At 42.8% G+C, this 144,179-nt stretch overlaps 1 protein-coding gene and 1 non-coding gene across 14 annotated transcripts; one reads left to right on the top strand and one right to left on the bottom strand.

The window, feature by feature from the left end:
- Positions 1–54,188: 54,188 nt before the first annotated feature.
- Positions 54,189–119,328, top strand: ZNF366 (zinc finger protein 366). 13 transcript variants are annotated; one of them, XM_073905354.1, is made up of 10 exons: positions 54,189–54,324; positions 75,823–75,956; positions 76,105–76,176; positions 78,716–78,843; positions 95,297–95,370; positions 99,478–99,662; positions 101,102–102,444; positions 105,623–105,814; positions 114,436–114,610; positions 117,862–119,328. In XM_073905354.1, the coding sequence occupies exons 6-10, from the start codon at positions 99,626–99,628 to the stop codon at positions 118,407–118,409; spliced, it is 2,295 nt and encodes a 764-aa protein (XP_073761455.1). In that variant the 5' UTR covers positions 54,189–54,324; positions 75,823–75,956; positions 76,105–76,176; positions 78,716–78,843; positions 95,297–95,370; positions 99,478–99,625; the 3' UTR covers positions 118,410–119,328. The 13 variants fall into 13 exon arrangements, with proteins under 13 accessions (XP_073761455.1, XP_073761456.1, XP_073761454.1 ...); XM_073905355.1 differs by having other exon boundaries at positions 76,144–76,176; XM_073905353.1 differs by lacking the exon at positions 76,105–76,176.
- On the bottom strand, positions 72,507–72,613 carry LOC112839719 (U6 spliceosomal RNA). Its single transcript, XR_003212248.1, has one exon. It is a non-coding gene; the product is annotated as a U6 spliceosomal RNA (small nuclear RNA).
- Positions 119,329–144,179: the final 24,851 nt, after the last annotated feature.

Raw genomic sequence — 144,179 nt, forward strand, 5'->3', positions numbered from 1 at the left:
GGCACTGGACACTCTGCATTCCAAGTACAATGAACAGCCAGCATCCTTAGGAGGAAAAGAGGGGACATCCCACCCCATCCATGGACTTGAAAGGATGTGGAAGTGGATCCCTGTGTGCACGTAAAGGAGCTCAGAGGAGGGTGGAGAGTTAGGAGCTGTGCAGCTGCCAAGCGGCCTGTGGGTTACACAAGGGGATGCCCAACCCAGCAGAACAACCACAGTGCATGCATGGGTTCCAATGGAGATGGAGCTGCCCTTGGAGAGAGGGGTTCAACAGCAGAGGAGTGGAGTGAAGCTGGACCCCCACACTAAGAAAGCCTGGAGTACCTCCGTCAGTAGTATACCCGTCAGCAGAGGCCACCAGAAGTAGGCAAATTTTGGCCCACTATCTGAAGAGTGGGGAAGGAGAAAGTTCAAAGACAGAAAAAAAAATAAAAATAAAAAAAGGAAAAACAGTGTGAAGAGAACCCTGTTATTTATTCTCATCCCACAGCTGAGGGCAGAAGAGATGAGACCAGAATGAAGTTTTAAAATAAGTAAGATTCATCTTAAATATCAAAATAAGATGGTTCTAATAGCCATAAGTGATAAGAGTGGTAGAGAAGCCAGCCAACAGACAATGATGGACCCACTAGCCAGTGGGAAAGGAGGGTGTCAAGAGAGCCTATTTAGAAGTAATTAGGAAAACTTAATAAATTTCGAATGTTTATACCCCAGTGAGCTGAGGCCACTCCTCAGTAACCCGGTAATAGGAATAATTGGTAGTTATTGTTTCCATGGCTCTTAAATTCTTTCTAGCTGCTGCTTTCCCCACCCTTGAGAGATCCTCTTTTTAAAAATACTTTTTCAGGGGGGCGCCTGGGTGGCTCAGTTGTTAAGGGTCTGCCTTTGGCTCGGGTCATGATCCCGGGCCCTGGGATCGAGCCCCACATTGGGCTCCCTGCTCTGTGGGGAGCCTGCTTCTCCCTCTCCCACTCCCCCTGCTTGTGTTCCTGCTCTCACTATCTCTCTCTCTCTGTCAAATAAATAAATAAAATCTTAAAAAAAAAAATACTTTTTCAGGGATGCCTGGGTGGCTCAGTCGGTTAAACGTCTGTCTTCGGCTCAGGTCATGATCCCAGGGTCCTAGGGTCAAGTCCCGCTTCGGGCTCCCTGCTCAGCGGGGAGTCTGCTTCTGCCTCTCTCTGCTGCTCCCCCTGCTTGTACTCTATCTCTGTCAAATAAATAAATAAATAAATAAATAAATAAAATCTTAAAAACATTTTTTTTCATTAGTTGTTTGTCTTTCCAGTCTCTCTGCTCTTTTGTTTCAAAATGCCCCATCTTGCCTAATAAGCTCCATTTCTTTCCTCATCTTGATGAACATTTTAAACATTTATTTTGAAATCACTTTCAGATTAACCCAATATTTGCAGTTCTTTGGGTTTAATTTCTCCTATTTTTGCACCAGTTGATTATCTCTGAACAAACTGCATTTCCTTATTTGCTTTCAGCTCCTCTGCAGTGGGAATTACCTTCTTCAAGTATCCTATGCTCTTCTGAGTTGTAGAGAGAGCCCTTCAGCTCAGTTTTGAGATCACCTCTGACAGGGTGTTAAGAGGTCTACCAATTTCAAAACTCTGTGTGTGTTTCTCTGTGTCTCTCTCTCTATGTAGTACAAGAGTCCTGCCATACCATTGTATGCAGAGCAGCCTAGAGGTTCTGATTTTTCAAGAATGACTCTTTCTCCAATAAGAGGGGTTGGCACTTGGGTCCAAAACAAGCCCTCAAACTGCAGACAAAGATTTCCCCAACTCCTAGCTTTGTTCAGGGAGGCAATTCAATTTCCCCACTTGTGCAGGACCTATGACCTCTGTTCCTGTCCCCCTTTTCTGCGCACCCCAACCCCCAACCAGTAAGAAAAACTGATGTTGAGTTTGCTTACTCCTGTGGGTCCCAAGACCCCAATTCTACTCAGCACCAAGGAGCTCCTCTTCATTTTTGGCACCTAGACCTTTCTCTTTGTTTCTGAACTTGACATAAATTGTTAAAACACTTATCCAATATTTCTGTGTATTTGCTGGGGAGGGAGCTGAATCCAAATGTTTCCCCTTTCTGTACTTGGAGATGGGAACAAGCTTGGGAAAAGCTTTTTTCTACAGATTTTTAGAATCTGGTGGCTTTAAGAGGGAATTGGTGCATAGATTATCAGCCGTAGTAACCCCATTGTGTTCCAGAATAGCTATGGAGTTAGTGTTGATGTATTTATTGTTAAATATTCTGAAAATCCCTGAGAGAATCTGGAAGGATGGAAAGACAAGAAATTAAGAGCTGTTTTCAGCACTTGATTTGGGGAGTTATAACCTGATTCTAAGGGTAATGGGCTAGTGCCTCTTTGCTTTAGGGAACTACCTCAGTTTTGGGACAAGATGTTCAGGCTGCAGCTGCTGGAGAAGGAACCCATGATCTGATGAAATAAGCATCTCACCCTAACCTAGGAATAATCAGAATGAGGAAAAAAAGCAGGAAAAATGCTTGTTGGTATGTATCTCAGAACTCTATTTTCTGTTTTAATCTATGAAAGAGATTAAAGAGATTGAGAAAGTGAGTTCTGAGTTATTTGGGGCAGATAACTCTTTGTTGTGGTGAACTACTCTGCACTGTAGGCTGTTTAACAGTACATCTGGCTTCTACTCAATTGACACCACTAGTAACCCTTAAACCCCAGTTGCAATAACCAAAAAATGCTGGAGGCATTGCCAGGTATCCCCAGGAACAGGGGGAGTTCCCCCCCCACTTCATTGAGAATCTCTCATCTATGAGAACAAGGGATTGTTAGCCTTATCTAACTGGATCAATTAATCATTTGACAAAGATGTACCGAGAGGTTTTCAGGTAGTAGGCCCTGGCACACAAAATGAGTTTATTTTTTTTAAAAGATTTTATTTATTTATTTTCCAGAGAGAGAGAGAGGGAGGGAGAGTACAAGCAGGGGGAGTGGCAGGCAGAGGGAGAAGCAGGCTCCCTGCTAAGTAAGGAGCCCGTTGCAGGACTCGATCCCAGGACCCTGAGATCATGACCCGAGCCGAAGGCAGACGTCCAACCATCTGAGCCACCCAGGTGCCCACAAAATGAGTTTAGATCCTTGCATGAAAGTGTCCAAACATGGAGATTATAGTACAACATCACATGGGCAGAGTGTCTGGGGACTGACTGAGGAGAACCTCAAAAAGGTGATTGAACTTGGCTGGAATTCACTCAACAAGGAGGATTGAGGGGTAGTCCAGAACCAAACATGCAAGGTGATAGAGGTAAGAGTGAGCAGTCTGTGTTCTGGAGACCCCAAAACATCAGCCTCTGATATCTAAGAGGGATATTTCCTTTGAGAGTCCTCAATTTAGCAAACATCCTTATAATATAGAGTTTTCTCCATAAAATTCATGAAAGTTTTAGACAAAGTTTCTGAGATATCTCTTTATATCTTTAGTGGATTCTACAAATGGGGGGCTAGAATGTAGGGTCTGTGCAGGGAAGTACTTCATAGTCATAGCTCTAGAATCAGATACTCCTGAGTTCAGGCCCTCACTCTGCCTCTTACTAATTGTGGGACTTTGACCCTCTCTTCCTCAGTCCTCTCAGCTGTGAAGTGGGGATGATAACAGCTCCAACCTCACAAGCTTGCTGTGATGATCAGGAGTGACCAGACACCTGTACTTAGCACAGCTCCTGCACACAGTAAACATTCATTAAAATCCTTGATTTTTTCCTCTCTCCTGGGTTACTTCCATAAGCATATTCGTATACCATTATATACTTAATTTTTTAAAAACCTGCAGACCCCACTATCCTATTGCTCTCCTTCTTTTTATAGAAAAACTCTTGAAAAGAACTGTCTATAAGCTCAATACCATCTCTTTTATTCTCTCTTGAAGCCCCTCCAATCAAGCTTTGGCCCCCATCACTCTACTAAAATAGCTACAGTTGAGGTCACTAGCCTCATGACTTTAACATCACATCTGTATTTTGAAACTTCTACATTTCTATCTACCATCTAAACCTTCCCCCTAAACTCCAGACACATACATCTAACTGGCTATTCAGCATCTTTAGTGGGATGTTTACGGAGCATCCCAACAGAACAGGTCTGAAACGGAACTCCTGATTTTCCCCTCATTCTCCCTGAAAACTGCTCGCCTTGCAGCCTTCCCATTTTAGTTGACAGAAACAATATCTGCTGGTTGCTCAGGCCAAGACCTTTGGAATCATCCCGGACTCTTCATTTTCTCTCATACCCCACATCCAATTTATTAGCAAATGCTATCAGTTTGACCTTCAAAATATATCCAAAATTTACCACTTCTCATCCTCTCCACTGCTCAGCACTCTGGTCCACACTACCACTATTGCCCATCTGGATTGTTCTATTGTCTCCTTACTGGTCCTTCCACCCTATCCTCCTGTGATGGTTACTTTGATGCGTCAGCTTGGCTAGGCTATGGTGCCCAGTTGTTTGTGATCAAATACCAGTCTAGATATTGCTGTGAAGGCATTTTTAAAAAGATGTGATTAACATTTAAATCAGTAGACTTTAAGTAAAGCAGATTATCCTCCATAATGTGGGTGGGCCTTTTCCCATCAGTTGAAGGTCTTAAGAGCAAAGACAGAGGAGAGGCTTCTTAAAGAAGAAAGAATGTTGCCGCTAGACCACAACACTGAAATTCGACCTGAGTTTCCACCTTTGGATTCACGACTGGAGCATTACTTTTTCTCCCCACCCCCCAATTTTTTTTATTGTGGTAAAATGCATAAAACATAAAAATTACCATCTTAACCATTTTTAAGTGTGCAGTTTAATGGTATTGAATATATTTACAACGTTGTACAGCTATCACCACCATAAAAATCTCCATATATCTTTTCATATTGTAAAACTGAAACTCTATAATCCATTAAACAATAATTCCCTATTCCTCACTTTTTCTAGTCCCTGGAAAACGCCAATACACTTTCTACATCTATGATTTTGACTAAGTATCTCGTGTAAGTGGAGTCATATAGTATTTGTCCTTTTGGGACAAGCTTATTTCATTTAGTATAATATCCTCCAAGTTCCTCTATGTGGTAGCATGAGTCAGAACTTCTTTCCTTGTAAAGGGTGAATAGCATTCTGTTGTACATATATACTATATTTCACTTAGCCATTCATCTGTTGATGAACACTTGGGTTGCTTCCACATTTTAAATACTGTGAATAACACTGCTAGGAACGTGAACGTACAAATACCTCTTTGAGACCCTGCTTTCTATTCTTTTAGGTATATACCTGGAAGTAGAATTCTAGATCATACAATAGTTCTATTTTTAATTGTTTGAGGAATCACTATATTGTTTTCCACAGTAGCTATACCATTTTACATTCCCATCAACAGTGTACAAAGATTCCAACTCTTACCAATACTTGTTATTTTCTGGGGTTTGTTTTTGGATAGTAGTCCTCCCAGTGGGTGTGAAATGGTGCTGTCCAGCAATATGGATTTTAAACTTGCCAGTCCTAACAATTGTGTGGGACAATTCTTTAAAATAAATCTCCCTCTCTTTCTCTCTCTCTCTATACATACCCTATTGGTTCTGTTTCTCTGGAGAAGCCTAATATACGTCCTCACAATGGTTATCTACATACAGCAATCACAGGCAGCTCCTTTAAATAAGAATCAGCTTGTCACTCCTCTGATCAAAAACACGTTGCAGTGGCCTCCCGTTTCAAAGAGAGCAAAAGCCAAAGTATTTACAATGGCCTGAAAGGCCCCAGGTGATCTGGGCTGCCTGTTCTTCGGAGGTTGTCTCCTTCTACTCTCCCTTTCAAGCTGTATCAAGTTAAAGAGCATTGCTGTAAAGATAAAGCGGGTAATATTATGTACATATGTGGACCATACAAAGACTGGAAATAAATTGCATGTCAGAAGCCTAATGGGAGTCAGAACTGGGAACTCATAAATTGAAGATGGAGGCTATTCTCTCCGTCTCTCAGAGGTTCATGATCTCTTTTCTCAGCTTCCCCTCCCCGCCCCATGTGTGTTCTCTTTTCCTTTACCTTTCTCTGCTTACTGATTTTGCACATGGCCTCCAAATGGCTGACTCATGACTCAAGTCATCCAGCCATTCAACAACTATTACATGAGTGCCTAATATGTGGCAGGTATGCCCTGTGGAGGAAGCAGTGCAGAAAACCGACAGAAAAGGGTGTCTTCCTAGAGCTTATGATCTAATCTTGGGTGGGGTAGAGGAAAAATAGAAAATAAAACAAGATGAACACGCAAGGTATAACGTGTCATGATTAAAAGGGCCTCAGAGAAAAGAGAGCGGGGAAGACGAGAGAAAATCGGACGAGTGTGACAGTAGACAAGGCAGTAAGAACAGGACTCACTGAGATGACTGTAGAAGAACCCGCAGGAAGGAAGGAAACAGGCAGAGGAGGCTGACCGAGGATGGTGGGAGGGAGGTCAGATCGCTTTGGGTGGGGGGCAGATTAGGAAGGGCCCTGGCTTTTATTTTGGGTGCGATGGGAAATTATTGGAGAGTTTTGAGCAGAGGAATTTCATGATCTGACTCACATTTTAATAGAATCATGCTGACTGCTTTGTTGCAGACAGGTCTGTAGGGAGACAAGGGCAGAAAAGAAATTTATTTATTTTTAAAGATTTTATTTATTTGATACAGAGACAGAGACAGCGAGAGAGAGCATGAGTGGGGAGGAGAGGGAGAAGCAGCCTCCCCGCCGAGCAGGGAGCCCGACGCGGGGCTTGATCCCAGGACCCTGAGATCAGGGCCTGAGCCGAAGGCGGCTGCTTACCCGACTGAACCACCCTGGCAGCCCTGAAGGGAGTCCATTCAAAAGGCAATTCTAATCATCTGGGGGAGTGATGGGGTAGCTGGTGTAGAGCAAGGCAAAAGGGCCCACAGCCACCACCCAGCTGAATACAAACAGGCAATGCAAACAGGCTCATTAAGCGACCCACCTTCAGATAACCATAGGCCCTAAATGACTAACTACAACCAGGCACAATTCCTAAGATTACCAAAAAAGGGAAAATTCCATACATCCCTCCTTCCGCCCTCCCTCCGCCCCTGTAACTGTGGCCCCTCACCACCACCTTGTCACGGTCTCACCTCTGCTGTCCTGCCTGATGCTCCCAGGAGGTGTATTCTGCCTTGAGTGAATTCCTTCACCGCCCATGGCATCGGTCCCCTATCCGATCAGGTCACCCCACATTTGGTGGCCCCTACAGGGACCCTCGGTTGGTCAGGGACTCACCCCGGATTCTCCAGGAATTTCTGGGGACTTTCCCTGGTGGGCCGACCCCAGGACTCCTCGGGGAACTGATGACCTCCGGCAGAGGTTACTCCTCGGTTAGGATCAGAAGCCCCAGGGGGAACCAGCCAGACCGCCCTTTCCCCGGAAAGGGTGAGGGATTTCCCTTCTTGCCCTTCAGAGGGGCCCTTCCCTCCCTCTCCTTTCACTTTTCAGCCCTTCGGCACCGCCCTAGTAGTTCTAGGACAACTGAAGATCTCCGGCCAGGGTGGCTCCCTGGTGTGGTCTGAAGGTCTGAGGGCCAACAGGTTGGACTGTCCACACCTGTGAGCGTGAAAGACCCCTTTCCTCTCCTCTCCCACTCCATCTGCAGCTCATCTACGGTGAATCTGCACACATTACGGACTTGGTTGGGACCCTTTCCTGATGCTGGCGGATTCTAAGCTACCTTGCTTCTTTGGGCCCCCTCCCCTTATTCCTTTGTTCCTGTGGATCCAGCTGCCACCCTGATCTATGGGCAAAACACGTTCTTAGGCGTCTGAGTGGTGAGTCCTCCCCTCCTTTTTCTGAGCCCGTGTGGCCACCCAGTGTCCGGCTTTCCCTGTTGCAGGGGACGCCCCAGCAGGGATTGCTATTGGCATGTTGTGACCCTCTCCTTGGTGGGACGCCCCATGAGTCAGTTTCCTCCCAGAAGGTCTGGTCCTTTTGCAGGTCAGTGGAATGCCCTGACTGAGACTGCCATCATGAGCTGGAGCTCTGTTCCCTTTGGTGGGACATCCCTTTGGGAACTGGCAGCCAGTCTTTCCCACTATGGGACAAAGCCCTTCTTCCTTCAGACTCACCCTTGGGCTGTATTCTTAAGAAGTGGAACAAATTTGACCCCCAAAGCCAGAGGAAAAACATCTCATCTTTTTATTTAATGTTTCCTGGCCTCAGTACAAACTCCCAGATCAAGAGGTATGGCCCCTCCTTGGAACCCTTTCTGATAATACTATTTTCCATCTTGACCTCTTTTTCTTTTTAAAAAAAAGATATTATTTATTCATTTGAGAGAGAGAGTGCGAGAGAGATCACCAGCGGGGGGAGAGGGGCACAGGGAGAAGCAGACTAACCCGCTGAGCGGGGACACCCCCCTCCTGCCCCCCCGATGCGGGACTCAATTCCAGGACCTCAGGATCACCATCAGAGCCAAAGGCCGACACTTAACTGATGGAGCCACCCAGGCGCCCAGGTTGACCTCTTTTGCCGAAACTCCTCCATATGGTTGGAAGTCCCATATATGCAAACTTTCATGGCATTGTCTCCCAAATCCTGACCTCCAAAAAAAACTGTAGAACGCCCCACAGCTTGGACCATAGTGGAAGCAGCAAGAGCCTCTTACTACTCTGGTATGGTCTAGAGTCAATTCTTTGTAAAGGATTTCTGGAATGGATGGGGCAGAAACCAAAACATGATTTTAAAAAAAATCACTAAAGTCCTCTTTTAATAATCCTACAGATTGTTGCCACACCATCTCTGAGCAGATAATCACCAATTTTTTTTTAAGATTTTATTTATTTATTTGACAGAGAGAGACACAGTGAGAGAGGGAACACAAGCAGGGGGAGTGGGAGAGGGAGAAGCAGGCTTCCCACGGAGCGGGGAGCCCAATGCGGGGCTCGATCCCAGGACCCTGGGATCATGACCTGAGCCGAAGGCAGACGCTTAATGACTGAGCCACCCAGGTGCCCCGATAATCACCAAATTTGATCACTAAAGACTTACTCATCACCCATCTTGCCATCTCTCTTTGGGATATCGGAAAGAATTTGCTCTAAATGGGGAAAGTAAATTTGAACAAAATTTGTTGAGTAAATTATTTAACTAGAAATGAGCGTTTGCATATTTCACAGGCTTTTATCTCTAGTTTGAAATTAGTTGATAACTCCCTCCAGGAGACCTGTAGTCATCCTGTTGATATTTAACAGATCACAACTGCCCTGATGGGATATCAGAGAAAGATTAGGCTGCAACGTATTAACCTATCTCAGACCTCCCCATTTATCTAGTTGATGCAAAGAGCCTGGAGGTAATTTTAAAACTTTTTTCCATCTTATCTGAAGAAGATAAATGAAATGAACTGAAATGTTGGAAAGCTTATTAAGATAGTTTAAGGATTATTGTAAGTGGAAAAGTAAGATACCCTCCAGGAATCTCACTTTGGAGGACTCATTCACTCACTGAACTTGCTATGCCTCTTCCTTTTTGTGCACAGTAGGGCCTCTAGGGACAGAGGGAGGATGAAGCCACACTGTCTTTGTGGCTCTCAAATGGGGAAAGAGAGGCTGCTTCTGCTTGGGGCCTTCTACAGAAGGACCTAGGCCCAGCCACAACTCCAGATGTCCCCAAGGCCTGCACCTGATTCCCAAAGTCACCCCCAATATGCCTTAGAGTTGGAAGTTTTGGAGGAGAAGAAGACCTGAAGAAGGGCTTGGGACCATGTGAGATGCAGCTTCATCATCCCGGGCACAGGCCAGTGATGGGCAGCACCCAGGCAGAAAATGGCATGTGCACCCTTTCCACGTGCCCACAGTCCCATGCAGAATAAGACACCAGAAAGTTGCCTCCGTGGCTGCTGCTTCTCAGGCTTGTGAATCTTAACATCCAGGGCCTAAAGGGCCCTGACAACTTTTCTTTTCCTTATTCATTACTGTAAACTAGATTTAAAGAATCCACATTCCTGTAGGAATCCAGGAAGCTGTACTCATTTTGAATAAAACAGAATATAGGTTGTAAAGGTATATAACTTCTCTGCTCTGAGCCTTGACCAAAAACTATTGCTCACCTGGGACAAAACAAAGGCCCTGAGGTTCAGTGAGGAGATTCAGGATGTACCAGGGCTGACATGGAGCAGAAGACTGCCTGCCCTGTCTCTGGCTTCTTATGGCAGAGGGGCTATCAAGCCCATCTCTGCTCTGGAAGGAAGGCTGGTGGGAGTGCCAGTTTCATCCCCAGTGACAGCTTGTGTACAGTGTGTGTAAAATGACTGTCAGCGAAGCCAAAAGGACTCTCTGGCCAGAGTGATGTGTACTACGTGAAAGGGTGCCAAACCTAAAGGCCTAAGATGACTATGAAAGGAGTATTGGAAAAAATTGGGCAATTTTTACCACATTTGGTGGTGGCCTCCTGGTTTGAGTGAGACAGACAGAAAATGGGAGGGAGAATTCCAGGCCGGGTGCAGGCATTGTGGTCCCAGCTTCTCCTTTTGGAGTGAAAAGCCAGGCTGAGCCTCACAGAAGAAAGAGAGCTTGACTTTCTTCAAAGTGGCCTGCAGTGGGTTAGAGACGGCGGTTTTGTGACCACAGTAAGTGTCCAGGATGCTCTGGAACTAATAATAAGGCTTGAAATAAAAGTATTCGTCTATCTGTCACCCCTGAGAGAGAGAGAGAGATTTCCTTTCCCTGAAGACACAAGATAAAGATACCTCTTGTTCTGGGGGCTATATTTTGAAAGGTGTCTGGTCTGCTTTCTACTAGAAGGAGCTAGAATGTCCCAAGGCAGCTGTGGTTCCTGGGGCTTGAGAGAGCTTTTTGGCACCGTGTTAGAGCTGGAATCCTGAGAATAGAGCCAGAAAAGCCAGCAGCCCGAGGCACATATGGGAGCAAGCTGGGGAGATCCAAATGATGGAGGAGGCAAAAGCAAAAATGTGTGAGCAGGAGGATGGGGCAGGTGCTGTGTTCTGCATGCCCCCACAAGCCCCACGAAGTGGGCAGAGAAATCTGGCTAGAAACTAGGGACCAAACAGCGGCTCTTACTCTTCACACAAAAGGGTGAGGTGTTAAGAAGGAGCCTTACCATCTTCACCCTCCCCTCAGCAAAGAGAGGCTATACCATTTTTCTAAAGTCTGAGAAGTCCTCATACCACAGCCGGTGCCAAAACAACCATCCCTTCCAAACACACACACACACACACACCCGCTCTGGGAGGGGAAGTAAAGAGCTTTCATGTTTTTAAGCCCCTTGAGGAAGTATGAAGTAAATGGTCCCTCGGGGGGGGGGGGTGGAAGTTAAGGGGGATAGAGGGTAGGTCCTGAGTCAGTGAGGTAGAAGAGGCTGGACCCAAAAGTTACTGCTGCCAAGGGAATTTCCCGAGTCTGGGAAGATGGAAGAGGGAGATGGAGGGTTGTGGCATCAGAAAGAAGAGTGGATTCACACCTGATCATCACATTCAGCCAATCCTCCTTCCCTCAGGGACGTGTCCGTGTTGTTCCACCCTAACTCTTTCTCTGACTTCTCACCCAGCATTCAGATTCCTCATTCCGAACTTAGGAAAATAGCCATGATCTCAGGAACCCAGAGGCTGAAAAAAACCTTTTTACAATCGACCCCTCTGTCCGACTCTGCAAGTTCTATTTCTGCATCTATTCATTAACACCCAAGAAGATAGATTCCAGGGTTGACATAAAAGACAGGCCCAGCAAAACCAAATCCTTACTGTTTAGCATCTTCCAAAGATCTCTTCCTCTTTTTGCCTTGGTACTACATATCTGTGTTTATGTATCATCCAGAAGTATCCTATATTAAATTATGGATTTTGTTTCCTGCAATAATGCAAATGTCTAAAAGCCCACAAACTCTCAAACAACTAATTTCTATTTTCTTTCCACTAAGACAAATTTTACTCGATGTTGTTTCAATCTTCATCATGAAACTATCATCTTAGTTGAGTGGCTGAAAACTAAATGTTAGTTGATTTTCAAAATAAGGCTTCCACTCTGAGCTCCCATTGTTCACATGTGATCACACGCCTTGAGAAGTTAGACTCAAAAACAAAATCCCTGCTCACTGGATTAACTCCAAACGATGATCTGTAGCCATAGTAACCTCCTAGACATCACCTGATGGCCACAAAACTTGGAGTAATTGTTTTTACATTCATTTATGAAGTCTACACCTCTATTTGCATAAAGGATCTGGGGCAGCCCTTTGGAATATCAAGAAATATCTATTGCCACCTCACACATACAAAAGTAGCTCACAGTAGTACTGATATGTTTTCATCGAAAATTATTTAAATGATTTTACCAAAAGCTAAAAAAATTATATATTTTATACCTTTATATTATTTAAAAATATTATTAATTTTGTATAATTATGTATACATTTGTATATTGCTATGTTCCTGAATAATGTAACCCTGTGGGACTTGAATTGAAATTCACCAATTTTGAACTTCACATTATCACAAACAAGCTAACCGTGCGGTTCTGTTATATGTAAAAGCCAGCCAGAAAACCCAAGGTCACAACTCCTTTCCACAGTGTTTCAGGGGTCAGCAGGTGTCACACTGGTTCTCCGTCATCAGCATCGTATACTGAGAAGAATCTTCTCAGCTCTCTTTTGACTTAGCTGGTTGCCATGTATTCCACTTTAAATGGAACTCCATCATTGCATACTTTATAAACCAACTATCTTTCCCACACCCTCTCCCAACTTTTTGGGTATCTTCCTCTAACTTACCATTATCCCAACTTTCTCTTTCTTTGTGATTATTTCTTTCTGAAGTTTTGTCAGTTTTCCACTGCAGTTTCCAAGGTCATTTAAAGTCTGTGACAATTCCCACTCTGCTGCAATGTTAAAGGCAGAAATTGTAATTCATTTTATATTGGCCTTTCTCAAACTACATTCCACAGAACACTAGGTTCTGAAATGTTTACACGTGTTCTGAAAAAAGGTTGCATGGTTTATATGGTTTGTAAAATGCTGGTGATTATTACACACACTAGTGTTTTAAAGAAGTCCTAGAGCAAAGAAATTTGCCTAATTTGGATTAAGCCAGCATTTCCCAAATATATTGGCCGTAGTCTGACCCCCCCCCCAACCCCCTGTCATTACTTTCATGAAATACACTTTGGGACATAAATACTCATGGACCTTGCAGACTCCTGGAGCAGACAATTATTATCCAGATGATATAGATGAAGGTCTCTTTGTAAATTGAGGTAATTACTCTTAGGACCCTGACTTAGGCTGGGGGTTGAAGAATATTTTCCCAACAATTTTATTCTTTTGCTGAGACCTGAATGGTGCACAGGAGTCAGCTACCTGCTGGTGGGTTGAGGGGCCTTCTTCAGGACATGTAGTCCATCCTGTCTTACTGGAAAGTCTCCTAGGTCAGCTCAAAAGATAGGGATTGGGAAAAGATATTTCACTCTTTGTGACATATGGCCATTCATTTTAGTCTCTGGTAACACTGAGATTTCCTTAGAGAGAGAAAAGGAAGAACAGAGAAGGCACTAAAGCTTTCTGGGGAAACAAAAAGCCTCACAGAATTAGGAGACAGCTGGGATGTGGGAGGTGGTGGCTAGAGGGAATGAGGAGGGAGATGCCAAAGATAACACCGATTTTTATAACAGGATTTGGTTATTTTTACAAATGATTGTACAGATATTTCAACTGTGGTCTATAAAACATAGATGTCACTTATCAGTAGTTACAAGATATTGTGTAGTACAAACCTCAAGAGCTTAGTCTATTTCGCATCATACACTTGCTAATTGCTGAAATTATCCACCTTCACCCATGAATGGACTAAATTTAGTATTTAAAGCATTGAGACCAGGTGCAGGAGGCATTTACAATTAGGGATGCAATTATGGGTTTATTTAAAGACCAGAAAGTTGAGCCTTCTTTCTTTGATTTTTTTTTTTTTTTTTTTTAGATTTTTTCCAGGGGAGATGATCTGAACATTTTGCTCCCTCTGGCAGAGCATCAAATTTTGAGAAATCTTATATTCACCCACATCTAGGCTCCTCTAAATGCAATACAGTACAGTAAGCCGGACCTCAGTGCAACATTAAGTAGATGATAGGACCTCATCAGGAGTGACGTGAATCTTGATGATTGACCAACAGAGGACTATTTGTACATGATTTACTTCACCAGGCATCTCCTGGCCTGGGAGGTCAGATAGTCAGAAATCCAGGAATCTGGGGTGGGGTGTGGGGGCACAAACACCTGAGAGTACAAGTAGGATGCATTATCATGAAAGGATAGGGTCTCTAAGCGTTGAAGCTTAGGGGAGGAGCCAGAACCAAGAGCACTAGGAAGAGACTGGATTGCTCTCAAGCAGTGGCGAGCCTAATGAGCAATTTGAGATTTTAAACTGCCTTAATGGCAAGTGACCAGTGCCATGAGAACTCCTCACCTTGTAGCAAATCCAACACTACGAGATTGGCCCTGAGGGTTCAGGGAGCAGAGTCAGAACAAGGTACAGTGCTGTGGTGCCTTAGAAATGAACTCTTCTGGCCTGACTTTGATCTCTGGGTTGGTGGCCCCGTAAAGTTAACTCATGACAGTGAGCAGTGAAAACACAAAGTGGGAAGCTCGCTCTGAGGGAAACATCACTTAGTTTGGGGTTGAAGTTCAGAGAAATCTGTGATTTAACTGTCAATATAATGTGGTCTACAGGGAGCCTGGGAAATGTAATTTGCATGGCCAGCAAAGCAGGAGAAGGCCGGGAAACTGAGGTGAGAGCAAAGAGGCAAAGGACCAGTGGAGGAGTTACGTGATCTCGCTGCTTGATGTCTCATAGGCCTCAGTTTTACAAATGGGAATATTATTCCTACCTCTCAGGTTTATTGGGAGGATTAAAGGACTTACCATATGTTTCAGTTGGGTTTTCTTGGTTGTAAGGAATAGTCTCACTCAAATAAGCTCAAGTAATTGGAGTAGCAAAAGGGAGACTGTTATAAAGATATCCATAAAACCAAGGAAAAAGCGGTCCAAGCCTGGGGCCAAGCTTCACAATCACCCAGGAGAAGCTAAACTAACAGCCCCCAGGAGGACCAGCTGGCATGACTGCACAGCTGGGTCTCCTGGAAGCTAAAATTTTAGAAAGACCTTCAGAATCTGAAGCACTCCCAGGTCACTCAGTGGTGGGAGCTATAGAATATGCTTTCTTTTTCTGCATTAACAGGATCCCAAATCTCTCCATGGGTCTGGTTTCCTCATTTAGCCATCAGGTGGCATCTTCATCCCCCACTCTAAGCTGATCAGTTGTGATTCCAGAGTTTCTGTTTCCTCATGACTTTGGTCCATCTGAGCCCTTTTGCCCTCTCTCTACCTCAGGATCTTTCATCTTTAGTTCCCACTTACAATTCTTTACTTCTCCACATATTTCCCAATTTAATTTTATTGGAATAAGAATCTTAGAGGGCCACTTCTTATTCATTTGGTAGAACTTTTCTGTTTAGTTCCCCTCATAGGAGCCTTTGGGTAAGGTGAGCGGTTTGGGAGGGAGTAGGTCAAGGTGATATGGTACAGAATAGGGCTTCCTAGCACTGCCATTTTAGAATGGGCTACAGACGGGTAACTTTAGGGGCCCACACTTCTGTCCCTACATTCTCTGGAGTATTTTGGGTCCCATAACCCCACAGGAACTAGAATTACTGGCCATCTCTGTTCACTTATGATTCAGTTCCCAATGGTCTCACTTCCCATCTTTTGTTTCTCTTCTTATTATAATACATAGAGATATTTATCTTGTTTTGAAGATGGCCATTTTTTTATTTTCTTTTTTTTCTATTTTATATCACAGCAATGTCTTTGGGGCAGAACAAAGCCTCAAGATTTGAACCTACAACACCATTTTGACTAGAATTCATGCCAATAGTTTGTAAAATTTATGAGTAATACAAAGCTGGAAGTGATCAAAATGAAGTTCTTATGAGAAACTCTTTTAATAAAAATGGGTGGCCAAGTGAGGAGAAGACAAAAGAGATGAAGATATTCTTGTTCACAGACTGAGAGAACGTGAATATGGTGGTGCCACTGAAGGTACCTGGAAAATTAGTGTTGCAGGGAATATAACTTTTGGAATAGACTGGTCTAGAGGTGAAGATGGCTCCTTATCTTAAAACAAATGACCCTCTCACAAAACTAAAACAAAAAGAAAAACTCATACACAATAACAATAAACCCAACAAACAACCCAAATGCTGGTATTGGTGAGTGGATGAGTTGCGTGATAAATGGAAAATGAGCTGAGAGACAATTTTAGAGACCGAGAGGAACGTGAGTCATTTTGTCTTAAAATCATCAAAATCCTACTTGTCTCCTACATCAGCTCCCAGATGCACACTGGCCCCAAATCCCAAACCACCAACCAAAGTCAAGAAGAAACCCAGGCACTATATGGAACCATGTGAAAAAGTGCCTAAGGGATTTACTGCTGAGTGAATAGAGTTTCTAGGGAGAAAAGGACCACGGCAAAGGATTTCTTGGCACATCGCACTTTCTGCAGTAGAGGTGGACAGAAGGGAGGGAGAGGCAGAACTAACCAACTCAGCTCTGTCGCCTACCATTTTGGAGTCCAGAGCAGTGCCCCCACCTGGCTGTGAGGGAGGACATAGTCTTTCCTCAACCTTCACATGGCCTGTCAGGACTTACACCTATGGTTTTCTTCATCAAAGTACTTGGGGGTCCTCTTTCCTTCTGTAGTCGTAATAAGATAAAAGAGGACTGAAGATACTCTGGCCTTGGCGTTCTCAAGAGCAGAAAATCAAGGCTTTCTGAGGATGAGGATGTACACTGTGGGACGTTCCATACGCCCACTTCCATTCCTGCTGCCTGTCAGGCTTATGGAGCAAACCCAGATAGATTAAGGAGAGAAGAAACTATCTTCAGGAACGGGCCACTCCCTAGTTGGAAATATTCTGGCTGGACCGACCCAGTGATTGGAGAAAGGAAGGCTCATTTAGGGCTGCCAGAAAAGAAAGGTCTTGGCTGACATCTGTGGGGTTGTTCTTGTCTTCAGAGCAGACAAGATATTGACTAGCTGCCTCCTGAACTGCTGTACTGGGGCTGAAAAGTGGATCAAGCCCCATGTCAGAGGGGACAAGTCAAAGTGAGCTGAATTTAACTTGGAGGAGTGGAGGGCTAGCTGGGGAGTCAGGAGACCTGGGTCCTGAGACCCTCTCACAGTATGGCCTGGACTTCTTTTTCCTCTTCCACGAAAGGAAGGACTAACAAGATTATTTTTAAAGTCCCTCCAACTTCAAGACTCGCTCATACAGTAGGGGGAAGGAATGGGGATACCTAGGGTATATAGATGGTGGTTCAAGTGTAAGCTGAGGGAACACTCTAAGTTTAAAAATCAAAATGACAAAAATGGTTTAAAAAGAGAAGAAAGGATCTGACTTCTCTCAGAAAGATCAGGAGATTTAAGATCTCATCAAAGTTTTTTCTCTTTTCTCAGGAAAAAAAAAATGATAACTGAACTTTATTTTACTCATAATCCCTTCCAGTGACTTGAATAGTTTAGCAGCCTCTGTGTAGCTACTGGTTTTCACATTTAAGGTGGAAAAATCTTCATTTAATGATCTTTTTTTTTTTTCCTAGGCAAAGAACTTTATTAACCTTGTTTCAAACTTTATTCCCAGGCTTCTTCAGCTTAATTAGCTGCAAAGAATGAATTGTGTATAAGTAAAAACTGAAAAGAGCTGCAGTGTTCAAGGGGCTTGGGCTTAAAAATATTAGCGATCTAGATTTTATCAGATCCATGAACAAAATTTTAAAAAGCAGTCATAATATAAAATAGCAGCTCCCAGTAACTTCTTCAAGTTTTATGTTCTTCAGAAGTTGACTCAATTCAGTTTGCTTCATTCTTGGAAACTTCATCAAAATTCTCCACAAGATCTGGAACTTCATCATCATCCTCCTTTCCGGTAGCAAGTGGTGCTTTTCCATCCACAGATTGTTTGGGCAGAGCTTCAGCCAGTCTTCTTAAACTAGTCAGACTGCACCAAGTTGGTTAAGATACTGGGTAGCATTTCTGTCTGCGGCTTTGTCTCAGCATGGCCTGTAATGGTGAAAGTGTTCGCTGCCAGTGATGCCTGAACTTTGGGGTTGTTAAAATGGATCACTGTTCCTTGGTTTGTGAACATATTCACTTCTTCAGTACCAGAGATATTGTTTACCCCTAACTTCTTTAAGGAGAACTGAAGTTTTTTATCATCTGCTGTAGCCGTTCTATGAACCACCTCCTTCTTTTCGGCGAGCAGCTCCTTTCCCACCAATGCGCACTTGTGCTTGCAGTTTGGCGAGTTTCTCCTGGTTCAGGATAGTTTCTTTCATCTTGTTGGAGCGGAAGTGGGACCGCGCGGGGGGGGGGGATAGGGTTGGCGCTCAGGGGGTCTCGGGCGGACCAGCTGAGATCAGGTGCACACACGCGGGGACGCAAGATGGCAGCTCGAAAATCTTCATTTAATGATCTTAAAAGTGTTGGTATGAAGCTCCTAATGGCCACGCTCTGGGAAATTACAGAGGTTGTGTCTAATGCTTTTTTCCGGTACTATTTATTCAGATCCATCCGCTTGCCTTTTCTTTTAGATAGAAGAGTCCAGAACAAATGCCTCTTTAGATTCAAGATGTTAAATTCATACACTTTTATTGAATATTTGTTGAGAGCTGCTATGCGCTGAGAGCTAGCATTGAGGTAGATGCTGGTGAAAAAGGAGGAACAAGACAGATGTGAGCCCTGCGTTCCTATGGACACGTGTGCATGTGGAGGGGCCCAGCCCAGAAACGGGAGAGCAGGAAATCGGTTATGTAATTATGTCTTGTGATAAGAGCTGTGAAGTAGACCGAGGGCTGAGAGAGAGTAAACGCCAGGGTGATGGTGTGTGCCCGTCAAGGTGTTGGGGTTGAGGGGCGCTCTTCGAGTGTGTACTCAGAGAAGGTCTCTTGGCACAGGTAAACTCTCACGTGAAGTTTGGCCAGGGGAAGCGGCTGTGGCAAGGGGGCAGATCGGATCCCAGGTGGAAGAAATGGGCTGTGGCCTCTGGCAGGTGAGAGATACTCATGGCAGGAAATGATGGAGCCCCTCAGTGGCTGGGGAGATGGGTGCATGTCCTCCTCCCTGCACATTAACATATGTGGAATCTTAATCTGTAAGATTTAGTTTAGCTATTGAAAAAATCTTCCTAACTTCACATACATCAAGTGACAAGGGCTCCATAAGGTGAGTCTGGGACCCTCAGCAGGCCTGACCTGCAGCACAGAACATGGCAGAAATGGGCTCAGCACGTTGTCTCCTTCAGTATGAAGACCAACCTGGGATACTTATTTGCAGGGTTTGGGACTGGAAAAATCTCCACTTGTTTTTTTTTAATCCTCCTACCAATCCAAGTCCAAAGAATGAGAAGTAGATTCAAATGATAATAGTTAACCTTTATTGAACTTAATCTGTGCCAGGCTCTTTCTAATTATTTTACATGTTTGTTTTAAGCCTTGCTTCATCTCTATAAAGTAAGAATTGTTGTTATCCCAATTTTATGCATAAAGACAGGCACAGAGGTACATAGGCTTACCCAAGTTCCCATAGCTGTGAGATGCCAGAATCTCTCTCTCTCTTTTTTAAAGACTTTATTTATGTATTTGTCAGAGAGAGACAGAGAGCACAAGCGGGGGGAGGGGCAGAGGGTGAAGGAGAAGCAGGCTCTCCACTGAGCAAGAAGTCTGAGGTGGGGCTCGATCCCAGGACCCTGGGATCATGACCTGAGCCGAAGTCAGACACTTAACTGACTGAGCCACCCAGGTGTCCCAGAACTCAATCTCTTAACCAATAGACCATACTGCTTGAGAGGTCAGTGTCATACAAGGACTTCAGCTGGCACATTAGAAAGAAGGGGTAGAGGTTCTCTCCTTTTCTGGAGTTCTTTAAGAGAATGCCAATTTTCCATCTAAGAGTGAGACTTCTAGGCCCCGTCATATATACTGAATTAGAATTCTGAGGGTTGGAACTCAGAAATTTGCATTTTAATTGATTCTAAATGCTACCCACTAATGTTTGAATAGCACAGATGCGGGCCCTCATAGTATGGAGCCAAGAGGCCAGACTCTGAATTCCTCCAATATTAACTGCAACAGTTACAGTAACAATAACAACAACAACAACAACAATAGTACCATTTCTTGAGTGACTTCTCTGGGACAGACATTATATTAGGTGTTTGCACTGGAGCTTACACATTGGTGGTGGCTAAGAGACTGACATAAATAAGTAAAATATAAAACGTGTTGGACAGTGCTACGTTCTATGGAGGAAACTGAGGCAGGGAAAGTAGATGAGGCATGCCTGGGGACAGTGGGGTGCAGTTGTAAACAGCACTTCCAGGAAGCCTTCACCACGAAGGGAATATTTCAGCAAAGGCTTGAAGGAGGTGAGGGAGTGGATCATGTGGGTTTCTGGGGGAAGAACTTTCCAGGGAGAATTTCAGCAAGCGAACAGTCCTTGAAGCAGGACTGTTTGAGTGGCCGTCACAGGTTGGGTAAGGAGGCATGATGATGGCAATGCGGTCAGAGGGGCCACTGAGGGCCTTTTAGGCCACTGGACATCTTTCTTTTGCTTTTACTCTGAGTGAGAAGGGACACCACTGGAGGGTTCTGAGCTGAGAAATCGTATGCCACGATGGATGTTTTCACAGGAACATTCCAGCTTGTTCATGGAGAGTAGACTATAGGATAAGGCATGAGGTAGAGCAACAATTATGACTGCTGCAATGGTGCAATGAAGGAGGAAAGAAAAGTTTTATTCAACAGATATTGGGTAGCTCATCAAAAATCTGAGAGGACTGAAAGCCAGCTCCCTCATGGTGTGGAACTGGCTCTGCACTGCCCCTCCATGGCCCACATGCCCCTTCAGTGCTGTGCCTGCACCCGTAATGCTGCTCCTGCTGGACCCATCTGCTAGAACCTCTGCCCAACGCCATCATGCATCCCTTCTGCTCACTGAGCTTCTGATTCTGTCTGGAGGTTACCTGTGATCAGTGAAGCCGGCATCAGGTACCTATGCCTGTGTCCCAGCTGCAAGGGCAGCAGGCAAAATGAGTATCTGGCACTCCTAGCTTCTACAGTGAAGTGGGTGATGCCCAAACACAGGACAGGGATTCAGAATAATTGGCCAAAAAGGAATGACACATGTCCAGCCCTGGTGGCTTCCTTCTGTTCCTTCCTTAGTCCTTGTGCTTCTGCCTAATTGTGCACCAAATGGCAGTTTGGGGTGAGTCTTCCCGGCTTTTTCCACAATGGCGTTAGCAATAGAATGCCAGTGTTCTCATAGTTATCCACACTACACCCTCACAATGCTTGTGAGTCAGCTACATAATGTGAGTCACGTTGTGATGTTATTTCCATGCTGTTCCATCACTTGATAACATTTTACCTATTCCTTCATTGAAGGCATATTGATTCTCTCCTGCTCCTTTCTTATCACTGTAACTGACAGCTCAGAATGGTGACTAGATGGGGAAATTGAAAAGAGATGTGTCAGGCCATCAGGGAAAAGTAATAAACACCCTGGCATTCTCACGGTTGTCAATATTTTGACCTCCATCACTTGGTCATCAGATGACTCATGTTATTTAATGAATCCAACATGTGAGATAAATGGAATTTAGAATCTGCCATTCCTCACTCATCTTAGAGAGACTTGACAACCAGGCATTGTGCCACATTCCTTAAAAGACCCATTTCTCTCCTCCAGCCCATTTTCTGTTTACATTCAATATCAATAGGTACTGATGAGCTAAGAGGAATTTGCATGACTTTCAATCAAACCAGAAGCTGAAATGGCCCGAAAAGACTAATTTGTCTCCCCTACTGGCAAAATTATTTACTCAAAAATTAATGTTTGCCAAGAATTACTAGAGATTTAGAGTATATTTCTCTCTTCCCCTCTTATTTGATATTATGTTTTCCAATTTTTACCCCTTGCTTATAGCTTTCGGTGTTGTTAGTAAAACCTTAAGGGGATTTTAGTAGGCACTTCCCCCAATAAAACAAACTGGGGAGCTGTTAAAAATGCCTACAGCTGGGCTCACTCAACCAAATTAATTAGACCCTCCAAAGACCAGTTACCCCACTCCCCCTTCATTCAAATGTGCACCCAGGGGCTGAGAACCCCTGGTTTAGACTGGATATCGAATCAAAGAACATCCAAGCGGTGGCTCAGCTGGTAACTGAACTTGACTCAGACTAGACATAGGGATGTATCAGGTATAAAAATAGTGTAGGCTTTATGGCAGGAAGGGATAAGGTACTAATTTGGGGCTGTGAGGGGGTAAAGTGGTGAGGTTGCAGGGAGAGCTGGTGTTTCCTTCCATGGTCATGCTGTTCTATTCCTGAAGAAGAACTGAAAAGCTGAATTTCACCCAAGGGTAGAATTAGCCTAAAATACAGGCAGATGACTGTGTCAAATAAATCAAACAAGATGGAAGAAAATGGGTCAGAGAGGGTGGGCTTTCCAGGGGCTAGAGGGAGGCCTTTGGGGATGATAATAGAGAACTCTCTCTCAGGTTGTGCAAGGCTTCGGGTTGCAAGGCAATGCTGCAGTGAAGGTGGCATCCTGAGAAGTCTGGCTCTTGGAAGCAGCAGTGGCAGAAGCTGTTTTGAGGACCTGTAGGCCTGGGAGCAGTGGTATAGATGATGGGGCCTGTCCCGGCTGCTGAAGCAGTAGGATCTCCTGGGAGCCCCTGGTGGTATAATTTGGGAAGCCTTCCTGGCTTCACTGCCTCCAAACCCTATTCCCCAGCCTTCCTAGAGATTGTGGTCCCTCAGCATTCCTTAATAATAAACGGCTGCTGTGTTGATGAAGCCTATGGGGTAAGTGCATGCTTACAGTGAAGAATCTGAACAATACACATACATTTTTATTTAATACTCCTTCAACTCAACAAGACAGAAAATATTATTCCTACTTGACAGTGAGAATCAGAGAATTGACGAAGCTTGTCTAAGACCAGCCAGCCATTAAAGGGCAAGACTGAAGTCAAACTGCCATGTGAACTCTGAGCCCATGTCCTTTCCTCTGTGTAGACCCTGGAAAGGAGCCACATATGCTGCACAGTGGAAGTCTGAGTATCTTTTTTTTTTTTTAAGATTTATGTATTTATTATTTGAGAGAGAGAGCACATGTGCGCGTGCGTGCTTGCACTTGATGCATGGTGGGGGAGGGCAGAGGGAAAGGGAGAGAGAGCATCTCAGGCAGAATCCCCCTGAGCACGGAGCCTGACATGGGGCTCGATCTTACGACCCTGAGATCATGACTTGAGCCAAAACCAAGAGTCAGACGCTTAACCCACTGAGCCACCCCAGCACCCCAAAGTTTGAGTGCTTTGACTTGACTTCCTTCTCCTTCATGGTTCAGCTGAGGGAAATGACCTGGGGCTCAAGGTTGCCTAAAATGCGCTAATCAACATCTACTTGTTATTAAAGTTATTGAGCAAATGTGGGCTCTGACTGGATGCATCTATGGGTTTGTGTTTTTGTACTTTATATTTTCCTAGCAAAAAGTCTTCCTGAAAAATTTCTTGCTTTTCAGTGCTGAACTTAAGAAGGGATTTTTCCTATACCCAGCCAGTATTAGAGAGGTTACATGTTATGACCTGGGGACCTGGTTCTAGAGGAGCTCGGGCAGGTAATGAGTGTCCATGAGAAAAGAAGCCAGAGGTCACTGCTGGCTCCTCTTCATGATGACTACCCACAGGTGTGACCCACCCATGACCTCCAGAAACATGCATATAGACCCAAAACCACTGTAACCAGATCAGCTCTATCTAGTAAACCAACTCTTGTTCTCTTTGGAAAGTCCCTGCATTTGAAAACTGGGAGGGATCTTAGAAATCTCATTTGGCACATGAGAACACCAGTCCAGAAGGACTTTTCTAAAGTCACCCACTTAGTAGCCGGCAAGGATCATTGCTTTGGGTTGAACATGACAGAAACTACAGAAGCACTTGATAAAAAAAGAAAGCTTAAGAAAAAAGAGCATATGGCTCTTTAGGTGTTTTAAAATTTAACTGGGGACACAAATTACCGAGATGAAAAATCATGTGAACTGTTGAAAGTGCTGCAGCAATTAAGGGGTGGGGGATCCCAAAGAGGCAAGGTGGTCAGAAAAGGCTTCAGGGGAAGTAGAGGGGCTACCAGGAGAGCCCCAAGGCCAGCTCTGGGAGAAGAGGAACAGAGAGCTGCCAGCATCTCTCTCCTGGCCTGAGGAAGGGGCAGAGCCCCTCCCTCCTACCCTGCCTCTGCTCGAAAGCCCTGGGTTCTGGAGCAAAGATGGTTAAAGCCGGGAAGATGGTTCTACAGAGTGACCCCTCATTCTTCCAGGGAGTACATTCTCAGACTCTGGGTGCAGAGCGGCTTAGGATCCGCCTCGGCTTTGCTTTTCCTTGCTCTCAGCGTCCTCTCCTCCCCCACTCCCCCACCTTGATCACATTGCTGTTGCTTTAGCCTGGAGGATACCACAGAAGGCCCAGAACATGCAGCCTTTTCCAGTTAACTGAAGCTAGGGATGGGGGGTGCGGGTAGCAAGTGGAGAGCCAGCACTCCCCTCCCGTGTCCCCCACACTGCCTGCTCTCCTTTATCCCTGCCCTGCCTGGTCCCAAGTGCATGGAGGGCCAGGAATGCCGCCCTGCGCACACAGTTGGGCTCGCCTGGGCACTGCTTTTGGTCCTCTTAAGAAGCAGATCTTGCAACTGAAGGTGCACTTTCAAATCCCAGTTTCATTATATATTTGTGTTTCCTGTCTACTGGACCCAGCTAACTGCTAGTCATGCTGCAAGGGGTGGGGGGGAGATGCATTCATCCTTATTCAATTTATTTATTCACAGTAGCTATGATATTGAAAGAATAGGCTCACAATATAAAATCCAGGAAAAGAACTATCCAAAGAATAGGAACAAAACAACCAGGAAACACAGCCAATATTCCAGAAAGCCGAAGGGGCATCATTCCCCTGCTTTGCTGCCTTGGCTTCCTCTGCGGGGCAGAAGGGCTGGAGCCTCCGCCTCCACTTCCCTTGCTCTCCAGTTTGCATGAGAAAATAGTCTCAGCCAGTTGGCCAAGTTTTGCTTGGTTTTGCATTTCAGAACCCTCCCTAAGGGCCCCAAGGCCCTTCTAGGATTGAAAGAAAGTTTTTTCCTCTGAAGTTTTCATTCATTCATTCATTCCACAAATACTTACTGGGTGACTAATATGTGCCAGGCATTGTTGTAATGAACAAACCTAATATATTTGCCCTCATAAGAATTTGCATTCTCGTGGAGGAAAGAGAAAATAAGGAACCTAATAAATAAGGGAATCACATGTGAGAAGGTGATGTAACAATACAGATAAGTGGGTATGAGGGATCAGAGTGTGGTGGGTTCCATTTTAACATAAGGTGGCCTGGGGAGCCCCCCAGAGGACCACACAATGGAAATCTGCCAGGTGGAAATTAGGCCAAGTGCAGATTAGTGCCTCTGTCCCCGGGCAGGCTCTTAGGAGCACTTCTTTGTGTTCACAGATTTGCACAGAGTTGGAGACCCTTGCAGAGAGGCTTTCACTTCTAGAACAGGATGGGAGGTGAACCATAAATTATTCATATTTAAACATTTTAATTTATAACTGGAAGTGTGTATCTCTAATCCCCTTCATTTATCTCACCCACCCCCCACCTACTTCTCCTCTGGCAACTATCAGTTTGTTCTCTGTGCTTAAGAGTGTAATTTTTGGGGTGTAATTTGGGGTGTAATTTTTGGGGTGCTTGGCTGGCTCAGTCACTAAAGCATGCGTCTCTTGATCTCAGGGTCATGAATTTGAGACCCATGATGGGTGCAGAGATTACTTTAAGAAAAGAGAGAGTTTAGTTTTGTTTGCTCATTTGTTTTGTTTCTTGGATTCCACATGTAAGTGAAATCATATGGTATTTATCTTTCTCTAACTTATTTCACTTTGTATAATACCCTGTAGGTATATACATATATATATATATATATATCTCACATCTTCTTTATCAATTCTTTATTGATGGACACATGAGCTTCCATTTCTTGAGTGATTACTAGTATTGAAATTGAATCAGTAATCAATAAATTCCCAACAAACAAAATCTAGGACCAGATGGCTTCACAGATGAATTCTACCAAACAGTTAAAGAAGAGTTAATACCTATTTTTCTCAAACTTTTCCAAAAAATACAGGAGGAAGGAAAACTTCTAAATTAATTCTATGAGGCAAGCATTATTCTGATACCAAAACCAGACAAAGACACTACAAAAAAAAAAAAGAAAGAAAACTAAAAGCCAATATCCATGATTAACATAGATGCTGAAATCCTCAACAAAATATTAGCAAACTACATACAACAATACATTAAAAAAATGATTCACCATGATCAAGGGGGATTTATTCCAGGGATACAAGGGTGGTTCAATATTTGCAAATCAATCAACGTGATACAGCACATTAACAAGAGAAAAGATAAAAACCATATGATCATCAATAGATACAGAAAAAGCATTTGACAAAATACAACATCTGTTGGTGATAAAAACCGTCAACAAAGTGGGTTTGGAGGGAACAGAAATTAAGAAAACAATCCCATTTACAATGGCACCAAAAAAGATAAAATACCTACGAATAAATTTAACCAAGGAGATGAACGTCCTATAGTCTGAAAACTATAAGACAATGATGAAAGCAACCAAAGATCACACAAACAAATGTAAAGATATACCATGCTCATGGATTGGAAGATGTGAGATGCCCATACTACTCAAAGCAATCTACAGATTCAATGCAATCCCTATCAAAATACCAATTGCTCATTTTTTAATAGGACATTACAGCTCTGACTTCCCCAGCTTCCATGCCTAACCTCTAAAGAGCTGGAAAAAGAACTGTGATTTCTGAGAAGAGGTAGGAAGTTACGGGAGGGAAAAGATACATAAAATACAAAGAGTTCTGTGCTGAGAGAGACACAGGGGTTCTGAGGTTGGCTTGTGAGAAAGCTAGTGTAAGATGGTGGGTCCAGTTTTAGGGTAGGAAAAACTTCTATTTGGTGTGAAGTCAAGAAACACTTTTTAATAATCCTAAATTAGATTTTTCAGCTGGGTTGATAACAATTAACATTGCTAGTGCTTACTGAGTGCTTACTTTGTAACAGGCATTGTACATGGTTTCAGAGGTAACCTCTTAGTCTCTGGTTTTTCTTCAACTAGAATGTGCTGTAAGCTTCCTAAGAAAGAGAACTTGGTTCTATTCACTGTTGTGCCTGAACAAATTCCTGGCACATAAATGGTACTCACTGAATGGATGAATGGTTGCATGGAGAAGAGTGTCAAGGTGCTCCTACTGTGGGCCTTACAGTAAGATGCTAAGGAGGTTTTAGGCCCTTCATAATTTTCAGAGTACAGCAAACATAATAATATTCCTCATTCTTCTTATTGCTAACCACTCTGCATATGACTCTAGGCCTCATTAGGGTTGGTGTTTCTTCTTTTTCCTGTGTTTACCACCTTCCCCTGCCCCATGGTGGATGAGTGGATAGAGGAAGAAAAAGGAGAGGAGTGGAAAAGAAAACCTTATCTTGACATTCATGCATACCTCATTTAGTTCTTCTGACAACCTATTTTACTTTTTTAAGAATTTTTTATTGTTATGTTAATCACCATACATTACATCATTAGTTTTTGATGTAGTGTTCCATGATTGTTTGTGCATAACACCCAGTGCTCCATGCAGAACGGGCCCTCCCTAATACCCATCACCAGGCTAACCCATTCCCCCCACACCCTCCCCTCTAGAACCCTCAGTTTGTTTTTCAGAGTCCATCGTCTCTCATGGTTCGTCTCCCTCTCCGATTTACTCCCCTTCATTCTTCCCCTCCTATCTTCTTTTTTTTTTTTTTAACATATATTGCATTATTTGTTTCAGAGGTACAGATCTGTGATTCAACAGTCTTGCACAATTCACAGCGCTCACCATAGCACATACCCTCCCCAATGTCTATCACCCAGCCACCCCATCCCTCCCACCCCCCCACCACTCCAGCACCCCTCAGTTTGTTTCCTGAGATTAAGAATTCCTCATATCAGTGAGGTCATATGATACATGTCTTTCTCTGATTGACTTATTTCACTCAGCATAACACCCTCCAGTTCCATCCACATCATTGCAGATGGCAAGATCTCATTCCTTTTGATGGCTGCATAATATTCCATCGTGTATATATACCACTTCTTTATCCATTCATCTGTCGATGGACATCTTGGCTCTTTCCACAGTTTGGCTATTGTGGACACTGCTGCTATAAACATTGGGGTGCATGTACCCCTTCGGATCCCTACCTTTGTATCTTTGTGGTAAATACCCAGTAGTGCAGTTGCTGGATCGTATGGTAGCTCTATTTTCAACTGTTTGAGGAACCTCCATACTGTTTTCCAGAGTGGCTGCACCAGCTTGCATTCCCACCAACAGTGTAGGAGGGTTCCCCTTTCTCTGCATCCCCACCAACATCTGTCGTTTCCTGACTTGTTAATTTGAGCCATTCTGACGGGTGTGAGGTGGTATCTCATTAAGGTTTTGATTTGGATTTCCCTGATGCCGAGCGATGTTGAGCACTTTTTCATGTGTCTGTTGGCCATTTGGATGTCTTCTTTGGAAAAATGTCTGTTCATGTCTTCTGCCTATTTCTTGATTGGATCATTTGTTCTTTGGGTGTTGAGTTTGATAAGTTCTTTATAGATTTTGGATACTAGCCCTTTATCTGATATGTCGTTTGCAAATATTTTCTCCCATTCTGTCAGTTGTCTTTTGGTTTTGTGGACTGTTTCTTTTGCTGTGCAAAAGCTTTTTATCTTGATGAAATCCCAATAGTTCATTTTTGCCCTTGCTTCCCTTGCCTTTGGCAATATTTCTAGGAAGAAGTTGCTGCGGCTGAGGTTGAAGAGGTTGCTGCCTGTGTTCTCCTTTAGGATTTTGATGGACTCCTGTCTCACGTTTAGGTCTTTCAACCATTTGACAACCTATTTTACAAAAGAGGAAACTGAGATTTAGAAAGGTTAGGTAGTTGCTGAGGTATCATGGCAAGTTAATGCCAAGGAGCTTCAGACTCTAGAGCTGTGCTTTTACCCACTGCGCTGGCTGGTGGGACAAAAAATGCATGATCTCTATTTTGCATTGTTCCCATTTTCCTGCTCACCCCACCTCCAGGGATAGGGCAGTGTTTAGGGCAGGTTCCTTGCTCTTTGGGGGAATGTTTAAAAACATGCCAAATCCTTGGGGCACCTGGGTGGCTCAGTTAAGCGTCTGCCTTTGGCTCAGGTCATGATCCCAGGGTCCTGGGATCAAGCCCCGCATCGGGCTCCCTGCTCAGCAGGAAGCCTGCTTCTCCCTCTCCCACTCCCACTGCTTATGTTCCCTCTCTCGCTGTCTCTCTCTGTCAAATAAATAAATACAATCTTAAAAAAAAAAAAGCATGCCAAATCCTTTAACAATGAATTCAAAACAAGAGACCACGTTATTTTATTTCCTGGAACTGGGTTGAGTTCATTATTGCTTACAGTTGGCTCACTGCTTGAGGACTATTGGGACAAAAAGATAATTTGGGGGCAGGATTTAGGTTATCACTACTTGGTGTGTTTACCTCCTTTGAGGTTGTCCAGGAACAGGGGTTCATTAGTGGCTGTTATGTACTCCATGCTAAGCAAGTCACTGAGTGGGGAGGACCAGAATGGATGAAAATAGCAGCAGAAATCCTCCTACCCAATTTGACTGCACTGATGACTGGTAGTGATTGAGGAAAACATTTTTAAAAATGATACCACCTAAAAAGTTTTAATTTTACAGATATAAGTAGATTAATATGTAAACACATGAGTACATATAAATACGTATACATGTAAATTCATTTGCTGTCTTTTCATGAAGGCTAAGACCTTTGCTTTGATTACAGACTGGCTCACTGAAGTTCTGTATTGTCTTTCTGGAATAAATCACACTCATAGAGAATCCTCTACCATTTCCAGTTTTGATTTCTTTCAAGTGAATCAACAACTTAAAGACAATTTTTAAGCAAGCTGAGTGCAGAATACTTCTAGATTTTTCAGGTATTTCCCCCTAGTCTTTTAGAACTGTCTTTATCACACCTAATTTGATAGTGAGGTTTTTGTATGTGTGAAATTCAACTTTATGAGTCTTTTCAAAGCATTCAAATTAGTTTTGTAGAAACATTAATTTTTTTCTATTCATATGTTTTGAGTTTACCTATGAATTATAAAATTATAATAAAAGCACTCCTGGTATAAACAGATAAGGGAACAGACGTGGCCGATCTTTGGCAAGCTGAGTGACATAAAAGTTGGAACTGAAGACTCCCTGATGATTTATAAGTAAGCAAGGCTAGGAGGAAGCAGTAATTGCGATGAAGCAGATAAAGGGCTGACTGCGGGAAGGCTAAGGAGCCAGTATGCAGAGAGAAGCAGGGTCTGTGGGGATCCTGTGATCCAGAAAGAAGGAACAGCTAATTGCTTAAGTCATCTTACTTCCTGAGGCTTTCCAGTTCAAAATTGTGTTCTGATAACATGGATTTTTTCAGAAACTTCCTTTTTTTCCTATGGTCCTGAGTGGGTCTTTGGCCTTTAAAGCCCAAAAGATGGAAGTACAATGGGGACCCTTACTGAATACTGTGTAGAGGCCCTCAGAAGACTGAGGTGTTTGGGGCAGGAGGCGCCAACACTGAGGGCTTCAAGTCTGCTCTGCTCTTTCAGCTGCTGCTACTTTTCCTTGGTTGTCTTTTGGGTTTCCCTAAGCCCCTTCTCCTCTCTCGTGGGGACTTTATTTCTTCCTGAAAAATCTTCATTTCTAGGCTTTGCTCTGGCTTCTCTTTTTTGCCACTTGCTTCTCATTTTTCATCACTTTTCTCTACTCATTCTGTTTTTCTCCCACCTAATTCTCCATGCCTGGCTTTTATTACCTTTAGAGGTCCTGCTCTCCTGGGCATGCTCTGTTGTCTGGAGGAAGAACCGGTTGCCTTGTGTTTTCTGTAACCTTCAAGGTTTGAATCTTTCCAGAGTGTTCACTCCCAGAGGCTTTTGGGGATATTTTCAGGTTTGCAGATGTTGTGGAGAATAGGGAGTACCAGATGTCAGAGTAATCTCAGTTGGCTCTTAATGCATTATTATTATTATCTGGCAGCAAAATCTTGCCTTTGGAGTCCCCTGCTTATTTTAAATTAGTTTGCATTCCATGAACTCAAAGACTAGTTGAGCTGTGGGGGGCAAATGACCCAAGATGTTTGTTGTGCTAAATTTCAAGAGAAAGTCAACCCAAATTAAAAATTGACCTCAAGTAATGAACAGAATATTGTTAGATAATTAAGAGCTGATGATAGCGCTGATTCTAATACTATCTAGAAAACACCTGAACACAGTATAAACAAGCAAAATAGAATAATTCAGAGGGAGAATTTTAAACATTCCAAATACCAGATAAGCAAATATCCTAGCAGGGAATCTCTTATAGTCCATTTTCTTGAGAGACTGGAAAACCTATCCTTTGTCTCATTTCTGGATTCCCATGGGTCTTTTATACCTGACATAAAGGTAAAACTAAGCATCACAGGCTGGCCTATTTAATAGCATGAGAAAATAAAGTGACCTAACATCTTTAAAATACCACTTTCTCCTCCACATGGTTTTAGAAAGCGTAGAGCAAATTGGCTCAGAGCATAGCTTTCCATCTCCCCTTTCCCTTCTCTCTTTAACAAAGTAGAAAAACAGACCTCTCACCCATCCTGGATCTTACTGTGGAGTACTATTATTCTGGAGTGTAAAAGATTTCTGGGCACCAAACAACCTAAGAATGCATCCCTTCTGAGAGTCACATGAAAGCAAAGCAAAGAAAGTACTGGGAGGAAATATCAAAGTGTGGCTCTTTTTTTCACTCAGGGGAATAGGTCATAGTGAGATTCCATCCATTCATCCATCCACCCATCCATTTAGCCATCCATCCATCCATCCATGTAGCTTAGAATTTAAATTTAGTTGTAATGTTTGCCAAGGAATAAGTATTAACAGGTTTATTTGAAATGATAAAAAAAAAATGGAAAGCGACATCTGAATGAAAGTCTCATTTTGCTAATTGATTTTCAAGAGGACAGCTTTATGAAACATGTAACATAGTGGACATTTTCTATAAATTGTATGAGCTAAGCTTGTAGTTTCAAAGTTTAAAAAAATTTAAACTCTTAAACAATTTAAAATATGGCAGAAATTCCATTTTTTGATTTATTTAAATGATGATAAAAATTTTAGATGCCAGCTTAAAAGTGTGTGATTATGTATGTGTTTTCCAAAAATATTTTACCCTGCGTAGCAGAACAAAAGAAAGAATACAATTGCTATAAAGAATAGTTAAGGGAGTGATGGTTTTTTGTTTCAAGAAGATGAAGAGAGGTGGAAATTGTGGAGGGTGTGTAGGGGGAGGTTGTTCTCAAACAATTCATTGCAATTGAATAAATGTTGTAATTATTTACTTTGTGCAGGACAAGCTGCTAAGGGCAGACAGAATTGAGTACATGCTGATGACACTGCCATGTGGTTTGTTGACTTTTGCACTCATTCTTGTAAGGTATTCTGTTGCTTAAACCAGGTTAATTTTATTTAAAAAACGTCTATGCCATACATCATTTTGGGAGGAAGTGGGTGCCTAATGAAATAAAAGTAGGGTATCATAACAAAAAATGTGAATCTTAGGAGTGAACCGCCTTCCTGGTAAAAAGGATCAGAGCAACAATGGGCAAGTCCTGCATCAAAATTTTAAAATATGATATGGTTGGGGGCACCTGAGTGGCTCAGTCAGTTAAGTGTTGCCTTCGGCTCAGGTCATGATCCTGGGATCCTGGGATTGAGCCCCGCGTCGGGCTCCACACTCAATGGGGAGTCTGCTTCTTACCCTTTCCCTCTCCCTCTGCTCCTTCCTCCGCTTGTGCTCTCTCTCTCTCCCTCAAATATATAAAAATCTTTAAAAGAATAAAATAAAATATGGTATGTGCTAGACTGTTCATGGCAACATTATGCACATGGTCACAAACCAGACCACCCAAATGCCCTGTTCAGTAGAAGGAATATATAAATACTGCATGTTTTAGCAACAGAATACCTTACAAGAATGAGTGCAAAAGTCAACAAACCACAACTACACACAACATGGTTGGTTCTCACAAACCTATGTTTGAGTAACAAAAATGACATAAAAGAGTATGTACCATATAATTCTATTTTTTAAGCAAGTTCAGAAATAGGCAAAACAGACTGTCATAGTTAAGAGTCAACAGGGGTCATGGTTATACCTGAGGAGGCAGAGGCTAAAGGGGACATGAGGGGCTCCTGGGGGCTGATCATGCTCCATCTCAGGACCTGGATGTGTATAAACCTGACTGTAATAATTTGTGCAGTTGCATGGACATATGTTACACTTAAATACAATTTTAAAATAAAAAAGCAAAAAACAGCAGGAGTCTAGTGTTAAATTTGTCCTGGGCTAAATGATGGCCCTGCTGGTCTGGATAATTAGACCTAAAGCAGGAAATAGGAATAAAGATGCCTTGGATGGTGGGAAGCTGTTTTGCATAGTTTAGGACACTGGGGTGTGCGTTCAGAGTTCTGCTGGTACAGCTTCTACTCCGTCAACAGCAAACCATGGTCCTTTTCCTTCTCCCCACCCCAACACAAGAGCTTTCAGACCTCTGGCTCTTATTTAATCTGTAAATCCCATACAAGTTGGAACAAATCTGCTGGTTCAGAGGCATGGTCATATTCCATTTCTACACATGTGTTTCCTCAGTTGTCTGTGGTACACACATCCATTCCCTTCACTTTCAGTCAAAACCCGAAGAAGCCATGAGACAGCGGGGCAGTAAGCTTCACCAGCTTGAGGGACCACAGGGATCTCTCCTGTGAAACCTAATGGGAGGGATTCAGGAATTTCAGCTTCTAGACACATGGTGGGTGATGTTCCAAGCATCACAGGATGACTCCTCATGTGACTGGCAGGGCCGGGAAGGAGGGAGAAGCCTTTCCTGTGAGCCTCACAGGCTGGGTTACAACAAGATACGTGAGTGGAACGGCTTGCCACAGGCAAACGTCGAGAACTCTTTTTCAGAAACGGTGGCAGGCAGATTCAGACCTCCGCTGCTTCACGGTTCTTTGAAAACATGAGAAATGGCCTTCCAGGTTTTCCAGAGGTGCCGTGGCCAGATCCCGACTGGACGCTGGGCCGTTACATCAAAGCCACAAGGCTCAGATGGCACATGGCCCTGGCCAGGCCAGCCTGTCTTTGGGCGGGTCAGCTGGCTTACAGAAAACAACAGGCCTCAACGTGACAGTTCCCACATTCTGCAGACTTAAAAGGGAAATCCTCTGGCCTCTGACTGGGCTCCTGGGGCTCAGCTCTGGCCTTGCCTGAGGCTGCAGGAGGAAGAACAATAAGGAAAGGGGGCCTGTTGCTGTCACCGGCTCTTCAGGTGATCAGAGACATCTTCAGGCCTGCCAGAGTTCTGTAGCCTGAGCTTCCTTGTTCCTCCATGTCCCCTCACTGCCTCTGCTGACTGATGCTACAGAAACCTAGCCCAGCCTCTGCCTACCTCTCCCCACTCACCCTCACCTCACCCCCTTCTACTTCCACGTTCTATTGCACATCCCGGCAGAGGGCTTCCTGACCCTCACAGGCACCCAACGTTTGCCCCCAATACTGCTACTCCTTTTAAAAAAAAAATCCGTACCTATCCTTCTCTGCCCCATTCTCTCCTGCTCTTTTGCTTTCTTAGATTCTCATTGTGATTTCCCTTCCCATTTCTACAAAGGCAGGGTACAGAGGAAGGCCAGCAGGGGGCCAAGGGCCCTATGGCTGACTCAGGAGACAGATGAGTGTTTTGGGTTTTGCCACTGATGTGTGTGACCTCGGGCAAGTGGGACAGACTCTTCTCTCTGGGTGTGAGTTTTCTCATGTGTCCATGGGGTTGGGGGACCCTTGCCAGAAATCCGTATGTTGTGCCAGAAGGGCTGCCATGGGGAATGCAAGGAAGAAGACTCTGTTCCGGCTCTTATAAACCTATTGAGTAACAGTCTCTTCATGTTCTCATTCTCTCCCCCCCTCTCTCTGTCTCTTTTCACACACATGCAGACACACACACACACATACACACACACCCCTAGAGACTGAATCAGAATTTTCCTACTCCTGACCTACTTTAGTAGCTCCTTGCTGTCAGGTGTAAATCCACACCCCATTTTTCAAAATTTGGAGAAATGGAGACATTAACTGAAGGCTGGTTTTCTTTTGCTGTCACATATGTTCACCTAATTGCTGGATCCTTTAGTAGGGAAATGGCCTTTGTCCTGATATATAGGCATACGAAGGACATGACAGCCAGATCTAGAGGGATGGGACAGACAAAGCAAATCAGAGATTTACAGAGCTGAGCCTGGCAGAACCAGAAATAGAAGTGCATTAGGGAAGAGCACTGGGTTCAATTTGAATTTTTGCAGAATCCACTTAACCTGCTTTCTACTTGGTTCCTTGCAACTTCTACTCACCTCTATGCTCAAAGGGAGTGTCTTCTGTTTAACCAAACCCAGATTCTTCCTATATTTGCACCTAGACCCTGAAATGGTGTGGGCATGTTTTGATTACTCTCAAACATCAAGGTTTAATTAGAATAAATATTTCTCACTTTTGGAACAATTTATATGGAGATGGGGTTTTGTTTGGGAGTGGGGGATGAATGTAAATGGGGACATCTATATAAATACTCAAAATCAAAACCAAAGGTGATCTCAAGTTTGTTCTGGACTCAAGACTGCAATATAACCTAAGGGTTAACTTTCTATAAGAATATGAAATATATTGTTTTCCATTAGGAAGAAGAAAAAAATAAATATATCTTAGTGTGCTAAGCATGCTGTGTGCTAGGTACTTTACATACGCTAATTTACTTGGTCCTGACCATAAGTCTCTAAGGAGATATTTTATTCTCTTTTATAAGTGAAAAAAAGTGAAGAGGACAGAGCCAAAACCAGGATTGTCACCCATACCTGGAAGCCATTGCTGCACTGATCTCCTCAAACCACAGCTTTGCCATCTTCTTTTACCACGTTTAATCTTGTTTTAATTTTAATTTTAGTCACTTTTGCTTAATGCTTAAGAGTTTAGATACCGTCCCTAGCCCCGGACTGACCACTAAATCTCTATAAGCTTCAGTTTGCCCAGCTCTAAAATGGAGATAATTATAGCTATCTCGTAGGCTCTTTTTCAAGATTGAATGAAGAAATACAGCAAAGATTTAGATAGTGCCTCTTGAAATATTAGCAATAACTCCATTATTCCTTTGTAATTATTTTTTGCTTGTGCTTTAAATCATGTGCCATTACTCTGAGACTTCATTGGCTTAGCTCTTTTTTTAAAGCTTTACTGGGATATAATTTACATATAATAAACTGTGCCCACCAACAATGGGTCAGAAATTTGGTTGCTCCATAATCTTACCAATACATAGTATTTTCAGTCTACTTCACTTTAGGCATTCTAGAGGCTTGGCACTTATATCTCATTGTGATTTTAATTTGCTTTTTCTGATGATCAGTGATGTTGAGAATCTTCTCATGTGCTTATCTGCCATTCATATGTCTGTTTTTGTGAAGGGACTGCTCAAACCTGCCTATTTTTAATTGATTACTTGTCTTCTTCTTATTGAGCTGTAGGAGTTCTTTATATATTTTGGTCCTTCATCAGATATATGTATCATGAATATCTTCTCCCAGACTGTGACTTGTCTTTTCATTTTCTTAATGTTATTTTCCTAAGAAGGTAAAGTTTTAATTTTGATGAAGTCCAATTTAAAAAATTTTTCTTACGGTTTGTGTTATATTTTGTGTTAAGACATCATAAAATATCTTAATTTTTATGCCGGCTACATGTCAAAATGATAATATCTTGCATATAGTAGGTTTAAAATACATTAAAATTAATTTCATTTTAATGTAGCAACTAAAAATTGTTAAATGACATATGTGGCCCACATTTGTGGCTTGCACTGTATTTCTATTGGACAACACTCATCTAGATGACCCCAGTCTCACTGCTGGAACCATCTGGAAGCAGGTATTATCAGTTAGGATGCTTCAGTGTTCAGGTAACAGAAACCTCAGCTCAAAGTAGAATAAATAATAAAGAACTGTACTATCTTACAGAGATAACAAAGAGACCGGGAAATGCTAGGGTTGTTAATGATGTTCAGTGGCATCCTTAGGCTTCATTCCCTCTCACCTTTCCACTCTACTCTCATCTGGCTCAGCTCAAGGTCAATATATATTGTAGAAGTCCCAAAAGTCACATCCAGACATTTTCAATATCCAGAGGAAACAAAGAGGAGGATTCTTGTCTTATCTTTCTTATTAAGAGTGAGACAGTCTTTCCCAGAAGTCTCCTATCCCACCCCTCCCCTTGCTCTCAGGATTAACTGGCCAGAATTGGGTCACCAAGTCCATGCTGAGCCACTCATTGGTGATGTAATTGGATACTGAAAGGCTTGGAGTCATCTGGAGTGAGATATCTGTTGGGGAGAGAAGAACCAGCACCACAACAGCAGGAAGGGCTCTTGTGGACCAAATAACCCCCAGTGTTCTTGGACAATTCAGGCAGAGGGCACAGGGCCACTACACATTCCTCTATCCCAACTGAGCTGCTTTAGTCTGAACTACAAATGAGATGTTATGATGTTTCTACCCCAAGCTACGGAAGCTTAATAAATCATTTTACATAAAAAGACAAAGCAAATAAAATCCCATAGCTCAATGTGGTAAAGTGGAGAGAGTACTGTATCCTAACCAAGGAACTTGGCTTTAATAATACCTTGTTCTGGCACCTGTAAAGTTCCACTAACCTGTCTGGGCTTCAGCTGGTCAGTTTTTCAAATGAACGTCCAAAGATTGTGAGATGAGACAGTAAAGTAATCACAAGAGTATTTCTCTCTACTCTAATAACACAAGCACATAGAAATGGTGATAGAAATGGAATATAAAACATTAAAAAATAGATATACTAAAGAGTTCAGGACCCAATTCCAATGTTGTGTCTGGGGGGTGGTGGTTTTTCCATATACCACCAAGCAACTCTTGGGATACCAGCTAGCTGGGTGTCCTACAGTTCAACTCAGCTCTGACACAATTTACCTGAAGAAAGCGTCAGTTCCCACAGGGTAAGGACTGAGTCCCACAAGACTGTCCCCCAACCCCATTTCAGACACCAACTGCAAGTCCAGATTGTCACCTATACTTCTGACCAAGCTGCTATAGATCAGAGGTTCCCGTGACTCCCCACCACCTCAGGTTTAACTCATATCCTAGAGTGGTTCACAGAACTCAGTTCACTCATTAGATTACCAGTTTAGTATAAACAGATACAACTCAGGAACAGCCAGATGGAAAAGCAGCACAGGGGAGAGTGTGGGGAAAGGGGGCAGAGCTACCATGCCCTCTCCAGGGGCATCATTCTCCCCGGTCTGGGTTATTGGCTATTGATTTAGCCTCCAGCCCCTCTCCTCTCTCTGGGGCTGGGAGTGGGACTGAAAGTTCTAAGGCTCTAATCATATAGTTAGCTCCCTTGGCAACCAGCTTCTGTCCTTAGGGGCTATCACCTTAGTTACCTCATTAACATAACAACAAAGGACACATTTTCTTTTTTTTTTTTTTTTTAGCTCCCATCACAGAGGAAATTCCAACAGAAACAGAAGAGTAAGACCAAATATACATGTATTTCTTATTATAAACCACAAAATCACACTGATTCAGAAACAGAAGGAAAAAAATCTCTTCTTAAAATCAAAAACAGCAAATGTTTGGAAAGTTGGAGTCATGGGGCCTGTGGCAACTAGGTCCTGTCAGAGTTCCTTTGGAAATGGGGGCCAAGTGAACTCTGCATCATGGTGGAGCAGGTTCTCTGAGTGAAGCAGAGTGCTGGGACAATACCTCCAAACAGGAAGCTGGGGCTGAAGTCACTGTGTCTGACCTCTCAGCCATGGCTAGCAATGTACCACTTGCAAAGAGATCCCCAGACTGGAACTGGAGTCTCGGTCTGCCTTCAGAGCCACCACACCACAGGGCTCAGCCGTTACAGTCCAAGGACTCAAGGCTGCTCAGTTCCCAGGGAGCCCTAGGATTCACATCTCTCTCAAGGTCAATCCCAGGGATCTGGTTTTTAACTAGGCCTGAGATCTCCAGATTCCTTTGTCTACATAATCCGCCCTCCTGCCCTCACTCCCCCCACCCCTTCACCACTATTTAGGCATACAACTCTGTTTGTCTAATTGTTTACTAATTGTACACACAAGCGATATTCGTTCATTATAAGACATACACAAAAGAAATTTTAAAAGGATGGAAAAAATCTAGTAAAACGTACTTCAAGGTTTTCTGCTAATTAATGATGGTCCCATTCTATCAGGAGCTGATATCAGTTGATATTACTTAAGGTTTTTTCCCTAATGACATAGGGTATAAACCTGTATTTCCAAAAGGCTTCTTGACCGTGTTTAGTATTTCTGGCAGGCTTCTTTGCAGATCTGATCACATTATCACTGTTTTTACTTTGTAATATGGTTGAAGGAATGGGAAAAATGTCAGCTGTGCTGTTTTCTTGTTCTTTGCTTCAATTTGCACTATTAATATTCTACTCAATTTGTAATATTTTTTTGGCAGGAATCCTTTTAAGCCAAATGTCCAAATTGTTAGTTGGCAACATACAAGCTATGTTAGGTTGCAATACACTGAAAGCCAATGAAGGAATGATGTTGGAAGGGTCACCCACTTCCCCACAAGGAATTCCCAGTTTTCCCTCAGGGTAACTCCAGCTCTGTTTGTGAACTGTGACCATCTTGAGTACGGACTAAGGGAGGGCATCTGTATCATTAGGTCTATTAAGTGTTGATAAATCTAAATTTCTTATGGGGAGGTTAAATATAAATAGCTTTGGAAGTTCTGCCCCCTCTTCTTTAGAGACCCGTGAGTTGCATTTTTCATTTGCTAACTCAAGTAAATGATCATTGAAGATTTTGGCAAGGGTGTGAACTGTCATTTAAAGGGGCACTTATTTCACCTTTAACTAAGGCCTCTCTACCCCTAACATATGCCTTTCCCATATGCCACCTCAGATATCTTGCCCAGTAGATGACAGAAGCTTAGGAGAATTCAATTTTATCTCAGTAGAGGGCGTCGCTTCCTTCCAGGAATGTGACAAGCCCTTAGCAACGAGAGGCAATCTTAAGACCTGGGACCTAAGGAAAGAGGTCTTAAGAGGAGTGTCTATGTCTGTAAGGGCTGAATGAAGCTCATTCTTTATCCAACCTAATATCCTCATTTCCTGGGGGGGGGGCCTCAGGTCCAGAAAACTGCTCAGAATTCCATGGTTAGCTGATGACAAGACCAGCACCTGAATTCAGGCCTTCTACCCTCACCCCAGTGCGCTCTCCTATTCCTCACCAACCTCCCATGTGCATTTGCTAAGCAACAGTAACCCTGGTCCATTTCATTTGATGTAATTACTGACATATTTGAGTTTTAATCTGTCATCTTATTTCTCGATTTCAACATATCCTCCTCTTTAATAATTCTTCTTTTGTTTTCTGACTTCTTTTGGATTGACTAAGATTTGTTTATTATTTTTTTCCCCTTTACTATTTTGGAAGATTTACATTAATTATCTCTTCTTTTAGTGGTTAGCTTAAAACTTTTTTTTTTTTGCTATTTATTATATCTTTAACCTTGCATTGTTAAACTTATTCAAATCTAATATAAATACTGATCTTTATTATTGGCCTATACAATTCAGGAACATAAGAACACTTTAACCCACATCCCACTCTTGCCATTGTTGACAGTATTTTAAATTTTATCTAATTTTTAAATTCCACAAGATACTTGTATTGGGTTTTTTTTTTTGCTCTTCATTTTTTCTTGCATCTCAGACTTGCCATCTGGATCATTTTGCTTTATCTTGAAACACATCTTTTAGAATTTCCCAAACTCTCTCATTTAAAATAAGTTTTCATTCATCTTTGTTATATATACATATGTATGTATGTACTGGGAATAGAATTCTAAGTAGGCAATTAATTTCTTTCAGCATGTTGACAATATCATTTTACTGTCTTCTGACTTCCATTATTGACTTTAGAAGTCAGCTGTCAATTTAACTTTGTCTTTGAAGACAATACACCCTTTCCCCCGTGACTGCTTTAAATATATGGTGTATAGGCCGTTCAGGATTTTTTTGGCTTCCTATGGTTTTATTATAATGTGCGTGGGAGTGCTGTGTAAATATACTGTGCAGACTCTATTAGGCTTCTTGAATCTATGGAAAGATGTCTTTCATTAGTTCTAAATATTCTCAGCTCTTATATTTTAAGATATTACCTTTCGCTCTCCCTCTTCTTCAAACATAGGGTCTTCAAACAAGAGTTTAACTCACTCTTCTTTAAACAAAGCAAGATGGTTTTATAGTTTATGGCTAATAATTCCAACAGACATTATCTCCATTATCTGCTTATGGGCCTATTTGAATTGTCTGTTGTTTCTGCTGCTTCCTGCTCAGTGTGTTTTATCTCCCCATAATGATTGGCAATTTTTGACAGTGTGTTGGGCCCTGTATTTTAAAAATTATTTGCAAGAATAATTTGAGACTTAGCATGATAGCATCTTCTTCCAAAAAGGATTTTTTTTTAAAGATTTTATTTATTTGACAGAGAGAGAAAGAGAGCGCGAGAGCAGGAACACAAGCAGGGAGAGTGGCAGAGGGAGAAGCAGGCTTCCTGCTGAGCAGAGAGCCCAATGCGGGGCTCGATCCCAGGACCCTGGGATCATGACCCGAGCTGAAGGCAGATGCTTAATGACTGAGCCACCCAGGCACCCCCAAAAAGGCTTTTCATTTGTCTCTGCCAGACACCTGAGGTGCTATCAGTCTAGCTCCAACTCAAACCAAGTTCAACATTTAAGGTTGCCTGGACCATCCACCTGACAGAAAGGCAGAAGGAAACTGTGTGCAGGGATTGGTTTACTCATGATTCACCTTACCTGAAATTGTAACTCTTTGGGATCTCAGTTTAAAGAGAAGGTGGTTGACTAGAATCCCCACCTCTGGTGGATTGCAGGTCTTTCCTTTTGTCCCTGGCCCTAGGAATTTATCAGAAGTACAGTTCAGTTTTGCAGCTCTTTCTTTAGGATTGGCAAATGCGCAGAGGGCAAAATCAGATTTGAAGATCAGTCCTATTCTCTGGGTTCTCCTCTTCTGGATTTTGGCTTTTAAAGTCCTCACTACCTTGTTGATATTTTGAGGCCTTTAAGAAGATGTTTTTCATATTTCATCTAATTCTTTAGGTTTTTTTTTTTTTTTTTAGTGGGAGGTTTGGTCCAAATTTCCCAGTCATCAGTTACTGGGAGTAGAAGTTACCATTTAGTCATCAGAGGAAAGGAAATTTTTCATAGTCCTTTATTTCTATTTTATGTCTATCAATTTGTTAGTCCCTATAAAGTACTTTGCATATGCCAAGAATGTAATTTATCCAACAGAACCAAAATCATTATAGAGAACTCATCAAATCCATCTTTTCAAAGAACCCAATCTGGTATGATACAAATTAGTTCATAAGACATTTTTAAGTCATGACTACTTCTGGCCTTTGGACTTTAATATGATAAACTTATGCCCCACCAACTTGTAAAAATATAATGGAAGATACAGAGATCATATATAACATACATATATAATATATCCTACTAAGGGCGCTCACTCTTCCCACTGAATATAAGCCTCTACCCATTTCCTTGCCTCTTTCAGGTGTTTTCTGTCCTCACCTTCTCACTGAGGCCTTCCCTAGACATCCTATTTGAAACTGTAAACTCTACCTCATTCCCACACTTCTTAATTCCCCCCTGTTCTTTTCCTTTCTCCCTCTTCCTCCACCATTTTATATACTATATGTTATATATCTTGGCTCTATTTATGGCTGCCTCTCCAATCTTGATACACCTGTTTAACCTCTAGATTCCTTGGTTATAAAATAGGACTAAGAAAAGTATCCCACCATTCTTCATATAGCTGTTTAACAGATAAGTGTAGTAATCTATCAGCAAGAGATTCTAAAAAAGGATTTTTTGAAAAAAAGAACCAAATGAGAATTCTAAAACTGAAAATTACAACATCAAAAAGAATCTACTGGTTGGGCTTAACAGTAAAATAAAGAGAACAGAACAAAAATCAGTGAACTTTAAAATAGTTCAAACAATGGTAGAAATGAAGAACAGAGAGAAGAGAGATTTAAAAAAATGAGCAAATCCTCAGAGACCTGTGGACAATATCAAAAGGTCTAATATATGTGCAATTGGAGTCACTGAAGGAGAAAAGAGAAAAAGGGGGCAGCAAAGAATATTCAAAAAAAAAAAAAAAAGAACAGATGAAAAACATCCTAATTAGGAGAAAGATTTAAATTTATAGATTTAGAAAGGAGAGCAAACCCACAGAGAACAGATTTAAACACACACTCACAAGCATAGGCATATCAGTGTCAAACTGCTAAAAATGAAATTTGAAGAGAAAAATCTTGAAAGAACCGAAGGACTTTTACAAACTCATCCCATACCAAGTAAAATACTGCAACCAAAGTTTAGTGAGCTTGGAGTACTAGGGAAAATTTTTCAGTGGAGATATTGTTGCTTTTCACTATGTAGTACATCAGGTACGTCAGGAGCTCACTGACAAGGAGTGTCAAATAAAACAGAGATGGGTGGCTGGAGAGGACGTTAACAGCCCTTTCTTTATTTCCCTTTTGGTTGGGCAAGTCTCCTGGGGGAAACAGGATGATACAGGCTCACTGAAAGCAGAGAGATTTTGACATAAATAATTCTAAAATCAGGGAAAGAGAGAAGTGAGATCCTCATGGTAAACTTGCGAATGGCCTGACCAGAAAGTCTAGAACTTCCTGGAGCCAGGGGAATTTCTGAAGTAGAAATAGAGGAAAGAAATTTGGGGGAGATGGGGAAGACCCAGAAGATTTTGATTATTTGCCAGCATTTGTTTCCTCAATGTGATTTTCTTCCCTCACACTGTAGTCTAACCCTTCTCAGGATGCGTAGGTCTCGTGAGCAAGTGCTTTGAAAAGTAAGAGGGCAGATTATTCTTTCCCTTCCGTTTTACGAATATATCACAGGGTTCTAGAGGTTGCTGTAGACAGATCAGTTTTCCAGGGAAGGGTTATTACCTCATTTTGGCAGATGTGGTGCCTTTAGTTCATGAAGATTTTAATGACTGAAAACAAATAAAACTCCCAAATGTAAACCCAAAGTTTGCTGCTTGTAATTATGTTTTCCATGCTAGACTAGAAATGAGGTTATGGCTTGCTTGTGATGTAAACCTCTTTTCCTCTTTTTTTGTTCCCCCTTCCCTCCCCACCCACCCGTCATTCCCTTACAATCTCCATGCTTTGGGATCAATATTCCTGAGGGAAGGGAGGAGTAGAGCAGTCCAAGCAACGGTGCAGTGTGGTTGCCTGATGTGGCAGCAGGTCCCAGGGCTGCACACTGATGGGAAAGGGGCAACCTCACAGCATCGTGGCAAGTCTTCCAAGGCCTGTCTGCAGCTCTTCCTGTAAGCAGAGGCCTTTTCCTGTGTTTGAACTCACCACCAATGGCTGTCCTACCAAAGGTAAACAGCAGCAGTCTAAGCAAACTACACTTTTTCCAAAAGAAAGCTTTTAACTTTTCTTTTGGAGGAGGCAGAAGGGGGTTGTTTGAGGACTGGGTGGAGGAGGACAGGGAGGAGGTGAGACCAGAGGAAACACAAGTGACCCCAAGCCCTGCCCTGCCTGTTTTTTCTTTCTTTCTTCTTCTTTTTTTTTCTTTTCACCTCCCTCATTATTTTTGGCTGGCTCCTTTGTGCAGGCTGCCTTCTATTCACTGACAGCTGCTTTGAACATCAGTCATATCAGGTCATCTGCCAAGCTGTGCGCCTCTGGCCACATCAGTCTGAGGCCTCCGGTCTGTCAGCTTCAAAGTGCCTCACAAGTGGTGACTTGCCTCCTTTGGGGTGTTAAAAGAAGGGGAAGCCTGGAAAAACTCGTGACACCTCTGGAATTAAGGCTGGAATCTTCTATATCATTTTGCAGAAGAAGAAATCAGGACCCGGGCGCCTGGGTGGCTCAGGCGGTTGAGCATCAGACTCTTGGTTTCCACTCAGGTCATGATCTTGGGTCCTGTTATCGAGCCCCACGTCGGGCTTCTCACTGAGTGTGCTTAGTACAGAGTCAGAGTCGCTTGGGAGATTCTCTCTCTCTTCTTCTCCCTCCCCCTCTGCCCCTCCCCTCACTTGTACACTCTCTCTGAAATAAATAAAATCTTTAAAAAAGAGAGAGAGAGAGAAGAAATCAGGACCAAAGAAGAGCAGTGAAGCCTACTGCCAGGCCTTGTGGCCAGTAAGTGGGAGGACGGGGAGCCACGTCTCCTCACATCTAGTCCCAAGGGGTTCTTCCTGGTCCTTGTATTTATTTATTTTTATAAATTTTATAAATAATACATTTTTTAAAGATTTTGTTTATTTGAGAGAGCGAGAAAGAGCAAGAGCACAAGCAGGAGGGAGGGGTAGAGGGAGAAGCAGACTACCCACTGAGCAGGGCGTCCGATGTGGGACTCCATCCCAGGACCCTGGGATCATGACCTGAGCCAAAGGCAGACGCTTAACTGACTGAGCCACCCAGGCACCCCTGGTCCTTGCATTTAAAACCATGTTTCTCAAAGGAATCTTAGCCTCCTCAAAGATGCCTCAGCAATGATGACATTTGAGAGGGGATGGGGGAAGGAAGGACAAAGGAGAATGCCTAATGGCCCCTCCAGTGGAGCTTCTTCTCTTTGTTTTCATTCATTCATTCATTCACTCATTTATTCATTCCACAAATGTCTATTGAGCAATTTCTATGTGGCAGGTAACTTCTAGATGCGAGAGATACAACAATGAACTCAGAAAGTCTGGGTTCCCATAAAATTTGTAATCTGTTGTCTATACTGGTCTCTAAGATTATGTTTTTGGTAAAATGGTTCTGTTCTTTTTTTCTTTAAGAAAATAAAATATTTTCCATACGTAGTTTTCAAAGCATTAACTGATACTCATCAAACAGCATTAAGCGGAGATTTTGCCACTACATACAACAAATTAGCTGCTGATCTTTCAACCCCTGGCAATTTGAAATCTATTAAAAAAAAGACAACTTAAAACGAGAGTTTGCCCCTGACAGTATCGTCTCCACTCACTCACTGACAAATGTAGGAGAGAAATAAAGAAACAAATCGATGGTACGGATGATTAGCTGAACTCTTCTAATCTGTTATATCCACATCAGGGGTCATTAGTAGACTTTCCTCTCAGGTATCCCAGGCAGAGTGCAGTCAGCGTGTGAATACTTTAAGGTTGACCCCCTTTGTTTGGTGGTAGGGTGGATGTGGGTGTGGCCGTTAATAGCCTGTTGAGTTTCAGAGTCAAACTGTGATTGCTACCAGCAAATATTCCCACCTGGAATTTGGGGTTTGAAAATTTGAGGCCAAAAATAAACTAGCAGCCTCTCTGGTGCTAACGTATCAATTATCGTTCAGGGTGTAACAAATTTCCCCCAAACCTAGCGGCTTCAAAAGCACAAATATGAATTACTTCACAGATTCTGTGGGTCAGGCATTCAGGAAGAACTGAGCTGGGTGATTTGCCTCAAGAGCTCTCATGAGACTGTCATCAGAATGTGGCATTAGAAGGCTTGACTGGGCTGGATGATCCATTGCCAAAATGGTGCACTCACAGGGCTGTTAGAGGAGGCCTCAGTTTCTGTTCATGTGGTCCTTTCCACAGGTTACTTCAGCATCCTTATGACATGGCATCTAGACTGCTTCCCCCAGAGCAAGCAATCTAAGAGAAGGTGAATGAAGAGGAAACCTTAATGCCTTTTATGACCAGTCTTCTAAGTCCCTCCCCAGCATATCTGCCTTTTTCTATTTTTAGAAACAAATCACTAAGTCTAAGTGATTAGATCTCAAAGGATGGAAAATTGGGCTCCATCTTCTCTTCAAAAGAAGAATATCAAAGACCTTATAGACATATTTTAAAATGATCAAATTTAGGTTCCTTCCTCATATAAAATTTATTTTTTTGTAGAATCTTAAAACAAATCACGTTTCATCTGTTAATACTTCCTTATAAATTTTATTTTATTTTATTTTATTTAAAGATTTTATTTATTTATTTGACAGAGAGAGAGACAGCGAGAGCAGGAACACAAGCAGGGGGAGTGGGAGAGGGAGAAGCAGGCTTCCCGCTGAGCAGGGAGCCTGATGTGGAACTCGATCCCTGGACCCTGGGATCATGACCGGAGCCGAAGGCAGACATTTAACAACTGAGCCACCCAGGCACCCTTCCCTATAAATTTTAAAAGTAAAACCACCATATCATTATCATCCCCCTCAAATTAATAATTCCTTACTATCTTTTAAAAACGTTTTCAGTTCTAAAATCTTAAAACCAAGAGATTCCACATAAAAATTCAGATTTCTTATTTTTTAAAAATAAGATGATCCAGTCACATTAGGCCTATGTTCTCACATGGTCACAAAACACTTTAGATGGGACATGGACCCTTCAATTTGTCATGCTCCCTGCCACACCCTCTTGTATTATGAAGGGGGCACTGATTTGTGGTTGATTTAATATTTGGATTTATCACTGTTCTAGGTCCAAGGAGGCTGAAAGATGTGGCAGTGGGGTTAAGGGAGAGAAAAGCCTGCCCACCAGTGTGAGTCGGATCCCAGAAGATCAGGAAATGAGACAGGGTGTAGGTTTTCATGGAGTAGCAGCAAACTTGGGGTTACCTACGTAGGGCTGTAGAGTTGCCAGAGATCTGGGCATTAGTCAATATGGTCTTGGAATATTTGGTGGATGTTCTTGCACAGATTTTGGCACTGAAGGACTAGAGCCATGAGCACAATCTGCTGCCAGTGAGAGGACCATGAATCAGCCAACATATTTCAAGTCTCAGTGCTTTTCCTAGGACTGTGAAAGTTACAACCTAAGGAAGGGCCTGAGAGCCATGAAAAAGTATATAGAATTGTTAGGCCAGCTTTATCATATTTAATTCAATTTATAAATATAAAGAGAGTTATTTCTTGTCCCTTGTGTGCCACAGCCATATACAGTTTTAGGATGCCTGGAGAGAACCTGTACGTGGAGAAAAAAGCCTTTGTGACCACTGTGGAGGAAGACCAAAAGGATGAGCTCTATGGAATTTTGGAAATGAATACTGGAGGAGAATGCTTGCCCATCTCTAGCAAAATAATGAACCTGCAGTTTCTTTTTAATGCAACTACTGCCATTCCTTAAATTAAAAATGCCCGTTTGCTTGTATCAGATTTCTGGAGCTCAGAATGCACTTTCCCATAGAAAGCACATGTTTCTTGGTGATTAAGTCTACCGGCCAGTCCATAAGACCCATTATATGCTGGAACTAAATCCTAATGCTACCTATCTATCACATATAACAGAATTCCTTAGAAAATTTCAGCCCGGATTCTAACATGGAATACCTAGAGCACATTTTCCCCAACCCTAGTAGTTCAGACACTGAGTTCTACTTTATCCCTCAAACTTACCACTCCTGGGCCAGGTCTGATGCCACTAGTTTTCAGTAACAGCACTGGGTGTATGCTAGAGGAAAAGGAACTTTGTTGGGTGAATGTTAAGAAATTCAGGCATGGGGATACACCTTAGGGCAGTGACAGCAAGACAAGCAGACCAGGAGGTTGGGGTGGAGCAAGGCAGGGAGGTACTCAGCTTTGGAGGCTCTGAAAATTGAGGATGAGGGTGGGGACATGGTAAAAGGTGTTGCCATTCAGGAGTATGAATCTTTCATAAGTCAGCTGTTTGTGTGCTAGGCATTATCAATATTCATTTTCCAATATCCTCTTGTCATACAACATATCAGCATAGCTCTCAAATCTTATCATCCCATGACCTCCCTAGGCATTAACATGCCCACTTGCATCTCCAGATAAGCTCTTAATGGCATGATCAAATTTAGATGACACTTTACAACTGTTAATTTGCTCCCATTCTTGTCCCTCTAAAATCCATTCTTTGCACAGTGACCAAAATAGGCTTTCTGAAATGCAAATCTGATGATGTCATTCCCCTTTGTAAAATCTTCAATGATTTCCCAACCATCTTAGCATCAGGCCCAGAATCCAAACTCAGACCTATCGGGCTGCTTCCTGAATAAGTTGCCACTGCCCCATCTTTGTCTGGCACATGCCTGCTCAATCTTCAGGTCTCAATTTACATGTCATTTTCTTAGGAGGACCTTCCCTGACCTTTTGTCCAGATTTAGTACCTGACTTTAAGCTCTCCTAACTCCTCTATTTCCTCTTCAGAGCACTGACCACAACCGTAATTATTTATATATTCAGGTACAATCTGTTCAGTTTGCTTGATGTGCCTCTACCAGGCAGGGACATCAAGAAGCACATTAACCATATCTAGCAGGGGGTCCTCTGGTCCATAAGACATGCTCACTAAATGATTGAAGAAGGAGCCTCTGTGCCACACATTTTTACCTTTTATGTTATAAAGCATGTTACTCTCCAATTTGAAGGGCCATTCACTGAGATTTTACGATGTGACAGGAAGTGTTTGTTTAGAGGGCAGAGCATGTTAGAATTGGGGTTCTAGGCCAGAATTCCCTGGGTTTGAAATCTTACTCATCATGTGATGTTGGGGAAGTAGGAGAACTTCTCCATGCCTGTTTCCTCATCTAAAAAAAGATACAAGGGAAAAGACAATAAGAGCACCTACTTCATAGGGCAGTGTGATGACTGAGTTATGACATGTAGCATGTTTAGAACGGTGCCTGGCACTTGGTAAGTATGTGAAAGATGTTAACTACTCCTCTTCTTTACTCCTAATACTATGAAAACTAGGTATTATGTTATTATCCCCCTTTGTCAAATGAGGAAACAGAAGCATAAAAAAGACTTTCTTCAATAACTTGTTTAAATAAATCCTTCATATCATTTTTGTAATCTGGAAAAAAAAAACTAAAAAGGAAGAAAGAAATGAATGTTCTCACATTTTGAGAGTTGAGACTTGGAGAATGTTGGGGCTTGGCAAGACAAAGAGAATAAATCAAAAATACAAGGGAAGTGTGAAGGCGGTTTCATGCCCAGGACTAGGCCCTCTCTTCTACACACTGATATGATGAAACTTAGCATGTCCATGAGAAGCCGAGAGGGGGAAGAATGGATCCACTTTCCACAGAATGTGGAAGGGAGATGGGGAGTCAATGGAGCCTGACTCAGAGCAGCATCTCCTGGCTGCAGGAGGAAGTCAGAACTCTGGCTCCCAAGTCCTTCCAAAGCTGCTCAGGAGCTCTGCCAGTATCTCCAAGGGCATCACATCCCCAAACTGAATCCATCTGAATTAAAAAAAAAAAAATCTATGCCATGCATCTCATGTGAGAGGAAGCAAATGTCAAAAAACAAAAACAAACAAACAAAACAAAACAAAATCAAACAAAAATGTTGTGAATAACTTATGGACAATTGTCTGGAGAGAGGTGATTCCTGTATCAGACTTTTTAAAAGACATCTGGCAGGGACAGGAATTCCTGGCAGCCCACTTATAATGGTCCCAAACTAGAAACAACCCAAATGTCCATCTGCAATAGAGTAGATATATAAATTGTAGTACTGCCACAAAATAAAATACTCTCTAGAAACATGAATGAATGAATCACACCTGTGCTCTACAATAGGGGTGAATTTCACAAATACTGGGGTAATGAAACCCAAAACAAAAACTACAATCTGATATCATCTGTTATGTAAATTCAAAACCAGGTAATTCACATCTATATCAGGTATGAGACGTCATGATCATGTGACCCCTGAGGGGAGGTAGTGGCTGGAGTGCCCTAGTTGCGGGGGGGGGTCTTCTGTTTCTGTTACTCAGATGTGTTCATTTTGTGAAAGTTCACTGACATACACTTATTTTTTGTGTACTATTCTGACCATATGTTGTATTTCAGCCCACCCTTCATTTCCTCACCCTCCAAGACTGGGGACAAGTTAGTTCTGGGGTCAATAGATAGCCCCAGAGTTCTGGATAAGCAGAAGCTGGAGAAGTACCAAAGAGAATGCTTCTGAACTGGGAATCCATTTTGCTTAGAGCTCATATTTCTGTCGTGCTGGTCCTGAGTCTTGAGTCACTTCTTTGGCCTCACTGAATCTTACATCTCGGGTTTTCTTCTTGTCCTCTGATTCAGTCATAGGGTCTCCCAGTCCTGTTTATACTAAACAATCTCTACAATATCTAGTGCCATGTGGGGCTTACCTGAGAGGTGAATGGCTGAGCCATATTCCATTTCTACACACGTGTTTCCTCAGTTGTCTGTGGTACACACATCCATTCCCTTCACTTTCAGTCAAAACCCGAAGAAGCCATGAGACAGCGGGGCAGTAAGCTTCACCAGCTTGAGGGACCACAGGGATCTCTCCTGTGAAACCTAATGGGAGGGATTCAGGAATTTCAGCTTCTAGACACATGGTGGGTGATGTTCCAAGCATCACAGGATGACTCCTCATGTGACTGGCAGGGCCGGGAAGGAGGGAGAAGCCTTTCCTGTGAGCCTCACAGGCTGGGTTACAACAAGATACGTGAGTGGAACGGCTTGCCACAGGCAAACGTCGAGAACTCTTTTTCAGAAACGGTGGCAGGCAGATTCAGACCTCCGCTGCTTCACGGTTCTTTGAAAACATGAGAAATGGCCTTCCAGGTTTTCCAGAGGTGCCGTGGCCAGATCCCGACTGGACGCTGGGCCGTTACATCAAAGCCACAAGGCTCAGATGGCACATGGCCCTGGCCAGGCCAGCCTGTCTTTGGGCGGGTCAGCTGGCTTACAGAAAACAACAGGCCTCAACGTGACAGTTCCCACATTCTGCAGACTTAAAAGGGAAATCCTCTGGCCTCTGACTGGGCTCCTGGGGCTCAGCCCTGGCCTTGCCTGAGGCTGCAGGAGGAAGAACAATAAGGAAAGGGGGCCTGTTGCTGTCACCGGCTCTTCAGGTGATCAGAGACATCTTCAGGCCTGCCAGAGTTCTGTAGCCTGAGCTTCCTTGTTCCTCCATGTCCCCTCACTGCCTCTGCTGACTGATACTACAGAAACCTAGCCCAGCCTCTGCCTACCTCTCCCCACTCACCCTCACCTCACCCCCTTCTACTTCCACGTTCTATTGCACATCCCGGCAGAGGGCTTCCTGACCCTCACAGGCACCCAACGTTTGCCCCCAGTACTGCTACTCCTTTAAAAAAAAAAATCCGTACCTATCCTTCTCTGCCCCATTCTCTCCTGCTCTTTTGCTTTCTTAGATTCTCATTGTGATTTCCCTTCCCATTTCTACAAAGGCAGGGTACAGAGGAAGGCCAGCAGGGGGCCAAGGGCCCTATGGCTGACTCAGGAGACAGATGAGTGTTTTGGGTTTTGCCACTGATGTGTGTGACCTCGGGCAAGTGGGACAGACTCTTCTCTCTGGGTGTGAGTTTTCTCATGTGTCCATGGGGTTGGGGGACCCTTGCCAGAAATCCGTATGTTGTGCCAGAAGGGCTGCCATGGGGAATGCAAAGAAGAAGACTCTGTTCCGGCTCTTATAAACCTATTGAGTAACAGTCTCTTCATGTTCTCTTTGATATACACACACATATTCAGTTAGATGGATGGATGGATGGATAGGCAGGTAAGTTAATGGAGGAAGAAAACTGTGGGGGTAAAACAGTAACCTTATTCACCACTGAACCCAATAAAAGTCTTTCAGAGGGACTGAATCAGAATCTTTCCTTCCCTGAATTCATTTTAATTGCTCCTTGTGATCAGGTGTGACTCTCCACCCCATTTTTTCACAACTGAGTGAAATAAGGAAGTACCTTAAAGCTGGTTTTTCTTCTGCTGCCACAAAGGTCCACATAACTGCTGGTTCCTGTTTGTGGTAAAATGGTCTTACCCAGATGAATGAACGGCACAAGATCCACAACACAATCAGGGCACAATTACTCCAAACAGAGCTCATGCTGACCCACTGAACTGCCAAGCACCTCTCACTTGTTAAAGGATATTCCCTCCATGTCTTTCTCCTTCTAGTCAGCCTCCCCTTCCCTTTCCAACAACTAGCTGACTTATCTAAGGCCTATGCTGCTTCACCGTATTTTGTGAAAACAAATGAGAAATCGCCTTTCAGTTTTTCCAGAGGTGACTAAATCCAACATGAGCTAACTATGTCCAACGGCAGTGTTGGCAAGTGGCTTCTTTTTTTTTTCTTTTTTGAAAATATCAGCAAAGATGGAAGCTTGACTTGGTGTTGGCTGCAGAGAGCTCAGGGACCAGTGCATAAATCTGCTTTGTTCCTGGAAGAACTCTAAGGATCTAGAGTCAGGCTACAAAATTGCTGCAACGCTGGTGTTTCAAAGAACCCAAGAAGAGTCAAATGTCCTGGCTGACCAGCACCCTGCCCAGCTTCATATGCTGCAGGTTTGCCTCGGTTAGCACAGCAGACCAACCATTCCTTTGCTCAGAGGCAACATGAAATGATTTGTTTCCTTTTGGCTGTGTCAGTTCGGCAAACCAGATACCAGAGGCTATAAGCTCAGGAGAGCCTGCCTTTCTGGAACACCATTTGTTTGGACAGGACAGGCCAGTAAGGCTTTTCATCTCTTTAAACCTCTTGGGGTGGGGGTGGGGGGAGAGCATATTTGAGGAATTCCTTTTTTCAAAGATTTTTTTTTTTTTGCTCCTTCCAACATTTTGTTTAAGAGAAAATGAGATGTCTATCTTCTGTTTCCTTATTTTTTTTCAGGAAAGCAAAGGGTTGTTGACTTCCTCCCTCTCCCCTCCCTTCCTTCCTTCTTCCCGAAGGTACTCATCTGAGAAAAAGAGAACGAAGTATTGTTCCTGTTCTCTTTCTTAAGTCATTTGAAACATTGTCCCTGCGAGTTCTTTAAGTTCCCTGCAATCTGTACACAAGAGAAGGAGGGAGAGAGAGAGGGAGAGAGACAGAGAGAGCAAGGGATCAGGTAAAGCACTGGGGCTGCTGCAGCCATTCAGACTCAGGAGCTGGTAAGTTACCCATGCAATCATTTCTACTTCCATTTCAATGTCCCTGGGATGGATACTGCCGTCGGCACCTCCAACAGAACATACCTTGCTGTGTATAATCCTAAATCAAAGGGTATGACTGATGGATGGCCCAGGATTTAAGCTTATACTTTTTTTTTTTTTTTAAGAGAATACTGATGCTTTGCAGAGCTATGGCTGGCCGAACTGGAAATAAAATTGCACTGGGGCTAAGGAGGACAGTGTGTTAAATGTGATTTTTGGTACAGAGAGTGTGGCTGGGTTAGCCAGGAGCCACTGGAGTGTGTGATGTGTCTTACTGGAGGATTCAGTCTTCCTCAGTGCTATGTCCTGGGAAACTCAGGAGGGTGTCTGCTAAGAACTGTGGTTTGCTGTAGGGCTTTTGTTACTTGTTGTCTAGATTGAGGGTGGCCTTCTCTTGTTCTTTTCTTTCCATTCAAGACCGCCCCCTCCCCAAAAAGAATGTTAAGTTATAACTGTTATTCTGCATCACTGAGGCTGGAGGAAAAAGAAAAGACTGTCACTTTGAATTGTACTGCATGCTTATGTGTTCCGTTTTCACATGTGGATTGAGTGTAAATTTATCATCCACTGTCAATGGAAGGTGTCATCTGCCACACGAAAGAAGGCAAAGATTTTGGGGCATATAGCTTTAGTTTTGGAAAACAACATGTGGCTAGAATAGGATTAAGATTGATCTCTTCTGAGAGTAGGAGCAAAAAACTAAGCTACAGACGCAATTGAAAAATATTCACCCAGCACCTGATTTTCCAAGCACCAAATAGAACAGAGCAAAGTGGTCAAGCTTATACAGACAGCTAGTTTTTAAAAGTCTAACTTGCTTCATTTAAACTTGTCAGAAAGGATAATTTTACCAAGAACTCATCATGGCAAGCCACAAGGGAGCCAAGAGCACATTGTCAAAAATAGGCCAGCAAGGTCTCTCAGAAAGACTATGTATAATTACTAATATTAGCCATTTAATTCAGAGAGGTGTTGAGTGGGTGAAAGACAAAGATCATGCAGTTTTTAAAAAATATTCATTTCTATAAAACTTAGGGAATGAAGTAACTTAGGAAGTGAAGAGTATAATAAAAACAACCAGTCTCTCATTTATAAATTAATTTGGCCAGACTGAGTATGAACCAATCAAGTAATTAATCTTTACTCAAAACTGAGCCATCATCTTAATAAGCCTGAGAAAGTATGCTGCCACTAGGCTGCAATGTACATTTTGTTCCATTAGTCAGATTTCTTTTTTCCTTTCCTTTTTTCAAGAGGCTTTCCTTATGAGCACTGTAAAATGAGCAATGTAAGAAAGGCGAGATTAGCGTTTGCCTGCTTGAGGATGCAAAATTATTCTAATAACACTTGAAACGGGCTTCCAGCCACCCCATTTCATAGATCTTCAGGTGAAAAGGTATCCAGGACTGACTGACTTGGGCATTTTGCATCTTTTATCAGCAAATGTGACCCCAGTGGAAAACTCTGGGTTGCGATCTTGACTTGCTTCTTTCGGTTTCATTTTTTCTTGACAACATATTTAATTTTGTGCTTAATTAAAACAACATCATAGAATGCTCTGTAGTTTGGGTTATTGAATAAAAGCATCAGATGCAATACAGTATGACAAAAAATGATAGCAGAGTCACAGTGTCTAAAGACAAGTAAGGCAAAAGGTGGGTATGATGTCAATGGTGCAGAAAACAGCCACACTTTTAACATGCGTCTTCACTGTGGCCCAAGATTAAGCTCAGGATATGTTCTCTTCTTTAGAAGAAAAAAATACACGTTATTTCCATTTAAGTTGTTAAGCCATTGCAATGAGAATATTTGTTTGATTCTGGGGGGAAATATTCAGCGACCTAAAGAAAAAAGCCACTGACTCATTTAGTGTATTTGCTACCAATCTGTCTCCACACAACTCCAAGGAGTTGGCATTTGTGGAAACTTCCACCGTGTGATTCTTCTTTGGGGTCATCAGAGGCTCTTTTGTGATATCATCAGGGGAACTCCAGCTTGGAATGATTCAGAATTTGATGCAAAGAAGATTTTGTTAATTAATTTGGGTCAACACTGTGCATCTAATTACAAATTTGTCGAATGAATGTCAAATTATGTTAGGATGTGTCCTGTAGGTCTTTGTGCTGCGATGTGAATCAAATTAGAGCATCAAAGGCAGAGCATCAAAAGCACAGACTTTGTTGTCCTACAAACGTGGGTTTGAATTCCAGCTTTGTCACTTGCTGACTATGGGGCTTAGGCCAGGTTGTTCACCCCCAAGCCTCAGTTTCCTCAAGTGTAAACCTGCATCCATGTAATAGCCTTGTGAGGATTGAATAAGATTATGTACGTAATGCAATTAAGTGTGGCGACTATGGACAATGCATGGCAAGCAGCAGGAGTCAATGTCAGTTGTAATCTTTTAAGTCGTATATTATTTAAGGGTACTGTATTTTTTAAACGTATTTTAAGATGTACTTCAAGAGAATACATCTTCCATAATTTGTGTCATTATCTTTGGTCAATACTGTGCCAAGGGTCCATCAGAACAAAATGATTCCTCTCGGCTTTAGAGGTGGACACACATTTAGTAAAGGTATCCTGGACCCCAAATTCTTATAAAATAAAGGAAGGCAGAGCTGAATGTTTTGATGTTCCTCGCTGCTCATGGCAGAAACACCAGATTTAGCCTCACTAAAATGCCAGCTCTGTTTAACAGAGCTCAATGCAGGGGAAAGGTTGCCTTGGAAGAAAAGTTTTCAGCTTAGATGAGTGTTCAAAGAGCCTGCAATTACACTGTAGACGTCCCATTCTCCCTTTCACCTACTCCCCCAAACTGTTGAGCTCTGTGTCGTTGGTGACCTTTTCCCTGGCCATGGAGGGCTGGAGACACAATTTTTGGAGACCATCGTGGCAGTTCCGTGACTCAGCCACAGAGAAAGGACTTGAAATGACATGTTGTCTTCCTACTGAGGGCGGCACACTTGGTGATCTATTTCCCTAAACATTTTTGTAAAGAGCCATTTAACCTCACATGGATATTAAGAACACCATTATCACCATAGTGTGTGTGTGTGTGTGTCTGTGTGTGTGGCTGGAGGTGCGTGGGTGGGGGGTGTGGTTCATCCAACTGCTATTTTTCTCTCACTCTAAACTTTAAAACATACATACTGATTAATTTGTCAAGTAATAATGATACTTTAGCTTAGGTCTTGGTTAAACTTCCCTCTCTACTTTCCTGAAGAAAATGTACAACCACAACAACGACCAGAAATCTGTCACTAATAATGCGAAACTTTGAGGTTCTTTGTTGTAATAAGAGTTTCTGATACAATAAAGATTTGTTTGAACAACTTCATCTTTGGAGAGCAAACTGAAGTTGGGTTGTTCTACACTAATGTGCAAAAGGTGTCTTCTAATGTGGCTTAGTGCAGTAGAACAAAGAGCAGATTAGGAGTCACAACACTTTGGTTCTGTTCTTTTCTGACCTCCACCATTCCCTATACGTGTGACCTGGAAGGTTTCTTTACTTTCTTGGACCTCAGTTTTCTTATCTACAAAATGATGGAGTCAGACCAAATCGGTAATTCTCAGGGTGGTCTGTGTGTGTTCACTGTGTATCAGAATTCACCTGGGGGCTTGTTTATACTCTTCTCTCCTGCCCACTGCACTGGATGATCTATGAGATTCTGATACTGACATCCTATGATTCTCTAAACAAATGGTAAGTGTCTTGTTCTGTTTCGTCAGGATTGCATTGACATTAAATAAAAATGTATGTGTTAAAAACCATGCTTTTAAGTGGAATTCCTATTCAGCATTGGACATCCTCTCTAGAAATTAGTAAATTTATCAATTGGTGTTCTAGAAGCTGTTAGTATTATAAAGTGAGAAATATGCTAGCTGGTCAAACAATCTGGTGAGACTAATCAATGTTCTATAACCATACATAAATCATAAAAAGAGCAGTTACTTAGGTGTATAAATATTGTAATGCTGCATGCATAGCACTTTTTGATTTATGCATTTCTGTATTATTTTCATCTTATAATGAGCATGCACTGTTTATTTGGTCAAGAAAAATAGATACTAAATTTTTCTATGCAAGTTTTAAAAATTATTGCTAGATTCAATCTCATAAGCTTTTTGTTTTGTTTTTACACTCTTACAGTGTGTGCTTGCTGAAGCCTATTTTAGACAACAGATCCTTCTCTCTAAGTTAATGGTGACATGGAAAGGCAAAAGAATGATTATGGTGTTTGAAAAACCAGCACTCACAAGCCATGTTAAATCTGCTTTAATTATAAGAAAAATCTGCAACTTAAAGAAAATGTTGTTCTGATTTTCCTGATTTTGTTTCTACCTAAATCACCCAATTTTTTCCCCATATGCTTATACCTAATTAAGTTGAGCAGCAATGGACGCAGGTCTCCATCTGCTAGGAACAGAAAGACAACAAGTATTTCGATGGGTACTCTTAGAAACAGCTAGCCTAATAATGGTTGCTCGCTTTTGACCATTCAAATACCAAATAATTTTAGATAAAAACAAAGACATTTAGATAAAAGAATAAGAACATGTCTTCATCAGGAGATATGTGTAATATAGGAGTTCACCAGAAAATAGGCACCATGAGGACAGGGACCCCATTTGTTCACTGCTTATGTGCCCAGGGCCTAGAATAGCTCATGGCATATAACAGATGCATGATAAATATTTGTTGAATAGGTAACTTAACACATAAAAGGGCTGTGGAGTGAAATATGCTATCTTTATATAAAGCCAAATGCAGAAGTTAGTCAAACTTTTTTAGGGTCTAGACAATGACAAACTACCAGCTTCACATATTTATTCCCTGCCTGAATTGATGGCAATTATGGCTTATTCCACCATTATGTGCATGGGGCTGCTACATTTATGTATATTAATGTGTCATCTTGGCAAGGACCCCACCTACTCTCTCGTGGGAGATAAACATTTATCAGATCCTCAGAGAAGACTATTGGTTGCATTTTATTTTCCATTTGTTTTCTGGGCAGATGATGGGTTAGCAAATTGTTTTTGGAGAAAGAGAGACAGAGAGAGGCCATTTGTTTTTCCTTGGCTAAAAGAGCTGTGAGCCAGAATTCAGCCTTGTAGGAAATGCTCAGTGCTCTCTTTTTTTTATAGGCAGGGTTGTAAATCCAAGTAAAGGGATGCCACTCGGGCTGAGTTTACACAAACATGAAGGGGTGAATTCAGGGAGGAAAATGTGATATCCTTGTGGTGCACAACACCCTTTCCTTTATGTAAGTAGGCAGTAAAGACAATCAAATGAACAAATACTGGTTTGAGGCAGTCCTGCACTTATTTGGCCTATTTAAAGTGGTAAATAATAACAACAAGGGGTTTTGCCCATGGGGTCCAAGGTTTCTGTAATTTGCAGTAGAAACTGGAAAAGCTCTTTCTGTTCACATTGATAAAGCCAAGCACCAGAGCACACAAAGGCAATTTTAACCCATTCTCCTATTTTCCTATAACATGTTATGGCCTCACGTGGACCTCATTCTATGATGGCCACTGATATTAAATGGGAGAATGAGCCCCACAACAGTACCACCACCACCAATGGCAACATTTATGGGAGTCATTTCCAAGTCTGGGGCCTGCTAAGAATTGTATATACATCATTTCACCTAACCTTCCCATTCTAAGAAGTAAGTGCTTTCTTGCTCTCATTTCTGAAATGAAGAAAGACAACCACCTTGTTTAACAGATAAACTAGAGAAAGTAAGTGATTTACTTAAGTCACTAAATTGATGTTGCGTGTTGGGTTTCTCATTAAGGAGAACATGTTACCTGCAGCTAATAATATTTTTAAAAAACTAAGTATCCCTTAAGGTAGTGCTCCTCAAATGTAGTCCAAGAATCAACAGCATGGCATCACCTAGGAGTCTGTTAGAAAAGCACAACCTCCAGCTCTATCCCAGACCTCCTGATTCAGAATCAGTATCTTAACATGATCTCCACGTGATTAAGGTACACATTCAAGTTTGAGCAGCACTGTGTTAGGGTTTTGACCGGTTGTATACAGAGTGATTTCAGAATATAGGTCCCTGTTCAAAAGAGTTACAGAGCCATTGGTTAACTTTGACCTTATCCAAGACAACAGAACTACCTCTTGGAGAGTGGTTACAGTGGTTTTTGGACAAGTCTTGACTCTATTCAGCTCTGAGCAACATTAGGCATGATTTTTATGGTCTCACCAAGCAGGTCAACTCCACACCAAGGGACCCTGATAATAACAGAGAGGAAAGGTCTGGGGTATTGTTTTTCAAGTGTGTTCTGAGCACCAAACATCAGAATTACCCAGGGCAGATTTCTAGGCCTTCTCCAGATCTAATGAAGCTGGGGAGGGGGCCAAGTGTCTGCCTATTCCATAAGCTACTAGCTCAGGGTAAGGAAGTCCCAGCAGGGTGGTGACAAGTATTTGGGTGACATCAGTCCCAAAAGACATTCAGCTTTTCAGCAGCTTGAAAAAAAAATTTTAAGCAACCATACCAAAGAGAGTAAGCTCAGAGTCCTTCCAGGAAGAAGAGGCACTCTACCAGCTTCTTCCATTGACTGCTGGAGGATGGGAACAAGAAACCCTGTTACCTGCCTTGAGTCTGCCTCAGGGAAAAGGATGGGGGCCTCCGGGGTCTCCAACATCCCTGCCAAGGAGCAGATGCCAACACACACACCTCACTCTTCCCAGTTAGAAAACTTCATGGAAAGAATCCTTAAAGTTTCCTTTTCATTGGGACTCACCGTTCTGTCTTGGAACAGAAATCAAGAGGGGGTATTGTTGGAGGGGTGGGGAAAGGAAGCAGGGCCGGAAGAGAGTGAGGGAGAGGACCGGAATAGCCTCTGGTTTGCTTCATCCAGGCCTCGGCCTGGATGGAGATGGTGGCTTCTCCCCCTTAATCAAGGCCCTCTGGGCTTCTTCCACAGGAAGTGCAGGGAGACGGAGAACTGCACGTTTTCAGCTCTGTTTTATGGAACACCCACTGTAGTACACCACCACTTTGTTTCTTGCTGTTTTTCTAATTCAGGCAGTTTTCTTCCCCATAGCACAGTGGATCCTCCCTCCCCCAGCCACCACCCTACAGGACTTTTTCAGTCAAGAAAGGAAGATAAAGAGAGATCTTCCAGCATTATCCTAAAAATATTTACATATATATACTGAACAATTTAAGGTGCTGAGAATTGTACTTAATCCATCAAGATGGGGTTCCTGATATACTAGACCTTGAATTTTTAGGGTGAGGAACATTCAAAAAGTTCCACACAGTTACTCACAGGTGTGTGCAGAATCTCTCCTCCTACCAGGTTTTTTTTTAAAGAGGTGAGTGAGGAGGGACTATTCCGAGCACCATCTTTCTTGACACTCAGGAGACATCAGGTAATGCAGCAAGCCAGTCAGTGGTTCCTCCAACTTTGTCCACGGTGCTCCTGCCACCCAGCCCCATCTCAGCACAATGACCCATCTCTGGCTCTGTCTAGGTCCTCGGGGGTAGAGTTCTTTTCTCCTGACTGCAGCCTGGGCCCCAGGTCTGAGCGGGCATGCTGGAGAGAAGGAGTGGAGAGCCCAGTTTGGGGACAAGAAGATACAGCCCAGTACTACATCATTTTGAAGAAGGCAATTCTATGCAGAGTGTCTTCACAACCTCTAAGGGCTCAGACCGCCACGTACTCTTTACAATGGCTTACACTGGCTCCTTTGTGCTCCTTCTAACCCTCCTAGGAGAGAAATACTGGCATCACATATTCATCCATGAAGCTGGGAAGGACCTTGAACCATGAGCAAATCCCACCCCAGAATGATTAGGACATGAAGTGACAGCCTTATTTGTTTTTCAACCACTATGGATTTTGGGGAGTGGAGGATTTGGTTTATTTAATAAAGTGCTATTTCTTCTGTTTATGGCACATGAGCCTTACACACATGTGAATAAACATACACATACACACAGAGAGACACAGCTTATCCAAAGTCATTTGTTGTTCTAGAAGGAAACCACAGATTAGCACCAACTTATTTATTTGACTCAAAAAATGTAGTTATTTGATTATTAACCACCTATGCTTCCAAACAGACTTACTATCCTAATCATATTTTCCTTAGGGATGTTAAAAAGAGTTTGAATTTTGTTAGCTAGTAACAGCAGGATAGAAGGTGAGAAAGGACTTAAGTGTTACTGCAAGCAATTCATAAAGGCTTTCATTCACTGTCATTTTGAAAATATACGTAACACAGGACAGAAGGAGTCAGAGAATAGAGAGTTGAGCATGCTTATTAACACGTGAATAGGCGGCAGATCAGTAAACCCGAATGCATATGGAAATTTAGTATATGACAAAAACAGCATTGCATTATCAGAGGGGAATGCTGGATCATGTAATTAATGATGTTAGGGACACTCAGTAGCTATTTGGGGGGGAAATTTACATCCCTACTTTATCTCTTAAATTAAAATAAATTCCAAATAGATAAAAAATTGAAAAGATTAAAAATAAGAACATCAACATCAAAAATAAGAAAAAAATGAGAGATTCATCTTTTGAATCTCAGAGTAGGGAAAATCTTTTTGGTTTTACCAAGAAGTCTTAACATTTATTATACATTTTATCACTTAAAGGGCTTCTACAAGGCCAAAACTCAATTAACAAAGTCAAAAGACAAACACAAAACTGGGGGAAACATATAATGTGTATCACAAGGAACTTAATATCACAAGAAATGGGCAAATGACATGAACTACTACATTTCACATAAAATGAAATATAGTTGGCTCTAAAATTTATAAATAAAAGATACTTATCCTACTTCATAATAAGAAAATATAAATTAAAACTATGAGACACTATTTTTTACCTACTCGATGAAACAAAAGATGAAACATTTGTTAGCATATTTGTTTCTGGGGATCTGGAGAGTACTGTCATGCATCTGGTACAATAGTGGACTAGCAAAACTTACTGTAGGGAGCAATTTGTTAATGTCTATCAAAACGTAAAACTGACTTCTCTTGGAATTAATCCTACAATATACTTATAAGATGCAAAAAGACATTCCCACAATGCAATATATTTGCCCAGCATTATTTGAAATAGGAAGAAAAGATTGTAAGTAGTATAATTGCCCATTAATAAGGGATTGATTAAGTTAAGCACAGTACTGCTATAGAATAGAGTATTATGGCACCCTAGAAAAGAATGAATAGAATAAAGACCAGGACTGGACTCTAGGTATATGGTCAACTGTGACAAAGGTGTAAAGGTAATGCAACGAGGGAAAGATAATCTTTGAAACAAATGTCACTGGAGCAACTGAATATCTATATGCAAAAGAAAATCTGACCTTAGGCTCTTACTTCACATGATACACATATATTAACTTAGAGTAGATCAAAGACTTAAATGTAAGAGTTAAAATTATAAAAAAATTTTTTAAAAATGTAGGAGAAAATCTTTGTAACCATGGTTAGTCAATGATATCTTAGTCATGACACAAGATGCACAAACAATACATGAAAAAATTGATAAATTGGACTTTGTCAAAATTAAAAACTTTTGCTGTTCAAAAAAAGGACACTGTTAGTAAAATAAAAAGACAAGCCATAAACTAGGAGAAAAATATTTGCAAAACAGAGCTGATAAAGCACTTGTTTCCAGAATATATAAAGAACTATTAACAACTCAAGAATAGGACAATTAAAAGCTGGGCACAATTTTTGAATAGATACTTAACCACAGAAGATATACAAATGGCAAATAAGCACATGAAAAGATATGTAATATCAGTAAATAAAGTGCAAATTAAAACCATGCATGATGAGATATAACTACACACCCAGTAAAATGTCCCAAACCAAAAAGACTGAAAATACCAAATGTTCTCAAGGATGTGCAGAAACTAGAAGAACTCTAATACACTGCTGGTGGGAATGTGACAGGGTACTGGCACTTTGGGAAACAGTTTGGCAGCTTCTTAAATAGTTAAATACATACTTACCATGCAACCCAGCAATTCTACTTCTGGGTAACCACCCGCTAATAATGAAATCAAATGTCCATATAAAAGACTCGTACACAAATGTTCACAGCATCCTTATTCATAATTGTCCCAAAGTGGAAACGATTCAAAGGTCAATCAACTGGTAGAGAAACAAAAGGTGGTAGATCTGTGCAATGGGGTACCACCCAGGCATGAAAAGGGACTACTGTTCTATGCAATAATGTGGTGAATCTTAAAAACATCTTGCTAAGGAAAAGAAGCCAGACACGATAGTATTTAAGGGCCAGAGGTATAACAAATATTGAATGATTTCATTTATTTGAAATTTTGAAAACCAAAAAATCTAGAGAGAGGAAAAGTAGCTGGGTGGCTGCCTGGGGTTAGAAGTAGAAGCTGGAAGTGACTGCAAATGAGCAAAATGGAACTTTCTGGGAGTAATGAAATTATTCCAAAAGTGGGGTTTGGTGATGATTATACAACTATATAAATTTTCTAAAACACATCACATTGACACTTAGAAATGTATGAATTTTATATTATGTAAGTTATATCTCAATAAAGCTGTCAAATTTGTGAAAGAAAAAAAGTGAGGAAGTTCTATACGTTGTAATGATGGAGCAACCTCCAACCTGTATGGTTTAAGGGAAGAAAAGCAAGATTCTGCCAGTGTACATAATGCTACCACTTTTGTGTAAAAAAACAAAACAAAACAAAAGTATATTTTTTGGTATGCAGAGAGTTTCTCTAAAAGGATACAAGAATTTGCCTTTGGGAACAAAAGAGATGAACATAGGGGAAGGGAAGGAAAAATAAAATAAGAGGAAAACAGAGAGGGAGGCAAACCATAAGAAGCCCTTAACTCTAGGAAACAAACTGAGGGTTGCTGGAGGGGAGGAGGGGAGGGGGGGTAGGGGGATGGGGTAACTGGGTGATGGACATTAAGGAGGGCACTTGAAGGAATGAGCACTGGGTGTTATAGGCAACTGATCAGTCACTGACCTCTACCTCTGAAACTAAAAGTACAGTATATCTTAATTAAATTTAAATAAATAAATAAATTTAAATTAAAAAAAGAAAAGAATTTGCCTTTGCGCAGGCGAGTGGGGTGGCTGGGGTAGGGGAAGGGGCATAAAGGAAACATTTTCACTGAATATCCTTTTGTACTCAATAAAAACAGATGAGAGGAGAGAGGGAGAGAGAAAGGGGCATTCTGAGTCCCACACCAGCTCTGTGACTGTGGGCAACTGTCTGAGCCTCTTTTCCTCATCTGTAAAATGAAGGCGTTGGACCACTTGCTCTCTAAGGATGCCTCTGACTTCAAGTTCCATACTCTGAGAATTTCTTTAAGGATGATCATCTCACATCTGTCTACCTTCCCGTTGTCTTTCCCCTGCCAGCCCGTCACGGACTGCCACATAGAAAGCCACAACCCAAGGTTTTGTTCTTTCTCACTCAGGTGCATCTCAGTGTATCAGGTCCCCATCGTCTCAGCAACATGTAAAATATGGTTGTCAACTAGGGTGACAAGGCATTCCAGAGTGACAAGACAATACAGAGGAGTGCTCACAACTCATCTGTCCTAGGGGCAGCTGGTTGAAATCAAGTCCCAGCCCTCCTGTTGGCCAGAAGTGTGATAATAAACACATGGGTAGTTCTAATTTCTTCATCTGCATGATAGATATAAAACAGCATCCCTCTTCTTAAGGTTTACTGTGGGGATTACAAGTGATAATTCATGTAATTGCTTAGTACAGTGCCTGCCTCATAGTAATATTCAATAAATGTTAGCCCTTGTAATTATTAATCTGAACTCCACTGCTCATGGGACCCACTTTCCTGGAAGTGGAGGGAAGAGAGGCAGCTAGGTTATCAAGCTGTGTACTCACTAATGTCAGGAACTGGGAGTTTAGGGGTGACAGAATGGCTTGTTTTCTTAATCCCAGGACCCAAATGGAGATATTGGAGTCATTTCTGCTGCCCCCACGCCAATATCACTGAGGGAAACTTCTAAGATTTCATCCCTGGAGTTGATTATAACCTGAACATGTGATGAATGCAAGCTGCAAAATTGTGAGACTGTGACATCAGGCTGGGGGTCAAGCCTGTTAAGTTAAAGAGCAAGTTTCAAAATGCATGATAAAAGTGCCTTAAATTACATTTGGATCAAAATATCATCAAATATTAATATCAGGGCCATTGTATAACCTCCTCACTATGGTAGCTACTCAATAAATGTGAGTTGCAGCTTTCCAAGCAAATCAAACCAAACCTCTTCCATCACCACAATGTGCACAGGCTCATGGTCCCCAACTTCAGTCTCAGCACCGCACAGCAAGAGAGGTATCTAAACCCGGACAACCTGGGGTCCCTGTAACTTCAAGTGTCTCAGCCACAGATAGCAGCCCTACCCTAACAACAACAAATTGATAACTTTCAAGTGATTTAAATTTCCCGTTTGTAAGGTGATAGGGAACCCCTTTTGCATACACTCCCTGCCTTATACATTATCACGTCACATTCTAGAACTAGGTTCCAGAAGGCATAGTTTACTTTAGTGGGTTGCCCAGCTCACTAAATCTCTCATGTGTTTCTGTTCTGCCTAACTACATCGGAACTATATTTGTTAGGGACTGTGTTTTTAAGGATTTTTGTCCCCTCAAGAACAAGGCCCTCCAAATTCCTGCTGGCCTCACATTAATTCTCTCTGAGATCCTACGAAAAGCTCTTATTATCCCCACTTTAGAGATGAGAAAACTGAGGCTCAGGGAAGAGAAACAAGTGGCTGAAGGGATACAGCTCTGTGGATCTCTGGGGGTCGGGGGACTCAGTTTAAGGAGGCAAGGAATCTGTATTTCGATATCAAGCGCTTAATAGTTTGCATGCAGACTAAACAATGTTCTGAATGTACATGTACCTCTGCTTTTCAAATCTAATTATATCAGGGTAATTAATAAAAGATAAATTAATCTGAGGAGGTTACTGAATTCAAAGAGCGTTAGGTTATTTCATATTTTTTCTAACATACTGGGGATTTGGAAAATGGGTTTATTTTTATAATTTGCAATGGGAGTCCTCATGCTGAGAAGCCTGGGAATCACTGCAGGAGACCAAAACTGGGAGGTACTTGGAATAACCTAGGTCTTTGGTGGCAATGAGTTTTCCATTCTTAAACTGCTACCTAGAATCAGTTTCTATATTTGATAGAAGTCTAGAAATTGTCTGGATGTAGGCGTCATTACTATTTAATTTCTTCATCTAACAACGGTCTTCAAAAAAAAAAAAGTCCTGGTTCCTTTCCTTTTTATCTGTGTGACCTTGGGCAATTTGTTTAACTTATTCATGTCCTAGTTTCCTCATTGGTAAGATGGGGAAAAGAACAGTACCTACCTCACACAATGCTGGGGCCGTTCACATTAGCTAACTCATGTGATGTCTTTCACACATTCTTGACACACAGCAAAATACTCAGCAAATATTATGGTTGTGTTAGGCACCACTTGCCACTGTTTTTTGACACATAGTTGGGACTTGATAGACATTTTTGGAATGAACAATGAGTAACTGAAAATGTGAAATTGGAAGAGAGGGCAGTTCTAGATATGTGATTCATCTACATTTCCTTCATCCCAGGACAGCTGTTTTTGTGCAAGTGCTCTGTTGAGGAGTTTTTGCTTCAGTGAGCTCAAACTAGCGAGATGATGATGCCTTATCTAGCCTGGTCCCTCAGACTTTACAAGTCTCTCAACTTAAGTGTTAGACGCATCAAGACACATGTGGAAGGGATCAGGCAGAACGAGCTGGGCTTAGAACCGAAGTACAGGCTATATTCCTCTTTAAAAACTGTAAGAGGAAATAAGACCAGTAGACCTTCTAGACAGGAGAGAAGCAATGCTTTCTTACCACAAACCAAAATGCTGAGGACCACAGTTATAAGAGGGTCAAAGGAAGTTAGAATGAACTTTCATAGCAGGCTCAATGCTTATCTAGCTTAAAATTTCACTTCCAGATTATCCCCTGGATAGTTATTTGGCTTTATTACATAAATAATCTTTGAGCCTAACAGAAAGAGGGTTTTATTTTTGCAAAGTGAAATGTTGAAGGTAGGGGTAAAGCACCTGTTAGGTGTTTGCAAAGTGAAGTGTTGAAGGTAGGGGTAAAGCACCTGTTGCTAGACTTTAAAAGATGGGCTGCCCTGAGTTTCAGTGCTGGCTGACATAGCTTTCTTTTTTTTTTTTTTTTAAGAGGGGGTGGGGAGAGGCAGAGGGATTAGGCAGGCTCCAGGCCCAGCATGGAGTCCACAGTGGGGCAGAATCTCACAACCCTGAGATCACAACCTGAGCCAAAACCAAGAGTTGGTTGCTTAACTGACTGCGCCACCCAGGCATCCCTGACATAGTGTTTTTTAACATAAGTCTGAGGCAGATGGGCCACTGAAGAGAATTACTTATTTGTCTAATTATTTTTCTAGCTCCCAGCCCTCACCTTGTCTTAGGTCTTCTTCCTTCCTCTTTACAACTATGAGAATATCTTCTTACCAGCATTGTTAGGAAGCCCAAATACAGGTAAAAGGGTGGCTACTATTTATGGAGTGCCTTTTTTAAAGATCAAGTGGTTTATATTTCTTATTTTGTGAAATTTCCTAATAACCCTGTGACGTGGGTTATTTTTTTTAATCACCATTTTCCAACTGAGGAAACTGGGACTCAGCGATTAAGTACCTTGTCACAGACGATAAGTAGAAGACCTAGAATCAAGCCCTGGGCTTCCTGACTTCCAAGTTTATGCTCCTTGTCATATATCGCTCAGCCTCTCTGTGACAGAACATACTTGAACATTCTTAGTACTTTACCTGGCCATACTGGGTGCTCAGTAAGTGTTTCCCTTTCTTCTATCACCTTTTGTCTTCCTTGGGGAAATATGTAGACAGCAAGTGCCATCTCAGGGAGAGGAAGGGCATCTCAGTGTGGACTTCCCTCTCACTCCTTCTACCCTCACTGGGGTCCCTTATGCACCTTTGCGTGCTTGGTTCTGTCACCTTCAGCAACTACCATTACTCAAGTTCAATAGTTCTCAGCTGGAGGTAGTCCAGTCCCCCCACTGAGACATTTGAAAACAGGGAGGATACCTTTTGGTTATCAGAATGAGTAGGGGGCACCCTTGGCATCTAGTGTTGGGATGGGCCGGGATGGTAAAGTTCTGCCATGAACCCGTGCAAAATAGCAATGATGTCTATTCCCTTTGAGAAGGTCAGGGCCATGACTGTCTTCTTGCTACCATCCCTCCATGCCTGGCATAGTACCTGTCCCCCCGTAGATGCTTAATACAAATCTTTGTTCTCCTTTGCTACCCTTCCCATTTTCTGTATCTCTCTTCTCCCACTGGAGGTTCTGAAAGAGAGTTGTACAGCTTGCCTCTAATTCTAATTTCTGGAGGCCTTATATAGCTCTGTCTCATCTATATTCCAGTCCTCTTTCCTTCCCCTCTTTTCAAAATGTTCAGCAATTTGGAGGCCCACATCCCTTATGAATGCCTTCTAACTTGATCAGTGATGATTTACTCTTTTAGTAAAGCTCAGAGACATGGCTTTCTAGAGTAATTTTAGGTAGAAACTTTTTTCTTTTAAAGTGGATTTAAATACCCTAAAAAGGTATGAGGTCGATGGCCTCAGTGAATGGATTGTGATGTGATTAACTCTAAGTGATCTGGTTTTGGCCCAGACAGCAGCAGTGGCCCTGGCTGGCTTCCCCTCTCAGACCCATGAAGCTACAGTCTGGATTGGGTGGAGGAAGGGAGTGGCCCCTTAAGAAACCAAGAAGGAAAACGCTAAAAGCTTGAGGTCTGACCAGTTTCATCATTCTCGCTGACATGTCAGGAAAGCTGGTACCGTGTAAATCAAGGACTACTTCACTCCAGGACAGATAACCTGGTAAAGAGTAGTCAAAACCGGAATCCCAGGAGATGTCTGTGCCCTGATTCCAGCTCCAGAATGGTAGCATGACGCGGCAGGGTGGCGCATATCTATGGTTGGATATTTTCAGAGTTCATTGTTTTTATTTTCTCACTGATTTCTTTGATAAGACCCCTAGCTCCTTTCTCTTTTACAAATTTCAGATAGGAGGTTCTCTGCCCATCCTGGGAATTCCCCACTCTAATCCACTCAGGCTCTCTCACTTTTGAGAGCATATTAGGGAATTAAGAAGTCTTAAAGTTCATTTTCATTCTTTCTTAATTGAAAATCACTCTCTACAGAGTAGCACAGCTTAGGACTGATCAGGAAGGGCTGAGAAGGATCACAAAGCAGAGAAATTTGGTGAAGGTCAAAAGAGCTAGCATTTACTTAGCACCAGCTATGTGCCAAGCAGACTACCTATCACGTATCACATTCTAATCTTTCTCCAGATCCACGAAGGAGTCTATTAGTCAGGGTATACTAGCCTATGCCTTAATAACAAACAACCTTCAAATTGCCATTGCTTAAAAAAAAAGAAAAAGGAAAAAAGAAAGAAAACAAGGATTTATATCTTATTTCTATTACATGGCTCAACTGTAGCTTTGTTCCAGGGCATCTTAACTTTAGACCTGAGGCTGACAGAATAGCTATTATTGGAAATGTTTCAGGTTGCTATGGCAGGCATGAACTACTTCTCAAAGATTCCACAAGGAAATGACACATGTCACATATGCTCACGTTTTGTTGGCCAAAGCAAGTCTCAAGGCCATGCCTACATATAAAGGGAAGAGAGAAATGCAATCCAACTATATGTGCAGGAGAGCTAGAAACATCTGGTCGATAAAGTGTTATTATAGCTGAGAAAATGGATGCTTAGGAAAGTCAGTAGGTGGTGGAGTTAGAACTCCAAGCCAAGTTTTGTGACTTGGTCTCCTGGGCTCTCTACTCTCCTACAGCAGGTACGTTCTATAAGCACGTTGTCACATACGTGGTGCTGTACCTTCTCTCCAAATAAAGTGTCCCTGGGGCTTAAGAAGGAAGTGTGCACATGCACCTGGGTATGAACAGGTTAGAGTCAAATCAAAGTTAATGCGACTCAGCCTTTACTTTATTGTACCAATTTCTACTCTCTGTAAAGATCTTTACCACACTTGGCATGAAATCATTACGTAATAGAAGTTTCATCTTTGAACACATGCCAGATTTTTGTTTTTAATCATAGTTTCAAGTACAACAGGTTTCTTTGCTTATTGCCTTTATTTGCTATTTAATGAGAAAAGGGCCACTCTGCCCTTAGTTTGGTAAGGTTGCTGCCTGGTGGATGTTCAAGGTCAAGGGGAAAGGATGTCCCAGTCTCCCTCTATTACTTTCAAGACAATCTCTAGAAAAAAAAAATCTTGCTCAAAGAAACAAAATAACAAGACTGATTCTACCAGCCCTTAGAAAATCAATCCCAATATTTCATCTCCCTGGAGCCCAGACGAAGGGCTATGCTATGTTAGTTCTCCTCAGACTTTTCTAATCCAAGTACCCCTAATGAGAGAGGAAAAAAAATCCCAAGTGGTCTACCACAGGTGCAATTTCAGACTTTAACCAGTCCTGGGTGCGTGCGTGTAGGTTTGCATTCTGCTCCATAACATATCCACATTTGTTTGCATGTAAAATGTTTTAAATCACTCACCACTACATAAAATTGATAGGCCAGAAAAATATACTTATTCTTGATTTTCACCACTCCCTAGGAAACTGACCTCAAGCCTTCCCCATCCATGAATAATAATACGCTTATCACCTGAAAATGGGCCCCAGAGGGGCAGGGATAAGGATTACTTTTAGGCTGGGGATATGGGAGGTTTCCCTTGGCAGCTAGAGTACCCCTAGAAACCAGGAGAGGATAAAGGCGAGAAAAGGAGGAAGAGGGGGGGGGGCGCCTGGGTGGCTCCGTTAAGCGTCTGCCTCCGGCTCAGGTCATGATACCAGGGTCCTGGGATCAAGCCCAGCATCTGTGATGCTTCTCAGGGAGCCTGCCTCTCCCTCTCCCTCCCTTCTGCTCTCCCCCTGCTCCTGCACTCTCTCTCTCAAATAAAATATTTTTTTTTAATTTTTTTATTGTTATGTTAATCACCATATATTACATAATTTGTTTTGGTGTAGTGTTCCATGATTCATTGAAAAAATATGGAACGCTTCACGAATTTGCGTGTCATCCTTGCGCAGGGGCCATGCTAATCTTCTCTGTATCGTTCCAATTTTAGTATATGTGCTGCCGAAGCGAGCACTCAAATAAAATATTTTTTTTTAAAGATTTATTTATTTATTTATTTGAGAGAGAGAGAATGAGAGATAGAGAGCATGAGAGAGAAGAGGGTCAGAGGGAGAAGCAGACTCCCCGCCGAGCAGGGACCCCGATGTGGGACTCGATCCCGGGACTCCAGGATCATGACCTGAGCCGAAGGCAGTCGCTTAACCAACTGAGCCACCCAGGCGCCCTCAAATAAAATATTTTTTAAAAAATGAGGAAAAGGAGGGATAGGGGAGAAGGGAGAAGAAGACCATGAAATGGTATCTGGAAGCAAAGAGAAGCCAGCACAGCCATGGCAGCAAGTTACAAATATGGCTTTAAAAAGCACATGGAAAGAACTGAAAACTAATTTATTAAGTCAGTTGCTAAAGAATAACATTTTTATTGGTTATATTTCCTTATCCATTAAAAAAGCAAAGTGCTTTGCCTGAAGCACAGCTAGCTAGAGTCTAAGCAAATTATTTAACCTTGCTGGTTTCTGAGCCATAAAGCATGAACTCAAGTGCTGCTTAGCCTAATGAGTATATAGTTTGCAAAACTCTTTGAAGACAGAGAGTGCAACTGAAGTATTATGTATTATTAAATAAAATGCCTACCTAGGAAGGGAACTCTCCATTAGCATTATATGTGCCTTAACTAGTAGTCAACACCTGGTAGAGCTAGAAGTCAAAAATTTTTTGACATAAGCGACCCAGGCACTGATCACTTAAAATAGAAAATAAGAGAACAAAGAAACAAGCCCGGGCAGTGACAAATGGCAGGCAGCATTAAGGCATTGGCTTGGTTCAGAGAGAGATTTCTGAGCTAAAGAAGGCCTCATTTACTGGAATGGAAAAATATAGGGCCAGGAAATTGCTCAGAGGTCTTCTGTCTCTTCCTGCGCACATGGAGGTGCACTGTGCTACTGTTTTGGATCAGAATCTCAGTTTTGGAAATAGCCTGAGTTGTGTCCTTGGAAAGTGAGAGGGTCGTGTGGTGTATTTGTGTGTGATGAAGGAGGGGGAGGAGGAGAGGATATTGGGAGGAGACATTTAGATGCTCTCTGGAACCAAACCATTTCCTTGGGCCTCATAGACAGTTACCAGAATGACACTGGGAAACTGGGCAGATGATCCAGGCTTAGGGAACCTCCAAGATTCCTGAACCAGCTCCAAGGTAGAGCCAAGTCAGCCTGCTGACAGCAAAGGCCACTTCTGAACGTTCACACTAGATGGCTGATTTCGAGCCTGCCTATTTCTCAGCATGGGCTGAGTCTTGGTTTTTCATTCAACAAACATCTATTAACCGATTCCAGCAGACACTGTTATAGGCACTGGGGATATATCAGGAAACAAAAGACAAACATCTCTGTGCTTATGGAGCCTGCATTCTAGTGGACGGAAATGAACACTAAATAAAATAAATAAGTTACATGTTAAAAGGTATGGAGCATTACGAAGCAGGAAGAAAGAGTGAATAGGGAGTAAGAGTGCTGAGGGGGGCAGGGTTAGGGTGGCCTCAGTGAAAACGTTGTACTGCACAAAAACTTGAAGGAAGCAAAAGAGAGAACCATGTAGATATCTGGGGAAGAGCTCTCCAGGTAGAAAGAGAAGCAAGTGCCAAGATCTGGAAGTGGGAGACTGCTTTCTGTGGCCAGTGGGGTTGGAGTGGAGTAAGCAATGGAGGGTGTGGTAGTGTATGCTCTGTGGGGGGGGGGGTAAGTATAACATGGACAGCCTTGGATGCCACTGGGTGGACTCTGGCTTTTCTTCTTTCTTCTTTCTTCTTTCTTCTTCTTCTTCTTCTTCTTCTTCTTCTTCTTCTTCTTCTTCTTCTTCTTCTTTCTTCTTCTTCTTCTTCTTCTTCTTCTTCTTCTTCTTCTTCTTCTTCTTCTTTTTTTAAGATTTATTTATTTATTTGAGAGAGAGAGAGAGCGAGAGAGCACTCAGAGGGAGAGGGAGAAGCAGGCTCCCCGCTGAGCAGGGAGCCTGATGCGGGGTTCCATCCCAAGACCCTGGGATCATGACCTGAGTTGCAGGCAGACGCTTAACCGACTGAGCCACCCAGGCGTCCCTACTTTGGCTTTTATTCTAAAATAAAAGATGGCGGGAAAATTTTAGGCAGGGGAGTGACAAGATCTGACTTACATTTTAATAGAATCAATTTGACTAGTGTGTTGAGAGTAAGCTAAAGGGAGCCAAAGTTTGGAAATGAGAAGAGCTAGGAGGCTATTAGGAAGTGATTTTCCACTGATTTTAGAGTAAAAGGCAAAGTTTCTGGGGGTGCCTGGGTGGCTCAGTCAGTTAAAAGTCTAACTCATGACTTCGGCTAGGGTCATGATCTCAGGGTCATGAGATCTAGCCCCACATCGGGTTCTGGGCTTAATGGGGAGTCTGCTTGGGATTCTTTCTCTCTCCTTCTGCCCCTTCACCTGCCCTCTCTCTCTAAAAATAAATAAATAAATCTTTACCAAAAAAATAAGCCAAAGTCCTAGAAGAAGCCTGTTGTGGTGTGGGCCAGGGTAGGGGCAGTGCAGGTGGTGAGAAAGAGCTGGAATCTGCATGGACAGTGAAAACAGAACCCAGAGAATTTGGTAATCCATATACTTGGGAACGTAAGAGGTCTGTCCAGGACCATGTCAGTGAGCTGTGAAGGAATGGTTATGAAGGATGTACCCTCTTCCCTTCCAGTAAAGGAAGAAGAGGCAGGATTCTCGTTGGTTCAACCACCTTGCCTTTTGTCCTTTATCCTTCATGTAAATTGAGGGCCAATTTTGTGCCAAGCACTGTGCTGGGATATAGCAGTGAATGTAAATAGGATTACTGCCCTTATAGAGCAAACAGTTTACAAAGGGAGTCAGATGTTAAGTGAATAATCACACACATAAATGTAAAATGACTACTCTGATATACGCTGAGTGTCAAAATTGGTTTATCTGCCCTGGTCAGGAGGTGCTGAGGAAAGAACACTTGAGCTGGGATCTGAATAGACACATGCCAACCAGACAAAGATGGCAGAGGGAGGAGAAGAGTGTCCTAGGCAATGGGAATGGCATGTACAGAGGTTCTGGAGGGAGGGGGAGCACAGTATGGATGAGGAACTGAGAGAACACCAATGTGAGTAAAATGTAGAGTTTGGGGAATGTGAGCAAAATGCAGCTGGAGAAATGGACAGGGTCAGACTGTTGGGCTTGTGGGCCATGTTCAGATTTTGAACCTCATCCTGGAATCAATGGGAAACAGCTGGAGGCCTCAAAGCAGGGGAATGATGGTCCTACGTGCTTGCTGAGTGAAGTAAGAGTGATGCTGAAGGCCAAGTACGAGACAAAGGCAGAAGCTCAGGTGAGTCGGTGCTTGGTGCTCCTGTGGACCTAGGAGAGAGCTGGGAGGTCATGATGAGAAGAGAAGAAAGATCAAGATCCGAGAGCTATTTAGAAAGTAGACCCGGGTTTGGATGGCCCAGTGGTGTGTTCCCAGTTCTTTGTTTCAGATACTTGTACCAGTGGATGTAAGACTCTCCTATTTGTAGAACTCACCTACCTGTATTAGACCAAGCCACAGGGTAAGTTGGAAAATCTATTTTTCTATAAATATTTCAAAAAGATAAGATTTACGGTAGGATGGTTTAGTGTCTGGGCTTACCAGAAAGAGAGGGTGAGAGAGATGACTGTCCCTAGCCCTCTCCTGGCTTGGTTGTATAATGAATTAATGTAGTCCCAGCATTGTATAATAGAAACATAAAATAATGCAAGCCACAAATGTAATTTTATATTTGCAAGTAGCTATATTTAAAAAAGAAAAAAAAAAGCCCAGATGAAATTAATTTGAATAACCTATTTTATTTAACACAATAAATCAAAATATTGAGACATGTAACCACCAGAATAATTATTGAGGTACTTTCTTTTTTTTTTAACTAAATTTTTAAAATCCAGTGTGCTTCTACATGTACAGCATGTCTGCATTTTGATTAGCCATATTTCATGTGCTCAAAAGCCATATCACACATGGCTAGTGAGTACTGAACTAGATCACGTAGCTCTAAACCATTAAAGCAGCCACGCAGATCCTAAACCCATGTACAAAACACTGAAAATATAGGTCCTTCCATAGGAGTTTAAAAAGGCAAGTAATACTTTAAATAGAACTTCTTAAATTTCAAAAGCAATTAATTTGTGATTAACTATATGAATTCAAGGAAGTTGGTTTTCTCTTCCATGCCTCAGTGCCCAGAAAAGAACCACAGTGGGGCTGGATAGTATGTATCAATGTTTTCAATCTTAACAATCACTGGCTCCCCAAGAAGGAAGTCCAAATAGTTTTTCCTCCTCTTTAATTATCATTTCCCAAAGAAATCTTTCCTTCCAAACTTCTAAATTCTATGATAGTTGAAGGTGGGAAATTAGCTAGTTCAATAGTAAGCAGACAAAACTCCAATAATGGTTTTCATTCTGAGGCAAAAAAGTTGGATTTTCTTAGGAAATTTGAATACTAACTGGATATTTATTGATTAAGGAAACTAATGATGTTTTAGATATTACATATATCACTGTGGCTGTGTTTTAAGAAAAAATCCTTATGTTTAAGGGATACATCCTAAAATATATTTATAGATGAAATAATACGATGTCGTGGATCTACTTAAAAATCATCCTAATTAGGAGGTAGGGGAGAAGGTGGGGTTTAGATGAAATAAGATTTGTTGTAATTGAAACTTGGTGTGAGATTCACATGGGGATTCACTGTATTATTCTCTCTACTTTTACAGTTTGAATACTTATGTAATAAACTTTTTCTTTTCCTGAAGGTAGATTTCCAGACTTTCTTAGGTCCTACTAGAGGGAGGATTTTCAAACATTCCCCTTAAATACTGTGTATGCTTCATAGTACAGATGCAAAAGCCTACCTAAGCATCAAGTACAAGTAATTCTTATTTAATAGTGCAGTGAAATAAAGCTGTATGTTTAAGGACCCCGAATTCCCATTGTAGTTTACATCTCTGGTGTTTTTGGTATAACAAGACTTTACCCTTTCATCCTACCCTTTGGTACTGATTTAGGATCAATATTTATAAGCAAAGCCTGTGTCTTCTGTGTCAAGGAGAGCCCCAGACTCTGCCTGAGCCACGCAGGGGATCAGGGAGCACAGTGATAAATCATATAGACAAAGTACGTTGCAAACCCAGAATGGTGCAGATGCTTGGCCCACGGACATTCTTTGCATCATGGAGGCGACATGTGACAGGGATAGGTAGAAACAGAGGAGGGAACTCAGAGGGGATGGAGCTTCAAAGGCCAGAAGACATAACACCTAAGACCCACAAAGGGGGATGTATGAATATAGGTCACTTGTCACCTTAGGTTGCCTGGGCATTTTGTAAATTTCTGGTGTAACACTCTCTCTAAATTCCATGAGAGATTTCTGGCTACCTCCTGTCCACTCAGCCCTCTCGAACATTTGATGGGAAATGAGGAGGCTGGAGTCTACTTCCAAGTTCTTGCCCAAGACATTGTGAGGAGCTGAATAATAAACTGAGAACATAGGACTACCTTGCAGATATGCTGCCTTCAGGCACCCTTGCCTGCTAACATCAGGTCTTCCTGCCTCCAAGTCTTTGGGTGCTTGACCTCTCACCAAGAATTACAGAGCAGGTGCTCATTTTCACGCCCAAAGGAATATCACTGCTAGTGTCTACATAAAAGGATATACAAAGAAAGAGAACAGGACTTAGTCTGAGAATGTTTTCCTTTTGCATTTTCATCAGCCAAAGGAGTATTGAGTTTAGGGTACCAACATATGGCACAAATGTTAATTCTAAGGAAAATTTGGCACACATAATACGCTAAGCCATGCTACTTTCTACACATGTGGTACTTGGCTTCAGTGGTGGCAATACCAGTGCCAGGTTTTCTTAAATGTCAAGCATTTTAAGAAATGGTTTCTTTGAATTAAAATTACACACCCCCAAAATGGAAATACTACTGAGATGTTTCTAAATAAAATGAGGCAACAGCTGACCAGAGGCCATGGTGGACCGCTGGAGAGCCAAACATCAGCAGAATGGTGTTTTAACTTCTAAGCAATATATTATAATCCTGCAGCGCATTAACCAGATGATAATCTGCAAAGAGTGTCCAAGTCTTTGGGGTAGAAGACTTGACAGTTTTCACTGAAGATTCGACCTGTCCGTTGACAGAATTCACCTGTACTACCTAAGTCACATGAGCAGGTGAGACTTATCCATGGAAATGATTCCCCCTGTGTCAGCATACTCGGGCATTCAGCAGTCTTCATGGTCAGAACAGTCTGGTGGTGAAATATGTCGAGCCTGGAACCTTAGACTTGTTCTTACTAAGTTTCCCTTGACCACTTTTCGTTTATCAAGTTCACTCCAAGTTCAGACCTGATTACCTCAACTCCACTGGCTCATTTTCATCCATATGCTTCTTTTCTAAGTCATCATATACATCACAGATAAAATGCTTGTTTCCAAATTGCTCTGTCTCTGCTTAGGAATCTGTGTCTAGATTTCTAGTTATTCACAAATCCCTTAATATAGGGAGAGACTGAGTGGTATACTTCCCAATGGACTGATAAAAAAAGTACAGGAGGGGAGGAAATTGGGAATGACAAAAGGCTTACAGGAGCCAGTATAGAGTCAAGGTCATCCAGTAGGAAGTAATATATGAACTGAGATTATAGCCACTTGGGCTCTAGAACTTTAAGACTCATATTCTCCCTTTGCCTCTGTCACATGGAAACATTCATACAACCTGAACAAGATGATGCCTGAAATCCTCTCCCATGCTCGAAACATTCTACCAATGAATTCTCTTCATCTTATGGGGTTTTTGTGGGAACTAAATGTAATAATGAGTATGAAAAGTTTTTTTTCTTTTTTTTACAACTTGAGAATTATCTCTGTGTTAAGTTACCACAATATCACAAAATAATTCTCTCAATAAACCTGGAATTATTTTCCATTTCTATTACAAAAATGTTGGGTCAAGCTTAGGAGTTTACTTAATTTCAGGTGGAAAATGAAAGGATCCACAGCAGGTAAAAAGATGCATTGAAGGAAATGAGTAGTTTACGTATAAATTTGACCTTTCTGGAAATCAATTTAGCAATATATATATACTAAGACCTGAAAATTCATATCCTTTGACTCAGTAATTCTTTTTCTAGAGACTCTAATCTAAGGAAATGATAGTCAACCAAGATTTATGTATAAAGTTGTCTACTGCAGTGTTATTTACATATTGTATAGAGATGTACAGTAAATAGTAAGTGTTGGAAAAGAAAACATTCATTCATGTAAAAGACTTGAAAGAAACAAGCCAAAATATTAACAGTTACTCTTGGTTGGTGGTATTATTATTTTCATTTTCTTCTTTAAGCATTTCAGTATTAAATTTTATGATGGTAATGAATTCATATTATTTAAAGTCATTAAAAATAAATTGTGTAGAGTTGCTCACCTTCATCTAACTGTGTTGTTAACTCATTTTGTCTTTTAATTCATCTTGATCAATAGCCAGCTTATCTGAACTGTGTCCATGACTTTCTTCTTGTTCTTCTGCTAACAACAACATTCTCTGGGCTTTATATTATGCCTGTTGTTTGCCAGCAGCCTAGAAAGCACCCAGAGAGCAGATTCACCTGTCAGTTTTAGAGTGTCCACATGTGGTGCTCATTCTTTCCTTGAATATCCCATATATTCTTTCTTCTCATGAAGTTCACAAGATGTGAATTGGCCTAGGACTCATGTCTTTTAGAATAAGATCTACCAAGCGACACTCTTAAAGTGTGGCTTGCTTGATTCTCCCTAAAAAGTCCCCATGCAGAGGGGCACCTCTGTGGCTCAGTTGGTTGAGCATCTGGCTCTTGATTTCAGTTCAGGTCATGATCTCATGGACCCCCATGTCGGGCTCTGTGCTGGACATGGACCTTTTCTCTCTCTCTCTCTCCCTCCCTCCCTCTCTTAAAAAAAAAAAAAGTTCTCAGGTGGAGGCATTATCTGCTCATGAATTTCTCATCAATCCCCTACACAATAGCCTACACAATAGCCTTTTATTCTGAAAAACCAAAGGTTTCAGTAATTATAGGCAATTCTCTAAACTCTAGATCAAATTTACTCATATTGTGTTTTTAAGTGGAATTCACATGAGTTACCTGTTACCAGATAGTAAGTAGAAAGGTGTTTTGTTATTTACTCACTACATTATTCACTCAAACAGTTCCATGTTAAGTTAGCTCCAGCATTTCTTCAATCAGCACAAATGAAGATGAAAACTTGAAGGGGTTATTTCCCAAATAGTCCATTAAATGATGCTATCTATCAAATGTAGCTTTTTTATTAGAAAGCCAGAGAAGGTTAATAATCTAACAGAATCAGCCTGTTGCTAGTAATGGAGACTGGGGAGAAGGGGAGAACGGGAGAAAGACAGAGACAAACTGATCAACTAAAACCAAGTTACCCCCAAACGCTCAAAGTCAAAAAGCTCCCCAAAACAGACAATAACCTATGGCAAAGCCCGTCAAAGAATTCTTTCTTTGGCTAACCCTTCCAAGGAAATAGTCTTTAGCCAGAATCTTCCAGATTGTCTTGTAGCATTCAGACTCTCAGAGTAAGCCTGTCAGTATCTTAACTAGCTTTTCCTCACCACCTCATCAGTTTGTCGCACAATTCTCACTCAATTTAGATCCAGCTATTTCTTCACACTTTTACGTTGATTTGGAAAATGTCCTTCACACTTTGGTTGTAGTCTCTCCTCATGAAATGCCATTTGCCTTAGGACGATTTAGTTTCATGAATGGATTTTCTTCCTGTGTGATTGTAGCCTTAGATGAGCCTAGGGCCTTGTATACTTCATTCCAGATATTGTTGCAAAACAAGAGTTTGTGAGACTGCTTCTATCTTCCTCCCTAAATATAGAAGTATTTCTTTCTCCCTTTGTCCAAATTCTCAGATTTGAAATCTTGGTTGTATTTGTATATGGTGTTTTCATAAATTTTAAATTTGAAACAGTCCAATCCCTGTTTCTGGTACCATTCTCTTCCATCATCTACACTGTCTCAGGCAGGTGTGGGCTTATACAGAGATTACACACACCCATGGGCACACACACAACTTACGACTGGCAGATATGATCCTGTATGTTTTGTCAAAACAATTCCATTACTGGCGAGTCCATGAGAATTGGATGTCTGGTGTTACTTGAAACTAGCCAAAAAAAATTTTTTTTTTTTTAGATCTGTCTTTAGAACTGTTCATTTGCATTCCCTTTTGATGGTTTTTGCCAAATTTTCCACTTGAAGTAGTCACATTTGTGATCTGTGGAAGCTCTTAGATATCAAATGATACTGTTTCTCTGTCATATGTTGTAATTATTTTTCCAGCCTGCCATTTCATTTTTAATTTTTTAAATAAGATTTTATTTATTTATCTGAGTGAGCATATGAGTGGCGGGGTGAAGAGAGGGATAAGCAGGCTCCCTGCTGAGCAAGGAGCCTGATGTGGGGCTTGGTCCTAGGATTCTGGGATCATGACATGAACCGAAGGCAGACTGTGTCATCACCCAGATGCCCCAATTTTATGTGATTTTTGGCATACATGAATTTTTTTCCTTATATCATCAAACTATTCAAACTTTTCTAGTTTTTTTTTAGCCAAGGGCTTTAAAAGGTTACAGGTTTAAGGCAAAGACACATGAAAGCCCTCTTCCCAATGAGTTGGAACTTCAGGCTTCGAATGAAGCTGGTACAATCTTTCCCTACCATGTTGTTGAAACAACTGGGCAGGGGATCAGTCTGGAAGATATGGTTGGATTTACCCTCATCCTGAGGAGAAAAAAGCCACTGTGAAACTAGAGGAATAGAAGTAGGGTGAATGCAGTGTGAGGAGGGACAGCAATGACACTAATGTGTGTGCTTAAGAGTCACTATGTGACCAGAAAGTGGATGACTATTCTGTAACCTTTTCCTAGTTCCTGAGCTTTGGGTTGATTTCAGGGGATTTTGGGGGGGGGGCAATTCCTTCCCAGACTTGGGCAATCTGAATGATTCAGTGGCCAGGGTCCCCTGGGTGCAGGGGATACTTTCAGTGGCCAGCAATGTGGTGAGGGGGTGAAGGGGCCTGCCTCACCACAGCTATGACCAGTTCCCTGACAGATGGCACTGCTGCACATCCATAGAGTGTTTCACCCTTTGCAAGTATCCTTTAGATGCTCTACCTGGTTTGGTTATGACAGTGACTATGCGAAGCAAGGAGGGTACACCAAGGTTTCCTATTCTCTTTTCTACAGACTAGAAGTAAATAGAATATCAAATGTAACTGATTTTCCAAATGTAAGTGAGTTTGTGATTGAGTTATGAAGCAAGATGAGAGGTGTGCGGTCTACTACAAAGGGGCAGCGTGGTCTAACAGGTGTACAGGCAAAGAAAGTGGGCACATCTGGGATGAAATGCCAACTCAGCCAGTTATTTGCTCTTTGGCCTCAAGCAAGTGACTTTCCTCTGAGCTTCTATTTCTCATCTATAAAATGGAATAATGGCCTTACAGGATTGATGTGAGGATTAAGTTATATAATGCTCCATCTCCTTCAGGTCTTTTATCGGGTTGGTGCTGTATGTTTTTGAGTGTCACTGTGAAACTTGCATGGAAGGAGTAGTATATAAAGACCCTCTCAGGAAGGGCAGAGCATGAAGAGCCCCTGCACAATGCCTGGCACAGAGTGGGTGTTGCAAGAACCTAACTTCTCTTCTACCATGCCAGCTTCCAAACACCTGAGAGCTAAGATGCACTTGGAGGCTTTCCTCTGAAGAGTCCCTGTGTGGTTTATAACCCTGCTCATCTAAAAGCTCTTTCTATCATAACATTTAGAGTGCTGCTGGCATTGAGGATTATGATTCATCGAAAAACTCAATTATTTGCCCAGTAGGCCATTGTATAAGTAGGCTTGATTAGCGTTTGCAATAGCCCATATGTAAATGTAAAAGATCTTGAAAGAGGGTTATTAAAACAAGAGTCCGGCCACAGGCCTCAAGAGAGAGCTCAGTGTCATGGCTAAGAGCAGGAGTTGGCAAACTATGGCCCCCAAGCCAAATCTAACCCACCCCCTGTTTTTGTATATAAAGTTTTATTGGAACACAGCCACTCCCATTTGTTGACATGGCTACTATGGCTGCTTTAGTTACAAAGACAGGGTTGAATAGTTGCAACAGAGACTGTAGGTCTCACAAAGCCAACAATACTTGCTCTTTGACCTTTTAAGTAAAAGTTTACCAATACCTGGCTAAGAGCTGCTACTTTCAGGCTATGTGACCTTAGACAAATAATTTATACTTATTGTGCCTCAAATTCCTTTTCTGTAAAGTAGGGATAGTAATAGTAGTGATTGAATGAGATAATCCAAAGCTTTGCATGTGCTGAGTCCTTGGTTAATGATAGCTATAATTTTACTCATAATCTCATTGATTTATAGCAAAGTCCATTGTGTAAAACTCACCCTGACCCAGGGACCAAAAATCCTGTTTGCTCAACCCCAATTTCAAAGCCCCCGGGCCCACTGCAGATATCAACAGCACCTAAAATAGTCACCTTTTCCTGCCACAATGGCTTTTTAAGAGCAGCCATTTCAATGCCATTAGCTCAGCTTCCGGGATATTAAACACATACTCTACCTTTCCTCCACACTTAATATAGACATTTGGATTCGTGTCATTGAATATTTTCCAATAGTCTGCGTATCCTATCTGGGAGAGGGGGAATTGGATGAGGCATTTGATGGAATTAAATGTCAATAGTATCAGCTGTTCCTTTCTAAAAATACAAGCAAGATATTCTAAAAGGTGTGAACCATCAACCAACGTATAAGGGAAGATTTTGCATTTAGTCACTTATTGTTCGAAAATGAAAAGATTTTTTTTTCGAAGACAATCAAGCTTGACAAACGGCATTAAAAGCCACTAAGGAAGCTGCAAAAACAGCAGCTCCACATTGCTTCCTAAACATAATGGGAAATGCTCTCTCAATGTAAAGAAGAAGTCTTATCCTACAGTCCAATCAGCATATGGAGGTGATTTCCAAGAGAGAAGTGAGAAAAAAAAAAAATCCCACAGCTCAACCTTTCACAAGTATCAGTCATGCAGGGAGAAAACTTTCTTGTACTCTCTTCCGCATTGTCAAGCTTTGCAGGTTAGAAGAGCCGAGAAGAGCCATCCCTATGAGGGACCAAATCTGCAGCCTAGCTTCTTAGCAGGTGGCTTGGCAGGGCCTTGGGGTAGGTTGGGGCTTGGGAAGAGAAAAAGGGGTGGGGAACTTCTCTAGTCTGAGACTCATATGCACTCAAATGAGGCACTGGTGGTACCCCACCACCACCAGGTACAGCATGACCTGCCCAGGATGTTTCCCTTTGTGGATTACCTGAGCCCTAAAATGGCCATTGCATGAGTTGTGCCTCATCAACTCAGCCTTGTCATAGAGAAGAATCTTATCACCCCTATACCCCATCCCTAGTAGCCTGATTGTGTGGAAGAAAGGGAAGGATGACTACATGTCACAGGGCTTCTTCCATCAGAATCCTTCCTCTACCACCCTAGGCCCAATCACCTTTCCCTTATTGTAGAGGTTCTGCCATTGATAGACAACAGAGTTTTATCACACGCCTCCCTGAAGTAGTTCTTAATCTTGGATGGCTGTGAGAATCACCCACAGAGCTCTTAAAATACACCAATGCTTGGTCCCCATCCCCAGAGATCCTGATATAATTTAGATCTGGGAAGGGGTCTAGGCATGGCATTGTGTTTAGTCATGGTGGTGGGTGGATACTGTACATTTAAAGGTTCCCAAGTGATTCCCATGTGCTAATCTGCTATGCACAGGGTACTCTTCTCGGTGGGTACAACTGTGAATAGAACAGGCAAGGACCTGGTCTCATGGAGCTTATGGTCTAGTGGAGTAAGACAGAGAACAAATAAATGAACGGCAAAGATTTTTTCTGACTGCCACTGGAAAATAAAGCGTGGGGCCGTGAAAGAGCTGGAGGATGGGAGATTATGTAACTTTAGAATAGTCAGGGCATCATCACTGTAGGGTCCTACTCTGCTTCTTTGCTTATGGTAAGCTCTGTTAGCACTCAGGGCTAGTGGCAGGGCTGTGGTTTAGATGCCTGCTTCTTGTTCAGGACAATTAGTGTCACTGTGTCCCCTGAGCCCAGTTTCCATGGACTGATGAACCATGGGAGACCCTCACTGGACAGCCCAGATCAATCACTGTAACCAGAAGCAGACTCACAGGGCATGCGTTATCCTCAGTATGCCAGCATGCCCCCTCCCTATTTCCCTTTCACCCACTATTAATTGAGTGCCCCACTCTAAAGTAATATCCTATCATCAGCATCATTACTGAACATAATTTGCTGACTTGTAATAATGATAATACTAAAAACAGATTGAACTACACTTATTATGTGCAGGCACTCTACAAGATACATTATCTCATTCAATTCACTACCAAGGTAGAATCAGCTCTGTTTCATAAATGTGGAAAACAAGACCCTGAATGGTTAAGAGACTTATAATGTGGCTTACATTTTAGACCTTTTAGGTCCCCTCCAATTCAGACAGTCTGTGATCCTACAATCTCTAGCTCATTTCCTTAACTAGGTGGCAAGCTCCCTGAGGAAAGGCACTGTGTCATATACATCTTTGCAGGAGAATCCCTTCTCTTCTCAACCCCATGTTCCTTGCCTGAGGTGAGCAATAAATATATCAGCGGTCAATTTGTGGAGGCATCCTGGCAATCACTCCAGAGCCCTTGAGGCCCCAAGGAATCCTTTGAGTCCTTTGAGCCTCAGTGTTGTTGCTCATAAGCTTGGACTCTGTCCTTTCCCATCAGAACTGCCCAGAGGAGTTTTTACCAAGCAACACTGAGACTCCTTGAAGTGCCCCAAAGCAACTCACAGACACTTATAAATGGGTCTTGTGGGCATTTGCCCCAAGGTCTGTCCCCAAAGAAATGATATTTCATGTTCCCCATCAGTTTTGTTTTGCTAATTAAATTTTTTTTTAAAAAAGAGATTAATATACCAAATAACAAAGTCATTGCAATTTCTTAGACTAGACATTGTTATTCCAGAAGACACACTTCTGCTGATGTTTAAAGGTATTAGGAGGACATATCTTGGAAGAGACTTCCTCATTTTTTTCCAGCTTTTCCGAGGTATAACTGGCAAATAAAATTTTAAGATATTTAAACAACGTGATGACTTGCTAGACATATATTGTGAAAAGATCCCCTCCAACTAGTTAATTAACACATCCATCACCCCACATATTTACCACTTTTTTTTTTTTGGTGAGAACATTTAAGCTCTACTCTTTTAGCAAATTTCAAATATATAGTACAGTATTATCAACTACAGCCACCATGTTTTACATGAGATCCTCAGATTTTTCATCGTATAACTGAAATTGTATACCCTTTTACCAGCCTCCATTTCCCCCACACCCAAACCTCTGGCAACTACTTCTCTACACTGTTTCTATGAGTTCAACTTTTTTCTTTTTCTTTTTTTTTTAGATTCCATATATAAGTGATGCCATGCAGTATTTATCATTCTGTGTCTGGTTTATTTCAATTATCAGAATGCCCTCAAAGTCCATTCATGTTGTCACAGATGCCAGGATTACTTCTTTTTTTAAGGCTGAATAATATTCCATTACATATATTTTCTTGACTTATTCATCCATTGGCAGACACTTGGGTTGTTTCCACCTCTTGACTATTGTGAATAATACTGCAGTAAACATGGGAATGCAGGTATCTCTTCAATAATAGTTGCGTTTCCTTTGGATATATACCCAGAAGTGATATTGCTGATCATATGTAGTTCTATTTTTAATTTCTTGAGGAACCTCCATATTGTGTTCCATAATGCCTATATTTCTTAATGTAACAGATACAAAGAATATAACAAATTAGATAAGAGATAGCTTTACATGGCTTGTCAGTGTATGCACATATATGTTTGTATGTTTGAGACAAAGGGGAAGAAAGCAAGAATATTAATGTGGTGATATCTCCTTGAAAAAAAAATATAGAAAATTGAGAAATTAGGGGTGCCTGGGTGGCACAGTCAGTTAAAAGACTAACTCCTGATTTCTTGAACATCCAACTCTTGGTTTCAGCTTGGGTTGTCATCTCAGGGTTGCGGGATTGAGCCCCACATGGAGCCCAGTGTGGAGCCCCACATGGGGCTCAACATAGAGTCTGCTTGTGACTCTCTCTCCCTCTCCCTCTGCCCCCCCACCCCATGCTCTCTCTATAAAATAAGTAAAATCTTTAAGAGAAAAAAAAGAAAGCTGGTAAATTACAGTAACCTTCATTTCTGAATTTGGAACCCCCTCCTTGTGCTGATGTCCCTTTCATTTTTCACAGTTGAAGTGTCTAAGGAAGAACACAAAACTGTCCACCATATAAGTCCAGTGATTATTTCCATTTCATAGAAGAGTAACTAAACCCCCAGAGGTTTAATCAAAGGTGGTATTTTCCCCTCTTCTCCCTCCTTTCTTTCTTTGCATTCAGCAGAACATGAGGAATGCCACTCTCTGAGGAGAGTATTGGGCTGGTTTGGCCCACTGTGGCAGCCTAGCCCCAGCTCAGCACAGGAACCTGACAGTACATCTGTGGCCTTGCACCCAAGCTGAGTCTTTTAATTGGCCTTTGTAGTGCTTCTGAGACAGGGAGAAATGGGCTCCAAAGAGTCCTAATCTCACATTCTCTTGATGCTGAAAACCCAGATTAAGGGCCTAGGGGTGGATCTACAATGTTAGCAAATGTTCTATCAACAATGTGTGACTTCAACATAATGCTCATAGGAACTAAAAATCCACAATGACGATGTTTGCTGCTGCAAATATCTCCAACTGGCAATTCATACTGAATCTGAACTGGCAATCTATAGTAACATTAACTTACTAGATGGAAATACAACCTAAATTCACATGTCCTCTTAAAGCCACAAACAAATGTGCTTTAAAAGGCAGGTACAGCAGCACATAGTAAAAGAATCTTAACCAGGCAACAGCTCTGTATTGAGTAACTTCATGGCAATTAGTACCATGCAAGGCACAATGGGAGACAGAAGGGTATGAATCCCAGGCTGAAAGGAGCTTATGGGTAAAACAAAACCTAAACATGAAAGAACCAGAGTGCAGTAAAGAAAAAAAAAAATCTCTGTATTTAACCCAGGGCTCATTGGGTGATACAATAGGATTTGAAAGAAGGGAAGGGCACCTGGGTGGCTCAGATGGTTAAGTGACTGACTCTTATTTTTGGCTCAGGTCATGATCTCAGGGTCCTGAGATAGAGTCCTGAGTGGGGCTCAGTGCTCAGTGGGGAGTCTGCTTGAGATTCTCTCTCTCCTTCTCCCTTTGCCCCTCCCCCCCTCCACTACAGGCACTCTCTCTCTTAAATAAATTAATAAATCTTAAAAAAAGAAAGAAAGAGGAGAAAGATAACTGTGCATAAGGATAGGGTGGAAAAGTTTCCAGGAGGAAGACTGGAACAATGGGATGGATCAATGGAAAGAATATTCCTGGATGGCTGACCAGTCTAAACAAAAGCCAGGAGGTAGAAATTAGTTTGCTCCACGTAAAGAGAATAGCAAAAGCCTGGTCTCATTGCGGTTGACAGGATTTTAGTGAGAAGGGGAACTGAGTTGGATCTGTTTTATTAAAGGACCTAAAAGTCAGGGAGAGGAGTTCACATTTGCTTTGAAAATCAGGGAGTGAAGTTTACATTGCTCTGTGTATCAGAATACATTTTCTTAACAAAGAATACATTTTCTTAACAAAGTAAAGGATTTGTTTTGTCAAATAACAAGAAGACCAGCACCAAGAGGGTAACCGAAGTTTCATACTGACAACTACCCTCTTCCCCTCTACTATACTTTGTGGGAAGCATTGTCATTAACCTTGTTTCATGGATGCAATATGACCGCTCCACCTCCAACCTCATATCCACATTCCAGGCAGAAAGAATTAAAAAAGGAAAAGATAAAGCAGGTGGTTTCTGTGTTGGGAATGCAAGAGCTTTCTCAGAAATCCCTAGCCCCAGCTGCTTACATCTCACTGGCCAGAACTGTGGTACGAGAGAACCCTTAACTGAAGGGATGTCTGAAAAGGTTAGAACTTTGGCTGGGCACATGGCCACCACAAGCAAAATCAGGGTTCTGTTTCTAAAGGTAGAAGGAAGAACGGATATGGGAGCAGCAATTAGCAAGCTCTACACTCCATGTATAGCAATATCTATACACTATTGTTGTTGGTTCCTCAAGAGAGAGCTGTCTTAGAAAAAGTGACGACTGTTTAGAAGATGAATTTGATGCTGGTATTCAGGAAGGAGGAAGAAGTTCTGGAAGAGTGGATGGAAACGGCTGAAAGTAACGTAGGAGTGAGTGGGCACCCAGACTACAGTCCTAGCTCTGGGAATGAAAACAAAGAGAGAAGCTAATAGCCATTTCTAAGAAACAGTGAACAAGATTTTCTAGCACCCACCCAACAATGCATGGCCAATGTGGAGGTATTGGCAAGTTGACTTCTTGGTTCCCTCCCTCCCTCCTTCCATTCCTTCCTTCCTTATTTTTTACATAAAGTTAGTATTGAGGGTTTATGGGAGAGAACATATTAAAGGGAGAAACTAACAAAGAAAAATGCCAGAATGAGACATGTTGAGGCAATTACAAATCTTGGAGTATTATTACATGTTAATGTAATAAGCACTTAAGGTATGGAAAAGAGACGAGTTAGATTCGAAGTTACGGATTCTAATATGAATGTGCTCCTTCTTGGGAATGTGAGCATTGCATTCTCTAAACACAAGACTTAGCAGATGATTAGAACAGATTAGAATATAAAATACATTTGTGACTAATAAGCAAGATGAACCACATCTGAAAGCAAATTATGTTCCTTTTGATGACTAATACTAAACAACAAAAAAGCATTGTCTATTTGTTAGAAGGGAAGTAGAAAGAAAAGGGTACAAGGAAAGAACTCCACAGACTTTTTTGGTACTTTTATCTACTAGTTAGTGCTCATGAACAGAATAAGCTCATTTTACGACTAGAAAATTATTGCAATTTGAAAATGTCTCACTTAAAACTGTTAGTAAGTACCAGTCACTGTACAAGGCGGTGGAGACTCGGAGAAGTTTAGGAATTAGTCTGGACCTCAAGGGGATCACAGTGACGTGGGGAAGCAAGTTGTTGCAGCGTTCCGGGAGGAATCAGCGTGATGGGTGTGGGCAGAGACTGCGGGAGCCCAGATGAAGGAGGGACTAATTCTGTCTGAGGGCTGGAGCATGCTTGTCTTTTGACGTTTTATGATTGTGCAGTGGCATAAATAGGATTGGACTTTTACCCTGGAAGAAGTTTTAAGCAACTTAATTACCTTAGGGCCCTGGGGGAGGACCTGATAATCCAAGGGCCTCATCCTTAGTGTCCCAAAGTTCCTTCTCACCAGGGGGGAGGGAGCCAAGGAAAAACTCAGGGATGGGTAGGGTGGAGAAACTGGATTAGTCATATTTGCAGAGTGTGATTCTGTAATTACTATGAATCTTCACATCAGACTCATTTAATCTGAACTTCCAAGGTTGAATGTATTTTTGTCTTTAGATCCACCTCGTTTTCTTAATGCAGTTCATCAAAGGTCAGCCCACTTTTCAAGTCACCAAAGTCTTCCTCTGTTCTGTAGGATACATGGCTAGTGTAGACTGGGGCACTGGTTGGAGAAAAGGGTAGTTTTCCTCATTTCTTTCACATCCACAGATATTCCTTCATCTGTTTCTTGTTATTCTAATAGAAGTTTTAATGATAAAAAAAGGAAATTAAGGAATATCTTGAAAGAAAATATTTTATGTCAAAGAAATGTCATTCTGCTTCTTGATCTCTCATATCCAACAAATCAACCTGCCAGTTCAAGAATCCTCTATTGTAGCTCCTAGAATACTTTTCTCCACATCTGTTTGTCAGTTTCTTCTCCCAGACGGCAAGTTCCTTGAAGTTAGCACTTGGCTAATTAGACATTGTCCTCTGGCTCCCACACAGTGCAGGCACAGAGAAAGCACTTGAAGGCGTTTCCTGAGTGAATGCCTTTGAGGAGGTTTCTCCAAGGCTGAGTCTTTGTGGTTGCTTATACTTACTTCCCTGGGTCGTAAAGCTGCATGCCCAAAGTCTAAACGGGGATTAACTTTGCCAGGGGCATCAAAAGACCTTGGGCAGAAAACTTGAGGAGTCCAAAGAAATGCTTCCAGAGAATTCTTCAGCACTCTAAAAGGATGGGGATCCCAAGTCTAATTTTGTCTGAACGTTTGCTGTTTGAAAGCCAATATGAATTTTTACTTTTTCAGTGCAAATATTTGAGCAGCTAAGTCAGTCACAGTTGCTAAAGTATAAGTTGAAAGGGTATACAATTAAAAGTTTCCTCTCCACCCAGGGAACTCCAAACCCAAAGGGCACCTTCCCATGTCTATAGACTATGATGCCAACGATCCATGCTGAACAGGTAACTCAACTGCTGGACTCCCAAGCCTTCCTCCACCAGCCATACAGTCTGCCTCCTCAGAGGCAACCAGTCTTATCAGATTCTTATATTTCCTTCCAGAGACAGGCTAGGGGTACAAGAACATGAGAAAATAAATACATATAAGTATATGTATTTTCCAAGAATGCTTTTAGTGAGCAGAATCAGTAGAAAAATCAACATGAAACAGAAGATCTTAAACTTAAAAAAGTACGAGGGGAAAACTGGTATCCAGGATGAAAAGTGATCACTCATCAGATGACAAAAATAGAGAAGGAATTTTCTCTACATAAAAATAAAAACAAAGGGTGAGGTCACAGATCCCTTTGACCATTAGGGTGGACAATTCCACAAAACTAATGGACATTTGCCCAGCAGATCATGGGGGAACTTGCAGTTATGGAGTGACTGAGAGAAATTGTGGTGGCCTGCCTTCCTGGATATTGTTTGCTAGAACGTGGGCATGTTCTACTCTAGGGTGACACACTCCCTCAGAGGCTCGGTGGCATTTGATCACTGGGCATTTCCAGAGCCCTCCCACATTCACTCATATTATTTCAGTGTAACAGGACTGAATTCCACCTTTCAGGTCAAAGGAATATGGCACACACTGGCTAAGGATCCTGCACCCGCATGAAGCAAAGGGGGCCATGCTTTCTGAAAAGTAAAACCCTAGGCATTGCTACACCTTAGCTAAACCACCTTCCTCATCAGAGTTGTTCTTGGCAGTTTACTGATGTGAAGTTGGCCTGGGATGGACTGGGACAGGGCATAGGAACAGGGATCAGGGAGCAAGAGCAAGCTAAAACATGGGACTTGTTAAATAGGTAATGCACCAGGCAAGTTTCTGACTTTCTAACCAGATTGTTAGAAATATAAGATACCTACCCACAGAGAAAGGTGACTAGCAACACAGGAACTAGTCAATGAGTCAAACAGACAAATGTGATAAACATCAGAGAAGTGAGGAATTTTCTTCCAGCTCTGATAGAACGGAAAGTTTCACCTGTATGTCTCCATAAAGCCTCCAGTAGGCAAGAGTCTCTCTACCTCCTGCCCTTTACAATCTTGGGACTGTCTGGCTCATATATCCAGTGAAAGGTATCAAAGAAAGAAGGCAGCTGACTGCTCAGGTAGACTTCATGGGATAGCAGCGCCTGGTGGGACTGCCATTATTTAGTCTGTGGGTTTGGATATTCTAGTGTTCCATTTCATAAAAGCACTCAGTTAATCACTCTTAGAGGAAATGATTCATTCACAAGAGTTATCTGTGGACCTGCATGTCAATACCAATCTATTGATTTACACAGGGGAAAAATATCTTTCCTAATGACCAGAATGATCCTGTCCACCGATGGTAGACATACATTTCAAAAATGTTGGAGAAGTAACAGAAGATTATTTACTGAATATGCAATCAGGGCCAAAAATTAGACCTTGAAGTGTAATTTAAAGCACTATCCCTGCCCCCATAACATTCATGCTGAAAAGAAAACGTAAAAAACCAAAAAAAAAAAAAAAAAAAGCTGGCATATCTGCCATATTTAAAGTCTCCCCTTCGGAAAGAGCAATAATTAAGATCAAATACTTATAACCGAGTTCCCCTCTTCATACACCATATGCATATTATTGTATGTATTCCAAAGAGAGGGTGGAGTCTGCTTGCCTTGACAGATATTTCCCAAATATCCCCAGTTACTCTTTTTATAATAATGTGGAGAGTAGGATTTTGGGGTATGTTTCTTTTTATTTTTAAACTTATTTTTAATTTACATACTATAAAATTCATTTGAGTTCTAGGAGTTTTGACAAATAGAGTTGTGTAACCACCACCACAATTAAGATACAAAACAGTTTTTCACACCCCTCTCCCAAAAATACAGCCTTGAGTTATACTTTTAAGACAGGTTCCCTCCATAGATGGCTATCCTCGTTTATTATGTGTTAATTCTTACCATTCTTGCTTGCCAGAGGGTCATATTTTCTGGCATTAGCTACCCATTCTAAGGCTTACCTAACAGAATATGCTGTCATTCCCAGAGATAGACAAAATAAAGCTTTATCATATGCATGTGTATATTTGCTTAGCCAGGAGGAGGTATAACAAGTGTACTTCATCTACAAACATAAAGCCAAAAAACAAACAAACAAAAACCTGACATATATTCTAAGGACATTTCCCCCAAAAGAAAGTAGGAAAAAATTTTAATTCCAGTTACAGCTCCATCCACAAGAGATATATTAGCTCTCAGGGTTGGGAAAGCAAACTGCTCAGCCACATCTCCAATTCATTTCCTTTCTTTAAATGGGTCACGAGGGCAGAGATAACCCCAACACCCTAGCAGCTGTTCCGGGGCTCAAGTAATTATATTCATTCTGCTTTCTAGAACCTGACCTAGGCATCAAGCACTTTCCTAAATGAAAACCACATCTCTTTATTTATTTTTTCCCACATCTATTTAATCTATGCAAGTTAGTAGCTGTTGCTGTTTTAATAAGACCTATTCAGTGTATATGTCAATATGAGGTAAATATGCATACTCAGCATGGACAATCTTAACAATGAAAAACTAAACTTGACTTTAACTATGTCATGTCTTGGTGATATTTAGGAACTTAAAAAAAATAAATCATGTGAGTTCAATGAACTATTTTACATGTAAATCGGTCTCATCACCAATTAATATTTTCTGACCACCATGCTGCGGGCTGACAGGTTACTTTTTATAACAAAATGGGAGGAATTTGGGTTTATAAATTAAATCAGGGCCACAGGGCCATCCAGAAGGGCCCTACCTGGGGTCTTGCTCCCGGGTATCTGGTTACCTCTTCTGAGGTAGAGCACTAATTCAGGGAGTGACAAGGCAGACCATTCCTTTCTTTAGAACATATTACCTTATCTACCAGCTGCATACAGAGACCCTTCTATGCCTGCCGACTACAGGAAGACAAGACCGAATCATTATTTGCCAAACATATTATACACATGAAGAACGCAGCAATACAACTGCATATATATTAAGACAATTATGTTCCATCATTACAATGTTTAATTCTAAGATTCAAAGTCTCCTTTTATTATCAAAAATTCACAGAGAACCAGGTGATCCAATAAAATCCCACTCTGGAGGAATGTTACAACAAAATCTTCTTGTATGAACAGAGAGAGGTTAGTAATCAGTCCATGTATCTCCCATCCTGCCTTCCTGGTACCTTCCCCCCAACTCCCTACCCTTTGCTTCTCTTAGCACTATTGCTTTTTCTTAAACGTCTCCTCAATGCCCACCTCCTCTCTGCTTCCATCTTTGTTGAGAGCAGAGCTCCAGGCAGACCACATAAAAAAGTGCCACTCTCTCAAATGAAAAGGGAAGCCACTGTCTCCAGTACCAAGATCTAACAACCTCCAGTGAAATGTGGAAATCTTCAAGTAATAAAGAATGTGAGAGAATATTCTTCCATGAATTTCAGGATGAACAAAAATCAGTGTTACGGAGTCAAGATAAGTAGATCTGCCTCTGGCTTGCTGACTCACCATGACTCTTCTGATACCATTTACTGGAATGACCTTAGATTCGAGTGAGAACCACAAAATACCAGTAATTTTATCTGGGGAATATTTATATTTTAGTACAGTAGGTGAATTCCTGATTAAAGGGCATTATTAGAAGAATTTTTTTTTCCCAAACTAAATGTGGTTTCATCTTAGGCCTTGCATTTCTAACTGGTCCTTATGATTCAAAAGATTTTATTCTTGTTTTTAAAATCCTTTCATTCCCCATTTCCTCACCACTAACTCTTGTGGATAATACGTATGAAAGAAGACATCTTAAGTCCCAGATTTTTCTACACAGATCAACCCAATATTTTCCTCCTCAAATTATTTGCTTCCTGACTTATAGCCTATTTGCTTTGGTGATTGAGTATACAAGGAAGAAAGTCAGGGACATTCTCAGAGAGTAGCAGTGAAAATCTATGACGATTCTAAACCTCCACCCTTACCTCACAGTACAAAAGGTGGACTGCTACTACCTTTCCAAACATCTCCTTTGGGTGGAAGAGTGCAGGGTGACTACTTAGTCTTGGTTTATGTTTCACATTCTTGATCCAGCACCTCCCTCCCCCTTTTTTTAAAAAGTAGGCTCCATGCAGGGCTTGAACTCACGACCCTGAGATCAAGGCCCTGAGCTGAGATTAAGAGGCAGATGCTTGACCGACTGGGCCACCCAGGCGCCCCCAAGGGTCTGTCTTTCTACTCACTATTGCCTGTTGGCCTTTTCAGGCATCTGTTGTCTGATTGGGTTGCAGAACCTTATGGCACTTTGAGGATGGCTCCCTGGAATTAGTTTCCATATACTTTGCATCCTGGAAATAGCCAGGACGTAGGCCTTACCCTGATTTGAGGATCAGTTCAGAGACTGTAGCCCTTGGAAACTGAGGAGGGTAAGCAATAGCACACGTAAGGTGTATATTTCAAGTTCTTCCCACAGTAACTACCTGAGAGTTTATGAGTGTGCTCATGCTCTGATTAGGGATGTCTCAAAAAGTCATCTGCAGTCTAAATAAAGTAAGATAAAATTATACATTTAAAAGTTCCATGTGGAGACTTTAAAAACAAGAGTTTTTCATTCCTTCTCTCATCCCACAGCAGTTTATTGAGCACTTTGTTGCTCAATAAAAAGCAAAGCACCGTGCTGGGCACTGGAAATGCAGTGGTGAACAAAACAGACCCAGTCCCTGCCCTTACAGTCTAGCAGGAATTGCAAGAGTCAGTTTGTCACTGTTGGCTCAGCACTGTCCTAAGTATCTGAGACTTGGGGTTTGACAAACAGGTCCTCCTATCTCTGGGTTAGTGACCTCTGATATTAGGCTGGGGACAATCCTTCAGCTTCCCACAGACTGGCTGAAATAGCTTACAAGACCACCCGACGACCCCTTTGGTCCCCACTCACGGAAGCCATCTGTTACTAATGTAGGCCCAGAGCCATCTCCATAATAGGAAAGACAGCCAAGGAGAAGGGATGGGGGACTATTCTCAAACCAGAAGGCTGCTCTTCACACTGAATGAATACACACGTCCTGTCCTCGCCCACCGGCCTCTTTTAGTGTGGTTCATATCCACTGCTGCGACAAGACCGACTCAGGGTAAATGAGTCAAGTCTATGTTTTAACCTGCAAAGCAGAGGCTGACCAAGAGCTTCAGCTTGGAAAAGAGAGATGCTGTCAGTCAGCATCCATCTACTGATCACAACAGCAATCCTCCCCTCTTGTCCACTCAAGAGCACCACGCTGTCCAGTGTTTAACACACTTTCACATACACCCCCTATTTTAAGTTTGCAGCAACCCAGTGGGGATATCCCAACCTCCATGGCCAAGGAAACCAAGCCCCAAAATTAACTTGCTCAGTTTCTCACAGCTGCTAACACAAAGAATTCAAATCCAGATCCTCAGCCTCCAAAGCAAGTCTCCAAACTACCCCATAGGTGGCTACTTTACAATTCCAGTTCTTCTTTTTTGCATATTGCCTTGCTCATCCTGGTGGGGTATGGTCTTATGACATGCTAGTTTTCTGGGAGAAGCCATGGGTTACTGGCCAGGGGAGGGCCTACAGTTCCCTGATCCTCTGCCCTTGGCCAAGAAGATTATTGTGGCTCTCAGATCTCTTCTTGCCACCTGAATGGGAATCCCTATCTGCCATGGATGCCTGTGGACCTATTTTTAGAAATAGAGGGGAGCCGGTGGGTGGCACACATTGAGGTTTTCTAGGAGTTAATATTTTTGTAGAGGCCACTCAGAGTTTTAAGTTGACTGATTTCAAGATAAATTACCTCCTGGGGAAAACATCCTTTCCCTGTTCTTCCCTTCAGCATTCCCCATCCCAAAATGAGTTTGCTTTTTGTGTTTTTCTTTTACCCCTTAGGGCTTCTCCTTAGCACCCTGTGCTCAGAAGACAGGGATATTAATAACCAGCAGCAGCTACAGCTGATTTCTCTCTCAAGAGGGCCAAGAGGAAGCAGATCCAGTTCTCCTTGACCTCTGTAGGGACTGGCAGTGTCCCTTAAGATCTTTATGCAGAGGGGACTGCTGTTTTAAAGTTCTGGAAAAATGTCTGTGGATGGATCTCAATGCCTTTTTAATGCTCCTGAATTAATGATTTTATTCTAGAATAGGCACACTACTATTTTAGGGGTGGGGTGTGTATACACACAAGTTAGAACCGGGGAAAATTTTAATCATATTAAAACAGGGAGGAAATTAAAATGTACATATGGAAAATCTCTGTATTTGGGGAACACAATTCTGCTGTTGATGTTTAAAAACACATCATCTCTGTTCAACAATGTCTCTTTGCCTTACTAGGTTGATGGTGATAAAATTAAAATGCAAACACTGAAAATAAATATGCTTTTGAACTTAGTATTGTATTAAAAATGTCACTTCTAATACAGTAAAGTGACTCAATTAGTTGACTATGTCACAACTAAAAACAAATATATTAAACAAAGGCAATAATGTGTATATACCAAAACACCTTTTGTTTCAAAATTAGTGATAACATTCATTTCCATGTAAGCAGTTTTCTAGTGTAAGATATTAACACATGGTATAAAGACACCAGACATCATTAGCCATGCATTTTCTAATACCTTCTTAACAATAAAATACACAAAAAACTCAATACATTCTGGTCCATGCTCTGATATGTCTCTCTGTATCTTTTTCTCTCCCCCCAACCTTTTTTTTTTTACACTAATTCTCCAATCAAGCTCTCAAATAGGAAATAGGAATCCCTGCCTCTTTAAACTAGATCAGAATAAGACAGACAGAACCAGTGCGCACTTGGATGGGCTCTGCCGTGGTCTGCCATAGTCACATGTAGCCTGGAGTAGTTCTCTTCAGTCTGAGTAGCCTTTTTAAAAATAGAATCTTCTCTCCACCGAGGGTATACAACCAACCATGGCCAAGATGAAATCCAGAGAAAGGAGCTGCCATTTTTCACCTTTATTTCAATAGGACACATTAACCTTATCTGGAAGCCAATTATTTTTATAGAAGCAACACTCTCAGATCAGGGTCCCCTGCACCCTCTATAACTGCATGTGAATTCAGGGAGCAGGAGCTGCTGAAGTACAAGGTGAGACCTAGTAAACATGGAAAACCATCCAAGAGCCTCTTCCCTCTCCATCCTTGCCCTGGTGTCGTCAACAGCAGAGCAGGATTCCCCGACCTCATAAACCTAGATATTCATTCTCCTACTGCTCTCTTCACCTCCTACAGGTGCCTGGTCCTTGAGTCTGCAGTGGTAGAAGACCTAGCATTTTGGTAACAATTTTAGAAAGAAGCAGAAGAAAGATGGGACTTAGGGCTGAGGTTTCCTTCTGCTAAACAAGCAAGCTCTTGCTCTTAATTACTAAGCCCCAAACCCATGGAAAGAAGACAAACCAGGACTGTCTTCCCACCACGTAAATACAAAGATTAATAGACTTTTTTTTTCATTTTCTGATGATTTTATGTAACACTTTTAAGTAATGCCCAAATATTCATATAATAAAGGCACATATTTTTTCTCTCAGTTGGATCCTCTGTGTATGGAATTGGTAATCCAATATAAAAAGGCCCATTTTGTTTTAATTATGCTGCAGTTTTCAAACCTCTCATGAAGACACATGTGCAGTTTTGGGAATATCCAGGTCCTTGCAAATCTACATTTTCTTCATCAAGGACTGAAGAAAATCACTAGAAGCTGTTGGCCCTCTCACCCCCTGGGACCCTCACCCTACATTGCTCAGCATGTAGCCAATCTCACAGGGTCAGGGCCCTAAGTATCCCATCCAAGCTCAGAGAATTTGGGTACAAAGGGCCTTCACTGGAAACGTGGAGTCAGCCACTTGGTTCTTTCTACCACTATCCACATGAGGAGGGTAGAAAAATGGCAAGGAGACATGTGAAAGGAAGCAGAGTCCTTGGTTTAGACTCCAGCCCACAGGCTCTCGCACACATACCTGACGTAGTCACCAGGATGCAGTAACTGGCTCAGCAAGGAAATGTCATGCACCTCAGGAGTCACCGAAAGCCAAGCTTTACCCCGACACCTGTGTGAAGGAGGAGATACAAGCGCAGTTTTAGAGATTCACAGTCTTGGAAATTTTCACCTGAGGTTGCTCCAGGTGGAAGATGAAAATGCATAAGTTGCCAAGATGACTTTGTGACACTGGCTCACAGGCTTTTCTTAATCACATTGACCTCATCCACTTGATATACCCCAGCAGCACACCTTGCTCAGAGTGGGTATCTCAGAAAATCTGAGATCCCAGTTAAGCAGTTAAATCTCTTCACCTGTGTGGACTTGAGTACTCTCATCCTCCAGCAGCAAAGGTCCCCAAGACAGGGAGGGGCACAGGAAATTGGTTCCTCCAGAACAGAAACAACCCCAAAGACCATTAGCAGATGACAATTCCATCTCAGGCTGAAAACCCACATCAGAATGCATCCCCATTCTTACTCCTGCACTGAGCATGTCACTTCATCTGTCTGGGCCTTGCTACTCTTTTTTTTTTTTTTTTGTAGCCTCATCTTAAGTGGGCACAATGGCTGGTTGAGTTCTCAGGTTTCTTCCCAGTCCAGTGCACTCCCAAGCGCCCCCCACCAACTCCCAGCTATGATTCTGTGGCTGTGGATTTACACTGGACCTCTAGGGTCCCACTCCAGGAGGCCAGGGCTTTCCACTTTAGTAACCGGTTTGTAAGGGGAAAAAATGTGATACCTCAAACAGCCCTAGGATAAGTGAGGGTCAGTATTAAACAAGCATCACTCTTCATAAATTAGTACTGATCTCTAGCCAGAACCCTTCAGGGGAAAAAAGGGACTCTTTTTTAAACAGTAAGTTTCTTTCTCTTTAAAGGAAAATTGCCAAGGATGCAGAAGGAAATGAAGATGATCAAAGATGAGGATGTGCATTTCAGTTTGGGTGTGAAGAGAACCCCCTCCTTTCCCCACTGCCTGCAGCCAGTGGTTTCCCAAGGGAAAGCTCCCCAAAGACACCCCTTCCCAGAAGCTCTCCGGGGACCTTTTTCCCAATTTCGGTATGAACCTCCTCCGGGACACCTGGATGGATTCCCGGGGGTCTTTGAAGGAGGAGGGTCTCGGAAACGGAAGAGCATGCCCACCAAGATGCCCTACAACCACCCTGCGGAAGAAGCCCCTCTCGCCCTCCATGAGGAGAGCAAAAACCACGGCCCTCCGAACCTCTCTCTGCTCTTCCCGCAGCCCCCGCGCCCCAAGTATGACTCGCAAATGATCGACCTGTGCAACGTTGGCTTCCAGTTCTACCGCACCCTGGAACACTTGGGGGGCAAGCCCGTCAAGCAGGAGCCCGTGAAGCCCAGTGCTGTGTGGCCCCAGCCGTCCCCCGCTCCGTTCCTGCCCACGCCCTACCCCTACTACCCCAAGGTGCCCCCGGGCCTCATGTTCCCCTTCTTCATGCCCTCGGCCTCCCCCTTCCCCTTCAGTCGGCACACCTTCCTGCCCAAGCAGCCCCCGGAAGCGCTGCTGCCGCGCAAAGCCGAGCCTCAAGAGAGCGAGGAGACCAAGCAGAAGGTGGAGAGGGTGGATGTGAACGTGCGCATCGACGACAGTTACTACGTGGACGTGGGCGGGGCGCAGAAGCGCTGGCAGTGCCCCACCTGCGAGAAGTCCTACACCTCCAAGTACAACCTGGTCACCCACATCCTGGGCCACAGCGGGATCAAGCCGCACGCCTGCAGCCGCTGCGGGAAGCTCTTCAAGCAGCTCAGCCACCTGCACACCCACATGCTGACCCACCAGGGCACGCGGCCCCACAAGTGCCAGGTGTGCCACAAGGCCTTCACGCAGACCAGCCACCTGAAGCGCCACATGATGCAGCATAGCGAGGTGAAGCCGCACAACTGCCGCGTGTGCGGCCGCGGCTTCGCCTACCCCAGCGAGCTCAAGGCCCACGAGGCCAAGCACGCCAGCGGGCGCGAGAACATCTGTGTGGAGTGCGGCCTCGACTTCCCCACTTTGGCCCAGCTGAAGAGACACCTCACCACGCACCGGGGGCCCATCCAGTACAGCTGCTCCGAGTGCGACAAGACCTTCCAGTACCCGAGCCAGCTGCAGAACCACATGATGAAGCACAAGGACATCCGGCCCTACATCTGCTCCGAGTGCGGCATGGAGTTCGTGCAGCCCCACCACCTCAAGCAGCACTCCCTCACGCACAAGGTACGGCGGCGGGGGGGGGGGGGGGGGGGGGGGGGGGGCGCTTGGGGAGCAGGCGCAGAGCCCTGGCGGGGAGGGGCCAGGAGCCCTTGTCTGCCCTCCGCCTGGGACAGGAGGGGTCTGCAACTCTGGGCAAGGGGCTGCTTCCCTGAGTCCTCACCTCCCTCCTCACCTTGACATGGCAGATGCTTAGGAGACCAGCAAGCACGTCCTTTGCCCTCCAGCCTTCTAGAGTCTAAGATGGGCGTCGAAATAAATAATGTGGCCAGTTCGGAAAAGAGGGTGAGGAAGGCCGAAGGAAACAACAGGTCCTTGTGCTGTTGCTTCTTAGCCTCCTACAACCACTAAAATTCGGTTTCTGGAAACCTCATCCAGGGCACTAGCATGAGTGTGGCCTTAGGCCTCATTTACCCAAGACCAGCTCTGTGCCTGGGATATACTAATCAGAGCCTTCTAGAGACTTCTCTTGGTCCTTTGCTGCCGAAGCCGTGGCTCCGTTTTGGGCCGATTTCTCGCTCAGCTGTGAGAACTGCTTCATATGCACATGGCTCTGGGTCCAGCAAGGCCCGCGCTTCCGGCAGTAGAGCCCCCGCCCAGTTGGAGGAGTGAGAGAGTCTCCTTCTGTTTGCCTGGATTTTATTTTCCCTGGGAATTACAGGCCCGAGGGTCTAACTTCAGCCTAGCTTGCAACCAGAGCTCTTGAGTCCTGCAGGATGAACTAAGGCAAGGCCCCAGTTGTGTCCCTAAAATCTTACCCAGCTAAGCTGACTTGGGTCTGCTTTGAGCTTCCCAGAGGGGAGCTCTGCCCCCCTGACCTCTCCCCTCACACTTTTGACCTCAAGTGGTTTTCTTGGCGGGAGAGACTTCTAGTAAGCCAGAGTTTCTAAAACCCACTCTTTAATTCAGAAAGGTCAGTGGAGGACTTTGCCCAGCCAAGAAAACATCTCTACTCTGCCATAATGGGCTTCATTTGATAGGTTAGGACACAACAGGGGCATTTTTTTGGCTCTGCAGCAGAGGACGAAATGTGTGGCTGCCCTGTGGGCAGTGCACCTGTAGATTCTACAGCTCCTGCCCTACAAAAGGCACTGTAGATTCCATCCAGAGAGGAGGCACCTGCCAAATGCAGGAACCATCAACAAAGAATCTATACTGAGATTCAGCCACAAAGGGGACCATATGCTGATTTCAAGGGCTCCTACGTGTGTGGAAAAGGAGTCAAAGATGCATTTTAGAACATATAAAAATTCTGTAAAATAGTAGAAAATGAAGTCAGAAATGGACAAAACAACCTGGTATTTGAAATGTCTCATTTGAATTAGGAAACAAAACCCATTTTAATCCACAGTGTCCGCAAACAGTGAGGGGTAGTATTTACTGAACACTTGCTGTGTACCAGGTGCTTTACTTCTCATTTAATCCTCTTCAGCAACTCTAAGAGCTGCCTGCAGGTATCTCTACTCCAGATTTGCAGATGAAGGCACTGAGGCGTGGGGCAGCCACCCAGAATCTGGGACTCCAGCTCTTGAACGCTACTGTCAAGTGTTCCCCTTCTCCACCCCCTTTCCTCCCTCACTCCTAACAACCCCCACAGGCTCCTTCTCTGTGCTTTCACTGATCCTGTTAGTGACACAGTCGCTTCCTTTGTTCCCCAAGTTGTGTCCAGCCTTCCATTCACTTGAGTTCTAGGCCAGCCTATGTGTGAATTTTACTCTGCAGAGAATTCCGAAAACAGTGAAAAGTAGATTCTTCTCCTTGGTCGCAAGACAACAGAATCATAGGCAAGTGGAGAGGCGATCTTGAGAAGAAAGATGCTGAAGTAATGTTTGAAACCAATCAAGAACATAATTTTTATTAATTTCAAAATTTTAAACTCACGGCTTGAATATGCAACATACTGTTAAAATTCATCTTCTTAGGAGGGCATTAAAATTTAGGTCTCTTTGTTAGCATAAATTCATACTCATCTACAATCATCTAGACTCAAGAGTATTCCAGCTGGAAAGAGTACCTGATTCTCATACCTACCACCACATCTTGAGATGAGGGAGCCATCACCAAGGGAGGCCATGAGACTTGTCTAAAGTTACACAGCCAATAAATGGCTGGGCAGAAGACCTGGACTCACCCTTGGGTGCCATGGGCTCACCAAAACTGAAGAGTGATATTTTCTTATCATGTCCCACATTAAAGAAATGGACATATAGGCAGAGAGACCGAGAGCTATACTTGGAACTCCTCTCTCCCTAGGTCACTATGGATACCAGATAATATGTGTTTTATAAGGTACAATTGTTAGCTAAGCAACTTGTTATGATCCTGTAACAACCTTAGTTTTAATGCCATGGTTCTCTAAGTTTTCCTTCTGAAAAGTCATTCTGTGTTAAGATGGCTTGTAGAGGCCTTTTCAGGAAAGCACTGGTGAGTCAGGAATAGCTAATACTCTACGTATGCTGTGAGTTCCTGGGAGTGCTTTCAATTGAGGGCATTGATGCTTAAGAATTCAAACACTTCTCCATAAACAGCAAGGAAAATAGAAGGTCTCCTTCTGTCCTGTTTTCTAATTCAGAAAGCTGTCCTCTGCCAAATTTCTCTATAGGACAGAAGCTAGCTGAGCAGAGGCTCCATAGCCAAATCACACGGAGGTCACCGTGACCTGTGGGAGCCCTGGAGACTATTTCAAGAGTTGTAATTTATTCAAGTGTGCATAAGAATTGTTTTTCTGGGATTTTCAAGTCCATTAATGAGAACGCCAGCAAACAGTGGTTTTCATATGAGAAATGATATTATCTTGAGAAGGTTTTATTTTTTTCATTATCAGGAAAGGTGGATTATAGACTCATTTCACATATTCCACAGTGCTCTTACCAAAATCCTATTAATCCCCAGAACTGTTACTGTAGAATTAACCCCTGTAGCAGCAGGAACAAGAGCAGTGGCTTTCTTTTCCTCTAAAGGTCTGGCTTAGTTCATGGTTTTCAGAAAACAAAAAAGATTATGTAATCAACACTTTTCAAGAAAACATCAGTTAACAAGGCTAGTGGCACACTATTTGGGACTCAGCATCTGTCACCAAGCTCTTCATGGACTTGTGTGGCAAAGAGAAAAATGAAGACTGTAATTCTGATGAAAGCATGTTACCTGCTAACCACAGCATTTTTGGAATCTTGCTTCCCTCCAGGGCGTGAAGGAGCACAAATGTGGGATCTGTGGACGGGAGTTCACTCTGTTGGCCAACATGAAGAGACACGTGCTGATCCATACCAACATTCGCGCCTACCAGTGTCACCTCTGCTACAAGAGTTTTGTGCAGAAACAGACCCTCAAGGCACACATGATCGTCCACTCTGACGTGAAGCCTTTCAAATGCAAGGTGGGCAGTGGGCCCCGGGAGGGATGCAGGTGGGGAGGACTCAGAGGGTTGTGCTAATGCCCTGTGGGGGAGAATCTCCAGGAGACTTTCTACGGTGTCATCAGGTGGGGTCACTGAGGCTGTGGCCAACCCCCGGCCCATCTGCGGCTCTGTTCCTCTTTGCACCACCTACGCTCACACCAGCCCTTCGCTGGTCCCTGAGAATCTTGCCCTGTTTGTCTCACTGAGTGTAGAGGGGAGGACGCAGCCAGTAGGGGAGGTCTGAGGATGGAAGGCCCATTTGGGGAATGAGCTGGTTAAAGGACGAAGGCGATGTGGAGAGTTCCCATTCCAGAAAGGAGCAATCGGGTATAGTCCTCTTCTCCTTACAAGCCAATAAGTAGAATAGAGAAAGGAGTCATAGAGGCTTCTAGCACTGCCCCTCCTGTCTCATACCGCCCCCCTTGCCCTCCTGACACTTGGCCTGAGCCGTGTAATTTGAGGGCAGTTCTCCCAGGCAAGATGAATGAGATTCTGAGGTTAGCCCCTCTGATGACCTTAGAAATGCTTGTTTGGGTCAAGGAATAACTGTGAGCACGGTCATCTGAAGTGTTTCTCGTTTGTTCCTAAGTACCATGGAGTGCAAGGATTGAGCATCTTCATTAAAATGTCTGTATCAGGTTAAGCTGGTTGGATTTTTATTGTATCAGCGGAGATAACGTGGGAACTGGAGATCTGTAAAACTCAACGCAATGACTGGTATTACTTAAAATGCTTGGGCTTTCCAGACTGTTCCCCTCTCCTCCCGTCCCCTCCCCACATTGTTTCCCTTCTCCACCTCCAGAGTGAGAAGGAATCTTGCCGGGGATTGGGTAGTTTAATTCAAGGAATGTACAGGCACGTGTCATCCCCATCGTGAAGAGAGGGCTGAGGGCGAATGAAAGGGGAACCCCACCTTCAGTTAGAGCCTCTCTGTTTGAAATGGAAGCCTTCCTTCTTGGTTACTGCAGGTCTGATAGGGTCCCGATGATATGCTCTGTGCATCCGAGGGGCTGTTCCTTCTTTAAACCCTCTACCGCATGTCCCCTGTCCCCCCCCTCCCCACTTGAAGGAACCCCCCGTGAAGCTAACTGCTTTCCTGTGTTGGCCACTCCTGGACGGGGTGAGAGGGGTCAGGAACCAGAGCTTCCCTAGACCTGTACGAGCATTCTCTGGAGGTGGGGGAGGGAGGTTTCTCCCTCCAGCCCTTTCCTGCCACCCACTTGTGTTTCCCCTCCTTTCCTTCAAGTTCCCAGTGGTTTGAAAGTCAATTTATGTCCATCTTGAGTCATCTGAGCCAAAGGGGGAGGAAGCTGCATGCAGATGGGGCTACAGAATTCACAGTGCCTGGTGCAAAATGAAAATGTGAGGCCGCTTGTTCAAACATCATTAAGAATTTCAAGGTGTTAAACTCAGGACCCTTCTGAGTTGGGGCCTGTGTGACTGCACTGGCCACGTGTCCGTGAAGCCGGCCCTGGCTGCACGAATCTGTGGAGTCCATATCCCACCTCTTTGTTCTCTTGTTAGGCACCCTTGATTTCCTTCCCACTTCCCACTTGAGCCCGGGGCTTTGCTGTCTCCTACAGTGGGGGTGTAAATAGGTGCTGTCAGTCACTCCCCATGTGTTACGCTGAGTGTACTCTTGGGCTTCGAGCACGAACTGTGTTTTTTATCTGATCAACTAGTGGTGGAACATGTACCTTGTTAAAACACGAAGGGAGCCATGCTTGCCGTCCCTTCCACACCTGTCCAGTCCAGCCAACTCCCACTTCCACCTCATCAATTCAGGTCCAGAAGTAGTGATTAAACCAGGCAGAAAATATCTCTGAAACAAGGGATATGTCAGGGAGCAGAGCCGATACAGGAAAAGGGCTTGCAGGTTGGGTTTGATCCGGGGACATAGGGGCAGTTCTTTGTGCCTACCTCAAGGGCCTTGGAACGGCCTGGAGAATTTCTTGGGCCAGGTGGTATCTGAGGGTTTAGAAGGTTCCCTCTGGTACCAGTGCACAGAAGACTGCACATTGTAGTGCAACCTGGGCCCAACGATCAGTGAGCCAGCTTTGCCCAATGCTTTGTGGGCATTGGGCATCCACCATCCACCCCAATGATAGTGTACCATACAGGGCTCAACAGGTGCCTGAGGTTCCACTCTGTGGCTCAGAAACTCAATTTGACCTCTCCTTGAGGGTGCATTAGGCTCTGTATGTGTGCTCACACCACCAGATTGCAGGATGAAATGCCAGCTCTGAGACGATGCACAGTTTATATTCTTCAGTGGCAGATGGGCCTGTTGCAGGAATTGGACGAGTCATCTGCAAAGGCCACCTTTCCCTGGTGGAAGGGTTTTCCCAGGAGACCACACTATGGGTCAGGAGGCTGCCTAGGAGAGTGTATCTCTCATTAAAAAAAAACAAGTGGCTGTTGAAAGGTACTTTTGTCAAGCAGGTGGCCCTTCTCCATTCTTAGACATTTCTGAAACAAGGACAGGTGTCAGTCATCTCACTGAAGAGCCCTCTGCCGCCAGGGAGGTGCCAGAAGCATCTCCCTGTCCCCATCTCCCTGCCAAGTGCTCCCCTGCTTGGTGTGCTCTTTGTATCATCACCCTTCTTCATTTCAAAGGAATTTCAGCACATGTCTGCATTTACAGAATATGTGACAGGGCTCTTTGTGTTTGTAAACTAGCTCCAGATCCCACTGTAGGATGGGCCATCTCAAGGTAGTGTCCCTGTGGACTTTGCTCCCCATCAGTTGTCATTGTGGATTCTTGGAAATCTGACCCTGAGTGGAGGTTGATGGGACTTTGGGAGTTGGGTACGGAATGGAGGGCCTTTGCTCATCACTACAAAATTCACAGTCAATCAGAAATGAGTCACAGGCTGACTGCATAGCGATGTTGGAGAAGAGGCCCAAAAACTCAACCCAAGCTTTATTGTGGGTAACAGGGAGGAGATGTTCCCTTTACATGATTGACATGGCTGGAAAAGGAGGCAGACCTTGCTTCAGTCATGTTCCAAGAGTTAGCTCTGTCTCTTTGACCCAAAACCTTGTAAAAAGGGGAGATTGCTTAAGTAACAGATTCTACTTTCTTGGGTTTCTCACCACTAAAAATCCTTCCTAACCTAAAGCCCTCCCCCCCTCCAAGCCCCATTGCAACATGGACTGGCTCTCTCTGGCCCCATGCTCAGTGGAAACAGCTGTCCACAGCAAGCAGAAACATTCACTCACTGTGAGATTAAGCATTAACAATAGGATGGAAAATTAGAGGAGAGGAAAGGTTTCCATTCTATATTTCTTTTTTTTTTTTCTTAAAAAAAAAATTACTGCCCTTCTGGGCTCTTTTGCTATTGGCTCCACTTCTGGACTCCCTGCTTCTTGGAGCCAGCTGGAGGATCTCCAAAGACCTGCGCCTGTAGACTTAAGCCATGTTTCAGAAATATGCTTCCCAGATTCTGCGTAAGCACGCAGGGGTTGATTTGGATGCTATCCTTGTAGCAGCCACACTCCATAATAGCAAAGAACCAGCTGCCGTCTTTGGGAAACCTGTCCAGGAAAAGCAGCCATCCAGAATTTCCGGGACAAATTCTCCTTTGAGATGGGTGAAGCCGGGAGCTGCCTAAGTTATGAATCACCAGGTCATCTGCAGCCTCGTCTGAGGCAGAGGCCCGAAGGCGGAGGGCAGAGCTGATAGAAGAGGATGAGGTCTCCTTGGAAAAGGTCCCACCACCTTTGCCACAATGGCTTTGCTTGGCATTCCAGCTCTTGGATGCCCTATGGGGGACAAACCGGCTGGGGCCTGTGAGGGGCCCAGAACTTTGGGTCTGGGCTCTCAGGCTGGCATGGAGGGGGTTAAGGCAGTGACCAGATAGCAGCCTTTTGGCAGTAAAGCCCTCCTCAGCAGAAGGAAGGATATAACTGTATGAACTGCCTGCTTAACAATGCCTCACATGTCCCCAGGGGCCCTCCTGCAAATAGATTTCATCTTGCTTTCTCTTGTACTTTTCAAAGCTTCCTGTTTTCTCACGGTCCTTTTGGACAGTTTACAGTCTCTCTCTCTCCCTCCCTCCCTCTCCCTTTGAGGAAAGGAACACCCTTCTTATTAAAAAGAGAGAGAGAGAGAGAGAGAGAAGAATGTAAGGGAAGGGCAGTTTAGCAGAGGCCATTCTCCTCGGCTGCAGGCTTCAGCTCTTTGACCTTTTCTCCTAGAATAGGAAAACACAGGCTTCCTGGTGCATCTCAGTCCTCAGGCTCAGATGAAGCTGGTTGGCACGAAGCGGCGTGCCTCTTCTTGGCTCTGTGGGCCTCTGGCCAGGGCTGCCTGCTGCCATCCCCCAGTCTCTTCACAAAGCTGGCTTCTCGGTGTGGCTGGCCGGCCCCGTTGTCACTGCAGCTCACACGAAGTGCCTGAGGTGCCTCCAGGCCCTGGACAGTGAGGGGCGGGGCAGGAGGAGGCCAGAATTCAGAGTGAAGGGCTTCGGCCAGCTATTTAAAGGGCTGAGGACTGGGTTGCCGCATAAAGGGCTTTCCCAAAGGCTGCAATTCGGGATGCATCTTCTCTTTCCAACCACATTTTTTAGTGCTGGGTCAGGCACAACTCCTTCCATTTCTGTACGCCTCGAGTGACCTGGCAAGTATTTGCTCAAAGGATTCCTTACTTCATCCTCCCTTTAATATTTCCTCCAAATAATTTGGTTTAAAAAGCACTCTTATCTGTAAAGATCTTTCTATTTCCAGATTGTAAAGGAGTCTACTATGTACACGGTAATGATAATAATAAGAGCTAATATTTATTGAGCTCTTACTATTTGGCAAGACCTTTGCATGAATTATCTCATTTGATCCTTACAACAACCTTCATAAGAAACTATTATCATTGACATTTTACAGAAGAGAAAATGGAGCAAGTTCTCTATCCTTTTGGGCTCTCAGCATCACCTCTCTGCTCTGCTATCTCCAAACCTAATGATTCGTGCAACCCACTTTGAAAGGACAGTTCAAAACATTTGTTCCAATTTTCTATTAAATGTTGAGGTCCCCCTCCATTTAAAAAGTAGGCATAAAAGTGTGTCTTTGATGGAGAAGCTGAGATTTAATGTCAGAGGCACACGAATACCCCTCATTAGAGCAACTGAGAGTTCAGGAGGGGCAGACTGGTTGAGATGACCATCTGCACCATGACATCTGAGACTTCACCATTCCATTAGCTTCCTGTATCCCCCGACAGCCACCTTAATTTAATCCCCACAGACCTTGGCAGGAGATGATTCAGCAAGTCTTGACTTGGGTAAGCTCTTAGCCTTACACCTCATGATTATAGGGGCCTTGACATAGACTGACTGCTTTCCCCAGGAGAAAAAACTAGCATTTTGGTGATCCCTCCCAACTCTTCTTCTTCCTTCCAGTCTACTTCCCTTTCTCTATTATAATGAGTCTTCCTGAAGCTCACATCTCAAACCCTACCCGAGGGGGCCATCTTTAATTCGCCCAGTTCTCTTTCTCTGGCCTCTCTTCAGTAACAGTGACTGAGCGGTCTCTCTCTGAATTTCACAGACATAAAATATCTTCTACTATGTGGATAGCCCTGTGCTTGATATTGAGGTTGGCCACAAAGAAAAGGAAGGTAGCCCTTGCATTTCAGAAGATAACCTAGGGTTCCTTTTAGTGCCCCAAACATCTTTCAGAGTTAACACACCTTCATTCAACCCTGCAAAAGCTTTCCATTGGTTGGTCCAGCAGGCTACCATAAACCATGAAGGATAACTCTGATATATAAAAAATAAATTTTACCAACAGCACAAAAATAAGTGTCCTCTACCAGTCACCTTCTGATAATATAGCTGACCAGTCATGCCCTACAGTGGACCTTCCCTAAAGCCATATGCTTTGACTTCAGGGGACAATATCATTTTAATGTCCTGATATACTCATGTACCACTAAAATGTCTCATGATTTTCAGGAGTGAATGAATTGAGTTAGAAAAACATTATATTAGAAAAATACACACTGGGCTATGTTAAAGGATCATAAAATGTGGCTTGTCTAAAGCTAAGAAAGAATCTGGAAATTACTTACCAGTAGCCATTCTGATGTGTGCACACATCTCTGTGTGTTGGAGTGGGAGTGGGGTAGGGAAGGGGAAAGGGAAGTGGGACCTTGGGGCAGGTGAACTGCACGATCCCTCTGACCTCCAAGTTATAGCAGCTGTGGCAACAGCAAATAGTTGGTCATTATCACAACTGTGATCACTGTGTTGCCTATGGTCTAAGGTGGAATAGAGTGCCTGAAACTACTTAATGAAGAGAATTCATTCTGTACCAAAACAAAAACAAATGGCACCTTATACATCCTTCAAGGTTTGGCTAAAATTCCATCTCCTTTATAAAAACTGTTTCAGACAAGTCCAGCTTCTAATACCTTAGCAAGTAGAGGTAATACCTAAGCGTAGAATCTCTCCTTTACAGGAGCCAAGTAAAGAAGGCACCCATCTCTTCAATTCTGTCTGGTTTAGACTACCACGAGACCCATCCAAGCCTGGACTAGCGCAGTAGTCTGCTCTTGCAGCCTCCAGCTCCTCTCTTCCCATGTGTCTTGTGCTTAACCACCCAGGGCTTCTGCTGTTTTCAGATCTTTTGCTGCAACCTCACTCCAAATAATCAGGAACCACCCCACAAACCGAATGAGATATACTTTTTCTAAAATGAATCATGAGTGGAAATACCTAATGTAGAATCTCTAGATTCAAAGCTTTCTTTCCCCCTTAGTCAGGATGGAGAACTGGATAAACTAAGCTAAGCTAATAAATAATACTCTACCAGAACTTCCACACATGTGCAAAGCTGAGTCACAGATTGATTCATCTTACTAAATCGTCTCTATTGAGAATAAAAGAAAGCAAGTATCCATCCCACACGTAGGGCTTCTCCCCAGGACATTAAAATTAGACCAACACTCTCAGCCTTTTCCCTCTTGGGTCACCTTTTCCACATGAATGTGGTGTGCAGGTGCTCTGAATACTGAGTGTGGGACACCAGTATGCCAAATTCATTCTTGCCAGTAAGGAAGTAAAAAGGGAAAAAAGTACTTAACACCCCCAAATATGAATCATTTAAAAATACAGAACCAATTATTCATTATCCATGCGTGGATTATCTGTGACAAAGTTGTCATCCCAGCTGGCTGCCTCTTACCACCCAGCATTCTTTTCAGCTGGCCTCCCAAGGTCATTGTTTGTTAGGTCTACCCATTCTTCCAGGGCCAGTTAAGTCTCCTCTCCAAGGCCACCTAACAGAAACAGTGCCTTCTTTAATAAATATTCAATCCAGGATCCCCAACACTGTCCCTGAAAATCTCTCTCCATGAGAAAGGAAAATTGGTGTCAGCCTCAGGGGACACTTACCCTGAGTCCTGTCTCCAAGCCATCTGTCCCCCCATCTCACTGCCCTCACGACATGGGCCTCTGAGGTTGGGGAGGGAAGGAAGATGTTCCTTCTTAACACTCTGGCCTTAGCACACACAGAAAACCCTTCTTTCTATTCTTCCCAGCACAGCTGAGGGAGGGCTGGATTCTCTAAACTCTGCTCTGCTAGGGCTTGGGGACAAGAAAAGGAAGGAAGAGACCCAGAGCAGCAGATTCTGTTTTCCACCTTCTGCACCTGCATAAATTGCCTTCGAAAAGGCAGTTCAGTTCTTTCAAAAGAAGTTGGAGAACCACTGTTCTGATCCGTCATGCATCTGCACTTTGTTGGAAAAAGAAATGACAAAACAACAAAAAGAAAGAAATGAATAAAACATGTTTACTTTTTGTATAGTTGAGATAATATTTTTCAGTACTTCAAATCTCTGCCCATAGAGAAGACATATTCCTTCCTTTAGCTCTCTCTTTGTTCTTTCTAATTTTGACATCCATCCCAAAAATAAGCAAATTAAAAAATTAGAAACACATTGCACGATACAGTCTAACAAAAGAGTTATGTTGAAGGGACACAGGATGGTGTGGTGGTTTACCATGTGGCTTCTGGTGTCTAGTGGCCTTAGATCATTATCCCAGCTCCAGTACCCATTAGCTGTGTACCTTGGCCGAGTGCCTTAATCCCTCATTTTGTCCATCTGTAAAATGGGGGTGATAACAGCACCCATCTCATGGAATTGACGTGAGAATTAGATGTGATACTCCATGGCAGACTTAAGACAGTATCTTCCATGTTATAATGCTCCATAGATATTAAACAAGTAATCATATACTTAACGATTAAAGTGAAACACACTTTGAGCCATTGCTTTTCACATCAGCCTTTCTCCTTTTCTACAGCTTGCATTCAACTGAAGCTGAAATAGGTCTGCAAGTTTTGCCTTGTGTTTAAAAATCACTGTGTAATAGGAACACAATCTCATGAGTCCATTCCTACTGGCTCCACCTCTGAGCCTGGGCACAATCCAGGCCCTCCCTGACGTCACTGGGGACATTTCACTTGGAGGCTGCTTAAAATGCCAAGATCCAAACAAAGGAGAAGCACATCCATCCTCACATGGGCCTGGGTGTGGGCTCATCTGGGGAGGGCCCACCACCACGAGTAACCTGTCTTATCCTCATCATTGTTTCTGACAGCTGTGTGGGAAGGAATTCAACCGGATGCACAACCTAATGGGTCACATGCACCTGCACTCTGACAGCAAACCCTTCAAGTGTCTCTACTGTCCGAGCAAATTCACCCTAAAGGGGAACCTGACACGCCACATGAAAGTCAAGCACGGGGTCATGGAGCGGGGCCTCCATTCTCAAGGTAATCACTCTTCCAGGAAGCACCCAAGGCTGCTGAGGCCAGTGGATGACAAAAGGGAGCTGAACTTGTTTTTAGGGGGCTTTACTTTAGGGGCTATACCTGTAGTTGAAAAGGGATCAGAATTTTCAAAACCACAGCAGAGGAAAAGGAAGAGTCTTACAATGTTACTATAACAAATAGAATGCTAATATCTGAAGGTAGTGCATAAAAGTGAATTATAGAGGAGAAACTGGAATATCCAAATGACGCCCGTCAGTACTGTTATTAGTTTTTGCTCCAGACACCACATCAGGTGTCCTGTCTCCTTTAATCTTTAAACAACTCAAGGCGAGGGGCGCCTGGGTGGCTCAGTTGGTTGGGTGGCTGCCTTCGGCTCAGGTCATGATCCTGGGGTCCTGGGATCGAGCCCTACATCCAGCTCCCTGCTCGACGGAGAGCCTGCTTCTCCCTCTCCCTCTGCCTGCCACTCTGCCTATTTGTGCTCTCTATCTCTTTGTCAAATAAATAAATAAAATCTTTTAAAAAAATAAACAACTCAAGGCGAGAAGAACTTCTATTACCTCCATTTTACAGATGGGGTAACTGAGGCTTCAAGATAGTGATTTTCCCAAAGCTGCTCAACTCAAAAGTGGCAGAGTCAAGATTTGAACACAGACCTTCCTGACCCTAAAGCCCTTAGTGGATCTTTTTCATCACACTGCTGTTAAAGGACGTGTGATTTTTCTTTCCTTTCTAAAAACCAGGTCTGTAAGCTCCGCATTAGCAGAAGTATATCTGTAGCAGGCTAGGGCTCCTTGTGTTTACAACCAGATGCACCCAGGGACAGTTTTCCTGCCTGGTGGGGCTAATTGGCCCATATGCAGAGCACAGGCTGCTGCCTTCCCCCACTGAGTCCTCACTGAACTGGTAAAAAGATCTTGCCTCTTCCATTTTCTCAGTCCCAGGGCCCTTAGCTGTGAAGAGTTTAGGTTCCCGATCCACTAAATTCAGCAGGTTGCTCTTTAGTCACTTAAACAAGCAGGCAAGAGATGCACCTCTATCCCAAACAGCACGCTACGTGCTGCCAGAGGAGACCAGGGAAGTGAGACCATCTTTGCTCCCTGGAAGGTCCGTGTGCAGGGAGAGCAGACACACACTGAGGTAACTTACAAAACCCTGTGAACTGCTGTTTTCTGATGCTGGTGTGATTAAAGCGCAGTGCCATGCACTCTAGAAATACTATTATTTGTGCCCACAACTTCACAAAGTAGCCTGTTTTATTCCCATTTTATGTAAGAGGAGACAAAGACCAAGAGACGTTATAAACTGTTCGATGTTATACACCAAATCTGAAGGCAGAACTGGGACTCCAACTCCAGAATTTCTGAATGAAGCCGGTGCCCACTACACTAGGTGAACACGTGGGGTGATCTGTTCTTGTTGGCCGCTTCTCCTACCCTTCTCAGAGAGCTGGTCAAATAGGCACACGTATTCATAAATACGACATACACGTATACCCACAGCATGAAACAGAATGATTATAGTTTTCCTATTTTTCACGGCACCCACTGAGCTTACACTGCTCCTGAGTGACAGGGAGCTGTGGTCATCACAAAACAAAGCCTAGAGTTTATGCAAAAGCGCTGAAAAATTCTGGTAAAAAATAAAAGCCGTTTTCTTTCCCCGAGATTGGTTTTCTCCTGAATTATTCTTTGCACCTCTAGTTGCCTGAGCTAATTTCCAACATAGGCCTGGATTTTTCCGGAATAGGTGAAGTTGCTCAATTGCTGTGGCTGGGGACAGAAGGCACCGAGGAGACAGTCCTCCCCTTGACAGCCTACCCTGGTCATTGTGTCTTACCCCACATGGGGGCTCAAATCCTAAAAGGCACCTAATGACTCTGTCATTCTTCTGGAAAAATAAAGAGCATCATATATATCAGAGAGATGCTTTGAAAGTTAACAGGCTTTCAACAATTTTAATGTTTTCATCTACAGAAGGTGTTAGCACTTTTTCACTCTAGTGTTTGAAATGGCTCAAAAATCATGACTCAGATTAAAAAGATCCTCCCTGTGGCCCTTATGTGATTAAAGCTATAGACAGCTTCATTGCCTGACAATAGCATAAGGTAGGCTGACTTGGACCTTTACCTCCTTTAATGTGCCCCCACCCTGGAAGCCTGATTGTTCCCACCTTCTCCCCAGGGCCTGATTGGGGGTTCACCAGAACCAGAGACCTTCAAGATCAAATCAGGCAGAGTGTTACCATGCGTTTGTTGGCTCCTGAAAAGTCCCTCCCTGCAGGGCCCTCAAACTGAAACTAAAAGTGAGAGCCTTGTGCATGGCTGTGCCCAACAGCAGGGATACTTGTGGTTGGACACAGGGGCTTTGGATCTCTTTGTGCCCTCTCTATCTGTGCTTAGGGGCCCGGTATGGGGTGGCCTTCTTGGCCCCAAATGGTAAATATAATTTTTTCAAGATGAAAATACCTCTGTTATGGTTTTGTTTTTTCTTATGGTAAAATATATGCTCACTGAAAATAATAAGAAATATATTAGAAATGAAAAGAAAAATGTTAGAATCACCTAATGTTTGAGATTTTGACGTAAATTCTTCCAGATATTTTTTGATAAAGATAGATAAAATCGGGACGGTACTATAAATATATATGATAAGTATGTTTTTTACTTAAAATATATAGAATACCTTTTTATGACTATTAGTAGGTCTCTACATCTTCTACATGTGGTTCATTGTATTATTTAAGTAAACCTCTATCATTTCAGTTTCACTGTAAAAAAAAATGTGATGAGCATCCTTATACATTTTGTGCACCTGTATGACTATTTTCATAGTTTAAATTCTCAATTGTATAATTGCTCAGTCAGAGCTATGCTTATTTTAAGCTTTTGGTACATGTTGCCAGATTTACCTTAAAGGAGTTCTACTGATGTAAACTACGTTTGTGACAAGGCCCATCTCTCCGTAGCCTTACTGGGAATTTATTTTCATTTTTTATTTTAATTTAATTTTTTTTTTAAGTAGGCTTCACACCCAGCGTGGAGCCAACACAGGGCTTGAACTCACGGCTGTAAGATCAAGACCTGAGCTGAGATCAAGAGTCAGATGCTTAACCAACTGAGCCACCCAGGCGCGCCTGGGAATTTGTTTTTAAAATGTAAAATGAAACTATACTAAATGGCCCTGGGTACCACACAGTGACCCATTTTCACAGCTATTCCTGGGGCCTGAATATTGCTTTTGCTCTCACAGGTTTTGGAAGGGGGAGAATGGCCCTGGCCCCGGCGGCGGGCGTGCTCAGGAGTCTGGAACAGGAGGAGCCCTTTGACCTTTCCCAGAAGCGTGGGTCAAAGGGGCCAGTGTTCCGGTCGGATGGGGAGAGCGCCCGGGGCAGCCCCTGCCACGAGGAAGAGGGGGAGGACACCAGCCGTGAGGTGGGGCGAGACAGCCCGGGCCCGGCCCCGCAGAGCAGGCAGCCCTGCACACCCCATGGTCTACCCGCCCACCCCGAGCCGGCTCCCAGGGCCCTCGAGGACCCCTGTGAGGAGCAAGAGGAGGACGACGATGGGGACAAGCCCCGAGGAGAGCACCAGGAGAGGAGCAAGGGCAGCTGCGGGGCAGAGGGCAGCCCGCAGAGACGATCTGCCCTCAGAGAAGAGCGTCCCCGCCTCAGGGCTCTGCAGAGTGCCCGGCGGGGCCCCTCCTTCTCTGATTACTTGTACTTCAAGCACAGAGATGAGAGTTTAAAAGAATTACTGGAGAGGAAAATGGAAAAACAAGCAGTGCTTTTAGGTATCTAAGTGGACAGTTTTCAAATTGCATTTAGAAAATGAGAACTAGGCAGTTCAAATATAGCTTTCTGCATGAGTTGTCATTTGCTGGAGACTGGCAAATGGTGCAAATCTTTATAAATGGCTCAGACTACATGAGCAGGGATTTGTCCTCAGTCATGTAAACGCTTCTCAGGTCTCTCCTTGGGCCCTTGATTTCTAACACACATGCAGGGTCCTCTTCAGTGCTATTTTATGCATCTTCACTATAATAGACTGTACATATCCTAGATACCTAATTGTAAGCTGATGCTGAGGTGCTTTTAGAAAGTCTATTTTCCTTTGACTAATATGCAATACATGGGGAATTTTCTTTAGTTGCAAAAATATGGTGCTTGACACGTTACCTTATCAATGATGATTTAGTTGAATGTGTGGAAGTTATCATATTTTTCCAGATAGATGAAAACATTCCTAGTTGTATATATGAAAATCACCTTTATTAAATAAGCCAAGACACCAGAAATGACAAGAAGAGTGAGGTATTGAAGAGGATATTCTCAAGTGGTTGCTGCAGATATAAGAGAGAAGTTTAAGAAAATATGAATAATTTCAACTAATGAAAAACCAGCAGAACTGAGCTTCCTGCCTGGGTTTGCCTTGTTCTGCTCCAGCTGCCTTCATCGCATGTGGAATTTGGAGCGTATTTTCAGATGGCCCCAAAGTGGTCAGTGTCTGCAGGCTCACCCCTTGTGTCCTGAGCAGAGCTCCCTCCTGGAGACCTTGTTCTGAGGCCCCGTGCCCCATAAAAGTAGCTGCAGGAAGAGTTGTCGCCTTACGAGCAGCGGCTTTCTCCTCAGCGCCGGAGCTGGGGGCGTGGCAGGGAAGTCTTGCAATCTGAGTGCTGCTTCTTTAGAATATTAGAATCACCATCAGCTAATTACTGCTAAGGGAGATTCTGGACTGTGTTCTCAATGCTGCCTGCACAGTAGAATCATCTAGGGGAACTTTTTAAAAAAATGCCAATGCTGAGGCCTCAAGTTCTGAGATTCTGATTTGGTCTAGAGTGGAGCCCCAACTTTGGTGTTTTTTAAAAGGTTCCCCCTGATGATTCTTCTGTGCAGGAGGATCAAGAAAGACTGACTGGGCTAATAGGGTGGCTCTCTTGGACTCCATGAATATGTGTTTCTGGCTTCAGACTCATTAAAATATGGAGCAGGAGACCTTGAAATCTTATTGCTGACCTAGGGCTTCTTACCTGTTCCGTAAGACCCTCACAAGGACACAAACATACACATGCATGTGCACGTGTGCACACACACACACACTCACACACACTGTATAAACACACACTCTTTGTATTAGAAGATGATGCCTGTGATGTTTATGGTCACCTAATATGTTTAAAAATACATAGCCAGCCTACAGTGACTCATTATTTCTTCCTAGATGCTTGAATCATGATTGTAGTGAGTGGCCATGACTGTCATGGGTGGGTTGAACCCAGCCAGTAGGCTTTCCTTAGGCACCGGTGCCAAGTAAAGCAGTGCTCACGGGATGTCGCAGATCTGTGACTGACCATAAGCAGTAACCCTCTGGTACTGTGTCTGTGTTTATGTAAAAACTGCCTCTTGGTTGGTAGTTTCAACTCTTACTTGTAGAGCGAGGTACTGTTTATTGTGTGCTTTCTCTCCTCCTAAAGTTCCAGTACATTTCTTGAGAAGACCTGGCCCATGTCTGACTGCAGGATGTCAGCTTTTTCTCTTGGCCAAGGTGCTTCCCCCTGAGACTCATTGATTTCTAATCATCCCCTCATGGGCTTTGTCAGTCCCTGACGCATTTCTCCTGCCCCCCTCGCCTAAAGCTCTTTCCTTCAGCCTCACCACCACCACAAATGCCAAAGCTGTTTGGGTTTCCTACCGCCGCCACCTGTGTCCTGAGGTCAGGCTCCTGCAAAGGGGATGCTGAAGGAAACAGTTTGGGTTTCTGTGGGTACAAGCCCAACTCTGTGCTGGGAAACTGTCCCAAGTCCTCGGAGGGGTGACTTGCCTTCCAGTCATTATTGATATAGCTCATTAGTGCCTTTGATCAAATCATGCAGGAGGCTGGCTGCATGGTCTGTGAGGGCTCCAGTTGTCAGGGTCCCATTACAAGTTCATTCTTTCAGTAGCCCATAGTAGTTGAAGACATACTTCCAGTGTGTTCTGGGTATGCCTCGCCAGAACCAGGAAATCTAGAATAGCAAGCTCTAGTTTTTTCCAACCAAATGAGTCATACGGGAATGTTTGAGGATCAAGTTCATGTTGAGATAGAGAGAGTATGGTCTAGAATGGTGGTTTCCAAATTGTGGATCAAGGAGCCAGAGGTCCCTCTTAGGTCCCTCCAAAGCTACTAGAGGAGAAGGAGAAACTCTCAGCCCTCACGCCCACTTCACTCAAAGTGGCTCACATTTCATCTGTTTTTCATGTTAGCCTTCCAAGTAAAATTTCATTTTGAGGGAAAAAAATTCCTAAGAAAAGTAATTTAAAAAGTGTTAGGAAGTGTATTATAAAGCCTGTTTTTAGTTCTTGACTCTGGGTATGAGAGACTTAATTAGATCTAGCCTGATGATAAATATACACTGACTTTGTGAGAATTAAGGCTAAAATCTTGGTTTTGTATGTTGTTGAGTGACCACCATCCTGATTTGCCTGGACCAACCCTGGTTTATACCTCTGCGCCAAGATAATTGCTAAGAGTATCACCTCAACTCTCAGAAGTATCCCAGTTTGGGAGATAAATTACATGGATACCTCATGTGTAAGTGCAGAGCTAAGGAAAGCGTTGGCCAACCTTGCCTACTGGGCTAATTAATGAGAATGCAAACCTGAAGGACAGCACGTGGGGATCACCCTGAGAGAATTGAGGGGTAAAACCGTCCAAGGTTATCAGCATTCTAAGGGCTAGGGCAGAATAACATTCACCTTCTTGTGACACTCTGAAAATAGGTCACTACTGAAAGCTTTCCAGACTTTTGACCGCTGTCACTCTGAAACAGCCAACCGACCAGCCAAGTGGCATATTTCTCTTTTATCCTTTTATTCAGGCCTATGATTACCTCCCTCTTTTTGCCTTCTAATTCCTCTCTCATTCTTTTTTTAAAAAATTTGACTCCCCACTGGCCATGAGACTGAGGCTGACCTTTCATAACCCCACAAGGGTAACTGGTATATTTGTATACGAGTAGCTGCATGAGAAAGTCAATGTGCATACTGTATTTATTAAGCCCTAAAGGCATTTAATAAAATATTAACATCGCATTTTGAATCATGATCTTTGTCTGCTTTGCTGGAACAACATGTAACAGAGCTAACATTTAAAATCCTTTGCATATTTGGACAACATTACACCAAATGTTGATTTTGTACAGAATTCTGGCTTGCTATTTAAATACAAAAACTCCAAGTATGTAGTAACCCAAGTTGTGAATATCGCTTTCTACTTTGGCGAAAAAGCAGTTTACCTGAAAATAGCATGTAACCTATATTTTGTTAATTTAAGCAAATAAAGACATGTTGAAAAGGCTGAGTTAATTATTTGCAAATACCTGAAATTTTGCTAGGAAACTACCATTGTCAGTGTCTCGCTCCTGCCCTCATACCTTCTGCCAGAGTAGTTCCCTTTGGGGCTTCAACCCAGGGAGATAGATGTTCGATTCTCCCTGCCTCAAGGTTTCAGAAAGGATTCATGAAGCTCAGACCATCTGCAGCGGGGGTGACACTTTCCTCATCCTCTTTTTCTTTCCCATTCAGAAAAACTAGTTCTGGAAGGGTGTCATGAGGAAGTGGGAAGTGAGCAGCAAGATTGCCTTACTCTCTGTCAAGTTCTTTGTAGGATAAAGTTGAACTAAGAGGCCATGTACCATACTGGGCATGAGCATAGGTACTGGTATCAGGTTCCTGGGTTCAAAGCCCAACTCTATTCCTTGCAATCTTTGAGACTGTGACCAGTTTGTGAATCTCTCTGTGCCTCTGTTTCCTCACCTGTGATAATGGGGTTCGGAACCTTCCTCACCAAGTTTTTTTTTTTTTTTTAAGATTTTATTTATTTATTTGACACAGAGAGAGATAGCGAGAGCAGAAACACAAGCAGGGGGAGTGGGAGAGGGAGAAGCAGGTTTCCCGCCGAGCAGGGAGCCAGATACGGGGCTCGATCCCAGGACCCTGGGACCATGACCTGAGCCGAAGGCAGACACTTAATGACTGAGCCACCCAGGCGCCCCCTCACCAAGTTGTTTGTAGGTTAATATATGCAAGACACTTGAAAAGTGCCTGGCTCATGGTGCATGCTATGTGAGAATTTGCCATTATTGTCACCAACAAAGTGGCCAGAAGACAGAACCCTCAGCTCTCCCTTCTCAGCTCACAACGCTGTGTCGGCATGGAAAGTCACCATTTCTGAGAAGGCTTCCCTTTTAAACATCATACACCACTCTACACCATGCATGGTGCTAGGTGATCACACACTTGATTTTATTCAAACCTCACACAACCCTGAGAGGCAAATTGTATTTCCATTTTACTGATGAAGAAATGGAGGATCGGCAGAGTGAAATAAGTGGCTCCAAACGACCTAGTTAGCAAGTTCCTCATTTGCCACCAAAGCATGTACCAGTTTGGGTTCTTTGGGAGTAGATGATGAGATACATCTGGGTGCAAGATGTTTTCCAGGGATTAGAACCAGTGAAAAGAAAGGGGTGGAAAGAAGGCTGAGTAAAGAGAGAGGACGAACTGTGTGTGATGCGGGCCTGCTAAGCCTCACTCAACATAGCAGGTAGCTCACGGCAAGGATTGCCCATCAGAGTTGTGCCGTGTTGAGCAGAGATGCCCGGGCCTTTGCACACACCCCCTTGCTCAGTCACCAGGTATGGGCTGCCCTAGAAAGGACACGACCTCAGGACGGTGTGACTCTGTAGCAGGGACAGACCCTGAAGGAGCCAGTGGCCAGAGGTTGTCTACTGACTGACGGCTCGATACAAGTCCTTCCTTGAAGAGACACTGCTTGACTCATCCCTTGTCTACCACAGTCCACCCCTTGTATGACTCCAGTCCACTTGTTCATGTACGTTCATGGAACATCTCCTCCAGGATACCAGTGGGCCTCTCTTTCTGAAGGAAAACTTAGAAGAGGAAGATGAGTGGGAAAAACTTTAGCCCCCACTACTGTAATTAGTCTAGGAGACATAGCCAATACTCATCTTCTCCTTCCTCCACTACCTGTCTGGATCCCTGTCACCATCAGATACCACCTCTGCCAGTCTCAGAACCTGCCAACACCTTGATCTTGAAATTCCCAACCTCCAGAATTGTGAGAAATAAATGTTTATTGCTAAAGCTACCCAGTCTATGGTATTTTGTTATAGCAGCCCAAGTGGACTAAGACACATGCCCTTTTCAGAATGAAGTTTCTATGTTTATTCATTTGTAGTCACAAGTAGGAAAGGAAGTACCAAAAGAAACCCAAATGGGTGATCTGGGTTCCACATGTATTCCTCCATGACCCATTTTGTAACCACAGCCTTCTCCCTCCTGATGATTAGGTTGATTACCTCTGCCAAAATGGTGACTCCATTCCTTATCTGCTGGTTCCTGGAGACAAGGAACAAAAAATGCCCAGATAGCAGCTGTAGCTTCTAATTCAATGGTACCCTTGCTGTATCCCCAGGTGAAAGTGTATCCCTTTTTGAGGATGAGAATCTCTAACCCCACAGAACCCAGAGTGCCAGGGATGAGAAGTATAACAGTGTGTTACTGTGAGTATTGACAAGGTGGGGGGGGCCCACTCCTGTCTCTACCGTTGGAAGTATAGGTCTGTCCCTATGACAAAGAAAACCACTGGATCTTTAAGATGAAAAGGACTCAATATAGTCAACTTCTCACTAAGTGACTGGTTGATCTTCCAGAGCAATGGTGCCGTATTGGAAGGTCAGCATCAGTCTTTGTTGCTGGTGTGTTGGATATTCAGCAGTGATAAGAGTTCGATCAGCCTTGGTAAATGTACTTTATGCTATTGGGCGCATGTGTAGCCTCCATATCTATCACTGTGGCTACTTCATATGTTTTTTGTTTTGTTTTGTTTTGTTTAGCACTGGAGTGGCTGTTGATAGACGGATGAAGTCAACTGGCAAGGTCATTGTCTGCCTGATTTTTTAATTTCTCTTTCATGATGCATGCAACCTGGTGGATGTTAACATGTGATACCAAGATTTTCATTCTTGTGTTCACTCTCATATGTCCATCCACCCTACGAAGAGAATAATAGTGAATACCTACTTTAATTAGAGTGATCAGGAATTGTCTCTCTGAAAAAGTGACATTTAATTTGAGAACTTAAGGATATAAGGAGCCAGCCATATGGGGAAAACCAGGGGAAGAGCATTCCAGACAGAGCAGACAGCATGTGCAAAGGGCTGTTGTATAGGGAACATGGCCAGGGAGAGGAGACAGTGTGGCAGCACACAGCAGGGACAAGAGTGATGTAAGGAGATGCTGACATGGAAAGCCACTGAGCAAGGGGGGTGAAATGATGGGATTTACATGTTCTAAAGCTCATTCTGGCTGTAGTGTGGAAGATGGGTTGGAAGGAAGCCAGGATGATGTTGAGAGACCACTAAGAAGCAGTTTTAATAGTCTGTGAGAGTTAACATTGGCCTTGATTAAGGAGGTAGCAAGGAAGAGTTAGGAGTGGATGGTTCAAAAGCTCTTTTGGGGGTCCAGTTGATTTGTTCTATCGAAGGCTAATCATCATCATAACAAAAATGTATATTTTTCTAAGTACAAAATAGAATGTCACTTACTACAAAGTCTATCTCCTCACATAATGATAGAAGGGATGAATTAGAGTCTCAGAGCTATCATAAAACCCATGCTCTTTACTCAGTTGGCAAGACAGCATATTTACCAAGTACTGTAGGTAGAATTAAGCCCATCTGGTTTCTTGGGTTTTGTTCTGAGTTATAGTTGCTGATGAAATAAATAGTGAGGACCAAAGAAATCAATGAAGCTTCTCAGACAGAGATCCTGAGAAGGAATGGCAGAACTGAGGACAAATGAGCACACAGTTAGAAATCTGAAAACCAAGGAAAGACGCTAGAACTCCAAGACCACAAGCGAGGCTGCAAAGAGTCCTTTTTGTCTCTGTAGGCCCTGAGGACGTCTCTGATGCAGCCGGTAAAATAATGCATGTTAATAACAATGAACTTGCCTGTTTATTCACTAGATGCCCTCCAAATAACATTTTCTTTTTAAGCTCTTCAAAGGGTGACAGTACCGTCATCCGGAAATTTTTATCCAGTGCACACATTGTTCTGCAACAATGCAGAATAAATGGGATGTTGTCATATTTTAAGTCCCCAAATCGAATTGGCCCACGGCACCATAGTCAGCACCCAAAGAAGAAATAAAACACAAAAACGTGTGGAAGGAATTGGCTCCTGTCCTTAAGGAACACGCAGTTCCTAGAGAGGCCTATGGAGGCTGGCAGGAACATGGCTAATGGTTTTTCAAACCTCCAAAGCCTTCAAACTGAAAACTGTCTTCCCTGTGAAAACCCAGGTGTGAACACGGCCTGAATCCTGAGATGCTGCAGCATTTCATAGTTTTGCACTGCAGAGTTGAGCCGAAAGTAACTTCCAGTAACTGCCATTACAAACTTGCTGTAGCAAGTGGAGGAAGGCATGCTCATTTGATAGCTGGGAGTGACCCTTAGAGGGTCCCGGGGGATCCAGTATCAGTGGCGCTCACTGCTTCCTCTGCCCTGGATGCAACAATATATTAAGAGAGAGAAAAAAAAAAAAGAGGAGGCTGGTTCTTTTCATGATTTTCCTTTTTAATTTTTGTTGAAAATGAAACTGTGTTCTCTTGATCCTTCAAACAAATGGAGGGGAACTGGAAACCCAAACGTTTCTCTTCAGCTCCCCAGAGAGGGCGGCTCTGTTTGTAGTGTGATGTGGGAAAAGTGCTTGTGTGTCCGCTGCATTGTCACATCGTACCAGCGTGATTTGCAGTAGGAAGTATGCGACGAATACAATCTTTATGTAAGAGAAAGTGATGGAGCCACAGTCTTTGAATCCAAAGATCTCAGTTTGCCCTTCCTCCCTAAGACGTGCTTCTCCTGACCACAGCACCCCCCCATCCTCATTAGATGATGAAAGAAATACAAGAACACTCTCTGAACTTGACCCAAACATTGTCCAGCCAGAAATCTTTGTTATTCACAATGCCCTAGGGCAGGGAAGGGGCGACAGGAGGGAACTTGGAAGGACATGCCAGAGAATACAGAAGTGTTGCAAAGGGGGCTATTAAAGTTTCTGGCATCACACCTGAAGGATCATTTTAAACTGATGTTTGCAATAGGCCTTGCGAATCTTCACTGGGTGGATCTTAATAAACAAACGGTCTTTGGAAGGAAAATGAAGAGATACATTAAGAGACATCTAAAAGGAATATAAAGATACTTCTTCCATTTTAGCAATTCATCATTGTAAGCACACTGGCAAATAATTTTGTTTCTTCTTCCAGAAAGCAGTAATAATGAAACTGTTCTCCAACTTCTGTCAAGAGAGGGGAGGGATGAGGTAAAATCTATTCATCATTCTGGACTTGCAGAGATGATAGCTGTGTTATTTGCCATTGTTGAAGGACAGCTTCCCTGCCAACTTGTCACAAGCCTAGCCTTTGCTTAGAGTGGCACGTTCTCCAAATCGGGCTAATATTTAAAATCCTCAGCTGTGGTTTTGCAAGACTGTAGACACAGAGCATTGAGTCAACTGCCTCTTCTCCTGAAAAACCAGCTGAAAAGAAAAGAAATATGAAATCCCCAGCAGTAGCAGAGTCTTTAAAGGAAGAAAAAGCAAAAACCAAAGCAAGGTTAGGCAGAGCCTTCGAAAGAGATCATTAAAATGCCGGCCTCTCAGGAGACATTCAGTAAACATCACTGAGAATAATGATGCATCTCTAGGAAGTAGGCACCACCGACAGGGTCTAATCCCCTCCGAAGTCACTCTAAGCCCCTATCTGAGACACAGATGATTTTGTGGATTTCAAAGGGCTTGTCTTTCCAAAAGCTCCCGTTCCTGGTTGGAGGAGGGCTAGTCAAGGCCAACCCGGGCAGCTCCCATTTCCCCTGCCTCTGGGCTATGTAAACCCTGTTCTGAGGGAGGCGGAGGCAGCTGGTGGTGATGTTTGTACAACACCGCGAATATAATTCATATATCCACAGGTTTTATAATATATTCTTTTTTTATTGTGATAAAATACACATAACGTAAAAATGACCATTTTAACCATTTTCAAGTGTGCACTGCAGTAGCATTAAGTACACTTATAATGCCATATAACTATCACCCCTATCCATTTCCAGAACTGTTGCATCATCCCAAATAGCAACTCTGGACTCACTGAACACTAACTCCCCACTCTCCCTCCCCCTGGCCCCTGGTAACCTATATTTTCCTTTCTGGCCCTATGAATGTGACTACTCTAGATTCCTTCATCTGTTCAGTTGTTATTGCTGAGATCCATATTTAGTTTCATAAGCTTGTGTTTTTCTCATGAATATAAACAGAAAATAAGGGATGAGCTGGAGTTTTTTCCTGGTAAATAATGTAAGTGGAATTATACAATAGTTGTCCTTTGTGTCTGGCTTAGTTTACTCGACGTTACTGTTGTCAAGGTCCATCCACGTTGTAGCGTGTGTCAAAATTGCATTCCTTTTTAAGTCTGAATAATATTCCATTGAATGTGTAGACTGCATTTCCATGTATCCATTCACCTGTCCTGGTATGAACAATTGTGTTATTTCTACCTTTTGGCTGTTGTGAACAGTGCTGCCGGGAACAGTGGTGGAGAAAGATCTGTTTGAGTCCCTACTTTTAATTCTTTGGGGCATATACATAAAAGTGGAATTGCTGGGTCATATGGTAACTCTCTGTGTAACTTTTTGAGGAACCACCAGGCTGTTTTCCGCAGTAGCTGCACCATTTTATATTCCCACCAGCAATGAAGAAAGATTCTAATTTCTCTGCATCCTCTCCAACACTTGGCAATTTTCCATTTTTTGGATAACAGCCATCCTAATGGGTATGAAGTGGTATCTCATTGTGATCGTAATTTTTAGATTAACACGTGTAAATTCCTTCATCTGTTCGGCTGTTAATGCTGAGATTCCTATTTAGTTTTATCATCTCCTTGTGTTTTATCATCTCCTTGTGTTTTTCTCATGAATATCAACAGAAAATAATTGGATGAACTGGAGGTTTTTCCTTGTAAATAGAAACTGAATAGTCCAGGGATTTATGCGGCTCTTATCCCTGTTGTCTTGCCATTGTTTTGTACCTCCTATTCTTCAAAGGGCAAGGACTCTGCTTGAATTTTGAAAAGAAGTCTTTACTCCAGTTGTTTTCCTCCGCTTTACCAGTCTATTTTCTTTTTGGGCCTCTGTTCCTATTTTCCCTTGACCCTGAATAGTCAGGTGCAACTAACAGCTAGAGCAAGCCGGCTGTACCCTTGGGTGGTCCTTGTAAACTTGCACCAAAAAGATTGAGGGCAGTCTTCCCTGGGACTTGTCTGTAAACAGTCTGGAGAAAGGCACCTTCCCTGTGAGTAGGGGTGAGAGGACAGAGACATGCGAGTACCCACGGTCAGGAGTAGAACACACGTCCACCACGAATCAAGTCCCCAGGAACTGTCTATCTTCTTGTCCAAGGTCGCCAATTTTAAACTGTACGAGCTTCCCAAAACAACCCCCAAACCAAAAAACCTCTATTCGACATTTGTTTCTTTGAAGAGAATGAACCAATGTGGCTAATCTTGTAGTAATATGAGTTGTTTAGGGATGAAAGCCTCTATTTAGTCTCTAAAACAATGGAACAGAATTCATTCACCAAAACCCTGACACTTACTCTTAAGCTAAAAACGTGTCTGCAGTATTTGCCAACCATTATTTTCCCATTTGAACTAAAAAAGGGGTAAGATATCAACAACTCCACTCATCCAATGAATGTTTATTGAGTACCTGCTATGTGACAGGCAGTGTGCTGAGAGGCTCTGGAGATACCAGAATGAGCATTACAGACCCAGTCACTCTCCTAAATAAACTTGTGAGGGGGGCCCCCTGGGTGACTCAGTCAGTTAAGCATCTGCCTTCAGCTCAGGTCATGATCCCAGGGTTCTGGGATCGAGCCCCACACTGGGCTCCTTGATCAGCAAGGAGCCTGCTTCTCCCTCTCCCTCTGCCCCTTCCCCCTGCTTGTGCTCTCAATCTCGTTCTCTCTCTCTCTCTCTCTCTCTCAAATAAATAAATAAATAATATCTTTAAAAAAAATAAAATAAACTTGTGAGGCCATTATGTATAAAGGCCATTGATATGAGTAACTTAAAACAATATATCAGTTATAGAGAAAATGTACAGATGAGCAGAATAATTATGTTCCTGTTGAGAGAATGATTCTAGAATTCTTACGTTAACTATAATATTAACATCTATTACAACTATTGCTTAATAGTGGTATTAATTAGCAGGGGTTACCACCTCCCCTCCCCACAACTTTTAAGTATCTTCCCTGACACTGGAAATTCCTTTTTGGGGCTTTACAAGGTAACAGTGGAGAAGGACTTGAGAGCTAAGTATTCTAAGTGCCATGCAGCATGGTTCCTGCCCTCCAGGAATTTGTTTCTATTTATCTAAGCAAGGAAGTATTTAACATTTCTCTTGGCCTCTCATAAGATGCATGGTTTAAGAAGGAATTTTAAGAGTCCAATCTTTCTATGGAACTAAAAAATTTTCAAAGCCCTCACACCTTTAGGTCTGATCCTCAGGGAAAGCTCACAAATGTCCACGAGCTTGCAGTGTTACTGTTACTTGCCTGAAGATGCAGGATGATTTATCTGAGACATCCCTCTCCTTAACCTCCAGTCCTCACAGGTTTGTGGGGAATCACACCAGAGTCCCGGTTTCTCAGTAGCAGCCCTGGGATTGTTTCACCCTACCCTATTCAAGCTTACATTCCTGGAAGAACCACATTTGTCTTTAAATTATCCCAGGTTGCCATGGGCTTGGGATACAGCAGTGCTGAGCAGTTCCAGTGAAAGACCATGGTGTTGGGACAGACTCCACGTGACTCCCGGCTCTGCCACCTCTTAGCTGTGTGACCTTGGATACAACCTTTCTGAGTCAGTTTCCTATCTGCCAAAGAGAGATGATGCAGGGTGGTGGTGACACGCACAAGCTTGGGGCTGGGGCAGATCTGGGCGCTGGGCCTGGCTCCCTCTTATACTGGCAATGTAACCTAGAGGAAATTAGTCTCCCTCCCTAAGCTTCAGTTTTCTCTGCAAAACTGAGAGCCACAGAGCATCCACCTCAGAGAATTGTGAGATTTAAATGGGATAATGCATATAAATGCCTCAAGTAAAATAAGCCCTCAGTACATGTTAACTTCTTACTGCAGTGACCGCATGGAAATGTGCCTAGAGAAGGGCCTGACACACAAGGCAACTTACAGACCATGTCGGTCTCTCGCCCCCATCCTCCCGGACTGACTTGAACGCAAGTGTGGCATCATTAATGCCGCTTTGGGCGGGATGGCATAAGGTTAGGGAGAATTCTCCCATACCTGTACCCCTTTCCTTGTCTTCTCACTGCACTCCATCCCCCTGGTTTTCCCATACAACACATCACTCTTTCCAGTGACAGACACACATGCCACTCGGCCATGTAATCCAATCAGCGACAGGGGGATGGATTCTTGGCCGGAGCTGACTAGCATTTGCGTTCTCTTCATGCAAGCTGCATCAAAGGGCATCTGGAGGCAAAGTACCTCCCCAACTGTGACAGACAATCAAGCAGAATGACAGAGCCAGGTGCACTTACTGATATTCCCAGCGCTGGCACCAAATTACAGCACATTAATGCCAACTTCTGAGAAAGTCTCAGATTTATGTGGCTTCCAGTACATTTAGTAAGGATAACTTTTAAGTTTTAAAGGAAGAACAATTTAGCAAGCAGCCAGCACCGCTTTTAAGGTTTTTATTACACAAGGCAAACACCTGAAATTTACCCCAGGCCTGTGGTGTGGCACAGACAGCCGTGGTTTTCAAACCACAGGTCGCGACCCATTAATCGTTCATGAAATCAAGTGCGTTAAGACCAGCATTTTTACAAAAAGGAATAGACTAGAATGGAAAATATCTATTCTAGAGTACTGTGCATATAAGGCTAGGGGCTTTTGGTGGTACCTTCTAAAAAAGACATATATAGATAGGTGAATAATTGGATAGATTGCAAGGTAAATGGTTTTGTTACTGTTGGCCATGACCAAAATAGTTTGAAAGCCATTGAAATACTAGACTTACAGACATACATATGTGCATTTTAATAAAACAAACGAAAACACCCACTCTGGATTAAAGAATTATATGAAGATAATGGGAAACCCAAGTCATTCAGCCAATACCTTCTGTTTGTAATGGCATAATTTTATCACAAAAAGTGTGTGAGGGGAGGGGGAAGGAAGGAAGGGAAGGAAGGAGAAAGGGCAGTGGTGGGAGGGAGGGAAAGACTACTAAAGAGTGTCCTCACATCTTCAGTGACCTCCGGGCAGTTCCTCCCCCCGGTAACCGGAGCTGTGTCAGTGAGGGAGAAAAACTAGCTGATTGGATTCAGCTCCGCTGGGTCCCAACTAATGATGTAGACTTGATTTTCAGTTTCTAAAGAGTAAAGACCAAGTCTCTAACTTCTTTTGACTTTCTTACAGTGTCCTATCACAGTAAGGGTTTGAGAACTTTGTGTTAACCTAAAAGTCTGTACAGGACACAGTGGTGGACTTGTTGAGCTAGTTCTCTGTTAATGTCTTAATAGAACGCACCCATAAGGTTTTCAGGAATTTTCTCTGAGTTCACATAAAGTGCCTTTTGTGTGATGAGTGCAGTAGGATCTCCAGACAATTCACAGAAGAGAAAGGTTTCAGCACTTAGGTGAGAACCAGGGGTAGGTAGATGAAGCACAAAGGGCCAGGCAGCTCCTATAGATCAGTGCTGAACCATGAGTGAGAAGCCTGAGTATCATCAATTCCAACTCCAGGGGTTAGTTCTATGCTTCTACCTGTGAGTGTGTACAAAGAGGATATAGACATATGTACCTTTAAGCATGTTTTGAAATAGCAAGACTCTCTAAATGTCCACCAAGAAGAGATTGTCTCAACAAATTATGATACCTACCTCCACACAGTGGAGTACTACGTAGCTGTGGAAAAGAATAAGGAAGCTATTTATGAACGGATATGGAATGATCTCCAATAGACAGGAAAAAAAAATGAAATCACCATAGTTTAAAAAAAGAATACGTATCACTGTAAAGGGTCATGCGAGCTTCAGAAACTCTCATAGCGTCGGCTGAGGTGATCACACCTCAACCGCTCCCTCTGCCCAAACCTGGCTCAGTCCCTTCTGGTCCACAGGTTGTTATACTGGTTATTTACTGTAGTGAATCACCCCACAACTTAGCAGCTTAAGACAATAGTAAGCATCATTATCCTGTAGGTTAAGAATTCAGGAGCAGCTGATCTGGTGGTTCTGGCTGATGGTCTCTCATGGGTTTGTGGTCTATATGTCAATTGTGGTTAACATGTCAGGCAGAGTCTGGGGCAGGGTGCGTCTGGTTGGGAAGACTGGCTGTGCTTTCCATGCTGAGGCAGGGAGAACAGTGGTGAGAGTTAGGGGCTGTAACTAAGCCTTATCAGAACAAGGGCATCTCTTCTGTTCCAGAGAACTGAGGAGGAAATTCTATTACCCAGATCAATGTCCCCTCTGGCTGCAGTCTATTTTCTTTTATTATGTCTACCCTGGGCATGGAATATGTGCTCATTATTGACTGAGTATCCCTTTTACACTTAATGATTAATGTTTTTCTCCCTTTTTCTTGATAGAACTAAATAATCTTATTCCTATTATATCTTTCTCCTTCACCCTTCTTTTCATTATTTCCCTATTTGCATGGATGAAAATGAAAATACAGCCTGGAAATCTGAACTGTGTTCCCTTGCATCACTGGTATACATGAAATTGTTGGTGTCAGGCAGTGTCTCTGTGTGTCCTGTCCTCCACACCATCACAGCCTCCTGCAAACATCTTGTCCACAGTTCTCTGGATCTTTCACAATATGCCTTCATCGTCAGTGGAGTAAACTAATTTAATTGTGAAAGGAAGTGGTGCCAAGAAGTGGTTTGAGGACTCTGGACTTTCCGTAGCCACCAGCCCCCAACTCCATCAACCTCAGAGCTGCCCCAAAATAAATGCGCAATCTAACTGAATCTAGCTTCTGTTAAGCTTCCTAGCCCCTTCTACCAACAATGTTTTAATCCCCAAAACCAGGAGAGGCTGCTGGTTTGGGTACCCTGTAAGATAAACCATCCCTTTGACTTTTCAGCTTCTACTCACTGAGGGGAGCATTCTAGAAGGAAATCTCTAGAGAATGGAGGATGTGTCTTTAAAACCAGTGGCTCTTATTCAGTGTGTCCAGTGCCTTCAACCTAGGCTGCCCTACCCACACCCTGGAGAATCAGTCATATGAAAGAGAGAGCTCCAGTCTCCCAGCCCTACTCAGGGCAAAATGGTCTTTCCTTCTTCCTGCTTTTTTCTCCTCTTTTCTTGTGTTGTTCTTGAATCCCTGGACCATGAACTGGGCTTCTCCCATTTGACTCTTAGCATTCTCTTAGACCAATGTTATTTTACTTCCAGCTTCCCTCACATGTAAGTACCCCAGAAAACTACTTTGCCTAGTAAGTGCCGGAGTGGGAGCACTTTCAGTGGCTGCATGCATGGCCATTGTCAGATCTCATAAATTCATTAAAGACAGCTGAAAGAAAAGGAAACTGAGTCATTGGCAAGTTTCAAATTTCAGATTATTATGTCTCTGAAACTAAAAGGGCATCCCAAAGACAGATTCCAGTGTAAACTTCTTCTCTCTCTCCTTTTTTTTTGTAGAGTAAGAGCACATGCACACACGAATGGGGGTAGGGGTTGAGGGAGAGGGAGAGAGAGAATCTTAAGCAGGCTTCACACTCAGTGTGGAGCCTGGCATGGGGCTCAATCTCAAGAACCTGAGATCATGACCTGAGCCAAAATCAAGAGCCAGATGCTTAACCGACTGAGCCACCCAGGTGCCCCCAGTGTAAACTTCTAATGGGTCTCTCAATTCCTCGAGGCAGCTGTGCTTTCTCAAGAGTCAGCAACTTTTCTAACAAAGTCCAAGTCTTTCTGGGGTTGGTAACACCTGTGTGTGACATTTAGGACTAGTCATGGGCCCTGCGCTTCAATTTCAAATACAGTCCCTGGAAGTCAGAAGTTTTAAAAGATAATCTCCCAGTTCCACTATCCTTCTGATTTGTTAAGCAGGGGAGATCTCCAAGATAATATGAGAAAACTCATTCACAGAAAAACTTCAGGAATTTTGTTCCTTTCTATTTACCATGTTTCTCCTTTAGTCTCATCTTTCTAGCCACTCTCACTACCTCCAAAGACTTTGTCTTTGAATCAATGATTCTAAGAATTGCTCTTACTCCTCCAACATCTATATGCTTAATCATTTTCTAGGTGGAAGATGTGTTTTGTGGAGCTTATCCATGGTGAGGAATAAGGAGATGACTGTAGCTAACCTGTCCTGGTCACTTTCGAATTGGGTTGTCTGTTGGGAGGATGTTTGACAAGGAAAGCTTCCCTTTGGTCAACTACCACAGGGGAGCAAACGGTAGAATTTGGAAGAAACGTTCCTATCTCTGGTTCTAGATAGGAAATTAAAGGACTGGACATCACAATAATTTTTTATCCCTTCTTGTGGAAGATTCTGTCTTTAAAAGAAGATGGTCATGAGAAATGATCAGCTGGCTACATGGCAGGCATACGTTCCAGGCAAAAGTTGAGGACAACTTATGGTGGCTTGAAGGAACACATTTAATAGGATAGCGATAAATGGCATTCCTGAAATGATGAGAAGGGAGAAAAAGTCCAAAAAAACTATAATATCAAAGATTATAAATGGTACTAGGCATGAATAAGAAAGATGAAATGGAGTATCAGGAAGTCCAGAGTCAGCACTCTCACAGAGGGGTTATTAATGTTATTGAGGGGATGGCTCATAATTTTCAGGAAGAAATAATGGGAAAGACTCAGGACAATATTTATGATTCCCAAAGTCTGATAAGCTCAAAATAGATCGTTATAGTAATTCAATATTTTAATAGAAGATAAATGCATTTGTTTGTGAATACTCCTCTCTAAAAGATTTGGGATCACAGGGTAAATAGAATCTTAGAGGTATTGTTAAAATTGGCACAGAGATTACTGGTATTCCTGGGACTTCCACTATTCAGATAACTGTGGGAAGTCTTCTGGTAAAAGCAGAACATCTCATAAATTCCTAATACCCCTTGCTAACAACACTTTTTTTCAGAAGCAGATGGATCAATAAAACCAATACTGACCAATGCTTAATTCCAAGAAAAAAAAGGTAGAACTTGTTGATAAAGTAGAAGTGAGGTTAACCTTGTGAGACAGTAGCTAGTGGACATTTGTTGTTCTTCAGAGTTCTATTCATCCTACTACAGGTGATTGCACCCAATTCCCTGTGGAGTGATTATATCCCCACATTGAGGGCAGTCTTACTGGGCATGTTAAGCAGGTTTCCCTGCCTGCCCCTGGCCAAGGGATAGGTGTCAGACAGTTAGGTCAGTCAGATGCACTGTCTCTCCTAGAGCTTTTGATCTTAAGTAGATTGACACAAGGAGAGAATAATTCCTGCTGAGTGAACCCTTGGAGCTGCCTTGGTTCTATCTGTTTCACAGCCTGGTTCCAAAACTTCTCATCAGTCTTGAGCTTCAACTCTCCCAACAAATTCCATTTCTGTATAACTTAGCCATTGTCTGTTTCTACAGCTACTAACCTAATAACTGTGCTGAATATGACATCTATATACTCCTTATTGAATATGACACTCCATATCATCTTTGTGATAACCCAGCGTAAAACAGAGGGAATAGTGAGGTATCTATCTGATATCTCAAAAACTCAAAGAAGAGATAGCTATGTTGATATAGCTCAGAGTCTATCAAGGGGTAAGTGACTTATGATTCTACAAAAAAATAAATCTGAAAATATGATTTTAGGGGTGGCTGGGTGGCTCAGTCTCTTAAGCATCTGCTTTCAGCTCACGTCATGATCTCAGGGTTCTGGGATTGAGCCCCGCATCCGGCTCCCTGCTCAGCCGGGGAGTCTGCTTCTCCCTCCCTCTGCCCCTTCCCCCACTTGTGCTCTCTCACTCTCAAATAAATAAATACAATCTTTAAAAGAAGAAAATATGATTTTTATTTTTTTATTTTTCATTTTTTTAAAGATTTTATTTATTTGAGACAGAGAGAATGAGAGAGAGAGAGTACATGAGGTGGGGAGGGTCAGAGGGAGAAGCAGACTCCCTGCTGAGCAGGGAGCCCGATGCGGGACTCCATCCGGGGACTCCAGGATCATGACCTGAGCCGAAGGCAGTTGCTCAACCAACTGAGCCACCCAGGCGCCTGAAAATATGATTTTTAAAAATGATCTTTGTGTAAAAGAAAAGAGAAAGGAATGTAAGAAAGCGAATGCGTGCATAATGGGCCACTTCAATGAAATCAGATTGTGAAAGATCATACACACACAGGGTCAGAGAACAGTATAATGCTAAGGGGCAAAAAAAAAAGGTTGGTATAAAAGACTTAAAATTATAGCTTGAAGGCTTGAGCTGAGAAAAAAATGAATGGAAAAAAAGTGAGAGGCATCAAAATGGTTTTTTGTTGGATATGACCAGAGCAAAGTGGCCAGAACAATGTACTGAGTCTGATGTTCTAAGGCTAACAGATGAAGGTGGGGGGAGGGGTGGACTGGAGAACTTCCTCACAACTCTTGCTTCCATCTTCTCTATGAAAGTGGAAGATCTTCAAAGCTGAAAGTGTGGAACAAACATGGTTAAGAGGTAATTGAAGTCCAAGATAGGAGCCGAGATAGTAAGGGAACAGGAAGCCTCTGTTAAAGCCTTCATTCTTCAGACCTGGCTGAATTCTATCCCAAGGTGCTGAGAGACCCAACCAAAGAAATTATAGAATTGCTGCCAGTAATTTCTGGAAAATCGAAAAGAATGGAAAAAGTGCCTGAAAATTGGAAATGGACAAATGACTGTATTTCTGAAAGGAGGTAGAGTAGTATAATTTGGGTTTTGGAAACTACAAAATAGTCAACTTAATGTGGAGCCTGGTTACTTCAGAATTACAAGACTGAGATCACATTTGCAGGTGGCATAGTGATCGTCACAACCGAAATAGGTGAAGCCTCTCATGCAATCTATCAGAATAACATGGACAACTAGACTAAGGGTACTAACATGTGGATTTCTAACTGGTTGAAAGCTGCTATCTAATGAATGTTGAATGATCACTCAGTAGTCTTCTGGAGGGCAGGATCTTGGGCAATGCTGCAGGATCCTGTCCTTGCCCATCTTATACAATATTTTATCAACAAAACACAGAAGCCACTTTTGGCTGGCAGAGCTAGAAGGAATATAAAACATATTGGATTTATAATAAGCCTAAAAATAATCTCTATGGATCATTTATGTACAGAAATGCGTGGACATTTTGGAAGGATGTTTATCAAGGTTGTAGAAAGATATGCACCAAGGTATTGATAATGATTAACTTTGGGTGGGTGGCATAATAAAATTTTTAATGTTTTTCTTTCTGTTTATCTATATTTTATGACTTTTTTGGTAATGTAGAAGCATTCTCTTCATAATAAGAAAAAATAATAAAGAGACTTATTTCAAAAAGAAAAAAATCCATTGGCTGGAACAATATAAAAACACACCAGATGCAAGTTAACATGAGTAACCGTAAAGTCCTCCATCAAAGTGAAAACGATTTTATAGAAACATAAAATGGAGGAAAGATGGGTATGAGAATGGTTTATTTGAAAAATATTTGGAAGTCTTGTGTCAAAACTCAATGTATGCCAAAAGGGTAAACTGATGCAATCACGGGCAGTGTTAACAGGACATAAAAGTCTGGAAGAGAGGAAGTGATGGTTGCAGTGAATTGGGATCAGATCCCATAGGGAGCACTGTGTCTAGTTCTGAGCTCCATACACTAAGTGAGTATAGATAGCCTAGAGAGAGGTCGGAAGAGGTTCAGCTGAACAGTGACAGGTTTGAGGACATGCTACCTGCGAACATGTGACCTCCATTAATTGTTCTAGGTCAGAGAAGCTTTTTTTTTTAAGATTTTATTTATTTATTTGACAGAAAGAGACACAGCGAGAGAGGGAACACAAGCAGGGGGAGTGGGAGAGGGAGAAGCAGGCTTCCCTCCGAGCAGGGAGCCCAATGCGGGGCTCGATCCCAGGACCCTGGGACCATGACCTGAGCTGAAGGCAGACAATTAATGACCGAACCACCCAGGCGCCCAAGGTCAGAGAAGCTTTAAGGGATGATAGCTCTCAGCCACAGCTCAGTCAGTACTCAGACAGGACAGAGCAGGATCAATAGACAAGACAAACCCATCATGGAGTGGCTATGTTTGGGGAGATTTCTAGCATCTGGAAGCACAAGAAGAAAGACTGAGACAGGAACACCTGGTGGATGACAATAGACAGAGATTCAGGAAAACAAGTATTATCAGGGTTATCTCAGAGCAGAGAATGGGAGCCTAGTCATACTCTGGAACTTAGAAAGAGCTGTCCAGTTCTTGAGCAGTTGGGAGTGCCAGGCAGGCAACAAAAGAGAGAACTCAAAAATGGAGATCAAGAGAAGGATTTAATTAGCACCAACTAGTGGTTCTCAAAATGTGGTTCAGACTACCAGCACCAACATAACCGAGGAACTAGTTAGAAACGCAAATTCTCAGGCTGAGTCCAGGCCTATTGAATCAATTAGAAGCATCCCGCAATTTATGTTTGAATAGACCCTCTGTGATTCTGATGCATACTCGAATTTGAGAACCACTGGCTTAGTGATGAAGTATGTGAACTCTAGAGCCAGAATGCCTGGGTTTAAATCCTAGCTCTGCCAGTAACTAGCTATGTGATCTCAATTTTCTCATCTGTAAAATGGGAATAAAAATAGTACCTACCTCATAGGGTAGTTCCCAGTATTAAATGGGACACACGATCGTGTGTGTGTGTGTGTGTGTGTGTATCATACTGATTGACCTGCAATGAGGGGCAAGCATTTCCAGATGTGGACACCAGGGAACTCAGAGAACCAGATGGGAGAGTGGGATAACTGGCTTTAAATGCTGACTCCGAGAAACGAACTGAGGGTTTTAGAGGTGAGGGGGGTAGGGGGAAGGGCTAGCCCGGTGATGGGTATTAAGGAGGGCATGTATTGCATGGAGCACTGGGTGTTATATGCAAACAATGAATCATGGAACACTACATCAAAAACTAATGATGTAATGTATGATGACTAACATAATAAAAAAATTATAAAAAAATAAAAATAAATAAATGTTTGAATGCTGTGCTGCCCTATCCCATATTACTCCTAAAAAACAAAAACAAAACAAAACAAAACCTATGGGTAAAGGACAAAATATAGAGTGTTTTGTTAAAAAGATTTTATTTATTCATTTGACAGAGAGAGAGCACAAGCAGAGGGAGCAGGAGAGGGAGAAGCAGGCTCTTTACTGAGCAGGGAGCCTGATGTGGGACTGGATCCCAGCATCCTGGGATCATGACCTGAGCCAAAGGCAAACGCTTAACCAACTGAGCCACCCAGATGCCCTAGAACGTTTTTGATTTAAGACAAGGAAGAACTTTAAAAATTGTTAGAACTGTTCAGGGATGGAAGGAGACATCTCCAAAAGAAGCAGGCTTTTCCCCACCGTACATATGTAGTCTGAGACAAGGTCATTATTTGCAAGAGATATCCTGAAACAGATTTCTTAATTGGAAGGGAAGTTAAGAGTCTCAATGATTTCTTCTACTCTTTAGAATCTAGGAGTCTAGATCATTGAGCATTTAGACATGCAATAGGCCCCTGCTTTCTCCCCTTATGAATGCAGTTGCTATTAGCATACATGCTCCCACCTCCCACCACCCCACTATTTTCTTTTGGCTCATATTTATTTCAGCTTTGGAATCCAGATGTGACCTAATTTTGAATCTGGAATGAATTAATATGTAACAAGAGAAGTTACTGTTATATTAATTACTGCCTTTTTGTTTGTTTTTTCCTCCTTACTTTAGACTTTTGGAAAGAAACAAAAGGGTATTTTATCCCCTTCTCCCCACAAACAAAGGCTAGGGAGTTAGGCCTTTATTCTTACTTTCAAAGAGGAATTAACATTGGTTTTATATGTCTCAGTGATGCTACACACACACACACACACACACACACACACACACACACACTCAGAGAGAGAAGGAAATCATCAGATACTAGGAAGACAGCCTCAAAGAGGCCTTATTGCCAAAGGCCTGAGGATCATCCAGCATGGAGAAAGCCTTTTGTGTTATAAAGATAAAAGAGGAGAGTATTTCTTATTGGATACCTTGGTTTCCAGAATACTAGGAGAGAAGGAGGGCTGTGGGTTATCATGGGGCAGAGTTCAGCCTACAGGACCTGTGTGATGTTTGCAGAGGCCAGATGCCAAATGATTCTGCTGGCTTTCACAGCAGAGCTGGGACCTTATGTCTGGACCTCTAGTGAGGGTAGAGATCTGCTGAAACCTGTCTAAAGTGGCCTCCCCAGCAAACAGGGGAGCAGTCCACAATAAGAGCGATATGCAAGAAAAGGCACAGTGACGTTGAAGGTAACCAGTGGGAAATGATAACCAGATGATTTTCTTGTCTCCCCCACCCCCACCCTACCACACACACACCTTTCAAGACACATCTATAAGGAGCCACTGTCCAGGTGTAAGCCAAAGGAAATGACAGACATTCGAATCTTCTACATGCTACAAAAGGGGGAAGGATTTCTTATTTCTAGGAGAATCAGAACAAGTTTTATACTGACTGGGTTTATTAAAACAAGATCCATCAACTGAAGTCATAGTGAGTGGGTTAAAAGTTACAAGGTGGCTGAATAAATTAAAAACCAATTTCTTTTAACAAAAGTGTAAGTCAATAAAATTTCCTACAAAAATAAACAAACAAGCATCTTAATCTCAAAACAAGGTTATATAACCAGAAGCAATAGCAGTTAGTAGCTCAGAAAAGTTTCTTATAAATGAACCAGCCAGAACTGAATTCTATGATGACAAGACACAGAACAAGAGTATATCTGAGGGACGCCTGGGTGGCTCAGTCATTAAGTGTCTGCCTTCGGCTCAGGTCATGATCCCAGGGTCCTGGGATTGAGCCCCACATCGGGCTCCCTGCTCAGCGGGAAGCCTGCTTCTCCCTCTCCCACTCCCCCTGCTTGTGTTCCCTCTCTCGCTGTGTGTCTCTCTCTGTCAAGTAATAAAAAAAAAAAAATTTTTAAAGACTGTATTTGACAATTTTTAACAAAACTTTACTCAAAGTTTTATTTTCTCAGATCTTCAAATATCTGATCTGAACATATTCTTTTATCTTCATTTGTATAAAAGCTTTATTCTCAAAACCTTATGCCAATACATCAAAGTTTCTCCTTTCCTCAAGTTTCCTACTATTAAAACTTTGTGACCTTTCATTTCACTTTAGTTTCTGAATTTAAAAACTTGGGGGGCTTTGAATTTTCAATTCTACAGTGGCCTTGGAGAACATGTTATCACACTACTGTTTATACTCTTGGAAAATAGAGGACATCACGGTTAGGACATTATAATTATCTACCATATATTAAAGATCTTTTAAAAATGCTCGTAGACCTAGCAGTTCTAAGGAAATTATTGGGCAAGAAACCAAAGATGTAGGTACAAAGAAGTATTTTTAATAGTTAGAAGAAGAAAACTTAATTTAAATATTTAATAAGAGATTGGCTGAGCAAATCTAGGTATATTCAATTGAAGGTAATGTTATGCAGAAAATAAAGATGATGTAAACACACACTGACATAAAAAGGTATTCAGATTATATTGTGAAGTTTAAAAAGTAGATTACTAAAGAGCTTTCCGAGCGTAGAAAAAAGTCCAGAAGGTTACACACCAAAATGTTCACAGAACTTGCAGGTCTTCACGGTAGGATACATGCATTCTTCCTGTTTTCTTCTCTCTATTTTCTAATGTGGCTACAGTAAACATAGGCATGTTTGTGTAATTAAGGCATCCTTGTGTAATTAAGAATTAAAGGAACACTACGTGAAAGAAAAAGGAATACTTTTACTTCTTATCATGAAGAAACACTCCTTTAACCCTATATTGCTTCCAGTTTCTGTCCCATCTCCTGTTTCCATTGATAGCCAATCTTTGCCCGCTTTTTCTGCATTAGTCCCTCTCTTTTCTCTTGAGTTCCCTCCTTACACTCCACCAGCACCACCGCTGTCGGTGTCACCGGTGACCTCCGCACTGCCCCTTCTGCTGGCCCCCTCCTCCTCTCCCCTCAGCCGGGACAGAGCCCATCACAACTGCCTTCTTCCAACTCTTTCTCACTTGGTACCAGCAGACCTCTCCCTCTCCTCTCTCTCTGTCTCTCTCTCTCATCCCCTCCACTGACAGCTCCTCTCCCCTCTCCCCTGCTGAGGCCTCCTCATTTCCCTGACCTCAGATACCCACATTAGTATTTCCCCTAAATCCCTGACCTTTAGAGTCAGCTGCTTCGTCTACTTGAATATCTAACAGATATCTCAAACGAATACATCTAAAACAAACTGTGGATTTCCTTCCACTGCTTCCACGCTATTCATCCTCTACCCTCACATCAGTTAGCACATCTTGAAAGCTCTGCCTTCACAGTATCTCATGGATCTGACCACGTCTCAACCATGTCTACCCCGACTGCCTCAGTCCAAGCCACGCCGTCAGTCTCTGGGTAGAACTTTGGCAAAAGCCTCCTGTGTTCAGCGTGTCCCAGGCTCCCTGACCCCCTCACTGCTTCTTGAATGAGCCACCTTCACTCTGGACTCCTGTCCTTTGGATTTGCTATTTCCTCTGCCTAGAATGTTCTTCCCCCATACATCCCCTGGCTCCTTCTCCCACTTTGTTTTGGTTTCTGCTCAAATGTCCTTTATCAGAGAGGCCCTTCCCGGCCACCCTATTTAAAATATCACAGCCCCATCCCACCTCTATCTCCTTGCATCTTGCCTCATTCTGCCCTGGTTGGCCCACAGTTCTTATTGCCGTCGAACGTCCTCGCCATGTATCTGTTACTGTCTGTCTGTCCCCAGCAGATCATATGCCCCATGAGTGCAGGGATTTGTCTGGTTTGCTGCCACACTGCCAGCACCAAGAAGAGCAAAACCCAAGCCAGGATAAGTACTCAATAAATATTTGTAGAAAGAATGACTGGCCTGAGCTAAGACTTTTTTTTTCCTTTGTAAAAAGGAACTCTTCTTACATTCTCTGAATTCTTCAACATCTTTGGGGTGGAGGGATGAAGTGGTGTTCGAGGGAGGCAGAGCAAGGGAAAGGAGCTGTAGCCCCTTCTTCGGGGAGTCTCAGCCAACTGCAGAGATGCTAGAGTGACAAGAGGAGGAGCACGGAGCAATGGAAACTGCTTAGAAATGTTCCAGAACTTCCAATCTGCGTGGGGACCTCTTGGCCTTGGCCTTGATCCCTGATAGTTCCCATTGAACATTTTGGCTTAAAAATGGAAGGAAGGAAAAAAT

This window comes from Callorhinus ursinus, unplaced genomic scaffold (assembly GCF_003265705.2).
Source record: "Callorhinus ursinus isolate GAN/ISIS: 27379988/994484 unplaced genomic scaffold, GSC_fseal_2.0 scaffold23, whole genome shotgun sequence".
NCBI classification, from domain to species: Eukaryota; Metazoa; Chordata; class Mammalia; order Carnivora; family Otariidae; genus Callorhinus; species Callorhinus ursinus.

What these genes read in the sequence shown, in the direction of transcription:
- ZNF366 (XM_073905354.1), top strand. Translation starts at nt 99,626, where the DNA reads ATGGAAAGAAGACAAACCAGGACTGTCTTCCCACCAC. An exon ending in AGCACTCCCTCACGCACAAG is followed by an intron (nt 102,445 to 105,622) that starts GTACGGCGGCGG and finishes GCTTCCCTCCAG; the next exon opens with GGCGTGAAGGAGCACAAATG. An exon ending in GCGGGGCCTCCATTCTCAAG is followed by an intron (nt 114,611 to 117,861) that starts GTAATCACTCTT and finishes TTGCTCTCACAG; the next exon opens with GTTTTGGAAGGGGGAGAATG.